This window comes from Aedes albopictus, chromosome 2, assembly GCF_035046485.1.
Source record: "Aedes albopictus strain Foshan chromosome 2, AalbF5, whole genome shotgun sequence".
NCBI classification, from domain to species: Eukaryota; Metazoa; Arthropoda; class Insecta; order Diptera; family Culicidae; genus Aedes; species Aedes albopictus.
This window is the reverse complement of record NC_085137.1, coordinates 361,592,469-361,736,647: the sequence shown is the minus strand read 5'-3', so window position 1 is coordinate 361,736,647 and position 144,179 is coordinate 361,592,469. Positions and strand designations below refer to the sequence as shown.

Genomic DNA, 144,179 nt, shown 5'->3' with positions numbered 1-144,179 from the left:
GGCGTGATTCAGAGGCGTTACGGAAGCGTTACGGAGGAGTTTTCGGGGTGTTCGGAGCCTCTCAGGTGCGTTACATGGGGTCCGAGGGGGTTTAAGGGGGATTTTTGAGGCATTTCAAGACGTTTCAGAGCATTTTCGGGGGCTTCAGAGGCGTTACGGAAGTGTTACGGAGAAGTTCTCAGGGGTTTCGAAGCCTCTCAGGTGCGTTACATGGGGCCTCCGGGGGGTTCAAGGGGGATTTTTGAGGCATTTCAGGAAGTTTCAGAGCAGACTCTGAAATAACTTACATAAATCGCCCCTCAAACCTCATGCAACGCCCTTTAAAGTCTCCTGAGATCCCTTGAATTGCCCCTCAAGCCCCTTGGAACGCCCCTGAAATCCACTTAATACTATTGAAATACCCCAGAATTCTCCGTAATTCCATAAAAACACCAAAAAATCTTGACAGAACACCCTTGTAAGGCTCCTCAAATCCCCCGAAACAACCCCTTAAACGCCCCTGAAGCCCCTTGGAACCCCCTTTTTGGGCTCTCTGGGAGCATTCTGGAAACCCCCTTAGCCCCACCTCAACTGCTCAGGAGCAAGATCTGTTCTCGCAAACTAGATTTTCTAATTAAAGCCCAAACTTAATTTATGCATAAATTTCCCTCTTTTTATGCCTTTTTTAATTTATGCATATTTTTAATTTATGCAGTCCCAGCCATGTGCATAAAAAGAGGTTCCAGTGTATAATAAAACAAAGAAGATATATCTTCTGCAAAAGTAGATCGTCCCGGGTATTTACGGGTTAACCCGCCAAACCCATAGAAACATTGTTGTTTTCCCAATGATAATAGGCAACTTCCGGTTTTTTGTGCTTACAATTAAGGCTTTCTAGCGATTTCTTTACCAGCCATGTGTTTTCAATGAGATAATCACATGGAGGCGCATGGTTGTTGATGTCTACGGTATCCATGTTTGGGGTTATTCAAATATGACGACCATTGTAAAGGGAGGAGAGGGTCTGTTAAAGTGCAACACTCCATTTATTGAGTGTGTGTGTGTGTGTGTGTACAATTCAACTCCCACTGTCCGGCAGTGGTATTATGGAAGAAAGATGTCTGCAGTTGTCTGTATGATTTTTAATGAATTTCACACTTACAACTGAAATCATCTTTAGCCCGGGAGTTGAAAGGTGATAGCTCTGTTGGGATCCAGTGACCCGTTTCAGAATGTCTGGTTACTCACGTCCATTCCGAGGTCACTTTCACTTACAACAAGCCCCGCATGTGTGCATTACCGTTGTCAAATGGATAATGATAATGCAAACACACTTCCTGCTTCAAAGGTAACCTTCGAAACTGGCGCGTATTTAGTTCAATTTGTTGTAGTAATGATAATCAGAACATTCTCACCGGAATCCATCCAAGGTAGCGCTGCCATCACCATGGAAAAGTCGTTACAGCGCAGATAGGCTTGCTCGGCATGCTCCTCGTCTCACCACCATCGCGCACGCGTTCAGTCATCATTAGATCACACGTCACTTGACCTCTCACAGAATTATGAACATGAGGCCACACTCATCGATTCTGGAACCACTCGCGAATTATTGATAGCGTGGTGTACCGACCGATTCCCGAATCTAATGGCCGATCAGCCAAAAACGCGAAAAAATACGATAAAACTACTGCGGCACCGCTTTCGTGTACCCCCTGCTGGTAGCGGCATGCAATCACGCACAAGACACTAAAACACTTCCGGATGGTGTAGGGCAGCCAGCTGCTTCAGTAACATGGATGTTTGAACACAAAATTTGATTTAATCTTCTCAAATTCATATTTCACACTTTCTCACCCGCGGAGGAGCCATCCGGATGGCGTAGCACCGGCCAAACCGGGAGCGGAATCGCGAAGAAAAAAACCTTCAAACACGAACGAAATGCGACGAGCAGAGCAAAACACGGACGTCTGCACGCGGCAACGCCTTTTACAATCGAAAAACTACTGGATGCTAAAACGCGGATTCGACGACAAATTCCGACACTTGATACGAATTTTGGTCCCATTTGCAAGACTGTAACGCGGAACTGAGTTTGGCCACCTCCTGAATTTGAACACACATCTTCTTAAAATCAATTATTCACAATTTTCACCCGCGGAAGTACCATCCGGATGGCGTAGCATCGACTAAACCTCGGCGGAATCGCGTAAAAAAAAATCTTTCGAACGCGAAAGAAACGTGACGAGCAGATCAAAACACGTCTGCACGCGGCAACGCCTACTGCGTTTTTTCTGCAACACTCCATTTATTGAGTATATGAAAAAAGCGTGACAGAGGCGTGCAATTCGTTATAATGCTGGTCTGAGCTACATGCGTCTCGATCTGTAAACATATGCCATGTTATTTGATATTTGAACATGAGCATTCATTTGCGATCACTGGTGTGCTGGTAAATTGCCCAAGCTAAGACCCCATGCCCAAATTGTACCACACCCTATAACCTCAAATGTGCTACCATTCTTCACTGGTCACGTGTGGATTCCAACGCATTCAGCAACACTTGAACATCCAAACAATACCCAGAAAAAAGCCGACAGAAACTACACTTACCGGCGCACGCTCCACTGCCACTAAGCCCCTTCCGCCGAACAACGAGTCGTCCTCTCGAGAGGAATTCCGAAAAGTAAGTATCATCACAAAATCCCTTTTTTCCTTGTTGATCCCTTTTCTATCCGTCGGCTCTCATCTCTTTCAATACCGGTGGCTGCTGCCGAGACGGAGCCGTACCGACCAACCGACCGAGCGGCGGATGGCGGCACCTCTATGGTCCGGCTCTAATCTGCATTAAAATGGATTAAATTCCGGCATTAACATAATAATGAAATCTGGCTCAGTTTTCGAGTGGATTTCATTATTTCAAGACAAGAACTTCAAGAGTAGGCCTGTGTGTTGTCCGAAGATTTGAGAGAGATCGATCATCTTCTCTCGGGGGTCTCGACCGCTGCTGGAAAGAAATGTGGCCATCGAAGATATCGGTTACTGCTTAAACTGGATGACAATTATCTTCCAATTTTAAGACTTATTATTTGAGTGGCTCTTCGGCCGTCTTAGGACCGAACGCCCGAGAGAGACCTGAAAAGGAACTCTTTCCTCCGAGGATATGAACGGTCTTCTCGAGGACATTTCCTTTGTGCGGGGTGGACAAATATTTGCCTGAGCTGCTCGGGCTACCGAATAATTTAATTTCACTGTAGAATGGCTCACAATGAGGGCACCTACTTGAGGAGAACAATCGAAGGATGAACGAGCTCAAGATGGTTAAGCTACGGACAATAGGGCTCTGCGTTGAAAAGATTTTTAGAGTGTGGATCAAGTGAACGATTGTCTGTGGAAACTTTGAATAGATAGCTCTTGAATTCATTGTTTAAAAAACTTTTTTTTGTTAATTACAATGGGTTATATGTTTAGGAAATGGTAACGTGAGGCAAATTCTACTATTCACTAGATTACCTAGCAATATGAATCACTGTATATTTTTCTCAACATTAAATTTCTACGAAAGAGTAATTTATCTGGGCATCCAAAGGAATCCGATTACGTCAAACTAAATTTAAATTTAATCCTGTTCTTTATCATTTATAAAATAAATTGAAGTCAAAATTTTATGTATGCAACATTTGGTATGTAAAAAGTCTATCAAGAAGCGGGAGATCTGATATTGCTAAAGTGGTTTTACGTAGTTTATGAGCAATGCCTTAGTAGGTGTAATTTGCATGGAGAAAATCCAAAAATGATGGTATCCTCCCGAGCAGTAGAGAATAACAACAGCATAATGAGCTGTGTTATTTGGGCAAAATAACTGAATAATAAAATCGATTATTTCTAAGTTATTACCAAAACATATTGTGTTATAAACTTGTCTGTCATAAGCGGCAAAATAACAAATTCCATAACAAAAAAAATGTTCCTGGGAAACCATTTCAATAACTTGTTTTGTTAGTTTCAATAACAACTTAATAACAGTGAATTCGCAAAATATTTCAATAACAAATTTTGATATTAATATGTTATTGATAATAATCGGAGAGCAGAATTTGCTATGATATCAAACTCGTTACTAATTAAGTTATAATATTTATTACATAAAATTATTCGCTTTGTCTCACAAGCCTGCCAATAACATGAGGTTCATCACTCTGACGTAAGAAATATTTTCAAATGATCGAAAAATACTATATTCAACCTTTAATTCATTCTAAGAGGTTTGAAGTCGCAAGATAATCGAAATTTAGTAATTTCTATATTATCAAATACGACGAGCTTCCACCTGTAATTTATAAACTGTTCTACTTTAATTGTTTTTGGAGCACGGTTTTGAAATCAACACGTGTACTTGAAAAAGTTTGATAGTCGATAGCAATTTGTGACTTTTGTTTTGTTTTTTTTTTCAGCATGGAAACTGAAGAATGCTCAACAGTTTTGCAGAAAATGTTTATGATATTGGAAATATTGTACAGATTATTACAATTTTTCTGGAAACTTTGTTTTAATTCCTCCGATTTTCCCTGGATTCAAGAATTATGTCGCCTTATCGTCCTGGATTCTACAAGGATTCCACCAAAAATTTTCTATAATTTCTCCTGAAATTCCTCTGATGATTCCTACAGGACTTTCACCAGAATTTTTTGCAATATTTTTTTTCTAAAATTCTTCTATTTATTTCTCTAAGGATTCCGTCAAAAACTCCTTATATGTTTATCAAGTGACTTTGTCATAAAATTCTTCTAGAAATTCGTCGACAGATTTGGTCATAAACTTTTCCATAAATGACTCCAAAAATCTTGCAGAAATTTTTCCGGGAGTTCTTCTACGGAAACTTTCATGGATTTTCAAAGAATCCGCTATAAATTCCTCCAGAATACTGCATAGAATCCCTTCAAGGATTTCTTCAGAACTTCCTGTGATCATTAGTCCTGAAGTTCATCTTAAGATTTCTCTGAAAATTTCTTTGAGGATTTCATCAGGAGTTTTTCCGAAAGATTCTCCAGGAGTTTTTCAAAAGATTCTGTCAAGAATGCTAATAATTGCTCAGAAGAATTACCTTCAAAATTTCTAAGAAAATTACGCGAGAAGTTCTCTTGAAGACTTCTCCAGGGATTTATCGAAAGTTCATCCAGAACTTCCAAGTGCTTATCCGAAAATTATTTAAGGAATTCTTAAAAGGAGTTGTTCAGAAATTTCCTTGTTAACTGAATACAAAAATTGAACAGCACAAAGGAACAGGTCATAATTGTCGAATTGTTGCTGTGATTTCTAAACTTATTACCACAGACAAACAGACGTATCACTTGGAACAAATTGTGATAAAAGTCATCGTCACGAAAACATAATCGCCCAATGCTGACCAATCTATGTTACGCAAACCACTCAGTAGGTGGCGGTAGTGAGCAAACGTCAAACAGGAGTAAAAACGATACGCCGTGATCGAGTGATTTGCGAACTACAAAACATTTGTGGAGCGGACCTGGTGTGATGGTTAAAGCACGTGACTATCACGCCGAGGACCTGGGATCGAACCCCACTCCCGACAAACTCGCAAAATATGAGTTCTCCCTGCGGAATGGATGTAAAGCGTGGGTCCCGAGATGAACTAGCCTAGGGCTAAAAATCTCGTTAATACAGATATAAAAAAAAAAAACATTTGAACTAACCGTTAAAAATGGTAACGATGAAAAGTGAGTAGAGTGAAACGTCTGTTTGTCTGTGTTATTACTGTTGTGCTATTGCTGATAAGTGGATCAATACTACAACAATAAATAAATTTGTACTTCAACAAAACATGTTATTTAAATGTAATTTAGTTAATGTATATCAATAGCTTGATTATAACAAAATGGGATTGTCCAACAAAATTTGTTATGGAAAAGCTATGCCTTGATAATTTAATAATAACAAAACAAGATATAAAAACAGGTTTTGTGATTTCGTAGTTATTAACTTGCTATTCTCCTCTGCTCGGGCTTTCTCGGTCCAGGCTCGAACTGACTGCATGAGTGACGATCGTTCGGGCTTCATGGTATGGATCCTTCCTTCAGCTGCCGTTTGTTACAATGTATGAAACTGGTATGTAATTCAATACATCAGAACATTGCCATCGCGTATCCGATATAGCGAACTAATCTCAGTACAGAGTAAAAGAGAAACAAATTTTTGATCTCAGGGCTTTGATCTCTCAACCAACTAGCATATTGAATGGGCATTGGCCAATCACTTGATAGTTTCGTGTAAAGTTTTATTCAACACAGTGCAGAAGATTGAAAAGCAAAAGAAAACAAGATCGCTCATATTTCCAATAGTGAGTTGCACAGTAAAAGTATTACAGTATCATCTAATTATCAGGACAAATAATATTTAATTCAAAAAACTCAACTAGCCATAACCTTTTTTAGGTGTACCTATCCCTGCTCCACATTGATTAATGCATAGAAGATGCATATAAAGAGCCAATATAGCCGAGGCGGTAAACGCACGGGTATTCAGCATGACCATGCTGAGGGTGACGGGTTCGATTCCCGGTCGATCCAGGATCTTTTCGTAAAGGAAATTTCCTTGACTTCCTTGGGCATAGAGTATCTTCGTGCCTGCCACACGATATGCACATGCTAAAAGGTCATTGGCAGAGGAAGCTCTCAGTTAATAACTGAGAAGCAGGCTTTGTCCCAGTGAGGATGTTACGCCAAGAAGAGGAGATGAGGATGCATACAAAAAGAAAGACACATAAATGGGTGAGCTCATTTCTTGTTATTGTTTTATTGCTAACATCTTAAGAAAGTTCATTGTGAAATAATACAAAGAAACTATTACAGTGATAAATACACTAGTTATTTTGTTTTTGTACTTTTTGAAACACAGTTAGATTGATCCACCATTTCGAGTATCATCGTTCACTTCATACTCACAGTTTCTATATAGAGTAGATTACGTTTTAAGAGACAGTTTCTTGCTTCCCGCTTCAAAGAAAACGTTTACTGTTTTCACTTACTGTCTCCCTTTATTTTGCTGAGAGTGTCTGGGCTCAATTGCCGGTCAGGTCGATTTTTTTTTCGTAAGAGAGGAACCCTCAATGGTGCCAGTTTATTTGCATTTTCCAGCCCCTTGTGGTGTATCTTAGGGTGAATATATGACGAAGCCACACCTCGAAATTTCAAGAGCACAAATCTAAAGAACCGAATGTCATTTGGTGCTGAAAATTTTGATCGATTGGTTACCAGCTGGTGGTGGCCAATCGATCAACTTTTCATTGCAAACCAAGACTCGGTTCTTCAGATCTGTGCTCTTGAAAATTCGAGGTGTGGCTTCGTCATACCTTCACCTTAGAGTAAGGTGGGGCAAAAAATCAACCCTAGTTGAAAACTCAGTTTTTTTTTTCAAAAAATTGAAGCAGATAAAAATAAATGAATACCGTGTGGTGATTCTTCCATTCATGAGCTAAAATTTTGCTGAACAAAGTTCAGTTTTGAATTCCAACAATTTTGATATGTGTTCGTGTGATTCTTGCCCAAACACTGGGGCAAAAGTTCAAATCTAGTGTTTTTTTTTTGAATTTCGCTAGCTGTAGCACACTATTTTGACACTTTAGTAACAAGAATACCTGATACCAATTAATATTTGATGTTGGAACTGGAATACACGTTAAAGTTCGATCTAGATTTTACCCAAATCAGGGATAAATTTGCTACACTAAAAATTAGTAGTTTTCCGTCAAATTCAGGTAAAACAACATTGTTTTTGTCAACTGTGATCAAATTTTCTCACTAATTCCGTCATTTTTAGAGATAATATGGACATTTTGCTGATTTTTTGTTTTTACATGAGATTGCCACATGATTCGAACTATTGCCCCACAATTCGAACTTTTGTCCCACTATGTGTAAAATATGATTTCCAAATCTTTTTTGCAAAAAGTTCATGCTACCCGAGCAGAAGGGAATAACAAGAGCATAAGAAAATGAGTTATTTTGGCAAAATAACTGAGTAAAGAAATAAGTTATTTTCATGTTATTACCATAACAAATTATGTTATAAACTTAGCTGTCATAAGCGGCAAAATAACAAAAATCATAAAGCCTGTATCCGCAATAATCGGGACACAGAAGTATGGCTGTAGCTCTGTAATAAATCGATAAAATTGGCCAAATAATTGACTGAGAATTATTTGGAGTATGTTTATTATTTGTTCAAAATTTCATAAAAATCGATGCATTACTTTTAACTGTGGATGTGTTACCGTCCTAAACAGTAACATTTGAACTGGATATGGTTTCGGAAAGAAGGATCGCACTTTTAACACGGTAACGTTCATTTTGAACGTTTTGGACGGTAGCACCAATGATGATGCGTGGACCAATAGCACCAAAAGCGATGAGGGGATGAGCGATGAACTAGCCTGAAGTCTGCTGCACTGGAATAGCGGAACTACGGCGGCGAAAAAGGCCGAAGCGAGCACCGATAGGGCACGATCGGAAAAATATTCGGGAATCAGGGCGAATGTGATCGGTCTCTGCAGAAATCGGTGCGACCGAGACGGGCAGTTGGTTCTAGCGCTCGTCACCGCAAGGACGTGCGCGCGCGGCTCAAAGATTAAAAATCCCCGGATCTTCTGTAGTGTGTACCAGTACAATACCCCCCCAGCCCCCCCCCCCCCCCCCACTCTGTACACGTGGGGGAGGGACCTTCGTCAAAAAGTTTTCGTATATGCGAGGAGACACAACAGCGAAGCTCGGAACGAGATACTTGGCGCACGTGGGAGCCTAGACAGGTCGTAGTGTCGTCCGACCAGTAGCTCATCGAGACGAACGTTCGGGATCACCAACTTACCCACGATAGACGCCGATCGTGACCCCCCTCCCCCCCCCCCTCGACAAGCGGGTACGGTGCCCGTTACCCAGAGTCGGTACGGTCTTAATCACAAGTGACACTGCAGTGCTCACCATACGTTTGGACCCCCCCCCCCCCCCCAATCGGTGGGCGGGAGGAGCGATCGCTACCATCAACGTTTGTCCATTCGGAAAAGTGCGTCGGCTGACTCTCGTTCCATCCCCGAAACACCGGAGCACGTGGGTAGCTATCGGGAAACTTCCTGGAGAGAGCCAATTCACCATAAAATTCGCCAAACGAAGAACTAACACCCCCCACCCCCCTTGCATGAGGGACCGGAATACCGTGTGACCGATGCCAAGACACGACCTGGACGGCCGACCAACGATAGTACCTCGTCCGTACCAGCCACGCCCATGCCATGGGCCAATCTGCTTCATTGGGCGTAATACATCGGATAGCTTTAAACGTGAGTAAATGTTCCACTTTCCCACACCATCCGAAAACTCTCCCTTCCTTTCAACGCCCTGGGACTCGGGAGCAAAAGAGGCCTTTCGCGCCCATCCCGGAAGCTGCCGACGGTCAGACCAGCAGCTTGGGGTCTAGGCGGGTCTCCTTCTGGGACCGCACGAGCTCCCGAGGCCAAAGACGTTTCAGATGAAAAACAAACAGAAGTGGTTTTAAGCATTTTGTACAATCATGATTAATTTTCATTCGCATAACAGATGGTTCTTTTACGCTACAGCTTAAAGTTCTGCGATGACAATCATGAAATTTTGTTAGCAGTTATGATACTTATAGAGACACTTTCTTGCAAAATTTCATCAACTTTGATCAATTGGTTTGAAAGCTGCTGGTGTTGATAGGGGTGAGTGTTGGTGAAAATATTTCGTGTTTTTCATGTGCGAGGTTTGCCTATTCATAACTTTTGAATTTGACTGCTAATTTTCATGAAATTTTCACAGAAGGTAGTTGATTATATGTATATTAAGCCTGCAAAATTTGATGATTATTGGTATAGTACTCTCAATAGTACAATCTAAACAATAAAGGGTACTGACTAATTGCTGTCTGAGGGGCTGAAATCACGTTCGGTCCCAATACATGTTTCGACTGTAGAATTGTTGATAGTGCATCGATTTTTTTGAAATTTTGCCTATGCCACAAATGTAGATAGAAGTTTGTGTTCAAAATTTCAGCAATTTTCTTTGCCAAATTCAAAAGTTACAGCAAAACTAGGGGCTGTACAAAATTCAATGGCGCACTTTCTACTCTATCATTGCTACAATAAAAAGTACTGTACCGATTCACATGAAATTTTGTAGGCGAAATGAACCCATCTTGAGATGTTATTAGGCCAAATTTGAGCAATTTTAATGTATCTATTGCAGAGTTGCAGGTGTATTTCTGTGTCCCGATTATTGCGGATACAGGCTTAACAAAAAAAATTTCCTGGAAGACCAATTTAATAACATGCTTTGTTAGTTCGATAACAACATAATAACAATGAATTTGGGAAATATTTCAATAACAAATCAATAACTTGAAAGTTATTGATAACAATCCGAAAGCAAAATTAGTTATGATTAGTTTGATGTCACATAGTAAAAGTTCGGACAGCGGCACGCGTGTAAATCTAAGGGATAACCGCTGTCCAATCACTTTTGCACATTTTTCAACGCCTTGTCACGCCCAAGCCTGTGTACGAAAACATTTTGTACTTTGTACACGTAAAATTATGCATATTAGTAGTTCCGTGTCAAAAATTCAGCTCAATCCATGAAAGCAAACCATAGTTAGGGGCTGTCCATAAACCACGTGGTCATAAGGGGGGGGGGGGATCGGCCATTGACCATTTTGTATGGACAAATAAAAAATTTTGTATGGACTAATGACCACGCGGGGGGGGGGGGGTCTTGAAAAGTCCCAAAAAATGACCACGTGGTTTATGGACAGCCCCTTACAGCATCTCAAACATGGCCATTTTGTATGAAAATCGGCGTTCGTCCGATCAATTATGCACTACAGTGTACGTACAGTGACCCCACACCGATGAATCACCTTAATTTTTGTACACTATTTATGAATCACCATGTTGATCAAATGGAGTGATCCATTAACTGTGGTCATTTTTGCCGATTCATAAATTGTGGGGTCACTGTAACTAAATACTAAAAATAAACATAAAACAGGTCATAATTATCGAAGTGTTTATAAAATAATAAACTGAAATGGTCGTTCAGTCCTAATTAGAGGAACTAATTAGATCATACACATGGTATGCTGTAAACAATGGGTTGTAAACAAAATCTTGAATGATGTAGTTTCAATTTCAAAACTTGTTATTGTTGTGCTATTGTTTATTAAATATTTGTACACTCTCAATAGTATAATAATAAAATTTGTTCCATTACAAAACATATGATTAATAGCTATTTATGTGACGAGTTGCAAAAAGTTGATTTTTTCAGTACGAGTCGTACATTTATCCAACGAGGCTTGCCGAGTTGGATAAATACGAAGAGTGCTGCAACAAGTTCCATACAAAATTTAATGCAATGATTTTTTCATAATGCAACTCATTTCAGTTGCATAATGAGCCAGTTCGGAAAACTTGGCCATTGTGATACCAAAATGAGTTAGATAAAATATAAATTATGATACTGAATTGCATAAAATATTATTTTATGGGTGTATATCAATAGCTTGATCATAACAAAATAAGATTGACAAACAAAACATGTTATGGAAAACTTATGCCTTGATAAGTTAATAATAACAAAACAAGATATAAAAACAGATTATGTGATTTGATAGTTATTAGTTTGATATTCCCCTCTGCTTGGGTAAAGCATCTTCAAAATATACCCAGTTACGCCCCAAAATAAAAGACCGCATTCCTTTTCATTACAATTCCAATCCATACGTTGGAGGTGCCATCACATATTACAATTTTTTGATCAAAAACCAACATTTTGTCATAACTTTTCGAAATATTGAACAATTTTCATAGTTTTTGGAGTGAAAGACTCTTTTTCAAAAAGGCTTCGAACAACCTTGACACCCAAAAAAAATAATTTGAATTGAGCTCAAAAACTTCAAAAGAAACTCTTGCCCCACTCGAACTTTTGCCCCACTAACTCTACATATTGCATGGCTCATTTGAGGTAATCCAAATATGACGTCCATCATTTTATTGGGAATTCCAATTTCCCCCTCACCCACTGTCACGTTTTATCGTATTCATAATGCATGAAATGTCAGGAATCCCAAAGAAAACGCATTTCAATAGCTATCGATGAATCTCTAATATGTAGAATCCAGGAGAAGTCGCAACAGAAATCTCGGAACTTCGGTAGGATTCCTTGAATAAATCTCTGAAAAAATCATGGTGAAATCCTGGGAGTAATCCCGTGAGAAATCTTTGGAGGAAATTCTTGGAGGAATCAGGAAAGAAATCTCTGGATAAATATCGGGAAATTCCCCTGAAAGAATGCCGGAATGAATTTCTGAAAGAATTTCGGAAGTTATCTTTGGAGGAATCGCGAGAGAAATCATTAAAAGATTTCAAGGACAAATCCCAGAAATAACCATTGAAACCCTAGAAAATCCCTCAAGAAATGTTGAAGAAATCCCTGAAGAAATTCCAAGAAAAATTATCGGAAGACTCCCGGATTGAACCAGTGAAGAAATTCCGGGATAAATCCCTGAAATCCCCGATGGAATCCTTTGAAAATTCATGGAAGAATGCCGGAATAAGTCCAGGAAGAATTTTTGGGGGAGTCAATTAACCCATATCCACCCAGAGTCCTTTTTATGGGACAGCACTTAAAGAGTTTTTCAGTTCAGAGTTCTGCATTTGAAGTAATCTATATCGCGGATATCTTGGCGTGACAAGGGAAGGATTATGAGAAAATATTCATCATTTCCCTTTAATCATTCTCCTACCAGGGTTCATCTAGTAATACCTCCAGATAATCCAATATTAAGTATAGAATAAGCATTAGGTTAGAATACACGTTAATATAAACAAAAAAAAGTTAATCCTATAGATATTGGTTCGAGGATTTCTCCTGGAGTTTCCTCTTAGGGCTCTTCATTGGATTGGTTCAATAATGGTCTATGAATTCCTCCAGATTTTTTTTTAGGTATTCCTTTGAGGAATGTTGGGAGCAGGACCTTGTCAAAGATTTCTCCAGGTTTTTTTTTGGTATCCGACATTCTTCCATTGATTCCTTCCGGGATAATTTAAAGGATTTCTCCGCAATTATTCTCTGTTCCAGATTTCCTTTGGGATTTCTTCCTAGGATTCCTTCACTGTTACCTCTCTGGATTTCGTCATTTTTGATTACCTGGTTTCTTTAAGGAATTCCTCTTAAGATTCTTATAGTGATTGCTTCAAGGATTTTTTCGGGGATGCATTTGGATATGTATCTGGGAATTCTTTCCATCATTAGTTTCTCCATGGTTTCATTAAGAGACTTCTCACTGAACAATTTCGGGCATTCTTCCAGGAATTACTCCCGGGAAACGTTTAGGATTTCCACACATGTTGTTATAAATTAGACATATATTTATGGGTAAAAAAATTAGTTGGGTAAATTTTAACTCTTTTTTGGGTATTTTTTATTAGGAGCGTTATTTATTTTTAGCAAAAAGTTTTTTATATAAAAAAACTGGCCCCACGAAGTATATAAAAAACCCTCACACAGACGGGAATCGAACCAAGGATGCCAGTCATGAGGCCATTGCAGCACTTGAAGTGAAGGGCGGTATATGATCAATTGGTTCTTCGTTTTGGCGGCTGCTCTTTAAATAGACTCATTTGTCCAATGTACAAGGGTGAGAAAATATGACGTCACATAATAGTTATTTATGTAACGAGTTGCAAAAAGTTGATTTTTTCAGCACGAGTCGTACATTTATCCAACGAGGCTTGCCGAGTTGAATAAATACGAAGAGTGCTGAAAAAATCGAGTTTTGCAACGAGTTCCATACAAAATTTTATGCAATGATTTTTTCATTATACAACTCATTTGAGTTGCATAATGTTCATAATGCAACACAAATGAGTTGCATTATGAACATTATTTCATTATGCAACTATTTTTCATTATGCAACTCATTTCAGTTGCATAATGAACCAGTTCGGAAAAATTGATCATTATGATACACTCAAACCTCCATTTAGGTAGGATCCATTTAGGTAAAATCTATTTAGGTCCCTCCATTTAGGTAACGTTACCTAAATGGAATTTGATTGTGTTCAGATCAGTTGGAGTACTTAAGATTAGGTATAAGATTGGTTTATGGGAAAGAAGTAGTTAGTGGTGTTAGGAGGTGGGTATGGGGGGAGAGGGATGCAATGTTGCCCCCTGAACAACCTGCCCCCCCCCCCTTCAATGCAGTGTTGAAAAGTGTCAGTATCCAGCGTCATTTCCAGCTGAAAGTGAGATAATCAACCATCAAACCATCATTCAATTGATATCAGCTCCAGCATTGATGACGTCAAACCCGACATCAACCTATCATTCACCTGTTTTTATTTTGGCCACCAAACCCAACATAGACCCAACAATTGTTCGATGTTGGTCCAACAATGGCCCAACATACGATTAAAATTGACCCGACATTCAATATTTTTCAGTCTGGCGGAATTTTGCAGGGTTTTTCGCAAAGTTTGTCGTGTTTCGTGCCCAGCTAGTCATTCGAATGACAATTCTGATCTAAGATCCTCCAAAACCCCCGAAAACGCCCCTGAAGCCCCTCCCCTCCTGAAACCCACCCCCACCTGAAACTCCTTGAAAGCCATCTGAAACTCCGCATGATCTCCTTTAAATCTCCTAGTAACTCTCCCTTGTTGAACTTCTTTGCAACCTTGGTAATAAACTGAATCCATTTAGGTAATGAATCCATTTAGGTAAAAATTCTATTTAGCCAGTCCCAACTCATTACCTAAATGGAGGTTTCAGTGTACCGAAATGAGTCCTATAAAATGGATATTATGATACTGAATTGCATAAAAGTGTTCTTGATACAATTGATTGCAATTGCGTCTTCTTAGGATATAATAACAAAAAGTGGATATAACTAAGTTATAATTGTACACTAAGGTCTTTTTTTACACGGTTTTTTTTTACACGGTTTTTTTTACACGGCTTTTTTTACACGGATTCGCGAATTAACACGGTTTTTTGCCTTTCTCGTACACTAAGTGTACTGGAAAGGCTATATGTTCACTCCAAAAACGACTTTTTGATAGAAAGCTCGGAGGGTCGAATCACATATACCAATCAACTCAGTTCGATGAATTGAACAAATGTCTGTATGTGTGTATGTATGTGTATGTGTGTATGTGTGTGTGTATGTGTGTATGTATGTCTGTGTACAAAAAAGGTCACATCACTTTTTTGAACTAAACCTCAACCGATTTTAACGACCGATAGTTCATTCGACGCGGAATGTGGTGTTATTGTTTCCTATTGAAAATGGTTCGGATCGGTCCAGCCGTTCCGGAGATATGGCCATTTAGGTGTTCCGGACCGGTACCCCAGGAAGGGGCCAGATATGAAAACGCTACAAACCCATCCATGCGACACATCAAACTACGGCATTTTCGATAACTTGATGAACGGTAAGCAGAAAAATGGTCTCAGACCATATCTGAACCGGTAGTGTCCCGGAGCCGGTTACGGGTGTCCCGCCGAAAGTGGCCTAACATAAAAGTGCACTAAACCCATGCATGCGGCATATCAAACCGCAGCTTTTTCGATACCCTGATGAACAGTAAGAAGGAATACATTCTCAGACCATATCGGAACCGGTAGTATTCCGGAACCGATTCCAGATGTCCCGCTGGAGGTGGCCAAGTATAAAAGTTAATGTGGGCTTCATGGCCGTGCGGTTAGCGGCGTCAGTCGTCTAGGCGGTTCGATTCCCGCTCCAGTCGGGGAAAACTTTTCATCAAACGGAAAATTCTCCATTGGGCCACTCGGTGTTATGTGTGTTGTCCGTTGTCTCGTGTATGTAATGTTCAGTCTGTGCAGCCTCTGGCTGAAGACGGTGTAATGTCTTTTTTAACCAAACCCATGCATGCGACATATCAAATAGTGGCTTTTTTGACATCCTGATGAAAGGTAAGCAGGAAAATATTCTCAGACCATATTTGAACCGGTTGTGTTCCGGAACCGGTTCCGGGTGTCCCGCCGGAAGTGGCCAAATATAAAATTGAACTAAAACCATGCATGTGACATATCAAACCGCGGCTTTTTCGATAACCTGATGAACAGTATGCAGGAAAGCATTCTCAGAACATATCGGAACCAGTAGTGTTCTGAAACCGGTTCCAGATGTCCCGCCAGAGGTGGCCAAGTTTCAAAGTTAACCAAACCCATACATGCGACATATCAAATAGTGGCTTTTTTGATATCCTGATGAACAGTCAGCAGGAAAATAATCTCAGACCATATGTATCTGATCCGGTAGTGATCCGGAACCGGTTCCGGGTGTCCGCCGGAAATGGCCAAATAAAAAAGTGAACCAAACCCATGCGACAAATCAAATCGCGGATTTTTAAGTATCTTGATTTGGCCATATTTGGAACAACCGGTAGTATTCCTCACCGATTAAGGGTGCCCCATCGGAAGTGGTCAAATGTAATGAAGAACCAACCCCATGAATAGCTGTTTTGATAACCTGATGAACGGTTAACAAGAGAAACAATCATAGACCACACTTTGGAAAATCAATACTGTGCCGAAACCGGTTCCAGGTGCTCCGCTGGAAGTGGTCAAATGTAGAACGGAACCAAACGCATGCACACCGCGCATTAAATATCGGCTTTTTAGATGACGCGCAGAACGGTCAGCAAGAAAAGTCTCAGACCACTTTAAAACTACCGGTAGTGTACCGGAACCACTTTCGAGTGTCTCGCCGGAACTGGCGAAATGCACAAATAAGTGTTTGACAGTACATCAAATAGCAGCTTCTTTGAATACACGATGATCGATTCGTAAGAACATATCCTCAGACCACATTTTAGACAACCGGTAGTGTCCCGAAACCAGTTCTGGGTGTCCCACTGGAAGTGGTCAAATGTAAAAGTGATCTTTACCCACCCATGCATGAGATAAATCAAATCGTGTTTTTTTGGGTAACCTAATGAACGTTAGCAATGAAATAGTCTCAGACTATATTTGGGAGACCCGGTGTGCTCCGGAACCTGTTCCGGTACCGCATCGAAAGTAACCAAATGTACCATGCAACATATTACATCACGGCTTTTTGAATAACCCGAGGAACGGATAACTAGAAAATAGGCTCACACCACATTACAGACTACCGGTAGGGTTGCACAACCAGCGTTTGGTGCTTCGCCGGAACTACGAAAGTAAATAAAACCAATGCAAGCGATAAATATGTGTAAGAGAACAAAATCTTACAAATTAAACCCACATACAAACAGACGTCGCACTATACTCACTACCTATCGCTCTTGTTTTCAACGGTCAATAAGATACAGCCCAAATGTTCAGAAAAAAAAATTGTGATCTGTGATTGTGTAAAGAATTATAGCTTAGCTTGTTAGTATCGTCTTGATATTGATCAGCCTCCAGTGCTAGTGAAGGTGCTCAAGCAGTCAACTGAGAAGTCTGATATTTTTCAGCCCTGTTTATACGTTGAACATAATGTCGGACTATGTGCAATCAATAAGTTTTAAGGTTGAAGGATTTATCATTGACATTATCGTCATCATTGAAATTTCGAAAGCAGTTTTCTCGTTCAAAACTGAATTTTTCGCAGTAAAAAAGTATTCACTGTTTCGCGGGTGGAGAATGGAGTGCAGTGAATACATTTTCAATGCAAATATTAAAGTTTTGAGCAAGAAAACTGCTTTCGTATTTTCAATGATGACGATTATGTCAATGACGAATCCTTCAACCTTAAGTCAATTCAAAGATGTCTGATAAAATGCTTGCTTTTCTATAAAAATATTCGGATTCAGAAACACTTTGACTTAGAGTAAGGCGGGGCAAAAGTTCGCACGGGGCAAAAGTTCGCAGTGGGTCTTTTTCTGAGCACGAGTTAAGAACCCAAACAAATCTGTATGGGTTCGACACATAATCAGGTCAGCTACTCGTCAATAAAATTTGGAACGATTTCGTTATGGTTTGGAAGAGTTATGCGAAAAAATGTGTTTCTAGGGGTTTTGATAGAATTTTTGGACCTTTTGGAATAAGAATTTGTAGTAACAGGAAGAAGAAGAATCTCATAACCTCTTTATGTCAGAGAATCGTTATTCCATAGTAGTTCGCGAGGTGCACTCGAATAAACAAAAAACTAATAGTGCTTTATGCAGAAAGGGACATTGTTAAAACCTCGACAGTGGGGCAAAAGTTCGCAGTAGCTGTGGGGCAAAAGTTCGCACTAGATTTCTGAGTCTAGTACATCAATTTAATTACAGAATCTTTGAAGCAATGATAATTTCGTATAGAAACGACTATATATGCATAATATGAGTAGTATGCACCCTGAAATCGTTGCGACAGAGGGTCTGAACTTAGTTTTATAAGAAAATTGATTGTAAAGCAAACATTATGTTCACACATTTAAATCAATGAATGAAAAATGGCAAAAATAAAAACATTTTAAAACATTATCTTCGTCATCCTCGGCGTGTCTTTTCGTATTTTTATGAAGGTCTTATGTTCATCTACTTTACCGGGGTCTTTTATAGCTTAATTAGTAAATTTACAGTTATAATCCATCACCATTACTGATGGGGATAAGATTCGATAACAGTCCCGTTCAACAGTTTTGCTGCATATTTGATTTTTTACATGCATTTTGTGCAACACGTATCTCTATGATTACCCCACAATGTATTTTATGATTACCCCACCCCACTTCAGTAACACTGTAAAGGACAGCTCTTAGTTAATAGTTGTGGAAGTCAGAGATAGTTTCGGCTTTGCAGTCTTGTTTTAGTGGAACAAACTATTTAATTTTGTCCGACGTTTCGACACCGGGTTCGGCGTCTTCTTCAGGGAAACTGTAGTATTGATGTTTTATTTAGTGTGATTGTACAATTTTTGATGTTATGTTACTTACAAATTGATGTTGTTCTTTGTCTTAGGGTATGGTTGTTCTGTTACGGTCAGTATAATCGACACTCTCAGAGAAAAAACAGCATTGATAAGTCATTGTATAGACCACAATCATAGGTTCAACTTTGATAACACACAAATATTAGAAGAATGTAGATCATATTCAGGTCTGAGCTTTATAGAGATGTGTCATATTGTAAACACTTCACATGCAGTCAATAAGCGGTCAGACGTAGAAGGTTTGCACAATACATATGCATCAATCCTACACACTATTAAAAACAAAATCCACACCACCCCTTCCCAATAACGATTTTGCCAATTTGAAATATTTCATCTTTATATCAGTAACGCCAATGTCCATGATAAGAGCTTAACAATCACTAGTGCCCGAAAACAGAGTGAGCAAAACTAAAAGTGACTAAACTATAAAATTAAATTTTAATTGACCAGTTGACCAACCATATGTAAGAAGCTTAACTTAACAACTTTACTAGTAATTCAAACACAATATGACATTTTTAGGACATGTACCGACCAAAACCTTATACTGACCGTAACAGAACAACCATACCCTAAGACAAAGAACAACATCAATTTGTAAGTAACATAACATCAAAAATTGTACAATCACACTAAATAAAACATCAATACTACAGTTTCCCTGAAGAAGACGCCGAACCCGGTGTCGAAACGTCGGACAAAATTAAATAGTTTGTTCCACTAAAACAAGACTGCAAAGCCGAAACTATCTCTGATCTCCAATCACAGTCGAACCAACATAACGTTGTGGAAGTCTTCATAAAACATACTCTTTACAAAAGTTGAACACCAGGTCGTATTCCAGTTGGATCGTAATTCTAAGAACAGAAAGAAACAGATTTCATGGCTAGAGTGAAAAGATGAACATGAATTAACATGAAATAAATGAACATCACACCAATAAACTACCCTATACAAGGTGCGAACTTTTGTCCCCACTATGGGGCAAAAGTTCGCATTGGAGTACTTGTTTTAAAAATGGTATTACTAAATCTACAAAAGGAACGCGAAAAAATCTAGTACATACTACGTTTTGAAGGCAACATGATAGGGACCCGTTTAACGAAGAAAAACGATATTATTTTCTTTTCGTTCAATAGTTATTTTGTGAAGTCTGTTAGGTGCGAACTTTTGCCCCGCATTACTCTACGTTGCCGGAAAGATTGTGAGAACATGTTCGACGAGAAAGGCACTATCACCACTAGGTGGATTAATTTGGGTTTTTTTACACGGATTCGCGAATTAACACGGTTTTTTCAACTTTCTCGCGCTAAGTGTCTAGAAGGGAACTTTTACTATAAGGAAGAAATGGGATTTATGGGAAAGGGTTGCAAGGGAGTTGAAAAGTGGTATGAGGTGAAGGCGGATGATGACGTAAGAGGTCTGCAGGAAAGGGATGTGTGGGGGGTTTGTTTCTTGAAGGAGGGGGGGGGGGGTTAATATATGGGGGCTAGGAGGGGTTAAATGGGGGGTTTCCTAAAGGTGATTTTTGGAGTATGGTTCAGCGTCCTACAGGTCCATGGAGCATAGTTCTGAAGAGAAGTAATTTTATTCAAGGATATTGTAGGGCATCCAAGAACTTCCGCGAATAAAGGCCTTAAGATCTATAAGCGTAACGGATGGGTTGTAGTCACATTACTGATACGGTGCAACATCCTACAGGTCCTCAGAGCAAAGTTCTGTAGAGACGTAGTTTTCAAAGATATTCTAGGTCCTCCTAGAACTTCCGAGAGTTCAAGCCTGAAAATCTACGAGCGTAATCAATTAATTGTTTCTATATTATTGATGTGGTGTAACACCCTACAGGTCCATACAGCATAGTTCTGAAGAGATGTTGTTTTCAAGGATATTCTAGGGCATCCAAGAACTTCCGCGAATAAAGACCTTAAGATCTACAAGCGTAATCGATGGATTGTAGTCACATTACTGATACGGTGCAACATCCTACATGTCCATGGAGCATAGTTCCGAAGAGATATTGTTTTCAAGGATATTCTAGGGCATCCAAGAACTTCCGCGAATAAAGGCCTTCAGATCTACAAGCGTAATTAGTTACATTACTGATCCGGTGCAACATCATACAGGTCTTTAGAGTCTAGTTCTGTAGAGACGTAGTTTTTAAAGATATTCTAGGACCTCCAAGAACTTCCGAGAGTTCAGGCCTGAAAATCTACGAGCGTTATCAATTAATTTTTGCTATATTATTGATGGGGTGTAACTTCCTACAGGTCCATGGAGCATAGTTCTGAAGAGAAGGTATTTCCAAGGATATCTTAAGGCATCTAAGAACTTCCGCGAGTAGTGGCCTTAAGATCTACAAGCGTAATCGATGGATTGTAGTTACATTACTGATACGGTGTAACATCCTACATGTCCATGCAGCATAGTTCTGAAGAGATGTTGTTTTCAAGGATATTCTAGGGCATCCAAGAACTTCCGCGAATAAATACCTTAAGATCTACAAGCGTAATCGTTGGACTGTAGTCACATTACTAATACGGTGCAACATCTTATAGGTCTTTAGAGCATAGTTCTGTAGAGACGTAGTTTTCAAAGATATTCTAGGACCTCCAAGAACTTCCGAAAGTTCAGGCCTGAAAATCTACGAGCGTAATCAATTATTTTTGCTATATTATTGATACGGTATAATATCCTACAGATCCATGGAGCATAGTTCTGTGGAAAAGGAACTTCCCAAATATGCTCTAGGTTATCCAAGAATTTCCACGAATAAAGAATTCAAGATCTACAACCGCAAAAAAATGGGTTTTTGTTAAATTACTGATACGGTGTAACATCCTACAGGTCCGTGGAGTATAGTTCTGAAGAGAAGTTATTTTCAAGGATATCTTAGGGCATCCAAGAACTTCCGCGAGTAGTGGCCTTAAGATCTACAGGCGTAATCTATGGATTGCAGTTACATTACTGATACGGTGTAACATCCTACATGTCTATGCAGCACAGTTCTGGAGAGATGTTGTTTTCAAGGATATTCTTGGGCATCCAAGAACTTCCGCGAATAAACACCTTAAGATCTACAAGCGTAATCGTTGGACTGTAGTCACATTACTAATACGGTGCAACATCTTACAGGTCCTTAGAGCATAGTTCTGTAGAGACGTAGTTTTCAAAGATATTCTAGGACCTCCAAGAACTTCCGAAAGTTCAGGCCTGAAAATCTACGAGCGTAATCAATTATTTTTGCTATATTATTGATACGGTATAATATCCTACAGATCCATGGAGCATAGTTCTGTGGAAAAGGAACTTCCCAAATATGCTCTAGGTTATCCAAGAATTTCCACGAATAAAGAATTCAAGATCTACAACCGCAAAAAAATGGGTTTTTGTTAAATTACTGATACGGTGTAACATCCTACAGGTCCGTGGAGTATAGTTCTGAAGAGAAGTAATTTTCAAGGATATCGTAGGGCATCCAAGAACTTCCGCGAGTAGTGGCCTTAAGATCTACAGGCGTAATCTATGGATTGCAGTTACATTACTGATACGGTATAACATCCTACATGTCTATGCAGCACAGTTCTGAAGAGATGTTGTTTTCAAGGATATTCTTGGGCATCCAAGAATTTCCGCGAGTAGTGGCCTTTAAGATCTACAAGCGTAATCGATGGATTGTAGTAATATTACTAATACGGTGCAACATTCTACAGGTCCTTAGAGTATAGTTCTGTAGAGACGTAGTTTTCAAAGATATTCTAGGACCTCCAAGAACTTCCGCGAGTATAGGCCTGAAGATCTACTAGCGTATTCAATCAATTGTTGTTACATTTTCTAGCGTATTCAATCAATTGTTGTTACATAGGTAATTTCTTTGGAAATTTCCTTTACTGTTAAAGTTTTTCTTCAGACAGTCTTTTAGGAATCCCTTTAAAAATATGTTCATGAACTCCTCCTGGAATCCTTTCAGAACATCTTCCATGAATTTTGGTAAGACATTTCTCTTGGAATGTTTCTAAATATTTTTTAATAAATCCTTGTAGGAGTTCAATCATGGGTTTCCGAGGGAGAGTTCAGAAAAATCCCTAAGATAGTTTCACATAATCTTGAAGGGCTTCGTTCATGAATATTTTCTGGGATTTCTTCAAGAATTAGAAAGACAATTTATTCAGAAATTCCTCCAAGGGTTTTTTTCAGAAATTCTTCCATGAACTCCATTTAAATCTTACTAAGGAATTCCTTTTGAAATATTACTTGAGACTCCTTCAGTAGTTTAAGCGTTTCCCATAATTTTCAGTAAAAGATTACCTTTTCCATGGATTTTTTGTTATTTTCATTTTCAGAATTTTCGAAGAATTCTCAGCGGTTTGAGATATTCCTCCTGATAGAATCCTGATAGAACTCCTGATAGAATCCCTGGAGTAATTCCTGAAAAGCACCCTAACAGAACACCTACAAACATTTCGAATTTTACCATGACTATACTGGTCTAAAATGAGTTTTATTAAAGAATATCCTTAGACGCGACGTGCGACGTTGTGAATTTCTATCTAGAGGAATCCTTTATAAATTTCCTGGTAAACGTCCTCAAGGGTGCTCTCTGAAATTTATAGCATAGTTCTTATGAGGATAGTTTTTATTGAAACCTCTGATTGACATACGTTTAAACCGTTTACACAAAATAGATGAAAATTGTAATTTAGATACAAGAAAGAAATTGTTCTGTATTGACGTTTTTTTAATGACTAGAATTTACTCTTCACTAAAAAAAAATAATTTAAAATTTTGGTCACGCCGATTACGCCGCCGCCGCCACCGCCGTATAGCGGCCGACGGCGTGCGCCGCCACTGCCACGAATTACTATACACGCCGCCGCCGGTGAAAATTGCTTCGGCGCACACGTCTACTACAGGTCCTTGGCGCAAGATTCCGTTAACGTGTTCTAGGTCATCCAGAACTTCCGCAAGTAAAGGCCTGAATCTACTAGCGTAATTAATCAATTGCTTTTACATTACTTATATGATGTTATACAGATTTATGGATCACGGTTCTATGGAGAAGTTATTTTCAAAGATTTTCTAGTTAATCCAAGATCTTTCGCGAGTTAAGGCCTTAAGATCAATAAGCATTATCAATGGACTTCTGTTGCATTACTGATGCGGTGCAACATCCTACAGGTCCATGGAAGACAGTTCTGTAGAGTCTTGATTTCCAAGAATGCTTTATGTCTTCCAAGTACTCTTGCGGCTCATGGAAGTTCTTGGAGTACCTAGAAGATGTTTGACAATTATTTCTCAACAGAACTATGCTCCCTGGACCTTTAGGATGCTATACTGTATCAGTAATGTGACAACAAACCATTGATAACGCTTGTAGATCTTCAGGTCTAAACTCGCGGAAGTTCTTGGGAACTTGTATTTATTGCGCTTATAAATCTTAGGTCTTTACTCATAGAAGTTCTTGGAGGACCTAGAACATCTGTGGAAATTATTTCTATACAGAAAAATGGTTCATGGACCTGTAGCATGTTACAACGTATAAGAAATGTAACAACAATCCATTGATTACGCTTGTAGATCTTAAGGCCTTTACTCGCGGAAGTTCTTGGAGCTTCTAGATTATCTTTGGAATTTATTTCTCTACAGAACTATGCTCCCTGGACCTGTAGGACGCTACACTGTAACAGTAATGTGGCAACACACCATTGATAACGTTTGTAGATCTTAAGGCCTTTACTCGCGGAAGTTCTTGGAGGTCCTAGATTATCATTGGAAATTATTTCTCTACAGAACTAGGCTCCCTGGACCTGTAGGACACTACAATGTATTAGTATTGTGACAACAAAAAATTAATAACGCTCGTAGATATTCAGGTCTTTACTCATGGAAGTTCTTGGAGGACCTAGAACATCTGTGGAAAATATTTCTATACAGAAAAATGGTTCATGGACTTGTAGCATGTTACAACGTATTAGAAATTTAACAACAATCCATTGATTACGCTTGTAGATCTTAAGGCCTTCACTCGCGGAAGTTCTTGGAGGTCCTAGATCATCTGTGGAAATTATTTCTCTACAGAACTATGCTCCCTGGACCTGTAGGACGCTACACTATATTAGTAATGTGGCAACACACCATTGATAACGTTTGTAGATCTTAAGGCCTTTACTCGCGGAAGTTCTTGGAGGTCCTAGATTATCATTGGAAATTATTTCTCTACAGAACTAGGCTCCCTGGACCTGTAAGACGCTACAATGTATTAGTATTGTGACAACAAACCATTAATAACGCTTGTAGATATTCAGGTCTTTACTCATGGAAGTTCTTGGAGGACCTTGAAAATCTGTGGAAATTATTTCTATACAGAAAAATGGTTCATGGACTTGTAGCATGTTACAACGTATTAGAAATGTAACAACAATCCATTGATAACGCTTGTAGATCTTAAGGCCTTTACTCGCGGAAGTTCTTGGAGGTCCTAGATCATCTGTGGAAATTATTTCTCTACACAACTATGCTCCCTGGACCTGTAGGACGCTACACTGTATCAGTAATGTGACAACAAACCATTGACAACGCTTGTAGATCTTCAGGACTTTACTCGTGGAAGTTCTTGGAGGACCTAGAACATCTATGACAATTAGTTTCTTACAGAAAAATTGTTCTTGGACTTGTAGCATGTAACAACGTATTAGAAATGTAACAACAATTCATTGAGTACGCTTGTAGATCTTAAGGCCTTAACTCGCGGAAGTTCAAGGAAGACCTAGTATGTCTTTAGAAATGAATACTCTTCAGTACAGCGCTCAATGGACCTTTGGGATGTTACAACGCATGTAGCAAGAAATTATTGGCTATGTGTGTGGATCTTCTGGCCTTTACTCGCGGAAGTTCTTGGAGATCAAAATTGGAGGTCATGTTTGAAAATGATTTATTTACAGAACAATGCTCCGTATAACTGTAGGATGTAGAACAGTATCAGCGATGTAACAACAATCAATCGATTACGTTCGTAGATATCAAAGCCTTTACTCGCGAAAGTTCGTGAGTGTCCTGGAACATCTTTCTCTACACCACCTAGCTCCGTGGACCTGTAGAGTGTTGACAGTCTCCTTGATCCTTCGTTTCGTCCGTCTAGACAGTCCTTATCACCCCAAAATATCCTCTACGATCTTTCTTGGAAACAGTATGCACTCTGCTCCCCATAGCCCATCCCTTGTCCCCTTCCCCACTAACCCCTAGATTCAACCCTTACTATTACCCCCCCCCCCCCCCCCCCCGCTTTTCTTATTACTCTCTAAAACAAACCTCGGATATCTGAAGGTGAGGACATTTCAAATAGATTCCCTCAGTTTTTTTTTACAGGGATTCCCGAATTAGCACGGTATTTTTTTACACGGTTTCGCGAATTAACACGGTTTTTTTTTACACGGATTCGCCAATTAACACGGTTTTTTTTTACACGGATTCGCGAATTAACACGGTTTTTTTTTACACGGTTTTTTTTTACACGGGACGTATCCCCCGTGTAAAAAAAGACCTTAGTGTAACTCAAGAATTTGCTCTACATTTTGGCTTTGTCTCATGATGATTCAGACCAGAAATAAAGCCTGTATCCGCAATAATCGGGACACAGAAACATGGCTGTAACTCTGCAATAGATATATTATAATTGTTCAAATTTTGCCTGATAATATCTTAAGATGGGTTCATTTCACCTGCAAAATTTCATGTGAATCCACCGAGTACTTTTTGTTGTAGCAATGAAACAGTAGAACGCGAGCAATTGAATTTTGTACAGCCCCTGGTTTAGCTTGTCAGCGCTGTAACTTTTGAATTTGATAAAGGAAATGGCTGAAATTTTGAACACAAACCTCTCAATCTACTTAACTTGCATAGGCAAAATTTCAAAAAAATCGATGCACTATCAACAATTTCATAGTCGAAACATATCCCAAGTAACACAACTTGTTGCAATACTGTATATAATACATGATTCATACAAACGTCCATGTTTTGTTCTGAATATGGAAAACTTATTTTCGTACACTTATATCACCGAAAAAGCGCAAAAAATGGCGGCTTATAAAACATCTACGATGTTACCAAAGATGTTTTTCAATACATTCTTATAACATAAAATTAAGTATCGCATATGTTCTCAGCAACATCGTAAGAACTTACTTTTTGCTAGCAGGAAAATTATTCTTTATCAATCGCACACCGTGGAAATAATGTGACATGTGCTATTTGGTAATGGCTCAAAATAATTGTCAAGCCTTACATTTCATTTGTAATTCATCATCACGATGTTTGGTCACTATGACTTAAATACATGTGCCATTCAAAATTTATGGTGAAATAAACACATTCACTCTTCATGAATTAATTCGCCTCCCATCGGATTGAAAACAAGAAGGGAGGTTTTTGTCATCTCTATGGTTTTTGTGAGATTTTCGAGTACATTTTCAGATATGCAACATGGTGGATTCTTGACACAGTACCGTCAGAAAGTTTTGGAATGCTATTTTTAATCATAACGTATTAATTATGAGCTTTTACACTGTAGAATTTGTATTCGTTATCATTAAGGCAACTATATTATTACATTGAATGTTAAAAATTTCCCAGATAAATAATTATTCGGAGAAAAACTTGTAGATAAACAAACTGCTATGCATCTATAAAAGCGTTAGTGTCAAATCTTTTAGCAGGCACTGTAATTTGTCTGGCCTGATAGGAAAGTATTCAAAATAATGGAAAAACATTCATAATACATTTTTTGTACATCTCAATAACATGTTTATCGAGTACTAATTGAATCGATTGAAATACATTGAAAAAAAAAATCTTGGCAACGTACTAGCAACATCCATTTTCACATAGCATACAACGATGTGATTTTTGGTTTTTGATACCTGTTTTGAACATCAGTGCAACAATAACAAAGTTAGAGTGCAGATCGTGGGATCAATCAAAATAAATTCTTTTCTAATTTTGCGGTATTAAAATTTACGTTTCTAAGTGAGTTTTAGTCGTCACGTAAGTACTCAAAGTGTCTGCACAGCATAAACTATCATGGTGCTATCATAGTTAAATTTCGGTGTAGTTTTATGTGCATAAAATCTATATATATAAAAATGAATTTCTGTCTGTCTGTCTGTCTGACCGCTATGGATTCGGAAACTACTGAACCGGTCGGCTTCAAATTTTGTATGCAGGGGGGTTCGGGACCGGGGAAGGTTCTGAGCCTGGTGTGAGACCTCTCCGGTCTCTGGAACGGGGGGCTCCTATATAGATGACTTGCTTGGGACGTCCCTATGGAGCTGCATGTCAAAAAAACACAGTAGGCAGGCAGTACGACGTTTGCCGGGACAGCTAGTGTATCATAAATTTAAGTGAGTGAGGGGAGACAGAGATCTGACAAACTTATACATTAACGTATAGAATACGTAAAAATAACGTATTCGTAACATATTTGAGCCTAAAGGTTATAACTATGTGCTGATGATGTTTTACATATCATCTTGAATTGAAAGAAGACAACGATACACAAATCAAGTTTAATCAACGTGTTATTTACGTTGCTGTAACGTGTGGTGAGGTTGATGAGATTTCTACGTAGCTTGTTAATGACAAACATAGTTTAAACCTGATTTCAACATAAGATGTGTACAGATACAATTAAAATACTGCATTAAAACATCTTTTTCAAATTTCATTTTCAAAGATGTTTTCTGTGTTACTTGGGATATTGGTTCGAACCGTGATTTTAGCCCTTCATACAACAATTAGTGAGCACTCCTTATTGATTCTATTGTATTGTTGAAAATACTACACCAATGATCATCAAATTTTGCAGGATTATTTTACACATAATCAACTACTTTCTGTGAAAATTTCATGAAAATTGGCAGATACATTCAGAAGTTTTGAATAGGCAAACATCGCACATAAAAAACATGAAACATTTTCACTAACATTATCCCCTATCAACACCAGTAACTTTCAATCCAATTGATAAAAGTTGATGAAATTTTGCAAGAAAGTGTCTCTATAAGTATCATAACTGCTCACGAAGTTTCATAATTATCCGCACAGAACTTTGAATTGTAGTGGAAAAGAACCATCTAGTATGCGAATGAAAATTGGTGATAATTGTACAAAATCTTAAAAACCACGTCTGTTTGTTTCTCATCTACAGTTAAAAGTAATGCATCGATTTTTTTGAAATTTTGCCCAAATAATAAACATACATCAAAGAGTTCTCAGTCAACTTTTGGCCAATTTTTAATAATTCAGTACTGAGTTACTGCCGTACTTCTGTGTCCCGATTATTGCGGATACAGGCTTTAAATGTCGTATCTTAATCAAAGTTGTAAAGATAGTTAATGGCTCTTAAACAGGCAAAAAAGTGTTATACAATTTCACCTTCAGTTGATGCTAGCGAGTAATTATATTAGATCATTTTGACATGTGTTATTAAATAATTATCTAGTGTTCCTCGCCATCAAGGAAGTTCCTGTCTATAGCAAAGTTATGTAGTAGTCTTGTGGTTGGAAATTTCACCGCTTCGTGGCATTAGTGGCATTTCTGGAGATTGTCAGATTTAGATGGCTTGTGAAATAAAAAATTAAGTGTTAAAAGCACAATTTTAACATTACATGATACAACAATTAACATATTGAAGCAATTCTGTGACGTTCGCTTTGCCTCGTGATCTCATATAATGTTTTCGTTTTCAGCAAAAATAGTTTAAACAAGAAATTCGCCAGAAGGAATCCTGGAAAAAATCTATAGGAATGCCGGAAGTAATTAATGAAGGAGCCCAGAGAGAAATTCATAAAAGAGACCCTGGAAATATTTCTATAGGGCTGAAAATCTCTATAACTAAGACAAATCAATCAATCAACATTTCTAGAGGATTCTATACTCAGATATTTTCAGATCTGGAGGAGAACTTTTATGTAGATGAAATGTTTTAAAGGGGGCACAGAAGTACTGTCCTAAAAATAGGTCGCTGGGCGGTTATGGGGTAAGATGCTGAAAGTTTTTGTTTAGTTGGTCCCTAACCCGATATATTGTTTTTAGTGAAAACTATTTGAACTATACGCAAAATGATCGAAACAGTAAACCATTCTCCAAAATGGAAGATACATAAATTGAATCAGTAGTTGTGTGTTCCTAAAACTTGTAGAAGTTGATATGTAAAGCCAGTTTCTGATTATCGCTGCTATTTTGAATACATTGAAAAGACACCGTAGAAAAACCTTTGGAGGGGCGAAGACTAGTAGATTAACCCTTTATAATTACTTACCTTTCAACCATTAATTTAAATGATATAGGATATTTCACAATTCAATAACCAAACGAGCACAATTCGTAAAATCGATAATACCATTTATTAAAAGCAATAAGTCCTATTAGCAATCTCAATATATTCACAAACAATGCAAAGGCACTTGATAATGAGGTGATCGAAGAATTATAAATATATACATAGAAGAGTATTACATCGGTTGCACTATTCTAAATCACACATACACTAACTTCTACAGCAGCAAGATCGAAGCGATACTGAAGTTCACTTTCTTACTATCGTCGTTCCCATCCCCTCGTGGTTCAATGGGTGGCGCTTCACCTCCAGCCGAAGGCGAATCCACCGCTCGTACGGGTGACGATCGAACCAGTGGACCGTCCTCCGAGTTCAATGGCTGCGTCACGCTGAATGCCGACGATCGATCCGACTCCGGAATGGACTCCGTGGGTGATATTTGCGGTGCCACCGAGACGGGATTCATCGGATGATTCACCATCGGTAGGAAGGGATGTCCCAGCTGAGTAGGAGGTGCATGTTGAGGTCCCATCGGTTGATGCGGATGATACGGATTCCGGGCAAAGTACGGCATCATCAGATCCATCCAGCTGGGATTAAACATTTGATTGTACTGACGCATCAGCAGTTCGTTGGCGGCGGCAGCTGCCGCACTAGACCCCGGCGGAAACCTTCGATGCATCTGCAGCCGATGCAACGCTTCGGGTCCCATTCCATTCTCCATCATCAGCAGCCGACCGGGATCCATCGGCGACTCCGATTCGGACAGTTCGTTTGATCTGGCCCGCTTTGCCTCGTGGTGGAGCTGTTGCAGATCGTTGCGATCCTCGTCATCTGTCATCTGGCCACATGTTCCCGACGAGGACAACGACGACGACGAGGATGACGTTGATGTATTGCTGCTGCCACTACTGCTGCCCAGTTTCCTCTTGCACCGGGACTGGCCCGTCTCGCGGAATCCTTTGGCAAACGGGTTGTTATCGATCTTCAGCTTGGTTATTCGATCGTTCTGCAAGAGTTGGAGAAAAAAACGGAAAAGGGTGATAAGATCGGTTCTTCGGGTGACAGCATTGGATTAAGATCAGATCAGAAAACTGTAGGGTGGGCAGTTTTTAGTTGATGAATGTTACAAACGTAGAGATTTCGACGATCGTGTTGGCATTTACATGGACTTAATATCATAAATAATAACGTCATAGAAGCAGTTTCTTATATTTTTTTTTTTAAATTCAGTATTTTTTTTATTTTTAATTTTTATTGTTATTTTTTCTCACTCTCCTAAGCAAAGACGAGAAAGAGCGTGTTTCTTTGTGTTTAGATAACAGTTTTCATATTTTTCCAAAAATGAATCTTTTAATTGATTTATTGAAAAGAGCGTGTTTTAGAGATGAGTCGCTGAACGCAATGTACTCACACCATTTTAGAATAAATAATACACAAAACAAACAGTGCATCAATCTTTTGTAAATAATAAATGCTGAATGGATGGAACAGATCATTAAATTTTAACAGAATACACTACAACCCTAATTTACGCGCAGAACGGGGGGAGCGTAAGATGGGGGAGCGTAAATGGAGGCGAGCGCTGTCTGGAAATTAGTGCGTAACCAAACCGACGGCCATGGGCCAAGCGAATTTCCCAAAAACCGAAGGTGTGAAGGTGGTTCTGAAGTTCAGGGAGTACTTATCATAATGTAGTTGCTCATATGGCAAAGATCATTAATTCCCAATTTGAGGTCACGAGCCACACGAATTTTCCAAGATCCGAAAATGCTAGGACCAAATGCAAACGTTTTTTTTTCGGATTGATTATCTCAAGGATTAGTATCTCTAATAAATGTATGTTGAAACAATCAGTGGTTTCAATCTATGGTCACGTGTCACGCGAATATCTCAAGAACTGCAAGAGTGACGACGAAATGAATATGTTTTTCGGATTCTACACGTTAGGATTTACTTACTTGAACATAGCTCAGTGGTTTCCAATATGACACCACCGGCCACGGGAGTTGCTAAAGCATCGGAAGTGCTAGAAAGTAGTGCAGATGTTTAAGTATTGTTCATCTCAATGAGCAATATCTTTAATACAGATGCATTTCAAAGATCAGTGGTTTCCAATTCAGTGGAGTTTCAGGTGTTCTTAAGGAGTTTCGAGCGAAGTTCCAGGGGGTAGATTTCAAAGCGATTATAAAAGGAATCCAGGGGAAGTTCCAAGAGTTCCCAGGGGCATCCCAGGAGGACTCAGGGAAGTTGTAGAGGTTCTCAATAGGTTTCAAGGGAAGTTCCAAGGGGTCCCAGAGTCATTTTAGAAAGTTTCAGGGGATCTCAGGGGCGTTCCAGAGGTTCTCAGGAGGTTTGACGTTGATGTCAAGAATGAGGCCTCTTGAGATCTCCATCAAACCTCCTGAGAACCTCTGAAACGCCCCTGGTTCATTGAATATTTTAATTAATTATTAATTAATTAATTAAATAATTAATTAGGGCCCATGCGCATAGGCGCTTCAGAGTGATGTGGGGCATCTGAGTGCCCAAAATTTGGTATACGTGGTTTATGAACAGACCCACACTAGATTATTGTACGCCGAATGGACCGTTACCTCAGCTTTGGAACCACTAAGCTTTGTAACATCTCCTTATCGTAAGAAGTGATCGTTGAGGACTCCTAGGACTTTCGGCTTTTAGAAAAACTAGCGTGGCCCGTGACCCCAGATTGTAAACCTCTGAGCTTTGCTACAGCACTTAATTTGCAATTAGTGCTCCTTGAGATCCAGAATTCATAAAGCAATCACACCTTTTCTTAGGAGTTTGGGTTCTTGCATAATTAGGATAACCCGTGATCCCACTTTGGGAGCCACCGAATATTGCAACGCAACTATACAGGTAATTTTCGATATAACGTACCATCGATATAGCGAATTGTATATAATGTACAACATTGAACATTTCATTTTTTCCAGTAATAAATCCCAGATAAACTACAAAATAAGTCAAATCAATGGTTTGTAGCAGCATTAGGCTTACTACCCAGAATTAGTACACATTAGGAAAAAAATAAGTGTACGTTATATAGAAGCAAAATGTACTTTTTTTTTTAGGTTATGTTAGGGAAATTAAGCCACTGCGTCCAATAAGCTGAACTTTTGTGGCATGTCCCGTTTTGATATTCGCTTGTAGCCAGCTAATTACCATGTGTCAAGTATTCAGCTTCTGCCACGACGCGTCATCTCCCAGTCAGGTGCAATGGAATTGATAAACCCCAAGGCCTTCCCAAGACCGGATCTCACTGGGTTGCAAGCAACCACTATTTAGAAATCTTTGCCTGCGCGTGTATAAAGCACCACAACTGCAAAGCAGATGTTCCAAGGTTTCACGTTCCGTATTACAGAAACGACATAGGGCCCATATAGCCGAGGCGGTAAACGCACGGGTATTCAGCATGACCATGCTGAGGGTGACGGGTTCGATTCCCGGTCGGTCCAGGATCTTTTCGTAAAGGAAATTTCCTTGACTTCCTTGGGCATAGAGTATCTTCGTGCCTGCCACACGATATACACATGCAAAATGGTCATTGGCAGAGGAAGCTCTCAGTTAATAAGGGGCTGTCCATAAACCACGTGGTCATTTTTTTGGGACTTCTCAACCCCCTCCCCTCCCCATACAAAATTTTTTATTCGTCCATACAAAATGCTCATAGGCCGAAACCCCCCCCCCCCCTCATGACCACGTGGTTTATGGACAGCCCCTAACTGTGGAAGTGCTCATAGAACACTAAGCTGAGAAGCAGGCTTTGTCCCAATGAGGACGTTACGCCAAGAAGAGAGAGAAGAGAGATAGAGATTACAGAAACGACAGATATCACTCTGATCTGGCCAATATTTTTCAAGTGATACCTGCTCCGGCAGTGTCCAGTTTCTAGGCCAGTGCATGTACATAGAGCCTCTAGATTTTTTTTTTCCAGGAGTTCTATCTGGGGATTCGTCCAAGAGTTCTCTCTGGACAATCCTCCAGAGATGTGCTCTTAATTAAATCTATCGTTTGTTCGATGAGTTGCATCGGTGATACCACATCGATGTCACGCTACACGATAAGTTGTTCATCTGCAACAACCAGGCAGCTCATCAACCCATCGTAAGGTGGATCATGCTGTGCTGTTGAGCTACAAAGAAGAGCGAAAGGTAGGATGCACAAATTTGACAGCTGACAGTTGTCAGGGCAGGCCTTAGTAATCTCACCAAAAGTTTGATGGATGAATTTGATGAAGAGCGGTGCCATTTTATTGTTTTGCTCCAGCATGATCGTTCCAAATTTGGTTTGACTCGCTCCCACCCCTTCTGAAATCCAAGAATCAGATCATGGCCATTGCTGGACATGTAACCGGTTCCGAAGGGAATCCACAGAGGACACATACAAATTTTCGTGTAAAGGCTCGATTCGACGGTTCAAATGCGCGTGAGAGCATTGGCCACATGTGAATGTTCTGGAGCTGGTTTTAGTAAGATCCGGATAAAACAGACATGACACAGTTTAATGTTATGGTTTTTCATACCAATTACAATGATGATCAGAAAAATCACTATTCATAAAACAGGATTCCTCCAGGGTTTTTCCAGTGATTCCTCCAGGGGTTTCCTCAAATATTCCTCCAAGGTGTCCTCCCAAGATTCCTCCAAGAACTCCAGTCATTCCCTCAATAATTCCTCCTGCAATTCCTTAAGAAATTCTTCCAGAAATTTCTACGGATATTCCTCCAGGACTTCCTCCGGGGATATCTCCAGGAATTTATTCAGGAATTTCTCCAAGAAATCCTGCAGGGATAACTTCAGAAATTCCAAAAAGGATTTTTTCAGGGATTCCTCGAGTAATTCCTTCAGGTATTTGTCCAAAAAATCATTCAATGGTTCCTCCTAAATCCAGCAAGAATTCCTTCAGCGATTCCTCTAAAAATTCCTTCAGAGATTCTCCCAGGAATTCCTTCAGAGTTTCCTTCAGGAATTCACTCAGGGATTCATCCAGATATTATTTTAGAGATTCTATCATAAATTCCTTCAGGGATTCTTCCAGGAATTTCTTTAAGGATTTTTCCAAAAATTCATTCAATGATTCCTCCGGGATTGCTTCAGAGATTCTTCCAGGAATTTTGTTCAGGGATTCCTCCAAGCATTTCTTCAGAGATTATTCCAGGAATTTATTCAGATCTCTTCAGTAATCCCTTCAGGGGTTCATCCAGGTAATTCTTTAGACATTCCTTCAGGAATTCCTTCAGGGATTCCTCCAGGAATTCCTCCATAATTCCTCCACAAAATCCTCCAGGGATCTCTTCAGGAATCCCTCTTGTCTGATTACATTTGAGTAAGTAGGTTTATCACCATTATTGCAAATGTCTATATTGTTGGAAGACAGATACTCTAATAGTGACTCACCTCGACTGTTAATATCCGTACTACCCCAAACCGTGTGATGCGTATTGGCGTCACAGCCAATGATGAACGATTTGTTGTTTTCTTTGCAGAATTGAACAAATGATGCGATCTCAGGAGGAGGTACCTCAGGAACACCAGGAAAGTAAACTGAAGCCACAGCGATCTCAGTTTTACCTCTTAGCGATTGGTACCTCTAGCATGACCGCAACAACGTCCCTTCTGATAAACTCTGTAATAGGATAGCATTTCAACGTTTTACGTACTAGAACAGCAGTTCTGGGAGAATCTTGTTGCTCATCATAATCTAGTTTATTATTTTGTGTCAGAACCCCAAGAATCTTTCGTTTATTGGACCATGGCTCTTGAATAAGCGCCAGTTCCAGTCCTTCACACCTAATTTTGATTACCGAGTTCGGTAATTTTTTGACGAGATTAAAACTGCTGAGCACCGAACTCGTTCAGCAAAAATGCATTGTTTACCTTTTCCATATGATTTTGACAGTTGTTTTACTGAACCTCAGTAAAATCGATTACCGAAACTACCGAGATCGTACTGCTGTTATAATCTCGTCAAAAAAGTACCGAACAGGCAATTCCGAAATAAGTGTGTTTTTTAAATCTTGACTCAACACAGCAGAAGCACCTTTTGCGTGATGAAGGTTTACCTGTACAAACTTGATTCCTGTCATGAAAATATATATTTACCCACTTTTGTTAAGCCTCGGAATTGAGACGTATGAAAGGTGGCCGATTATCCCGGAGACAAATAAGGACCACTACACCATTGCTCCGTTTAACACAGTAAGGGCAAAATACTGTGGAGGGTGCCCTGCCCAGTTAACCAGTGATCGTATAAGATGTTGCAAAAGATGTTAAAGTGGAGGCGATATGCGCACATATTATATACGCCTAAATGGAGGCATGTACGCATATGGCCTCCACTTTATCATCTTATGCAACATCTTATATGATTACTGGTTGTCTGGGTGGTACTCCACAGGCACCGATAGTGGCTAGGTTTTTATTAGACCCCCCTTACCATTCATTCCTGGGCACGGTACGCATTAAGCCACTTGACACCATGAATTAGGGGTCACCTGTTAGTGAACTCTTACCACCGGAACAGACGGTCCGTAGTGTTATTTTTAGCCAGTTGAAGGAACTGCTACCGATACTACATGACTATCTAGGCTGATCGGGAATAGAAATAGGAATTACTATTGAAGTGTACCTCAGACCTTAAAATTGTTTCCCGAAACCATTATAGTAATGCACACAGTCCATCGATGCTTAGATCAGTCTGGTGATCTTTCCAGGAAAGTCGTGCTCGACGATGAGTGCGGTCGATACTGGCGTATGCTGCCTTGAAGCCGATGAACCGGTAATGCTTTGAAACCTTGCATTCGCGGCATTTCTCGAGCATTCGCCGTACGGTGAAGATCTGACCTGCTATCGACCGACCTTCGATGAAGCCGGCTTGATAACTTCCCACAAACTTTTTCGTCTTAGGTGACAGACGGTGGAAGACAATCTGGGATAGAACTTTGTTGGCGGAATTTTAAATGATGATCACCCTGAAGTTCTCGACTACCCCTTTCATCCACTTCTCCGGTATAGCTGTTTGGTTTCCTAGATCCTGACTAACAACCAGTCAGTGTTTGCAACTGACCAGTTTTTTAGCCCACCTTGATGAGTTTCAAGAAAAGCAGCTTGGCGCGGCTACACTTGAAGATAGCTGGAGTGACATCCGATCCGCCATAGGCAGTACCTCGGCTGCAGCACTAGTCTTCGCGACTCCTAATCACAGAAATGACTGGTACGGCGGCGAACGTGAACAGTTACAAAACGAGAAGAAAGCAGCGTGGGTGAGAATGTTGCAACACCGTACGAGGGCGAATGGTTGGCACTCTAACGTTGATCAGCCGCTCCTAACCCGTAGAAAAGACGCTCTGGCTTGCAGAAGCGCTTTTCTTTCCGGTCAGCCTACGATCAAATCTTCCACGAGGTTTGGTGTTCCTTTAGGCTGCTCGCAACAAGGCTGGTGCGTTGCCACGAGGAGGTCGAGATAGAATTTGATGGGACGAGGTTCATGACCTTAGTGAGATCTATACTATGTATATGCTACAAAGCCTTTACCGTGCCATGTTAAGTTCCTTTTCTGCACTGTAGTCGTCGCCATTGATTCCAGTTAGTATTTATTTGTTGTCTTTTTTGTTTGCTGGTAATTTTGCAATTTTGACAAATTTCAGCTTTTTCAAGCGGCTTTTAATATAATTTCTTCGAATGATGCATACGCGATATATGCTCACATCGTTGTTTTTTTTTTCAGTTGAGAAAGTCTAATTATCTTTTACTGAAAGGCTACATTACATTGAGAAAATTTGGCACTATATCGAACAAAAAAAATCGATCAGTTGCGCAAATAACTCGCATCTTCTGCAACACCATCAGGTAACCCTAACCAGTTGGAAAGCGTCAAAAAGGCGTTCCATCAAAAGCTTACTCTCCATCATAATTAAGAGCCTAAAAGAGTTATTTACCAACAAACGCTACCCAGCCGTCATCATCGGCCATCGGATCTTAAAACTCCGAACAAAAAAACAGCGAGCAAAACCATCCGGCATAGGTAATCAACATTAACAGCAGCTGACCAGTAAAAATTCGGCATGTTTGTGCATACTGGTACCGACTCAACACAGTCGTCTCGACGAGGCGGCATGGCAGTGGCGTGAAAAAGAAACCAGTGCGCCATCAGACCTCCTCCCAGACCTCAGACTCCTCTCCAGCACAACCCATCATCACGCGTGCGACGAAAAAAAGGAGTTTGTCCGACCGAAACATCTTACGGCGTGAGTAGGTACCCGACTGACAAAAAAACGACAATCCATCGCAATCGAACCGATCGGATTGGAGCACGAAGAGTGGGGCCGCAAGGGGTAAAAAATGTCGTCATGTATCATGTTCTTTTATCACCTTTCAGCTTTGATATGATCGTACATCAAAAATGATTTTTCCATTCCCGGGCCGGAATAAATGCGACTGAACAGGGTGAGTGAGCATTACGATCAGAGAGGAACCCCGAAAAAGCCGACTGCCATATTTGGACCCGGGGAGGTTCGATTGGATTGGTTAAGGAGGGAGCGTTGCAGAATGAGACGATGTTGTTTTATTTTTTGCATTTCTAAAGCATGGGCTTTCACTCCAGTTTTCATTAAGATTCCAAGTGTCATTTGACTTGCCTCGAAACCGTTTGTAACGTTTATGAAACATTTTAAAACGCCTCTGAAATATCCCTTAAGCTCACCTTATAGCACTGATCCTAAATGTATAATGAATAACTGAAGCCCCCTCAAAACTCCCTGTAACGCTCCTGAGACTCTTCAAGAAGTCCTCAAAATCACCTCTGAAATCTGCTAAAAATCATTTGAATAATTCTGAAATGCTTCCGCAAACCTTCTCGGACTCCTTGTAACGCCTGAGATTCTTCGAAGTCTCCAAAAACGCCACTGATATCTGCTGAAAATCGTCTAACTCTTTTTGAAATGCTTCCCTATACTCCCTGAAAACCCCTTTGTACCCCCTGTAATGCACCGGAGACCCTGAGATACTCCCAAAACGCCCCTCTAACGCTTCGAGAACTCGCTGAAAAAAGCTCTGAATCTTTCTTAAATGCCTCCGAACCCAGACCTCCCCTCCCTCCCAAACTCCCTCAGATTCCCTATAAGGACCCGAGACCCTCCAAAATTCCAGAAAACAAAACTCCCCGAAACCTCCTGTAACGCCTCTGAAACCCGCTGAAAATTATCTTGAACTCCCTGCAATGCCTTCGACATCTCCCTCAAACACCGTCTAATGTCCCTAAAACTCCTCCGCCAACGTCCCATCATGAAACTCCCTTGAAGTCCTTTGGGACCCCACATAACCTCTCCTTTAAATCTCATAGCCAGACGCCTTTTTAAGCTTGTTTGCAATCTTGAAATACATTAAGAGGTACATTATAAACTAAATCCATTAAGGTTGAAATATTATTCATGCAGTCTCGATTCATTACCTGAATGCAGGTTTCAGTGTCAAAGTCAAACTACCCTGGTGTTCTCAACCTCAGGTCTCTATACGTATGACAGCAGCAACATTACATAATCAAATCAACTACACCCAAACCTCCTGGATACAATTCAGTGGTGTTTCCAGGCGTTTCAGGGCGTTTCAGAAGTATTTTAGGAGAGCTTCAGAGGCTCTCAGGTGCGTTTCACATGGATTTCATTTGTGCTTCAGAGGTGTTTCGAGGCATTTCAGGGGGCTTCTGAGAGGTTGTATGGTGCTTCAGAAACGCTTAGGTGATTGTCACGGAGGTTTCATGGGGTTCAAGAGGCATTACGAGCGTTTCAAGGTTTTTAATGCGTTTGAAGGCGTTCCATGACCTTTCAGGAGGTTTAAGGGTGTCTTCAGAGGGTCGCAGGTGTATTTGACGGAGGTTTCATAGGGGTTTTCGAGGCATTTCAAAGCGTTTCAAGGCGTTTCAGGGCGTTTCAGGAGGTTTGAAGGGGGCCTAACGGGGCTTCAGAGGCTCGCAGGTGAATTTCACGGAGGTATCATGCGGATTTCAGAGGCCTTTCAAAGCGTTTCAGGACGTTTCAGGGCATTTAGAAGGTTTCCGATGATTCTAAGCATGCTAAAAAGCCTCGTAGGTGAATTTCACAGAGGTTTCATTAGGGTTTCAGAGGCGTTTCAAAGCGTTTCACGCCGTTTCAATGCGTTTCAGGAGGTTTTAGAGGGCTTCAGAGAATGTCAGATAAATTTCACTGAGGTTTTATAGGCATTTCAGAGGCGTTTCAATGCGTTTCAGGGCGTTTCAGGAGGTTTCACAGGGATTGTTGGAGGCTTCAAAGGCTTTCAGGTGAATTTCACGAAGGTTTCATGAGGGTTTCAGATGCGTTTAAAAGTATTTCAAGACGTATCAATACGTTTCAGGGCGTATTTTAGGAGGTTTCACAGAGGTTTTAGGGGGCTTCAGAGGCTCTCAGGTGAATTTCACGGAGGTTTTATGGGGGTTTAATATGCGCTTCAAAGCGTTTCAAGGCGTTGCAGGTTACGCTTGCAGATCAAATGGCCTTAATTTCAGGGATCTGTGTGAGTATAAACCTCGTTCATAATGCTATTTGATATAACTAATAGCCCTCATAGATTCGATCACCAATACTCAAGGGAGTTCTTGGAGAACTTCAAAGCATCATCGAACTCAAAACTTGATAGATCATAGTTACATGAGGTTTTGTAAGTATGAACCTTAGTCATGAAGCTCTTAGAGACAATCATCCACGTTGGTGGATCTGATGACCTATACACAAAGAAGTTCTTGGAGATCCTCAAACTGACAACGAGCTCCACCACTTGATAGCACATAGCTGCATGAGGCTATGTAAGTATAAATTTCATTCATAATGCTCCACTAGATCACTGATTACACTTGTAGATCAGATGGCCTTAACTCCAGACTGTGTGAGTATAAACCTCGGTCATAATGCTCTTAGATACAACTGGTAGCCCTCGTAAATTCGATGACCTATACTCAAGAGAGTTCTTGGAGAACCTCAAATTGAACCTGGGTGTTATATGTGTTGTCCGTTGTCGAATGTTAGTAATTTTCAGTCTGTAGATGCCGCTAGGTCAAAGACGGTGTAATTGTCTTTTATAGAACTCATCACTTGATAGAATATAGATGCCTGAGGCTGTGTGAGTATAAACCTCGTTAGTAATGCTCTTAGATACAACTAGTTGCCCGCGTAGATTCGTTGACTTATACTCAAGAGAGTTCTTGGAGATCCTTAAAGATTCTTCGAACTCAAAACTTGATCGATCATAGTTACCTGAGGTTGTGTGAGTATGAACCTTAGCCGTAAATCTTTTAAAGACAACCAAATACAAGACCCAGGGTGGCCACTCAATTTCAGTTTTGGAATTCCCGTCTTTTTCCCGGTTTTCCCGGTACGATTTTTCAACTTTTCCCGGTTTTTCAAAATGGACATTTTTGGAGTATGTAACACCCAACTCTCGTTTAACGTAAAAATTGGAACAATGTAAAAAAAATCCACTCAAAATGTTGCATTTAACTAGTAAATACTAATACTTTTCCTCAATAAACCGTATTTAAGAACGATTTGCAGTTAAAAATAATTAAACTGCCTTAGCACTGTCTTGCAACATCGTTCTAAATGATGATAAGATTAAAGATTTTTCAAGCTATTCTTCTACGTGAACTCTAACTTAAAGCTTGTTTTCACACTGCAATGAAGAAGTACTCTACCCTCTCTGTCTTTTAAGGGTGCTATTACACTCTTTGCCCAGACGCCAAATATTTGACCACTTTTGCCAGATAAATTTTGGTAGGTTGTTTGGCTTTGTTTGTCCCTATTCCTTTTTCGAGAGTGACAAATATTTTTGTTTGCCAGGTACACCTTGGTCAAAATTTAACTGTCAAAAGTGGTCAAATATTTGGCATTGGTCAAAGAGTGTCATACTAGCTTAAGAATGATTACCAACCAATGATTACAAATATTCTCAGTCAATGTTAGGTCACGCCACAAAAGCTCAGATTATTGGACGCAGCTTAATTTCCTCTAATTCCTCCCTAATGCGGGGATAAAGAAAAGAAAGTTCAGTTGAAACCAAGTGTAATTCTGAACAAATATGTTTTATTCTTATAACAAATTTTACACCGGTCACTTTACATCAGATGTGGAGTAATTCGAGTAATATGCAATCAAACGAATAGATTTTAGGATCACAGTGTGTAGCTCCTAATACTTATATTTTTTTTTCTCTGTTGGAAGTATATAAGAAAAGTTTTTGGGAATACGGTCCTTTTGAAGATTAGGTGAATATTTTCGTGGCACCATAAAGTGTACGTTGAACAGAAAAACCTGGCTGGTACTTCCGCTGCTTCTGAATACTTTAATTTTACTTGAACAGCTTTCTGAATATTCAAGTCTTTAACGAGCCGAAATAAATTTGTCCAATTTTAAATATCGCTTCTAACCGCAGAAGTCTGAAAACAATTTTGGACTAAACACGTAGTATTAATTATCTATTTCTTACCACTTTGAGTGTACCTAAAAAATACCTGAACAACATTTTCTGCAAATTGGCTAACTTTGAAATAGTTGTAAATTAATAGTATTTTGGATGTTTTGATAATGGTTCCACTATTTAAACAAGTAGTTAGTAGTTAATCAAAAACTAATGGGGTTACAATAATATTCTGAAAACTATTACATCTATTTCCGTTTTACTCATGTTCGTCAAAAATGTTAAATATGTTTTACACAATATGTTCTGATCGAAAGACACAGTTAGACAATCTAAATCATTTCTGAAATGGTTCTGAGAGAATTTCTGAAACAATCCCTAGAAGAATTCCCGGAGCAATCCCTGGAGGAATTCCTGGACGAATCACTGGAGGAATACCTCCTGGAGAATTCCTGCAGGAGTTTCTGGAGAAAACCCTGGAAAAAATGCCGGAGAAATTTCTGAAAGTAAACCCCTAAATAATTTTCTGAAAAGATCCTGAGAGGAATTTCTGAAGCAACCCCTAGAAGAATTCCCGGAGCAATGCCTGGATGAATTCCTGGATGAACTCCTGGAGCAATCCTAGGAAGAATTTTTGGAGGAGTTCCTAGCGAAATCCCTGGAGGAGTTTCTGGAGGAGACTCTGGAGGAATTCCTGGAGAAATCCTTAGAGATATTATTGGAGGATTCCCTGGAAGAATTCCCGGAGAAATCCCAGATTGAATTCCAGGAGGAATCTGTAGAGGAATTTTGGGAGGATTCCCTGAAAAAAACTAAAGCAATTCTTTGAGAAATTGCCGAAGAAATGCCTAAAGGAATTTCTCTTCAAATGCACTTTCAATATTTAACCCTCTTTCCCATGGTTGCTCTAGAGCATCATCGAGTTTTTACAATACAATTGTAATCTCATTAGGTAAACCCAACTACCAACACACGTTTCAAAAGTAAAACTATTAATAAACAATCAACAGTAAAACTTTTTCGTTGATTTCGAAAATGTTGACCAATTTAGAATAAGTTTCGATCGATCACTGTTTTGGAAACGCTTCTTGACATAGAAATAGTCGTTCAAAATAGTGGGATGGAAAGAGTTGATCCTTTATGAAATTTTTTATGTTTGAAATGATGCTGAAGTTCTAATTTTTTTCACAAATTCGATAATGAATTATTAAAATTTCGAAAAAAACAAGATTGCACAGGATCTTAACCAATAGTTTAAATTCAGCTTGCTTATACAGACTATCGATGAGTTGAATAAAATTCAAATATGTTCACCAAATTTCTCTCAACAATAATTTTCCCGGTAATCATCTCAAATTCCCGGCTTTTTCCCGCTTTTTTCCCGGTCGTTCTGAATTCCCGTCTTTTTCCCGGTTTTCCCGTTTTTCCCGGTTCGGTGGCCACCCTGAAGACCAAATACGTTAGCAGATCAAGTCATCGGATCGTTGGTAGATCCGATGACCTATACTCAAGGAAGTTCTTAAAGATCCTCAAATTGACAACGAACTCACCACTTAACAACGCATAGTTGCTTGAGGCTATGCAAACCAAAATTTTATTCATAATACTCTAATAGATCACTGATCACACTGGTTGATCAGATGGCCTTAACTCAAGGGAATTCTCGGATATGCTATACAATCATAGAACCAATCATTTGATAGAACATAGATGCATGGGGCTGAGTGAATATAAACCCCATTCTCAATTCTCTTAGATACAACTAGTAGCCCTCGTACATTCGGTGACCTATACTCAAGGGAGTTATCTGTAATCTTGAGTACTCCAATTGCTCTGAACATAATCAAATTCCTAAGTGGAGGGATCTAAATAGATTTTAACTAAATTAAACCTACCTAAATGGAGGTTTCAGGTAGCTTCAGAACTGTTTCTGTGGAGTTACAGGACATTTCAGGGTGTTTTCAGGACGTTTCTTGGAATTACAGGAATGTTACTGGAAAATTACAGGGATGTTTTGGAGAGCGTAAATGCTTCAGAGACGTTCAGGAACGAATCAGGTTGTTTCAGGGAATCTGAGGAAGCATTTAAGGGTTTCAAGATGTTTTCTGGAATATTAAATTCTTCTCTGCTTCGATATAACGTACACTTCGATATAACGTACAAAGAGAAAACTTTTTTGTACGATATATCGAAGAGTACCTGTATCAATCTATCTTAAAGAAAAGTATTTCAATCCGTTTTGTAGAGCTTTCCCCTGATCGTACCTAGTCCATACTGGTTGGAGGACTTCTCCCATCCCGCGCGGTAAGATGGATGGGTGGCGGAAATGGCGGCTGCTTTTCATAAATAATGTGACACAGCACAAAGAGTGGAGCAGGAGCCGGCGACGACGACCACGACAACGACGAAAATCAGTCAATCCGAAGCGATCGTCGAAGCGTATTATAGAGGAAAGGAACACTATTCATGCTGCGATCGGTCGGTGGCGGCAGCGGAACAATGATCAAATGATGACCACTTTGGAGATTATGTAACGGAGAACGGAGATTAGACTCCGGCCTGTTCAGGAAGAGACATTGTCAAAGGTAGGCGGTGCGCAGCAGCGGCGTCGTCGGCACTTTTGTCGTTTGAGGCAAGATTATCGCCCCGTTTGATCCTGATCTGGGGTTTCCTCTTTTCGTTTTTGCTGCTTTGAGAGATTGGCGGCGGCTGTTTCGGCATCTGTTATCAATCATTGTGGGTTTATGAAATTGATGGGATGGGCTTGTGGGCTAATGTTTCACTCGTGGCGCCGAAATTTCCAAATTGTTTGAGAATGCAAGCAACAATTACTTAAATTGTTTTATGAATTTCAAATATCTCAACGTAGGGTATCGCGCTACTTGGGCGGTGGCTTCTATATTCGTCTGTTTTTCACTATAACTCAGTCAATTTTGAACCAATTGATTTGAAATGTTGTACACGCGGGTAGATACTATACCTATCTCATCACATTCCAAAAGTTGTGTCAATTGGTTCAAATTTGACTGAGTTATAGTGGAAAACAGACGAATATAGAAGCCACCGCCCAAGTGGCGCGTTTCCCTACATATGTGCAGATGGGTAAATTATTGGTTAAATTGGGAAAATCTCACCTGAGCTGTGGACTTTTTACCAATTTAACCAATAATTTACCCATCTGTGCATATGTACCTTGAGTTATTTGAAACTCATAATTGACCACACGGATTGGTACCGAAAATTTGCACTTTGAGTGAGTTAATTTGTTTTGTTGAAAAAATCCTTGTTCACATTTATAATTTTCACGTATTCTCAGATTTGACCCAATCTGACATTATATCTTTATTTTTGCCTTTCTCGTACACCAAGGTGTACCGAAAGGCTATATGTTCACTCCAAAAACGAAAATTTGATAGAGCCTCCGGAGGGGTCAAGTCTTATATACCAATCGACTCAGCTCGACGAATTGAGGTGATGTCTGTGTGTTTTTTTTTTTTTTTTCCTTCTAAACCATAGGGGGATAATCTGCTCAACAGACACCCTAACAGAAGGTTAGGGTAGTGTAGGTCTGACAGGCTGTCTTCTACAACAAAAGTAAAATCCAGGACTACTCTCTCCTCGTACCCACTAAACCATTCCTATGGTCGCCAAACCCTACGTCTCTCCGGAACCACCAAGAAGGTATTGCTTCAGAGAGGGGCTAGTGCACATCGCACCCACAAGGTTAGCTGCGTAGCCTGCAGCAACGAACATCGATGACTCGCTTTGGAGAGTCCATCACGGTAGCATGCTGGCGCTTAGCCAGTTTCCCGAGTGGTCCTCGCCACTCCCTTTGTCCTCGGAAGGCGGGCAGGGTCAACCCCGCCCGCGCCCTACTGCTGAGCGGACATCAAGAACTGATGCCCACGTGCAACCCGATCTGACCTGCCCGCAAAGGAAGGGTATCACTACCCTTCAGGCCCTATCAGATGCACCCGTAGGTTGCAGACAGCAGGATCTCACCTACCCCGACCCTTGCCGGGGACCCCTTTCCAACCGCGGGCTCGGATCCAACCCAGTAGACCGACGCCACGACAGCACCGCTACCGGGACTTCCTCTCCGCGGCCACTTAATCGTTGTAAGGGTCGATCTCGACCGCAGGGCACCGGTATGACCTACGAAGCCGACTCCGAACCCCTGGACCACCTCTTGTACTGCATCTGGACTAGCCATTCTCCGAGTCCACGCGCCACCTCCTCTGTAGCTCCCAGACGATGTGGGTAATAGCCGTTGAAACGGCGTTCCAGCCAAACTCATCCCTACACATCCTCTGGACCAAGTTGTCCGGAGTTGTGTCTTCCCCGCATGTGGCAAGCATGCGGTCACGCATTGTGCGAAAACGCGGGCACACGAACAAAACGTGTTCCGCCGTTTCCTCTAAACCATTGCACACTGGGCATTCGGGAGAATCCGCATGCCCGAAACGGTGTAGATACTGTCGGAAGCAACCATGACCTGTAAGGACCTGTGTCAGGTGGAATGTGACTTCCCCATGGCGCCTATTAATCCAACTATCTACCCTCGGTATCAACCTATAGGTCCACCTTCCTTTGGTGGAGCTGTCCCACGCGCGCTGCCATTTGACCATAGAGGCCATCCTGACAGTCCTGCGTATGCCTCTTGTGCCGCGCATTTCGAAGCACTCCATGTCCTCACTGATAAGAATGCTGATAGGCACCATACCAGTAATGACGCAGAGAGCGTCGTGTGACACGGTACGGTACGCGCTCGCAACCCTCAGGCACATAAGCCTGTAAGTACTTTCCAGCTTCCGTCGGTAGCATTTAGTACTTAGCGCGGTGCCCCACGCCGGGCCGCCATACCTAAGTATGGATGTAGCAACACTAGCCAGAAGCTTGCGCTTACTGGCGTACACCGCAGAGCTATTGGACATCATCCGGGACAGTGCCGCAATAGCTGTGGAGGCTCTTTTACAGGCATAATCGACGTGGCTACCGAAAGTAAGCTTATCGTCGATTATCACGCCCAAGTGTTTGACGGAGCGCTTTGACAGGATAGTACAGTCTCCTACACTGATCTCCGTCTGCTGCTCCGACTTCAGGTTGTTAACAACCGTCACCTCTGTCTTGTGGTGAGCCAGCTCCAGTTTTCTGGACCGCATCCACGCCTCCACAACCTTTATCGAGTGGTCGGTAGTCAACTTCACCTCCTCGATCGTTTCACCGTAGACTTCGAGCGTAATGTCGTCGGCAAATCCGACAATCACCACTCCCACTGGATACTCTAACCTCAACACCTCGTCGTACATGACATTCCATAACACCGGACCCAGGATGGAACCTTGCGGGACTCCTGAGGTTATGTGAAAGCACTTCCGACCCACCTCCGTGTCGTAGACTAGTACACGATTCTGAAAGTAACTTCCGAGAATCTTGTACAGGTACTCCGGTATCCCCAGACGCAAGAGCGCATCGGCAATAGCAGACCAGCTGGCGCTATTAAACGCATTCCTTACATCCAGAGTCACTACCGCGCAAAAGCGAATTCCCCTCCTCTTAGGCTCGAGTGCTTTCTCGGCGGTTTTTGTAACCGACAAGATAGCGTCTACGGTGGACCTCCCCTTCCGGAAGCCGTACTGGTTACTCGAAAGACCATTTTCGCCCTCGGTGAACCGCAACATTCTATTGAGGATGATCTTTTCGAGCACCTTCCCCGCCGTGTCAATCAAGCATATTGGTCTATATGCCGACGGGTCTCCGGGTGGTTTCCCCGCCTTTGGCAATAGTACCAGGCTCTGCCTCTTCCAAGCTTCTGGGAAAACTCCCTCGTCCAGGCATTTCTGCATAGCAGACCTGAACATCTCGGGAGCCTCTGCAATAGCTACTTTTAAGGCCAGGTTCGGAACTCCGTCCGGACCTGGGGCCTTACCTACGCTAAGGGACTTAGCTATCCCCGCAAGTTCCACATCGGTGACCCTCTCCTCATCGCCAGCCCCAGTCCCCGGCTGTCCTACGAAAGGAGGCCAAGGACTAGGATCATGACGCGGAAAAAGTCCTCCAATGATCCCCTCCAACATCTCTGGAGATTGCTCTGTAGGAGCCATCACACCTCTCGTCTTGGCCATAACGATCCTGTAGGCGTCACCCCACGGGTTCGTATTGGCACTCTGACAGAGACCCTCAAAGCAGGCCTTTTTGCTTGCTCTTATCTCGGTTTTAAGCGCGGCTTTTGCAGCGGCGAACACCACCCGCCGTTCGTTTCGCTCTTCCTCTGATCGTGCTCGCTGCATCCGCCGCCTAGCCCTTAGGCAGGCGCGGCGCAGGTCCGCAATCGCGTCGGTCCACCAGTAAGCCGGTGGCCTCCCATTTCTAGGGTGGACTCGCCTAGGCATGGTCGCATCACACGCACGTGAGAGCACCGCTACCAGCTCGTCGCCGTCAAAACCGATTAAGTTTCGCTCACGGCGGAGCGCCTCCCTAAATACCCCTTCGTCGAAGTATGATGTCTTCCACCTGCGAGGGCTTGGCCTTGACCTAGCCGCCTCTTCTTCTATCCGCTGTCTGCTGTTATTGTAGTCGATACTGTAGCGATGTCTGTGTGTGTGTATGTGTGTGTGTATGTGTGTGTGTGTATGTGTGTGTGTGTGTATGTGTGTGTACAAAAAAACTCACATCACTTTTTGGCAGTAAACCTCAACCGATTTTATTGACCGACGGCTCATTCGACGCGGAATCTGGTCCCATTGTTTCCTATTGAAAATGGTTCAGATCGGTCCAGCCGTTCCGGAGTTATGGCCATTTAGGTGTTCCAGACCGGTACCCCAGGAAGGGGCCAGATATGAAAACGCTACAAACCCATCCATGCGGCACATCAAACTACGGCATTTTCGATAACTTGATGAATGGTAAGCAGAAAAATAGTTTCAGACCATATCTGAACCGGTAGTGTCCCGGAACCGGTTCCAGGTGTCCCGCCGGAAGTGACCAAACATAAAAGTGAACTAAACCTATGCATGCGACATATCGAACCGCGGCTTTTTCGATAACGTGGTGAACAGTAAGCAGGAAAACATTCTCAGACCATATCGGAACCGATAGTGTTCCGAAACCGGTTGCAAATGTCCCGCCGGAAGTGGCTAAGTATTAAAGTTAACCAAACCCATGCATGCGACATATCAAATCGTGGCTTTTTTGATATCCTGATGAACAGTAAGCAGGAAATATGTTCAGAACATATCTGAATCGATTGTGATCCAGAACCGGTTCCGGGTGTCCCGCCGGAAATGACCAAATATAAAAGGGAACCAAACCCATGCAAGCGACACATCAAATCGCGGATTTTAAGGCATCTTGATTTAACAAAAAAAAATTTCCGGCCATATTGGGGACAACCGGTAGTGTTCCGCAACCGATTACGGTTGCCCCATCGGAAGTGGTCAAATGTAAAGGAGAACCGAACCCATAAATTCGACACATTTAATGACTTTTTAGGTAAGCTGATGAACGGTTAACAAAAAAAAAATCATAGATCATACTTTGGAAAACCAATAGTGTGCCGAAACCGGTTCCAGGTGCCCGACGGAAGTGGTCAAATGTAAAAAAAAAAAAACTAAACGCATACACGCAGCACACTAAATAACGGCTTCTTCGATAACGCGAAGAACGGTCAGCAGCAAGAAAATAGTCTCAGGTCAGTAGTGTTCCGGAACCAGATTCGAGTGCCTCGCTGGAACTGGCGAAATGCACGAATGAACCAAACCCATACATGCATTACATCAATTTGCGACTTTTTAGGAGAACTGATTAATAATATGCATGAAACTAGTCTAAGACCACATCAGGGACAATCGGTAAGTGGTAAAATGTGAACCGAAAGTTGTAAATGTGAAATTGATCAAATCCATGCGTGTCGTACCATAAAACCACGCTGATTCGACAATGATTGCTGTCAAATTACCTGTGTAAACTTTCAATTCGATAAACTAACTCTATTTTAGTTTTGTTTAGATTGTATGATTGTATGATTTGTTTTTGAACACAAATCTTACAGATATCGTGGTGGTACGAATTGATAGCTTGTACATTTTACGATTGTTGGTTTCCTAGGTTCACTGCGGTTGATCACCAAACGGATCAGGTGTCGGAATGCACCAAATTAGAACTTTCGGAAGTAGCAGCTGCACGAGGAGCCGCTGCGGGTGTAAGTAACATCACAATATCGTATCATTCGTATTTACAGTGTATTACACTGCGACATTTGATCATTTTTTTAATTCAACAAATTTCGAATGAGCGGGGTACAAGTTAAAAAGTGTCTTATTAAAGAGTGATGAATACGCGGGGTTTGACAGTACATCAAATAGCAGCTTTTTTGATAACTTTTTCTTCTTCTTTATAGCTCGACGTTCGCATTGGAACTTGGCCTGTCTCTCTTCTACTTAGTGTTCTTTAGAGCACTTCCACAGTTAATAATTATTGAAGGGTTTTCTTTGCCCGCCATTGCATGAATTTGTATATTGTGAGGCAAGTTCAATTATACACTATGCTCAGGAAGTCGAGAAAATGTTCCCGACCGGAACGGGAATCAAACCCGCCGTTTCCGGATTGGCGATTCATAGCCTTAACCACTAGGCCAACTGGAGACCCTTTTTTGATAACACGATGATCGATTCGTAAGAACATAGCCGCAGACCATATTTTATACAACCGGTAGTGTCCCGAAACTAGTTCTGGGTGTCCCACTGGAAGTGGTCAAATGTAAAAGTGATTTGTACCCATGCATAAGATAAATCAAATCGTGGTTTATTTAGGTAACCTGATGTACAGGGGATGGCCAAAATGTTTGGGATAGGCAACTTTTTTTTCTCTCACAAAAAAGTTCAACATGCTATAACTTTTCATAGAGCGCATCAAAAAATCTCAAATTTTGACTGTTTGTCAACCTATTATATGTGCATCATTGGTACAAATTTGGGCTCGATTGATAAATATTTCGCAAAGTTAGAACCGTTCGAGTAAAACACCTTTTTTTTAGACAACTCATTTTTGAGCTGTCATATCTCGGAAACCAGTGAACCGAATTGAATAACATTTTGAACGTACACTAACAATATGTAAATGCTTCACAAACTATTAAAACATAGGTACTTTTTAAACGTTGAAAAAAGTTGTCATGGATTGACACTTTTTGGATTTTTCTCGAAAAAATGTATTTTTTACATCAATGTCAATAAATTTTAATGTTGATATCCAAAAATTTTCCACTTCTGTTCTCAAATTATCTCTAATCAGATATATGAGAGCCTATTTAGATTGAAGGAAAAACACATTTAATAATTTTTGTGTGGTATTGTAAATTTGACTTATTTTCCTCTATATGGGTAAAAATTTCAACCCGGTATAACTTAATTCGCCGTGAGAAAATATTACATTTTATAACGTCGTATTAAGTATCAATATATTGTTGATAAACGTTAAAAAATTCATTCAATTCGGTTCACTGGTTTCCGAGATATGACAGTTCAAAAAATAGTTGTCTAAAACATAGTGTTTTACGCGAACGGTTCTAACTTCGCGAAAAATTAATCAATCGAGCCCAAATTTGTACCAATGATGCACATATAATAGGTTGACAAACAGTCAAAATTTGAGATTTTTTTATGCACTCCATGAAAAGTTACAGCATGTTGAATTTTTTTGTGGAAGAAAAAAAGTTGCCTATCCCAAACATTTTGGCCATCCCCTGTACGTTAGCAATGATATTGCCTCAGACTATATTTGGAAGACCCGGTGGTGCTCTGGAACCTGTTCCGGAAAGTAACCAAATGTACCATGCGATACATCACATCACGGCTTTTTTAATAACCTGAGGAACGGTTAACTATAAAATAGGCTCATACCACATTAGAGACTACTGGTAGGGTAGCGTTTGATGCTTCGCCGGAACTACGAAAGTAAATAAAATCAATGCAAGCGATAAATATGTGTAAGAGAACAAAATCTTGACATATTAAACCCACATACAAACAGACGTCTCACTATACTCACTACGTTCTTGTTTTTAACGGTCAATAAAATATAACCTAGAATGTGCAAAAAAACTTTATCGAAGACCGCAAAGTGGTCTGTTAATGTGTAAAAAGTTATATCTTAGCTTGTTAGTATCGTCTTGATATTGATCAGCTCCCAATGTTAGTGAAGGTACTCATGCAGTCAACTGAGAAATCTGATATTATTCAGCTCTGCTTTTACGCTGAACACAACGTCGGAGTGTGTGCCATCAATAAGTTTTAAGTCAATTCAATGATGGCTTTGATAAAATGCTTGCTTTTCTTAAAAGATATCAGGATTCAGGAACACTTTGACTTACGTCGACGGAAAGATCGTGAGAACATATACGACGAGAAAGGCACTATCACCTCTAGGTGGATTAATTTGGGTTTTTTATTATATAACCTTGAATTCACCAAACACTCACAACATACAATGGATAATTGAAGCAAACTCTCTGATAGTTGCCGCATCAAAACAAAGGAGCTACACTGTATGGGCTTTATCATTGTGACAGCAGTCTAGTTATGCGGTGGCGCTATCTGTTCATTTCATAGCGGACGTTTTAGCTATTTCAATGATTCATTATAACTAGGTACTCGAATTCGTATGATGCATAATAAAAATTTAGTTCGAACGTTCTAAAGCTAGAAATTCGGTCACAAACTTCACCTCAAGCTCCAGATATAAATAATAAATCATTCCTGAAAGTGATATCAACGGCGTCATGGTCGCGATTATTTCCGCAGTCAAGTTCGCAGATTGTGAACAACCCTCGGTACCCACTCACGTAATTTACGTTTAGTCCTTTACTGTCAGGGTCAGATCGGTGTAACACGCTAAATATAATTTACACAAAAGCTAATTTACACAGAAAAAAAATAAACGGTTATGAATATTATTGGGTACCGGACTGGATACACCAAATTTGATGGTTTTCTTTGGTACATCAAGGTCTTGAAATTAGTCTATGGTGATATGATCATTATTGTTGTGAACGGTGCCAACACAAATGTTTACATAAGATATTGGCAGTTAAACCCATGGCCCATAGGCCAAGGGAATTCATTAGAAATTATTATACCTAAACAATTACCTTTTCCCTAGCTTGTCCGTTCTTTGTTGCATGCTCGTAAGGTTTTCTGCTGATAGCTGATAACAAAAACCTGTTCCAAAAACAATTGAGATATAAATGGAGCCACATGGTTTTTGATGCCTTAGCTGCAAAATTTCAAGGAATTTCTGCATACATTTTCTGGTAGAGTCCCTGAATGAGTGTGGCCCAACATACCTGAAAGAACTCAAAATGATGTTTAGAACAAGTCGTTAAAGAACTTGTTGTATAATCTTCTTTTTCTGGAGCAAAAAAGTTTTCAGGGCGTTCCGGTAAACTATTTTTTATTTCAAAAATCAATCCAATCCTGACGTCTGGAAACTGAGGGTAATATTCTCGTATGGATTTCTGGTCATTTTAAAATTGGATTTAAACTCATCTAATTTTCTGGAACTTTTGCTAAGTTTGCGGAGAAGCTCATAAAGAAATTCAGGTGATAATCTCTGAAGCTATGATCAATGAAAGCCCTATAGCCATTTTTCGGTACCTAACACTTAACACTTAACTGTTCCCAACCACAAGTTTGCTCAAACTGAACCAACACTAACATTAAGTAATGGACAACGGGTAAAATACACAGTGAACCAGCGGAGAAAGTTGGTGTGTGCGTGGCTGCTATACAGGAAGTGCGGTGGCCCAAAACTGGTGAACGTGAATTCAGGGAGGTGGATCCCGTCGCCAACACATCGTTCAAATATAACATCTACCACAGCGACAGCGATAAAGGCAGAACATGGGGTCGGATTCATAGTGATCGGGAAACAGATGAAGCGAGTTATGAGGTAGCTGATCAACGAGCGGATCTGCGTATTGAGGATCCGGGGCAAATTCTTTAACTACAGCCTGATCAATGTCTATGCGCCGACCAACGAGAAAACCGATGATGTGAAGGATGCGTTTTATGAATGTCTTGACAAAACCTATGGAGAATGCCCAAAACACGACGTTAAGATTGTCATCGCTGACGCCAATGCGCAGGTCGGAAGAGAGGACTTTTTCCGCCCAATCATCGGTACGGAGAGCCTTCACTCCGTCACTAATGACAACGGCCTGAGATTAGTCAACTTTGCTGCCGCCAGGGGGATGGCCATTAGTAGCACCTACTTTGCATGCAAGGATATCCGCAAGCACACCTGGAGACACCCAAACGGCGATACTTGTAACCAAATCGACCATGTGCTGGTAGATGGCCGTCATTTCTCGGACGTAATTGATATTAGAACTTTTCGAGGTCCCAACATCGACTCAGATCACTATCTCGTAGTTAGTAAGATTCGAGCTCGGTTATCAATCGTGTCGGACTCTAGGAACCGGCGATTGATGCGTTTCAACATCCAGCGGTTTTCAGCAGACAGTACGGTAGCTGACTATCACCAGAAGCTGGACGAGCGGATAAGTGAGATCAACGAGAGCGATAATCTCTACACTCTGTGGGAGTCTATCCACGGAGCGATGAGTAAAGCAGCGCGGGAGGTTATAGGTACTGCTCAAAGACGACCTAGAAACGGGTGGTTCGACGAGAAGTGCCAGAGGGTAACGGACGAGAAGAATGTTGCCAGAAGGCGGATGTTGATATCGGGGACCCGGCAGAGCAGGGAGCGATATAGGGAAGCAAGAGTAGCCGAAAAACGAATCCACCGCAAAAAGAAAAAAGAGCACGAGGAAAATGTGATTACTCAGGTGCAAGAGAGTATGGAACAGAATGATATGCGGAGATTTTACGAAACTGTCAATGGCGTGCGGAGAAAAACAGCGCCTTCTTCCGTCATATGCAACGACCGTAATGGAAACTTGCTGACAAACAAGACAATGGTGGCTGCCAGGTGAAGAGAGCACTTCGAGGTACTGATGAACGGTGGGAGTGGAAGAGTAACGAACAGAATTCGAATCGACGATGACGGACAAGCTGTGGAACCTCCAACGCTAGACGAGGTCAAGACAGCCATTAGGGGACTGAAGAACAATAAGGCTGCTAGGAAGGACGAACGCCCGGCCGAGCTTCTCATGCACGGTAGTGAGCAGCTGTATCAACTCTTACGCTGTATTATATTGAAGATATGGGAGGAGGAAGAACTGCCTGTTGGTTGGATGGTCTAATTTGCCCTCTTTTCAATAAAGGGCATCGACTGAAGCGCGAATTACAGAGGAATAACACTCCGCAATTCAGCGTACAAAATTTTGTCCGGAGTTCTGTTCCACAGGCTGAGTCCTTCGTCAGCGAATATCAGGCAGATTCTCGATAAATTTCGGGAGTACAACTTGCAGAGGAGGAAATGGATCCAGTTTCGCCTTAAGATGCTTGACTCGATTTTTATTAGTGCCAAATAGATGTCGGTCCTGCAGTTCAATCCTTGCCAAATATTTGACGCTGTATTATAACATCACTCTGTCAAAGATCCACTACAAAATGAGGCAGCATCACACTGACGTCGACCTTGTTATGTCACTCATGCTTGTTAGAGGAAGGAAGGGGAATGCCACTCAATGGGAATGTCACTAACCCACTACACTTTCAATTGCAATGTGAAGCGCGAGGATTCAACCAAACATACCAAAACTTTGCAGAATTGTTTTGGACGCTAAAAGGGGCCGAAAATGCTGCACACTTTGTTCCGGGTTGATGCCATCAAGAATTAATTTTCCCATACAATACATCGTAGACCCAAGCTCATCCACATATACTTGAATGGTCGATACTAGGGGCTATCTATAGCGTGTCGGTGCTTAAAAAACGACTAATTAATACAAATAATATAAGTACTACGAGCACCAGGGAAGCTAATTCATTTTAAGAAGGCCTAAGGCCTTAAAGGATGCTTGAAACAGGAAAAATGCAGAATATTGGACACCAGCCGTGTGAAAGCGATGTTTTCATTAAAACGGGTTGGTGCAAGGATAGAACAATGTTTCACCAAATTAATTAAAGAAATTGAGGTTTCACCTGTGCCCATCTGCCCGCCCAGCATGGTTTACAGATTCTTACCTGATAAGCAGTAACAGCGACGAACTCCGTCTCCGGAAACACGAACGCTTGCTGGGCCGCCCATGGGATCTGCGATGGATCTGCCGTTCTGATGATGTGTATCCGTGGTTGGTACTTATGCATACTGGTCAGTACCACCTGTAAAAAAAAACAGAATAGACCATTATGATTCCGGTCCCCAATCGCGCTGATGACTATCATCAGCCTTACAATCCTATTCTCATTAGCGCGATTAGCAACTCTATACAATGCAGCTTATCGGAAACGAGAATAAAAACAATCATCTTTCATCATCATCTCAACGCAGCGCAACGACTTACGTGTCCATTGTTGTCCAGTGTGTTGTTGGTGAGCTTCACCTTGTTGAACACAATCGGCTGGGAGGCCCAGTGCGTCCCGAGGGCGGGGCTGTCCGGATGAAGGCAGAACCGTTGCGGGCTCTGGGGTTCGGCGCCACCCGCCGGAACCCACTGGGACCCGCTAAACTTGAACCGACAGTCGCTGATGGGCATCATCTCCAGCAGCACGCAGTAATTGGTGTCCGCGTCCAGTCCGTCCACGGTAAGGCGCATCGAGGGGAACATTCGCCTGTGGTGGGGGAAAGGAGAGAAAGAAAGGAAAGAAAATCAACACATGATGTGCGCGAGCGATGAATGAAATTAAGGCGGAAGTAACGGCGACCAACGACCAAACTGTTTTGCGGGTCCGCCTCTATCAGTCAATAATAATCATCTCGCCCCCCCTTGTTGTGAGTCTCGGACGGTCATCAACAGGCACCCACTCGGTCATTTTCGAAGCTCTCGAGTGGCCGATTTCCTGTCGCCTGCCCGGGCTCTTAAGCATACAAACTTCCTCTGAACTAGGACGTCGTTATCAACCAGCACCTTCATCGCCCGAGAGGTCATAATTATATGTCTGGTTATTGTCAAATTTATGGTCCTCAAATCACCTAGCAGGGTCTTTAACCATCGGTGACCAACAAATCAACAGCACGGTTTTTTCTCTCGGATTTCTTTCTATACACTAAATCTCCAGTATAGTCAATATCTGGTTGGGTATTGGTTCCCTTACTAAGCGTAGTATTGGACAGGTAAAGGTCTCATGTCCACAAGTGCTTGTGTGCGTAAGCTGATAGAATCTTAGCCTTCAGGAGATTAAATCACAGTGCACGTAGTAACAGCTCTTGTTTTTTTTATCATGGGCGTAGCCAGAGGGGGGCATGACCCCCCACCCTCTCTTGGTTACTTGATTTTTTAATTCGAGTCATCTCAAGATTATCAATAATTAAGAGTTACAGAAAGAAATTCTAAAGAAATAAACCATTCGAATAATTTAGGAATTTATCCATATTCAACAAACTTGGTTTCCACCAAAACCACAATTTCGCAAAGTACCTATAGCTAACTCTTCCAGGGATCTGGATCTCCAAGATCTCCTCCAGAGAATTCTCCGGAATTTCGTCCAAACATTTCTCTAGATATTCCTACAGACATTCCTCCAGAATCCCGAAATGAACTAGCCTAGGGTTAAAAATCTCGTTAATACAGATACAGGGTCTCCACTTAGCCTAGTGGTTAAGGCTATGGATCGCCATTCTGGAGACGGCGGGTTCGATTCCCGTTCCAGTCGGGAAAATTTCGGGCATAGCGTATCATTGTACTTGCCTCACAATATACAAATTCGTGCAATGGCAGGCAAAGAAAGCCCTTCAATTAAAAACTGTGGAAGTGCTCAAAGAACACTAAGTTGAAGCGAGGCAGGCCAAGTCCCAGTGGGGACGTAGAGCCATAAAGAAGAAGAAGAAAAACAGATAAGAAATCTTCCAGAAGTTCCTCCAAGAGTTTCTCATGGAGTTCCCCCAGGAGTTTCTCTAAGCATTTCTCCATGATTTTATCCTGGAATTTCTCCAGGGACTGCTCCAGGAGTTATTCCCAGAATTCCTCCAGGAATTTCTTCAGAAATTCCTCCAGGGATATCTTCAGGAATTGGTTAAGTAATTTGAATCCAAAAAATCTCTGACAAATTCGTACAGTTTCTTCATGAGTTTCTTTAGGAAATCCTCCAGGATTTTTTCGGGGACTATTCCAAGAATTTCCTTAGAAATTGCTCCAAGAGTCGATTCAGGAATTCCTTCAAAAATTGCTTCAAGGACTCCTCCTGGAATTTCTCCAGAAATTCCTCTAGGAATTCATCCAGGGATCGCTCCAGGAATTTATGCAAGAATTTCTCCAGAGATTTCTCCACAAAACTCCTCTAAGAATTCCTCTAGGGCAGGGGTTTTCAGACATTTCGGCTCGCGGTGCACTTTTTGGAAATAAATGGCTCCGCGGTGCACATGTTCATTATTGTTAAAAAAAAAACAATTCCAAATTCGTCAAAAAAGCTGTCGAGTTGTTCATAGCAATTCCAAGGTGCATTCACTCGTCATTAGTTTTTCCCCTACCAATTATGACATGATACTGTCTTACGTTTTTTCATCACTTATCGGAGCATAGTGGAGTGACTTAGAATATTTCTTGCTCAGAATGTTTCTGGAAACTTTCAGACAAGATCTTTATAAATACTGAATGAACTTGAGCCGAATCTGTGGTGTTTTGTTTTTAAGAACCTCGGTGAAGTCCTTCCAAGACTACTGAATTATTTCTAGCAGTAGCGTCTCGTAATCTCTCTTTTTCCCTCTTCAACGACTCTAAAACTGGAATTTGCTGAGAATTCAGGATCTATATCAAATTGAAAATGGGCGGAAACGACAGTTCTCGTTATTTTCTACAAACTACGAGCTAATTTGATGACAAAATTCAAGAATTTACGTTCGTTGGACAGGTATGTTTGAGGTTAGGAAATCGCCACCAGAAAATTTTTGATAGACGTTTTTCCAAGACTTTTACTGGATTTCTGAAAAATTTCTAGCAAGACACTTGGCAGCTTTATTTTCAGAACTTAAGCATATACTGACAATATTTTTGATAAAGTCCTTCCAGGCACTCTTGTCAATTCGGAAGGAGTTGTGTGTTAACCTGATTTCGAGATCAGTGATAGATTCCTTCTCTGGTATTAAGAAAAGCCACAGAAATATTAGTAAGATTTCCTCTGAGTTTTTTCAACGCATTTATTGAAGATAAATTGCAGATGCCTTGTAGGGTAAGTACTAGGGGCAAGACAGATCAAACGAGAGCAAATCTGTGTTCGAGGTGTTGTTCAGAACTCCTCACAGTTCCTCAGAATTTCTGCCATTTATGCCAAAGTGTAATCTGGCACCAATGTCAAACTGCAAAGTGTTGCGTGTGCTGAATGAAAATTGCAGTTTTAGGGATGTCTTTCAACGAATTTCGTCGATCATCGGTAAAAAGAGTAACTCAGAATCTCTCAGAGCTGCTCTCGTTTGCACAGTGTCTGTCGTTAGATCTGTCTTGCCCCTAGGTTTTTGCTGAATTCAAGGTTAACTCGCCGGCTGGAATAATGGAAGTATTACTCTCAATCCCTTGGAGCACCTTACAATAGTTCAGTTGTTCTAATTGAGTCGAATTATTTTTCATGATATATGTAATGAATTTAAATTTGAACTTAAACATGCACTTTTCTGAAGTGCTGCGGTGCACTTGTCATGGCTTCGCCACAGACAAACAGACGTAACAGCTTGAACGATTTTCAAGGAAATCCATCGCCCAGGTAACACTACCATCACCTGGAGGAAAAGTTGCACGAATCACTGTGTTGTGTCATATCGTCAACAGAAGGCGCTAGTGTGAAACGTCAAACGCACAGAAAAACGATGCGCGCGCCTCTGGTCGTGAAATCCACAACTATAAAAATTTTAAATGATCGTTAAAAGCGTGGTCGATGGAAGTTTCGCAAGTGTTACGTCTGTTTGTCTGTGGCTTCGCGGTGCACCAAGTGCACCGCGGTGCACGATCTGAAAACCGCTGCTCTAGGGATTTCTCCAGGAATTCCTCCAGGGTCTCCTCTTCAAATTCCTCAATGGACTCCGCCAGGATTTTTGTCCAAAAGTTCCTCCAAGATTTCCTCCAGAGATTTCTCCAGGAATTGTTTCAGGCATTTCTCCAGAGATTAGTCAAAGAGGGATCCCTCCAGAAATTCCGCAAAGGATTCTTCCTGAAATTTATCTAGGAATTCATCAAAATAATTATTCAAAAATTTCTTAAGGACCCCTTCCTGAGTTTTTCTAGAGAATCTTCCAGGAATTCATCCAGGGAATCCTCCCAGAACTCTTCCAGGAATTTCTTTAGGGATTTTCAAGAATTCCTCCTTGCTTCAGAGATTCCTTCAGGGATTTTTCTTAAAGAACTTCTCTAGGGATACCTCAAGAAATTCCTCCAAAAAACCCTCAAAGGATTCTTCAAGAAATTTGTCCAGAAATTCTTTGAAAGACTTATTCAGAAATTTCTCCCGGAATTTCTGTAGGAAATCATCCAGGGATTGCTTCAGGAATTCATCCAGAAATTTCTTTAGGGATTCCAAGAATTCTACCAGATATAATTTCAAAAGAAAAACTCTCAGGGATTCCTCTAAAAATTCCCCCGGAAGTCCTTCTGAGATTCCTTTAAGGATTGTTTCAGAGATTCATGCAGAAATTCCTCCGAGGATTCTTCCTGGATTTTTTATCAAAAATGCCTCCAAGGAATTCTCCAGGAATTCATCCAGAAATTTCCTTAGGAATTCCTTCCAGAACTCCTCTAGAGATTCCTCCAGGAATTCTTCCAGAGATTGCTCCAGGAATTCATTCAGGATTTTCTGCTAAGCTTCCTCCAGGGATATCTCCACGGTCTCCTCCCTCAATTCCTCCAGGCGTTCCTGCAGAAATTCCTCCAGTAATTTCTTCAGAAATTCCTCCAGTGATTCATCCAAGAATTTCTCCTGGGATTCGTACAGGAATTACTCCTGGGATTTCTTCAAGAATTCTCCGAGGGATTACTCCGGGAACTCTTCCGTGTATACAGGAACCAGGATCCAAAAAAATCTTCTAGGGAGTTCATCCACGGGTTTGTTCATGAATTCATTCATGAATTTCTTCAAGAATACCTCCTGAAGCTCCTGAAATTCGTCCTGCGATTCTTTTAGGAATATATCCTGATATTCCTTTATTGTGTTTCTTAAAAAAAAAAACCTTCAAGGAATTCCTCCAGGGATGTTTTGAAGGTGTTTCTTTAGAAAGCCTTTCAGGGATTTGTTATGTATCTAGTCTAGATATATTTTCCTAGTATCTATCATCTAAGAAACTAAGTGGCCCTGTTCGAATCACGCAACCCTATTGAAATAGAATAAAACCAACGACGACATTATAAAGGTTTCTTTCATCTATTGCTCTCCGAGCAATGTATAAGTATAGCGTGTAAAAATAAAATTTCAAAACGAATACCGCGTGTGCCAGTGAAACCTAACCTCCACACACAATAGCATTCTTCCAAAAATTTGTCAAGGGACTCCTTCAAAAATTCCCCCGGGAATGCCTCAAGGGTTTACTCTAACGATTATTTTAGAACTTATCCTAGGTTTTTTTTTCAAGAATTTAATCAGAGATCTCCTTCCTAATTTTGTGTAAAAATTGCTCCGGTAATTTCTCTTGGAATTTCTCCAAGAAGTTGCCTCAAAGTTTTGCAGGGATCCCTTCAGGAATCAATCTAGCATTTTCTTCAGGGATTCCATCAGAAATTCTTACATTAACTCCTACAGGGATTCTTTCACACATTTCAACACACGTTCCAAATAAGAGTCACGGCAGCGTAGGTTTGGGTTGCGCAGAAGTCACTGTGACTCAATTTGTATAAATAAGTTCTAACATGCTTTGGGACATTCTACAGAGAATGCTCAAGGAATTAATCTAGGGAAGCCTCTTTTGGAATTATCCCGGGGATTCCTCTCGGAAATTCAGTAAAAAAAGAAACATAAATTTCTCGTGGAATTCCTTCTTAAACTCCTCCAGATATTTCTTCCTGAATATATTCCAGCGATTTTGTTCAGGAATTCCTTTAGGCAAATTCCAGGATTTTTTCTTGAGGGTTCCCTCCAGTGATAGCTTCTAGGCTTTCATGAGAATACCTTCAAGATTTCTTCCAAGGATCCTTTAGGAAATAGATCAATTAACATTTCTACAGGATTAGGCTCTGAGATGAGTTTATGCAGTGTTTGAGTGAGTATAGAAACTGTCTTTAGGGAAATTCCGCCAAGGACGTACTCGCATCAACGGATGGTTTATTTTTAGAAGCATAGAGATTAGCGCTGGACAATTTTAAATCGATGTTCGCAACATCGATGTTTTTGTTTCGATTAATCGATTTTTTGAATCGATGTTGAAGCCCTACAAAATCGATTGAATCGGATTTTTGCATTCGATTTTTTTTTCGATACAAAAATATTAAATTTTCATTTTTCATCAGAATGCATTGTCTCAACGTTATACAAATGTTCGACACAGAGTCGTAAAATCATTGGCGTAAGGATTTTCTTCTTAAGGGGGCCCAGGAGGGGGCACACTTGAGATGACCTTGAGCACCCGATATGTTAATATGCAAATAGGCATTGTAGTTTTGAGGGATCAAAATGACTGTTTAAGATTTGTTTCCAGTTTCGTAAACGATATGAGTGTGAGCAATTCCCCCAGGAATTTTTCCATAGCTTGCTGCAGTGATTCCATCTTGAATTCCTCCAGAGATTCCTGTAAGAACTCATCTAGGGATTCCACCAGACATTTCTTCGGAATTTTGACCTGGGATATTTTTAAAGGTTCCTTGGTTCCTTGGTTCAAGAGCTGTTTTTGATGTTTGTTTTCCGGAATTTCTCGAGAGATCCTTTAAGGTATTTCTGCAGGTATTTCTTCGGAGGTTTCTTCAAGGATTTCTGCATATATTCTTTCCAGAATTCCGCTGGAGATTGCTCCAATTATTCCATTTGGAATTATTTAAAGTATTTCTGGAGGAATACAGGGGATGGCCAAAATGTTTGGGATAGGCAACTATTTTTTCTCTCACAAAAAAGTTCAACAAGCTATATGTATGCATCATTGGTACAAATTTGGGCTCGATTGATTAATATTTCGCAAAGTTGGAACCGCTCGGGTAAAACACTATTTTTCAGACAACTCATTTTTGAGGTGTCATATCTCGGAAACCAGTGAACCGAATTGAATGAAATTTTGAATAAACACTAACACTATACAAATGCTTCGCAAACTATTAAATCATAGATACTTTTTGAACGTTGAAAAAAGTTATCATGAATAGACACTTTTTGGATTTTTCTCGAAAAAATGTAATTTTTTTACGTTAATGTCAATAAATTTTAGTGTTGATATCCAAAGATTTTCCACTTCTGTTCTCAAGTTAATTTTCCTCTATATGGGTAAAAATTTCAACCCGGTATAACTTAATTCGGCGTGAGAAAATATTATATTTTATAACGTTGTATTAAGTATCAATATATTGTTGATAAACGTTAAAAAATTCATTCAATTCGGTTCACTGGTTTCCGAGATATGACAGCTCAAAAATGAGTTGTCTATAAAATAGTGTTTTACCCGAACGGTTCTAACTTCGTGAAAAACTATTCAATCGAGCCCAAATTTGTACTAATGATGCACATATAATAGGTTGATCAAAAGTCAAAATTTGAGATTTTTTGATGCACTCTATGAAAAGTTACAGCATGTTGAATTTTTTTTGGGAGAAAAAAAGTTGCCTATCCCAAACATTTTGGCCACCCCCTGTATAATGAAAGTTTACATGATATTTCATGAGATTTACATGATATGTTATGTAAACTTCAGTGAAATCCCACGCTCCAATCATGTGCATTATATGTCACAGAAATTTACACTATCTTTTCGATCTGTGTACAGTCATAGCACAATCGTGAGTCACTCACAATTATGGGTCAATTCCATTTGAATTGCATGGTGAACTGACTGACTAATAATTGTGACAGAGTGACCAATAATTGTGCAGTGACTGTACGTTGAAAAAAGCTCGCCTGTTCTACGCAAATCAACGTGGGCTGGTAGCGGGGGCCAATTTCTGAAAGATTTAAGTTTTTTATATATTTCTTCTGGAGCTCAGATTTTTTTTTGTTAAAGTCTACAAAACATTCAAACATTCGTAAGAAATTATAGCTAAACTCTTTTAGAAATTACGAACTCTTTTGAGCACTAACCCTGAATTTTCTTCATGATTTCCTTCAACATTTTTTTCCAGTACATCATAATGGAAAACCGTCCAAATATGTTTTCTAAATGTCTACATAATGTCTTCCATGACTAACTGGAGCTCTTTCAGTAATTAATCATTCAGTTTGTCTATGCTTATTAGTAATCTAAGAATGTCCTGGATCTATATTCCTCTAAGAATAATTGTTCCAAGTACATCCTTATCGGAATCTCCCTAAAGATTGCTGCATAATGCATATACTCATATACTGCATATTCTCACCTCAAAGCATAATCCTATAGAAATGTCAATTGACGTATTCCAGGCAGGGTCGTTGTGAGATTTTTTGAAGCTATTCCCGTTAAAGCCATGAAACTATCACTGGAGGAAACCCTCGAGTTATTCATGTGATAAGTTCTGAAGGGAATGCCTGGAGAAATTCTTGAAGAATTTCCAGCAGGCATTTCCTGAGAACTCTCAAATATTGGAATTTTTGAAATATATCCTAGAATTTATTCAAAAAGAAATGTGTGAAGGAATTATAGCAGAAATTCTTAGAAGAATTTCTGGTGCATTTCACAATGGTCGGAAAAAGATAAAGTTCGGCCAAAACTCTTTTTATGTGTTTAATCGAAGTTATAGTTTGCCTAGATATGTTATATAGTATTTTTAGTGTTTAAAAAGGGGTATTCAAAAATTACGTAATTTCAATAATTTCAAAAACGGTAAAAATCAGTAAACCCCATATTTTTTGCGTTTTTTGTTAGAAAATCAATTCAAATTTAAATAAATGATCATCTTTCGATCAAATCCAATCAAGTTTGTTCAAAACGTGTGAAAAATGTGGAAAGATAAATTTTATATCAGTAAAAAATGGAAAAATAACGTAAAATATATGAAAAAACATGACTTTTTTAAATAGCTCTAATTTGAAAAACTGCAAATTTCTGCATAATATTTAAACGTTTTTAGGCAGCTCTAAACATGATGTTTAAGATGTACTATTCGAAATTGCGGCGACACGTGACGACACGAACCGTTTTTTAACTTAAAAATTACCAAAATTTCTAAGGTACAATATATGAAAATTTGAAAAATTTTATGACATATTAATTTTACACCATACGTGCATTCAAACAGTCTAATAACAAGCTTTCATATGCTGGATAACTTAAAACATATATTCTATTCTCAAAATATTATTATTTTACTTTTTTCGAATAATTCATTTTTCTATTTTATGACTTAGGCCACTTTGGCAGTGAAAATGTCATTGAAATACAAAAGCAGGTATGCTTTTAATTAAGAATCATAAAAGTACAATACATTAACTTTGTTATAAGGTGAAATAAAGTTTAAAAATATCAATTTCGTTTTTTGAGAATTTTGGCCGCCGCTTTGTATGGAGCCCGACCAATGTGCATTTGTTTGAGAAAATCCGGGAGGAATCTCTGGGAAAATTCCGAAAGAGTCTTCCCTGGGTGAATTCTTGAAGGATTTCCTTAAAAAATGTCTGAAAGCACTTTATCATGTAAGTACTTATGTATATGTTTAAAGTAAATCACAGTTACCTCTACGCAACCAAAACCTGCGCTGTCGTAACTCTTTTGTGGCATGTGTGTTACTTGGAAGGACTGGAGGACTTATTGTCTAGCTTATTGTAAGAATTCCTAATGGTATCTCTGAGTAAACTTCTGAAGAAACTACTGCAGGGAGTCCTGACAAAATCCCTAGATAATTATCCTTTTTAACCTTTCTATTGCATCAATTTGGGAACTGCTCGCTGGCCTAGTGTACGTTATGGGTCAAAATGACCCTAATGCCAAAGGAGGATTGAATTATCTTCCAATATTATTCGATTTTTGAAGAAATCTCTCAAGGAATTCTTAGAAGAAATCTTTTAGAAATTTGTGAAAGAATCTTTGAAGAAATTATTGCATAAGTTCCTGGAAAATCTCTAGAAAGAATTCTGGAGAAATGCCTGGAAGAAATTCTGAACAAATTCCTGGATCAATTCTTGAAGCAATCCCTGGAAGCATTCCTGGAGGAATTCCTGGAAAAATTACCAGAGCAGTTCTAGGAAAAGTTCCTGGAAAAATTTCTGAAAAAATACCTTGAGAAGTACCAGGAGGATTTCCTGTAAGAAACTTGGAGGAATTTCTGGAAGATTTCCTGGAGGAATCTCTTGGAAAATCCCAGGAGAAATTCGTAGAGAAATCCCTGGAGGAATCCCTTAAGCAATTCCTAGAGGAATACCTAGAGGAATTCCTGGAGAAATGCCTGGAGGAATCCCTGAAAAATTCTTGACAGAATTACTGAATGAATTTCTGGAGAAATCTCTAGAGGTATTTTGGGAGATATCTATTTATATTTCTATTAATTTTCTACTCCTGAAAACCTCCCTTGAGAAGTTCCTGGAGGAATTTCTAGAGGAATTTCTGAAGAAATTCCTGGAGAATCCCTCGAAGGAATTCTTAAAGGAATCTCTGGGAGAATCCTTGCAGAAATTTATGGAGAAATCTCTGGAGGAATCCCTGAGGTAATTCCTGAAGGAATCTCTGGAGGAGTTCCTGGATAATCCATAAACATAATCTGAAGGTATTCCTGGAGAATTTTCTGAAGAAATAACTAAAGGATTTCCTGGAAGAATCCTTGTAGGAAATACTGGAGGAATCTTCGAAGGATTTCCTGGAGGAATCTCTTGGAAAATCTCTGGAGAAATTAGTGAAGATATCCCTAAAGGAATCCCTGAAGCAATTCCTCAAGGAATCTCTGGAGAGATTCCTGGAGAAATGCTTGAAGGAATCCCTGAAAAAATACTGGAGAATTCCCTAAAAGAGCTTCTTAGAAAATCTCTAGAGGATTTCATGGAGAAATTGCTGACATGATTTCTGAAGGATGTCCAGAAATTCATGAAGAAATTCATGGAGAAACTCATGGAGGAGTTCAAAGTGTAATTCTTGGATAAAATTTTAAGGGAATTCCTGGAGGTATTCCTGTGGAAATGGCTGAAGAAATCCCTGAAGAAATCTCTGGAGAAATTCGTGAAACAGTTATTGGATGAATGAGGGGAACTCTGGGAGAATTTTCTAAAAAAAAACCCCTTGAGAAATTCCTGGAGGAATTTCTAGAGCAATTCCTGGAAGAATTCGTGGAGAAATCCTTGAAGGAATTTCTGAAGGAATGCTTGGGGGAATCTTTGGAGAAATTCGTGGAGAAACCCCTGAGAAAATCCCTGAAAAAGCTCCTGGAGGAATTCTTAGCTGAATTTCTGGAGGAATCCCTACAGCAATTCGTGGAGGAAAATCTGGAAGAATTCGTGGAGAAAACTCTGGAAAAATTCCAGAAGGTATTCCTAGAGAATATCCTAAAAGAATTTCTGAAGAAAACCCAGAAGGATTTACTGGGGAAATTCCTGTATGAAGTATTGACAGAATATATGAGGAAATTCCTAAGTTATTTCAAGGTGTAATTCCTGGGGTGATTTCTGGAGGAATTCTTCAAGGAGACCCTGGAGAAATACTTGGATGAAATCCTGGAGGAATGGCTGCATGAATTCCTGGAAAAATCCCAGGAAGAGTTCCTGAAGCAATCCCAGGAGAAACTCGTGGAAGAACTCCTGAGGAATTCTTGGAAGAGTACCTGAAGTGGAAGAATACCTGAATTTATTCCTTGAAGAATGCCTAGGAGGAATCCCTGAAGTAATTTCTGTTGAATTCTTTGGAAGAATTCTTGTAGAAGTCTCTGGAAAAATCTTTGCCGGGATAAATTCCTAGGAATATTCCTGGTAGAAACCCTGGGGAAATTCTAGGAGGAATCCCTGAAAGAACTCCTAGAGAAGTGCCTGTAGGAATTCCTAAAGGAATCTTTAAAGGAAATCCTGGAGGAATTCCTGAAGAAATTTCTGGAGGAATCTCCAAAGGAATTCGTAGGGGAATACCAGGAATAAATTCTGAAGAAATCGCAGATGTAATTCTTGGAGAAATGCTGTAGGAATCCTTAGCAGAGTTCGTGGAGGAATCCCTGTAGCCGTTTCTGAAGAAATCCCTAGAGGAATTCCTGAAGAAACTCCAGAAGGAATCCTGGAAGCAATTTCAAGAAGAATTCCGAAGGCAATCCCTAACCAGTTCCTCGATGAAGTACCTAATTAATTCCTAGAGGAGCTCCTTAAAGATTACAAGGAGAAATTCCTGAAGGGATCCTTAGATGAGATCCTGGGAAAATCTTGTAAGGATTCCCAGAGGAATCCCTAGAGAAACTCCTGGAAGAATCTCTAGAAGAATTCCTGGAGGAATCTCTAGAAGAATTTCTGGAGGAATTTTAATAAGAATTCCTGGAGGAATTCCAAGAGGAATCTCTATAAGAACTTCTGTAAGAATCCCTGGAGGAATTTTCAGAAGAATCCTTGCAGCAAATTCCAGAGGAATCTCTGGAATAATTCCTGGAGGAATCGCAAGATGAATTCCTGAAGAAATCGCAGATGGAATTCATGGAGAAATCCTGGAGAAATCCCTGGAGGAGTTGCTGAAAGAAAACCTGGATGAATTGTAGAAGAAATCCCATGAGGAATTCCTTAGGAAATCCAAGTTTTCTAAACAAATTCCTGGAAGAATTTCTGTAGAAAAAAAAATGTTAAAGATTTTATCCATGTCTGAAATAAATTCTGGACGAATTATAGTTGTTTCCTTTGGATGGGCTCTTGGATGGACTTAATGTACAATGTTTTGATGAATTCCTGGATTAATTTCCTGGTAAAATTTTCTGAAGAGTTTTCTGGAAGATATTCCTGCTGAAACGCTTCGAATTATTTCAGATTGAATTATTTGAGTAACCTCTAGTGGAATTCTCGAAGCAATATATATGGAGAAATTCCTGAAGAAATCTCTGAAGGAACACTTGCAGAATACCTAAAAGGATCTCTATTGAAATTCCTTTGGGTATTCCCTGGGGAAATTCCAAGAGGAATCCTCAAAAAATCACTGGAACAATCACTGGAGGAACCTCTAAAGATATCCCAGGAGCGATTCCCGGAGGAATGCCTGGTGAAATCCCTGGAGGAATTCTTGAAAAGAAATCTCTGGACAATCCATGATCGAATCACCGAAGAAAGCTATGCAAAAAAACTCCTGCAGGAATTCGTTGATGCGTGCTTGCAGAAATTTATGTAAACATCTCTAAAGAAATAGTGGAATAAGTTCCTGGGCTGGAACATTTTTTGGGACAAATTTTGAAACAATCACTAACGGAACCCTACAAGATGCCGCCCATAGAAGAATTCACGAATGAGAAATTTCTAGAGTTTTTCCTTCCTGGAACCGGTTCCGGCATATCTGGAAAATTTGGCATGTTGTTTTTGTATTTCATGAATAAACATCACACAATTTGGCCATTTTTTCAAGCTTGTTATTTGGTAAAATTCTATTACATATAAGATTGAAGTGGTTATCATTGAGAAATTACTTGTGGTTTTCGATGAAAGAATGTTTGATTATTTTGGATAAACACCTTAATTATTAAAATAGTTTATTTATTGAGATATTTTTTTTAACTCTCAATTCTGGAGCAACATTTGCAAAGGGCATACAAGCATTGGTAAACAATGACTTCACACGTCGCTCCTGGGCCCCCTTCAGCTTATTCACAAAAACTAAGACCGTTATCAAATAGAGCAAACATCGATCTTTCGGATAATGGTGTTCATTAACGTGAGCGGGCTGCTGTTATGCCCTACGGAGCGTTTTAGAAAAAAGACACAAGACCTCTTGGGCCCTTTTCAAATGTTGCTCCAGAATTATTGATAATCTTTGAGTTGGTTCAAATTTGAAAAAAATATCTGGTGACCAGGAGGAGGGGCACGCGACACCTCCTGCCCCCCTCTGGCCATGCGCATGGTAGTAACAGTGCTTGATACTTAATACTTCCATTGCATAGAAACGAAAAACACCTTAAGTTTTTGCTAAAAATACAGATAATTATCAAAGATACAAAAGATGGAAGATGACTATTTTAGAAGTAAAATTTTGCTCCTCTATTTTCAGATGCAGAGCCTACAATATAAAGAAAGGTATGGTACAAAAGTTCGACCCTAGTTGAAAATTATTTTTTTTCCAAAAAATCTAAGCAGATAAAAATAAATGAATACCGTGTAGTGATGCTACTACTGATCCATGAGTTAAACTTTTGCAGAACAAAGTAACGCAAAATGTCTTTTCAATTTTGAGTTACAACACTTTTTGTATGTGTTTGTGGAATTTCACTAACCGTGCACACTATTTTGAAACTTTGGTGTTAGGAATACCTAAAACCAGTTAATATTTTATGTTGAAACTGGAATACACTTTAAAGTTTGATCTGGATTTTACCCAAATCAGGGTTAAATTTACTGCACCAGTAGTTTTCCTCCAAATTCAGATAAAACAACTTTTTTTTTTCCTTCTTATAATGCAGGTTATTTGATTTACCCGGGGAAGGGATCTTTATATTTTCTTCTCGTTTCAGAGAGCGAGCAATGGCGCTTAAGCCTAGGCTTTCGAGCCAGGACATAAGGGGCAAATACCTATGTCCCATCCCAGGAAGAAGAGCTCCAGCGGAGTGACATTAACTTTCTTAGCAACGTCACTCCCAACGTTTTTGCTTCACATTTATAACACATACGATACGAAGCGGCTGACGAGATGTCGCCGTTCCTTGTTCAATTGTGTTTAATGACACTGCACAGTAGGCCTGGCCGCTTCAATACTTGTAATGCATCTCCGATGCCTTGCAAGTATTGATAATGACAAGAAAAATGGTTGAAATAGTCGATTCTATCATTTTCCAGGATGCTTTCAATGAATGGCTGTGTATGTGTAGTCTAGACTAGACTAAATTCAGATAAAACTACTTTTTTTTAACTTTTCTCACTTATTCTATCATTTTTAAAGATGATATGTAGATTTTGAAGAATTTTAGGTTTTTACCTAAAGTTGCCACATGGCTCGAACTCTTGCCCCATCATGTGTTAAATATGATTTGCAAATCTTGTTTGCAGAAAGTTATATATGCTAAAGCATCTTCAAAATATACTTTGTTACGCTCCAAAATAAAATATCGAATTCGATTTCATTACAATTCCATTCCATGCGTTGGAAGGATTATCACATATTACATTTTTTCGATCAAAAACCAACATTTTGTTATAACTTCTCGAAATATTGATCAATTTTCATAATTTTTGGAGTGCGAAAAACTTTGACACTCGAAAGAAATTATTAGAATTGAGTTCAAAAACTTCAAAAGAAACTCTTGCCCCACTCGAACTTTTGACCCACTTTACTCTAGTCAACTTTTTAAAAGACAATACTTTTCCCACTGAGACACCCAAACACAAAAGCAACAACGTATCAAAGAAATTAGCACTGCAAGACAGTTTTAACCAACAAGCTGCCAAGACGTGAGACCAAAATGCCAATAAAATGCAGCATAATTTGTGAAAGCGCCTTCGCAAACAGCACAACACAACGACGGTCCAAATCGTCCAGTCTCCTCCTGGCAGTCCAAGTTCAGAATCAGAAGAAAAACCAACAAAACCACCACTGACAGGCTGCAGTTCGAGACCAACCGACATACCGGAGCAAAAAAGCCCTAACTAAGAGACAAAGGCTGGCATCCCCGAAAGCCACCACAACACAGTGCATCAGTATGTGCGGACTTGCGGACGGCCGGACCTCACCGAGGAGAACCGTGTATAATTTCTGGGGCCTTTCCTAAATTATTATTTCATCGCTACAAATCAATTTTAATGATACGTTTTCACAAATTTTCAGTGATGTAGTACATTGCCGTTTTCTCTCCGTTTTCTCGCCTGGCGTCGTGTCGTCGTGTTTGGTCGTCGTTTACCTATACAAGTCAGTGAGTGTATCAGGTCTTACAGCTCAGTGCCAGTCAGTGCGAGCTTTGGGTTTGCGGGTCAGATGATAGGCAATTTCGCTTGCGAGACCCATACCGAAGGGGAGGCAGGCAGACAATGCAATGGCTCCACATTTGACAACATGTGTGCGCGGTGGTTCATTATGTGGTTGGTCAGCATAAAATTGCATTATTTGGGATCGACTTTGATGGGTGGGGAAGGTGGTGGTGACGATGAAGAGCTTGTAGAAGGACTTTGCCCGGTTATAAGTCCTTATAACAAATCTATCATAATAGTTTTACTGCAAGTGTTTGAATATTCTAATTCAAGTATTGTATTATCTTACCATCTCAAATAGGGTATCGCGCCACTTGGACGGTGGCTTCTATATTCGTCTGTTTTTCACTATAACTCAGTCAATTTTGAACCAATTGACTTGAAATGTTGTACACGGGTAGATACTATACCTATCTCACCACATTTCAAAAGTTGTGTCAATTGGTTCAAATTTGACTGAGTTATAGTGAAAAACAGACGAATATAGAAGCCACCGCCCAAGTGGCGCCATTTCCTACTCCTGCTTTATTATTTTATTTTTGCTAAGCTAATGATGGCACTTCGACCAGTCTCATAACAACATGAGTCAGTTTGTTCCCAAAAAGTTAAATCTTGTAAAAATATTCGATGAAAAATATCAACAATAATGCAGTAACCCTATACATAGAGCAGTGCTTCCCAAACTTCTAGGAGGAATCGTCCCCTTGGAGCTTGAGAAAAATATTTTCGCCCCTAAGTGAAGGTTAATTTTACCATGATAAAATGCTGAATCTTTGCAAAGCGAAAGCTCTTAAAAGTCCATTATTCGACACTACTGTAGCAAAATCGGTATTCAATGTATCTAACTTAGTATCGCTCTCATTTCCATTGAGCTTAAGTGAGTACATTAAAAAAAACGCATTTTTGCATGTAAACACAATACATTTTGAAATTGTGCTAAACATATTCTTGAACAAAGTCGAGCAAAGCAGAACGGACTATGAACATTTACGAACACTCATTATCTTCAACCAGAAGTTTTATCAGTGGCCTAAAATGGGGTTATTCAACTTCCGAGATGCTTGGTCACAAGTTCTCAAATAAGAGTTGTTTAAAATTAAAAAAACAATTACAAAAACATCTTTTATGAAAAAAGGACAACTCAAGAATATATAAGTGTACCGTAAACTGGGGTGTAGTTGATCAGTGGGGTGAACCTGATCACTCAATCATCCTCGAATATCGACTTTCAAAAAAGTTACCATTCCATTTCAATATTACGTCATTGGATTGCGAATGGTTAAAATAGAATTGTTGCTTCCTTTAAAGTCGATATCCGCGGGTAATTGAGTGATGTTCGTTAACTGAGCAAAGCTGACTATATCTGAAAATACCGTAAAATGGGGTGTAGTTGATCAGTGGGGTGAACCTCTGATCAACTACACCCCAGTTTACGGTATTTTCAGATATACAGGGGATAGACAAAATGATCGGGACAGGCAAAATTTTTACTTTTCAAAAAATGCTCAACTAGCTGTAACTTTCGAAAAGTGTATCGAATATTCTCAAATTTTTACTGTGATTTCATCAACTAGTTGTGTATCAGTGGTCCAAATTTGAGAAAGATCGGGCCATTTTCCACGAAGTTATAAATATTCTTGGAAAAGGTGAAATTATCCGATGGCCAACTTTGAGCTGTTATATCTCCGGATTCAATGAACCGAATGCAATGATATTTTGACCATTTATGAGTTATATAATGATCTATAAAAAATCGTTGACTTAACTTAAAATTCTTAACACGGAAGAAAATTATAACGATTAGATTATTTTTCTAAAACACCAAATCATCCAAAACTTCAACATCGTTCCAAAATTCAAGATGCAAATTATAGTTCATTTAATTTTCCTCTAATTGACTTATATATAAATGTGTTTTGAAGGAAAGTAACAACATAGCCGCCAACCAGTTGAAAAAGTAATGGAATGCATATTAAAAATAGACCATATTGCTAAAAATTTTTGCTCTTGTTAAAAGTTTCAAGTAAAGTCAAATGTTTTTCAGAGTTCATTATATAAGTCATGAATGGTCAAAATCTCATTATTTTGTATCGACTTTGGTGAGTGGAAAGTGGTGGTGACGGTGAAGAGGTTGTTGAATAGGTTGTCCCAAAATTGCACATGGTCAAAGAGCTTGGGGGCCCACCCTGCTAATGATAGCTAAGGGTGTTAGAAACAAACTTTTGTACAACGGCAACTTTCAGAAATGACGTTTAGAGGTCGCCCCGGCGAGATTTTTGAAAAATGGCCAGTTTTCGTAATAAATTTCATACAAATATTTTTTTACCATACAAAAATTGGCAATACCCACTATTTTTATATTTTTTACATATGGATCCAAACTACTTGGGGAAAATAATTATTTTTAATTATTAAATAATTTTTAATAATTATAATTAACGACATGTTTGGCAGGTAACTTTTTGATACTGAATTTTTGAATTTACTAAAATTTGTCATTTTTTGATATACTGTGCATTTTACCCATCTTAAAAATATCTGAACCTAATGCTAATTTAAAACAATTTCCATAAAAAGATAGGAAATTTTATAAGGAAAAACTTTGCCGAAGACAGCATAGCGTTTTTTCAATCCGTTCAAGAGTTATTCACGATTTACTATTTGATGAAATTTGAAATTTTAGGTATTTGAAGAAAAAAAATCACAAAAGAACTGCACAAGAACACATACAAACTAAAAAATCGCGTGTGCTCAACAACTTTTTGTCTTGATTGGGTTACGGAATCATGGTGGCATCATTTATTAAATTTTTGTTGCCGTTGATAAATCCATTTTCTTTGATACAGAAAGGTACCTACTAGCGAGAAACTTTATCATTAAGTACCATTTTGAAATGCCTTAGTAGGCCATGGCATTTTTAACGGTTATGTACTGAATGGTTTATACGAGCATAATACACAATCAAACGCATGACACATTTTCTGTATCATTTAGAAGGTGATACATTCCGCAAAGCATGCCGATTTTGTTTTTCAATGATGTTGTTTAAATTGTTCAAAGACATGAAGCGTTCTAGTAGTCCCTATCATTTTCATCAACATATAGGACGATAAAAATGACGTCACTTGTTTACGTTCAAATCTGTTGTTTACCACTAATAGCCTACCTTGTCTTGTTATATGCCGTGTACTAGGCCGTGTATGTGTTATGGTAATCAAATTGTTCTAACCTTGGATAACATTACGTTAACTTACTGGTTCACCTCATCCGACCCGTTTCAATTTGCCTCGGTGTTTCGGTGTTGATAAGATAGTTCAAGTCAGTAAATGTAAAAAAAAGACATGCTCTGCTTCTTAGAATGTCTTGAATTGAAACTAAGTATCTAAAAATTGGTATTCTTACGTAAGATGTTCGTAATCGCAATTTGATTTTGGTATGGATCAACGCATTCGCCTTTATTCACTTTGCCACTGTTTCTTAGACAGTTTCACTGGTCCAGGACTCATACGTCTTCGTGTAGAAAAATAATTAACAATATCGACAGGAAGGTAAGATAAACGCGAAAATATGGCTCAACATTTTGTGGAGAATAACTTTAAAAAATCAATAGGCAGTGCGAAGCTTGTCAAGAGACCTAGCTTTTAAAGAAATCTTTGCTAGTTAATTTCTATATGAAGGGATTGAATAACAAAAAATAAAAATCAATTAATGATGTCACCATAATTCCATAACACAATCAAGAAAAAACTTGTTGAGCATACGTTATTTTTTTTTCTTTGTATGTGTTTTTGGGAAGTTCTTATGTGACATTCTTAGAAAAATACCAAAAAAATCAAACTTCACGAAATAGGAAATTGTGAATAACTCTAAAACGGATTGAAAAAACGCCATGCTGTCTTCGGCAAAGTTTTTCCTCATAAAATGTCCTATCTTTTTATGGAAATTGTTTAAAATTAGCATTAGGTTCAGATACTTTTTATGACGGGTAAAATGCACAGTATATCAAAAAATGACAAATTTTAGTGAATTTACAAATTCAGTATCAAAAAGTTACCTGCAAAACATGTCGTTAATTATTTTTTCCCAAGAAGTTTGAATCCATATCAAGCCGTAAGAAATATAAAAATAGCGGGTATTGCCAATTTTTGTACGGTTAAAAATATTTGTATGAAATTTATTACGAAAAATGGCCATTTTTCAAACGTCTCGCCGGGGCGACCTCTAGACGTCATTTCTGAAAGTTGCCGCCATACAATAGTTTGTGTCTAACACCCTTAGCTATCATTTGCGGGGTGGGCCCCAAGCTTATTGACCATGTGCAATTTTGGGACAACCTATTGTAAAAGGACTGCCCGGCCATAAGTCCATATAACAAAGCTATCATAATAAATTTACTATTTTGCAATAATGCAAGCGTTTAAATATTCTAATTCAAGTATTCTATTATCTTCTCATCCCAAATATTCCTGCTTTATTATTGTATTTTTTGCTAAGCTAATAATGACACTTCAACAAGTCTCAACATGAATCAGTCTGTTCCGCAAAAGCTAAGCCTTGTAAAAATATCCAATGAGGAATACCAAAATTAATGCAGTAACCCTATAGAAACTCACAATGCAAGTGTTTCACTCGTACTCCCCTCCTGCCAATCGCTCAGCCCGAGGCAAATGTGAAGTTTATTTTTAATTTTTCAATTTTCAGAATTACTACCTCGTTCTGCTCGTATAGTTGGTGCTCGCGTACCACCTCCGTACTCGATAATTATCCTGTAAAATAATAGATGATTGTCAAAAAATCACCCGGGCGAAGCAAACACACAGAAAATCGGAGCTTGTTAGCCGAGATAATGCGTACCAGCAAAACAATCCAAACAGCAGAAAAAAAGTGAGAATAAAACAAAATATCCAATAATTTCCACTGATTTCTTCGCCTTCGCTTGTCTCTCGAGCGAGACAAGCCTGGCCCGCCGCGTTCCGTTGAAACGCCAGTCCAACAACGTCTTTCGTCGAGATGTGCGAGAGGCGCGTAATAGACATTCCACAAATCAGTTAAGTTAATACCAGATCTTTGATTGAGTTGATTGTTTTACCAGGTATTAGCTCACATCATTGTTTGGCCTGGTGCTTCGCTGGTGATCAACGCAGGGACCTTCCCACAACACTACCCCCTCATTCGAGTGTCTCCCACATACCCCGCTCGTCCTCCTCCCCATCCTTCCACCCAACACCGAACCCCAGCCATAAGTAGAAAATTATTTACTTCTAATCAAATCATCACCGGTAATTGTAATTCGAATGTGTTGATTGTATGTAATTTTCAACACTTTTTAATGAGCAATTATATCTTCGAAATAATGTGGATAATACGTTGGACTGCTGTTGTTACTGACTGCTGAATGACTGGCTGGTGTTGCCTTGGCAGAGTTGCTCTCTCAATGAATGCCACCATTATTGCCGGGGAAGGCGAATTCTTCGCCTGCATCTGCCTACGCGCTGCTGCTACTACTGTTGCCTGTTTGGAAGCCCCTCTGAATTCAAATTATAGCCTCATGCTGGCACCACCGGCAAGCAGTAGTAACAACAACAGCACCCGAGAGGGGCCAATTTCAATCGCTATCAAGTCCCCAAACATCGTTACAAACTGTAATTCTCCGCTCGGAGATGGTTCGATGCGATGGGCGAATTTCCCCTCCGATTCATTCGAGAGAGGGAAGACGACCTTACGTCGTCAACTCCGCGCGCATTAAGGGTATGCGGTCTGTGAGATAGATTTGTATTGGCGTTTGTCAAAGCAGAGGCTCGCCACAAAAGTCTCCAGGTGAACATATCTTCCGGGGATGAACCAGCCTCGGGCTGAAATTCCCGATAATAAAGAGATAATAATAATAATGCTTCTGAAAAATGCCTAGCAGACAATCTCTCAGAAATTCCTTCTTTTGTTTTTCCATGAGTTAATTCAGGCAGTCTTCCAGGAAATTACTCAAGAGAGTCTTCTAGGAATTAGTCAAGGGTTTTTTCAGGAGTTCCACGAGATGCTTTTCCAGAGATTCTTTCATAAAATCCTCCAGAGATTCCAAATATATTGCATTGCTCCATGAATTCCTTTCTGAATTTTCTGAGAGATTCTTACAAAAAAAAAATCTCAAGGGATTTTGTTTCCTCATATTCAAGCGTCTGTGATGCCGGTGCAGTAAAATGCTCAAGTTCTGGACAAATACTGCAACTAGGATTTCCCTGGAATGCCGACATTCAACACAGATCAGTTTTTCTTGGTCAATTGATTGAATGTACGACATGAAAGATTAAGCATATAATTTTATACTGTTATGTATTCACAACTGCACAGCAAATAATCATGTAATAACCTGTAATAACCAGGCGCGAAATTTCTGTCTCCCCAGGTAACCATTAAGCTGTAAACATGGCATTAAGTCGGCTTCATAGTCGAATATAGAGCCTGGCTAAAAGAGCAAATTGGTTCTATATCATGACATGTACTCTAAGCCCTGTAACAGCACTGACAAACTTATTTACAGCGTAGGCTTTATATAGGCATACAGGGTCTATTTTAGTGCTTACTGTTTACAGTGCCTATAAACATTAGGAATGGTTATATAGAGCTTTTTAGCACCTGGGTCATTTTTCGAACGTAGATTCACTTTCTTACATCGTTTTCCAACAATTACCACACTTGCCTAGTACAGCCTGGTTGGCGCCGGAAAGTATCAATAAATCCGTTCCAGCAGATTTGTAGATGCACTAACAATCGGTGAAATAGCCGAGAGGTAAGGAATATGACAAACAAACGGATCAGTGTACGAATCCATGCTACTGTTTTACTTTTACATGATTGCCAGCAATTGCTAGACCCACTTTCAAGCCGCGGTGGCAAATTTATTGCGTGGAAAGGATGTAATTTGTACATCAGTTTTACGACGCGACTGGTGTACACGACTTTAAGTTGGGTCTAGTAATTGCTAGAGCTAAACCGACAGACAATTTACATAAAAGTTAAATAAAGCCTGTATCCGCAATAATCGGGACACAGAAGTACGGCTGTGGCTCTGTAATGAATCGTTAAAATTGGCCAAATAATTGACTGAGAACTCTTTGGTGTATGTTTATTATTTGTGCCAAATTTCATAAAAATCGGTGCATTACTTTTAACTGTGGATGCAAAACAAACAGACGTGGTTTTAAGCATTTTGTACAGTCGTGACCAATTTTCATTCGCATAATAGAAGGTTCTTTTGCACTACAGTTCAAAGTTCTGTGATGATGATTATGAAATATTGTTAGCAGTTATGATACTTATAGAGATACTTTCTTGCAAAATTTCATCAACTCTGATCAATTGGTTTGAAAGCTACTGGGGTTGAGAGGGGTGAGTGTTTGTGAAAATTTTTCGTATTTTTCATGTGCGATGTTTGCCTACTCATAACTAATTTATTTCTCTGCCAATTTTCATGAAATTTTCACAGAAGGTAGTCTATTATGTGTATATTATGCCTGCGACATTTGATGATTACTGGTATAGTACTTTCAATAGTGCAGTCGAAACAATAAAGAGTGCTGACCAATTGCTGTCTGAGGGGCTAAAATCGCGTTTAGTCCCAATGCATGTTTCGACTATAAAATTGTTGATAGTGCATCGATTTTTTTGAAATTTTGCCTGTGCAACAAATGTAGATTGAGATGTTTGTTTCCAAAATTTCAGCCATTTTCTTTGCCAAATTCAAAAGTCACAGCGCTGACAAGCTAAACTAGGGGCTGTACAAAATTCAATGGCGCACGTTCTACTCTTTCATTGCTACATTAAAAAGTATTGCACCGATTCACATGAAATTTTGTAGGTTTAATCAACACATCTTAAGATGTTATTCGGCCAAATTTGAGTTATTTTAATGTATATATTACAGAGTAACAGCTGTATTTCTGTGTCCCGATTTTTGCGGATACAGGCTTTATTGGCACAAATTTATACATTGATCCGTTGATTCTGAGGCATATCCCGTACCTCTCGAGTTAGAAGCAAGATGATAAATATAATATAGTGCTTCTACGTGAAGTATCCGAGCTTTTCGACTGGTCTGCCATCAGCCGTTTTCTCTCTCTCTCTCTTCTTGGCGTAACGTCCTCATTGGGACAAAGCCTGCTTCTCAGCTTAGTGTTCTATGAGCACTTCCACAGTTATTAACTGAGAGCTTCCTCTGCCAATGACCATTTTGCATGCGTATATCGTGTGGCAGGCACGAAGATACTCTATGCCCAAGGAAGTCAAGGAAATTTCCTTTTACGAAAAGATCCTGGACCGACCGGGAATCGAACCCGTCACCCTCAGCATGGTCATGCTGAATACCCGTGCGTTTACCGCCTCGGCTATATGGGCCCTCCAGCCGTTTTGTTTTCCCCGTTTTCCCGCACTCAACTGACGAACATCCATCTGCCACAAAATAGTTCACTAAACTGAAGTGCATCTAATTTTTCATCTGGCACATGCTTATGCATGATTGACGTTTATGGCACATCTCGCACGCACGGTGTCAAGTTAGCTTTAGCGTTTTGAGAGCACGTTCACAAACCTTCATTTGTGCAGGCTAAAATAAAGATAATCGCGCACGGTATGATAAGACTTTCACATTGTCCAAACTCTCAAAATGTACAACTCATAAACTGACACCTCTGGCTACTACACTACGTATCTGCTGAAACAGGTTTGTTGACATTTTCCGATACCGACCAGGATGTACGTGATGATTGTGATAACTGTTGGAAAACGACGTCATCAAGTAAAATAACGTACAAAAACTGATAGAGTAATGCGGGGCAAAAGTTCGCAGTGGGTCTTTTTCTGAGCACGAGTTAAGAACCCAAACAAATCTGTATGGGATCGACACATAATCAGGTCAGCAATTTGTCAAGAAAAGTTGGAGCGATTTCGTTATGGTTTGATAGAGTAATGCGAAAAAATGTGTTTCTAGGTGTTTTGTTAGAATTTTTGGAGTTCGGAGATGAACCAGCCATCGGCTGAAAGTCTCGATAATAAAGATAATAATAATAAAGAATTTTTGGACCTTTTGGAATAAGAGTTTGAAGTAACAGGAAGAAAAAGAATCTTATAACCTCTTGATGTCGGAGAATCGTTAGTCAATAGTAGTTCGCGAGGTGCCTTCGAATAAACAATAAACTACTAGTGCTTCTTGCAGAAAGGGACATTGTTAAAACCTCGACAGTAGGGCAAAAGTTCGCACTAGATTTCTGAGTCTAGTACATCAATATAATTACAGAATCATTGAAGCAATGACAATTTCGTATAGAAACTACTATATATGCATAATATTTGTAGTATGCACTCTGAAATCGTTGCGGCAAAGGCTTTGAACTTACTTTTGTAAGATGATTGATTGTAAGGCATACACTATGTTCACCCATTTAAATTAATAAAAGAAAAATGGCTAAAAAACATTTTAAAACATTTTCTTCGTTATCCTCGTCGTGTCTTTTCGTATGTTTTTAAAGGTCTTATGTTCATCTACTTTACCGGGGTCTTTCATAGCTTAGTTTGTAAACAGTTATAATTCATCACCATACTGACGGGGATAAGATTCGATTACGGTCCCGTTCAACAGTTCTGCTGCATATTTAATTTGTTTTCATGTATTTTGTGCAACACTTATCTCTATGATTAACCCACAATGTATTTTGACAACTTCAGAAACGCTGTAAAGGACAGCTCTTAGTTAATAGTTGTGGAAATCTTCATAAAACACACATTATACAAAATCTGAACACCAGGTCGTATTCCAGTTGGGCCGTAAAGCTAAGAACAGAAAGTAACAGATTTCATGGCTAGAGTGAAAAGATGAACATGAATTAACATGAAATAAATGAACATCACACCAATAAACTACTCTGTACAAGGTGCGAACTTTTGCCCCGCATAATGCGAACTTTTGCCCCCACTATGGGGCAAAAGTTCGCATTGGAGTACTTGTTTTAAAAATTGTATTACTAAAACTACAAAAGGAACGCGAAAAAATCTAGTACTACGTTTTGATTTCAGAAAATCTCTTTGAAATTGATTTTAGGTAGGGTAATTGATGATGGTTGGACCAATTTGAGTGATTCCTACACTTAGTCAAATTTCACATCGTGTTTGCACTTTGAAAACGATAATTTAATATAATAAATTTATGCTTGGTGGAAAGATCTACTAATATAGTTTTCAAAAAGGACTATCAAATACTATATTAGTTAAAAATTCATTACGTAAAACGTTTTGTTTGAACAGAGAATTTTGATGTTGGTTCGACCAATGCTGATTTTGGTTGGACCAACCAAATGATAATGGTTGGACCAATCTATTGCAGCACAAATTTCAAAAAAATGTGAATCAAATAAATTTTTTTCACATATTTTTGATTGATACGATGCTTGACGTTTGAGATTATTACTATAACTCCAACAATTAAATCACTAGGCTGTGGGTTTATATTTAGTTTTGTATTTATCCACAGAAGCATTTTGAATCAGGTTGAAAATCTATCTATATATATAAAAATGAGTTTGAAGTTCCTTTGAGGCAACAAAACTCAAGAACGGGTGGACCGATCAGCATGAGCCTTGCATGGTTCGATTCGTATTCGTGGTGGCTGTGTTTATATGTAAAAAAAGTTACGAAAATCCACTAGAAAAGTAAAAAAAAAACGATAAAATACTGTTTTTTCATGAGCCGGGAACAAATTCAGCGTGATCAAAATTAAATCAATCCAGAGTGCGTTGCTGCGACCTCAACAGTTGTCAAACAACCACAGCTTGGCAAGACAAAGTTTGCCGGGACAGCTAGTGAGTTAATATTTTTGAAGAAAAAAATAGTTCGATGAATATTGATACGTACGCATCATTTTTTGTGTCCCAAGGAATGTACCCTTGGAAATAATTTCTAGGGATCAGACTACGAATCAGACGCTAACACTATTATTGGAAACATTTCCTCAAAGCAGTAGAGCACAATAAAGACCATGTGAAATAGAAAGGAAAATAGAAAACTCATGTAAAAGTATGAAAAATGCAAGCGTTTATTTTACTTTGAATATTATGGTTACATGATTCAGGTCGTTGGAGAGCTTCACATCGATTCACGTTTTGTCGGGTTTTCTCTCTGATAATACGGTTCAAACCGGATGTTCTTCAGTTGGCAAATCACTGGGTAGATGTTCTTCGATACATGGACTGAATGATAATCGGCCTGTCCATGGGTGATTCTCAGTGACGATTACCAAGCACCCGCGAAGGTTCCGCTTTGTCTAGAGGTTGCTCAACTTCAGAAGATCGCGGGTGTTCACAAAAAGTAACTGAAACGGGTCATTTTGGGTGAATTTTCTGATGAATACTGTGTATATGCTGCGGAGCTTACCACGAGGTACTTGGGTGGGCACTAACGACTACGAAAATGCCACATGAATTGGAAAACCCTTCGGGATGATGACTAATAAACTCGTTAAAACAGATTTATAGAAACCCAATGCACATTTTTCACTGTTATGAGCAGCCTACACTTGTCAACACGCGTAAACAAACTGAACCCAACGTAGCAACTGACATGGTAACGGTTAGGTCCAACCAAAATCATGCGTAGGACCAACCATGATCAGAATCAAATTGTCGAATTTCGCTAATAAATTGGATTTTTAATGGAAAACAATAATCTTTCGGTGCACCAATGTGAAGATTACATATATTCGCAAAAGTATAGCACAAATATTTTATTAATTTAATGAAGAATATGTGTTTTGTGAATGTTTCAAATTGGGGCATTTCAAAGTCACAATTGTGCTAAGAGCGAGTCTTTACAAAATCGTCAATTCTTTAACACATTTGCCAACAAATTAAGGAAAGTCAGTACAATTTCATAGGGAAATGTGTTACTCTTTGATTGCACCATGATACCAGGTCATTTTTCTTTGAAAATGTTAACAAAATCGATTTTTTCTCAAAATGGTCCAACCATGATCAGTTTTTGGACTGGTCCAACCGTCATCATTTACCCTACCAGCGTAAAGTTCTAAAAATTTGAAAATAAAAAAAAACATAGTGGCTCAGAGAAATGTGCTCTTTCGTATAAAATCAAAAAATCAATACAGTTATCAAAATTAAAAACCCAATTTATGATAGTGTTTTGAAACATATACCATTGTACCCTATTAACCCTCAAGCAGTCGTGCCATCGATCACCTTCAGCGACACCACGCTCACACTGTGTACCACAAGCGTACATTTTTCATGGTGCGTGTACTCAGTACACGACGCACAGTGGTCCAGATTTTAAAATACCTGGCAAAAAGGGCCAAACCATAGTAGTCTGCTAGTTTAGCCTAAATGAATGTATTGGAACATGATTTAGCTCTTAATTTCTGTTTAATGACGCGACGTTTTCATTATTTGCCGATTTCTTCGAATAGAATCCGAACAAAATGGATGTTTTCATACAGTTTGGCTTTACACATATCATCATGACGATATTGTTTTGGAAGGTGTATTTTTCCTTAATTAATTTTGCACACATAAACGTGCATTTGAACGGAATATCCCCGTGGGAAGCAGCATTGAGCGGTTTGTAAGACACTGTAAAGTTCAAGTGTGAGAACTTCTCGTACTAATGACATATATTGTCAATCGGAAGCCCAAATGTTTTGATCTCTTGTTCCAGTGCAGATGTCTGATATGCACAAGAACTTACGATAAAACTTTTGAAAGTAATTGAAGTACATATGTTAACAGTCTTTTGTGGTGGTGGAACTCGTTTATGTTTTTTTTTATAAAAAAATCAGTAATTTTTCCATTAGCAGCTATACGGTGCTATAACTGTAGTATAACAAGATAAAAAAAAAACAATATTTCCATTTTTTTTAATGCCAGTCAGTGCTTCTGGTATTGGGGATTAAAGCTCGTTATACTGAATCTCTTTAAATACATGTTCAAAAATTTAGTTTCTGCCAGGTTTTTTCTGTGCGACACGACCGCTCCCGGGTTAATACCACTTAGTTACTGGATATATTTGGATTACCAACCGTATTTCAATCCAAATTGAAGTGTGTATGATACTTCTTCTTCTTCTTTATGGCTCTACGTCCCCCTGGGCCTTGGCCTGCCTCGCTTCAACTCAAGGTCCCATTAGACATGACAAATATTTGGCCAAACAAGCCCAACAAATGACCAACACAACGTAAATCATGGCAACCTCGGATGAATGTCGGACTACAATGGCAAATATTTGTCATTATGACAAACAGTCTAATGGCCATTGCATGAATTTGTATATTGTGAGACAAGTACAATGATACACTATGCCCAGGGAGTCGAGAAAATTTTCCCGATCGGAACGAGCATCGAACTCGCCGTCTCCGGAATGGCGATGCTTAGCCTCAACCACTAGGCTAACTGGAGACCCCAAGTGTGTATGATAGCTTCAATCAAATGATTAGATAAAAAATGCTTCCAGAGCCGATAACACTAGTTTACAGCATTTTTGAACTCGGTAAGCTGATGATCATTTTGGTGTAGAATCATGCCCTGAGTTCGAAAACGCGAAGAAAAAAAAAATACAGTAGAGCGGAAATTTTTTCGACTTTAAGCAAAGATCTCACTTCAGTCGCTCACTTCAGACATCTCATTCTTCGTAATCAATGCTCCGATTGTGCTGTTTTTTTTTTACTGTAACTTGCCTACATATGATATGTCAGATAAACGTTGAAAAAGAATTTTTAAATTGTTTTAATCTAATTGAAAAAATTACATTTCTTCATATATTTTTGGAAATTCTGCTAAAATTTAAGGAGATCGTCCCTAAAACTTGCCAATATCTTGAATTTCATCAATCTGACGCAAAACTTGCATTCAGATGATCGAATGGTATTATATTCAGCTCTTAATTTATGGAAAAAGATTTCAAATTGGTTGAACAAAACCCAAGATATTTGAATTTTAGTAAATTCCATATTTTAAAAAGTTGTAAAACTCGATATTGAGCTAAAACTCAAAAACTGTTCTACTTTAAATTTTTTGAAGCACAGTTTCGAAATCAGCGCTAAATTGTGCTTAAAAAATTTTGGTCGTTGACAGAAGTTCACGACTTTCATTTTATTTTGTAAACTAGTGTAATTTAGTCCATAAAGGAGTGTGCCCGATAAGAAGTTTTATGGGAAAAAAACTAAATATAGACGGTCAAAATTGAATTTGAACAGGGCGAAGCAGGGGCAGTGTCTTAATTTGTCAAATTACAGTCATCCGCAAAGACGCCCAGTGGCTCTTGCGTCGTAGTTTTGGTTTTGTTTTGATTATCGTCTTGACAACTTGTGTGCCACTCTCTGAAGTTCAAGCAATGAAAATTTCATTACCTCGCCGTCCTCTGAATTTCAACCGCCCACTGATATTCGAAGTCACATTCTATTGATATTTTTGGTTTAAGCACGATTTTGAAGCAACCCACAATTGGTAGTAATAGGTTTTGGCGACCCACCAGTATGTTTTTAAGAAAATTTCATAAAGTTTAATAAATTTGCAAATGAAGATATCAGATTACTTTCGTTGTGATAAACATTTATTTGTTTCAAGAATTGCAGATTTATATTAGAGGTTGTGATAAATTCACGTTACAAAACTCATTTTTTTTTTGAAAATATTGTTTTTTTTTATTCACAGTACTTTTTTATGATTAAAAAGAAAATCAAAATAAAGTTATGGTGCCCAAGAATTAAGTTTTAGCTGAAATAAGTTGGCAAGTTTTTTTTGGCTCCATGACATTTTACAGAACTTTACATAGAGTATCGGGATGCTTCGTTGACATAGTCTACTCGTTCGGCCTATCTCAACGTAAACCAAAAACTCAAACAAACACGCATAACTTGATATCGGAAAAGCTTTGCGCCAAACAACTGTAACATTTCGTTTCAATTGTAACACTTCGGAGCATTAAAATTGAATAAAAATATCACTTTGTTTAGCTTTTGTAGACTCCATGATTCTTCGGCTTAGTGGGTAGCCCTATACACATGATCATAAATCGCATGATTCTGGAATATTTCGAATTGGCTTTTCGATAACTGAACATTTTATGCGACGTTCAAAGGAGCTATGTATTTTGAACTTGTATATTTGTTTTCAACGAAACATAACTATTTTACAAATTAAATGTGGGCCGAATATTGAGGACATTTTTTTCACTATGTACCCAAATCTTGGCCCATAAGAAAAGTGACGTCAACAACACCGATTAAGTGACGTCAAGAATATTATTTGCGTAAGAACCAGAAAGAACAAACAGGAAGAAAGATTTTGTGTGCTGTGACTGTAAAAATATAATACAATAATAGGGTTGCGTTGTTTTCATTACCAAATTAAGAAAGAACTTTAGTTTAAGTGATTTATTTATAGTTTTCTAAAAATTTCGTTCCGAAAATGTAATTTAAAAGTAAGATTGGTGAACAAACAGAGATATACTTCAGCAGAAATATTGAAAAAATTAGATAATAGGAGGTTTTAGTGCATGGAAAGCAATAGGCCAACGTTGTATCCACTAATAGGCCAATATTTATACCATGGACCAACGTTGCATACCATCGCATCGAATCTTTTCAACTTGATTAAGTAAAATCTTGAAGACTTACGTTAGTTTACTTCCAGTTGGTGAAACATGCATTACCTAGAGTGTGTAATAGGGTCAACATATTATTTCTAGTGCTATAAATTCATGAGTTATGGTCAAAATTGTTAAGAAGGCTTGCAAATTAGGCCAAGGAATGGTACATATACCCTATCGGGGATAAAAAACATAGAATTTCTGCAAAGTCGGAGATTTGATGACAATTGATTTCAGATGAAGGTGCATTTCGTAATGTGTGCCCCCATGCATTTTACATCATGTTATGCATAAACTTTGAGATTCATCAATCATATCAAATGTTACGCTATAATAACGGCGAATACTCAAAAAACAAGTAGAATTTTAGGAATTATAGTACTGCTTGATTATTATTTTTATTAATATTTATTAAAGACACTTTACCACTTATGTGGCATTCGTGTCTGGAGTACTGCTTGATGGTCCAATAAGTTCTCTTGAACTTTTAAATATAATATTTGGTACCGTGATTTCGGGTGAAATTGATCACTTTTCACAGTTTTTAGCGTTCAATTTTCAAACAGTTGTTGATAATATTAAACTCAATGCTTTAAAACAAGTACTACCATGGAGTTCATCAGCCAACGAGGTTGAAACTTTTACAACGAATCATTTTAGTGTAATAAATAATATTTGAAATAAAAAATCAATAATTTTGCTTTCGGGGTGAAATTGATCAGTCAGTGAAGTGGCTTTGTAAGAGCTCAACTTAATTTTTTTAATTGAATTTGAGGTCCCAGAATGCGAAAAGGATAGCAAAACTCTTACAAGTTCACTAAATGTTCTATTATTCAAGTTTAAAGTTTTGATAATTACACTAGTTTACAGCATTTTTGAACTCGGTAAGCTGATGATCATTTTCAGTGTAGAATCATACCCTGAGTTCGAAAACGCGAAGGAAAAAAATTACAGTAGAGCGGAATTTTTTTCGACTTTCCATACAACGTTGATGATTTGAAATCGATTTTTGTTCTATATTTAAGCAAAGTCGCTCACTTCAAACATCTCATTCTCCGTAATCAATGCTCCGATTGAGCTGAAATTTTTACTGTAACTCGCCTACATATAATATGTCAAATAAACGTTGAGAAAGAATTTTTAAATTATTTTTTTCTTATTGAAAAAAATACATTTCTTCAAAAATTTTTGGGAATTTTGCTAAAATTTAAGGAGATCGTCCCTAAAACACGCCAATTTCTTGAATTTCATCAATCTGACGCAACACCTGTATTCAGATGATCGAAAGGTACTGTATTCAGCTTTTAATTTATGGAAAAAGATTTAGAATTGGTTGAACAAAACGCAATATATTTTAATTTTAGTAAAATACATATTTTGAGAAGTTGCAAAACTCGATATTTTTTTTTTTTTTTATCAATTCTGACTATACATGTCAATGGTTGCTCCTCCGTGATTGATCTGAACTGGTTCCAGTTGCACTGTGATCCAACTGAATAAGGGGCTGGGACATTCCACTTATTCTCAAAGTGCAATTTTAGCAGCTCATGCATATTTGATCAATAACGGCGCCGGCCAAGTCCTTATAGTCAGCTGGGAAGGGAAAGGAATGTTAGAGTGTACTGGTTGTTGCTACTAGAGACCGAGAGCACTCTGCGTCCCACAACCCGCACGGACTGGGGTATTTGTTAGACGGAAAGGATGGGAGATCTGGGAGTCACCGTTGGGTCGGTGATGCGATCCATGGATAGGGTTATTTATAGTGTTCGTGATAGATTGTGTGGTGAATAAGGTGAATAAGGTCAAGCGGCACAGCACGCTTTTGGTTGCATAACTTATAGGCGTTATATATACACTGTGCTGTGAGTGGAAGTTGGAAGGGAGGGAAACGACTTTTTTTCAATTCGTTTCTGGTTCTAGCGATGGCTATGAACATATGAATATACATGAGTTGTATATGTAGAGAAGAGAGAGTGAGAGAAAGTGGATAGAAAGATACAAAGTAGGATGAAAAGGACGGGCCAGGGATTGAACCCATGACCTTCTGCATACGAATCAGAAGCGGTAGCCACTAGGCCACCAAGCCCGTCATTGAGAAGTTGTAAAACTCGATATTGAGCTAAAACTCAAAAACTGTTCTACTTAAAAAAATTTGAAGGTCGGTTTCGAAATCAGCGCTAAATTGTGCTTCAAAAATTTTGGTCGTTGACAGAAGTTCACGACTTTCGTTTTATTTTGTAAACTAGTGTTATTGATTTACTTCGCGAAAACGCCTGAAAGTATGCAATGCTTTTGGTAAATTTGGTTTTAGTTACGAAAAAATCACTTTTCTGCATAATTGTTAATGTTTATGTATATTTTGATCACAAAATCGGGTTTAGCGATGACTTTAGAGCTATAAACAATGATTCGAATGTTTATTGTATGTGCGATACCTTCATGGCAATGGAAGTTTGAAGGTGTCTTACACAATCGCAAAACACATTGTTTGAGAAAATGTTAAATTTTTCATAGAAATATTTAATAAATTTGTTGTAAAATTCGTTAACTTATCATTCATTAACCCTTGGGTCAGATGATGATGTTTTTTCCCATCTAATTTTAAGTTTAAAGCATTATATTTGACAAATAAAAATGGATCTAGCGTCGATCAATTTCACCCCACTGATCAATTTCACCCGAAATCACGGTACATACTTACTGGTATTTTATTGCATTCACTGATTGAGCAGTTTTGATTTCGGAAAAATCATAGATTACCGAAGTATTACTGAAGGTAGTATAAAAGTTGAGTAAAGTAAACCGATGATTTGGTTGAAATTACCTAATGTTTGTGTTTTTTTTCTGATTTCTAGTATTCGGTTCTAAAACTGTAGCTGCTGAACTTAGCACTATTGTTTTGCGTAAATCTATCTGCAAATGCAACTGCAAGCAATAGTTTAAACTCGTCTATTTCAGAAATAATTATAAATCTAAAATTTTACCATAATCTCAAACCTTCTGATTCTCAACTCATGTGCATCGATTCTGGAACTAATCGATTTCAGAACGCAGAGGGTAGCATCAATATTCAATATACATCTGACAACAAACTCATAATTTATAAGTTATAATATAAAAGTTTGAAAATAATAAATGACAAACCACCTCTCTAGAAATCATTCTAACGACAATCCAAGAGTATTTGTAAATTTTGAAAATTGGTGAAAATAAAATGTGTTATAAATTAAGTTAGATATTTATTACGATATTTCGTAAGCTTCGCGACCCACCAGGGATCATCCCGCGACCCACCAGTGGGTCGCGACCTATAGTTTGAGAAACGCTGGTGTGAAGGATTATTTTAACTCTTGCAATAAAAAGTGGATTTACCAAATCAGAAAACCTCTCGTTAATCACTCCTTGTTGACTAAGAAGCCAACAAATTAAGTGGCGACCGTGACAGAACCTGTCAACCAATTAGGGGAACCATACCAAAGGGTTTCGTGGCTACCGCTTCCGCAAGACTGCCAGTCTGTACACAAACTTCTGCTGCAAATCCATCCGTTAGGGTGACACCGGTGCCATTGAGTAAGTTTTCGAATTTTGCCGCTAGGTGCCGCTGTAAGCGTTCAATAATCAAACCCTTTGGTATTATTGTAGGTGACTATATGCCAGAGAACTTTGTCGAAGACCGCGAAGTGATCCGACGGCAGTGAAAAAAGTTATACCCTAGGCAAAGTGAGGCAAAGTATTGAGATTGCATTATTGATATTATTAATAACAATAAAGTTTATCCTCACTTTTCCTAGGGTATAACTTTTTTCACAGACGTTGGATCACTTTGCAGTCTTCGACAAAGTTATTTGGCATATAGTCACCTATAATAATACCAAAGGGTTTGATTATTGAACGCTTATAGCGCCACCTAGTGGCAAAATTCGAAACTTTGAAATTTCTGCATACATTTGGCCAAGTTTTCCCATACAAACTTCAAGCGTTTTGAGCGCCTCCTTATGGGTAGTATGCAGATTGCAAGAAATTTCTTCGCCTATCTCGATGCGTGGAAAATTCAGGCAAGGAATCGCTCAAGAAATGAGAAAGCGTCGCTTTATTCCGGATCCTAATACGGAGCTGAAACGAAACGTCAAATCAAATGGGGCTTGCTGTGTTAAATTTCTTGACCATTCCGGTCACGGAAAAATAATGCACTGAACGAAAATTACTTGAGCAATTCCGTTTAAAGTGCATACCTCGCATTAGGCTCAACCGATTTGGCTCAAATTTTGAACGTAGCTTCTGGGAGTCCAAAACAACTGATTGAGGAAGTAAGACTTGGCATTTTTCGAAATTTTTGTTTTTCATATAAGTGTGGGCCACCTTAGTATACACTGAAATCTAAATCTTGTCGCATCACTTGCTTCAAATGGTTCCTAAATCATCCGTTTCCTTATATCCAACTCCTTGGCACTTATGAGAGCGTCAGTGAGTCACTGGCCTCTTGTTAAGTAGATGTCTTATCATCATATCTTTTCCGTAACGCTGAAGATAGGCGTGGCCGGCAATGCACGTATTTATGAATCTGCTTCTTAGACCTCCGATTGGATGGCTGTTATATCCCAAATAGCTGACCATTAGTAATTCGAATAAGAGTATTGAATCTTTTAACATGACAACTTTCAGTATGCAATCTACGATATACTCCGTTACCATGCAACGCAACGCAACTAACGTTTTGACAAATTAACAAAGTTATAGCTTAAACAACTTAAAAAATCGGTTGCCAAAACCTTTGAAAACCATATTTTATGGCATTGGCAATATCTGTGCCAATACTCAACCGATTTTATTGAAATTTGTATGGTATTAGCTACACATAATATACTGCATGGTTAAAAAATCGACTAAAAAATCTTCAAGAATTTTCGCTTCAGTTTCTCCAGGAATAATAGCTATAGTTTAATGCATTTTCTAGAATTTGGTTTTTAAGTTTCCTCATGTATTTAGTTTTTTACAGATATTTCATCTGATAAAGTTTCTTCACAGGAAAACTACAAATAAAATTAACAAAGGTTATTGCATAGAAACAACGAACATCGTTGGTAGCGCATACCCTTACCCGCACACTCATCCACCAACGATCACCAACTGACAGTCAGTAGTGGGTGCAGAAAATTGAATCAAAACTCCGGCCAATTTGAGCATCAGGCCGGGCTATTATTCGCCAATAATCAATCCAAACAAACAAAACGAAATTAAACAAGAAATGGGCTCTAATATTACTGGCACTGGTATGCGCCAATGGATCGTCTTGGAGGCCGAGAAGCCTGTTGTTGTGGCTCTGCTTAGCGATAACTAGCAGCAGAGCAACACAACGCCGTGCTAGTTGAAGCTAGTCAGGGTTGATTGGTAATTTTTCCTTCAATGACCCAGGAGGAAGGGAAAAACGGAACTCTACCTAACGATATGAATGGAGTCGTTAGAGTTGTGGGTTCCCAGATTAAATTTGTTGTTGCGGGTGGTGGAAATTTGTGTATTTTTTCACATGCAGAGGGAGGTAGCAGATTATTCGATTTAACGTTCATTTATTTCAGTTATTTTCCTATTTGAGCTTCTTATCGGCCAATTAGCAAACAGCAGAACCTCCAAGCACAACGAAAATGGGGGATTGTTCTGTTGATTGTTACTGATTGTTTCTAGTTGGTGTATTTATTGGAGGTTTTTGGCTTTTAGTTCGAGTTTGGCGATTGAGGCCCTTTCTGAGGTAGAGGAACTGGCAAATATTTGCATGCAAAGTAAGGTTCCCACAAGAAACTTCATGATAATTTAATGAGCAAGTTAGAATCAATTACTGCCGGTTGTGGGAGCAGTAAAGTTTTTAAGTCAGAACCTTTCTTGATCAGCCCTCTGAATCTTAAAGTTTGATTGTTTTCTATTGTTTTATTCGTTTTTGGTCAAATCTAGGTATTTAGTGGTTTTTGTGTATACTCTCTCATTCAGATTTTTGTATTTTCTGAAAACATGAAACATGGCAGCGGTCTCCAAAAACAAATTACTAATTATCACTCGAAAAGTCATGAGGTAAGCAAACTTAGTTGTAGAGTCTTTGATGACTTCCACACGATATATACACGCAAGAAGGTCATTGGATGAGGAAGCTTTCAATTAACAGCTATGGAAGTGCACATTGAACACTAACCTGAAAAGCAGACTTTATCCCAGTTGGGACGTAACACCAAAAAGAAAAATAATAAAAAGAAGCTCATCATTTCATAACTGATCGCGTACTAGACGGCTTTCGGGACGAGACGTGCCACCACCGGTAGGCGCCAGATCAGTAATAACATTTTCTATATATTCCTCTTGATCGACCCCCGCCTGATGGACCCATCATCCAGACGACCACACTCCGTCGACCTACAACCTCTGTGATACGAGGCTCCGTGTGCCCTGCCTGGAAGCCCTGGTCCGTGCGTTTTCATTGATAGGGTAAGGGAGGTATTTTGGACCCCTTTAGGAAGTGGATGAACAATTCAGCGAAAAAAGAAAGTTTCCCCTTCAAAATATGGATAATTTCAGTAGGCATTACGTAGAGCACCATGTTTTCTGTCGAAAAAGGCCAAACAGAACTTAAAATTGTTGTATTAAATACAATAAATATCAAAACTCCTGAAGGATCTCGGGCTTGTATTTTGGACCACCTGATTTTATTTTGGACCATCAAGTGCACATATTTTGGCCCACCAAACTAAACTTCAATTGATTGATGAAATGAAAGCCATCTCAGCAAAAATTTAAACATAGTTAAAACTACGTGAAGTTTACATCTTTTCTATTCATTTTTTAGGCAGGGAACGTTTAAAAATTACGTAACGGTAAAAAAAGATGAAATGTTGTTGTTGTTGTTGCAATTGCCAGTTTTTACGCATTGTAGTATGATGTTTCATAAAAAAATGTTACGCAAAACGTGTATTTATTAACTATTGCATGACGTCAGTCACCATGCATAAATTACGTAACGCTTTCTAGAAGTGTGAAAGTTTAGTGATTTTGCTAAATATGAAGGCGTTCCACACATATTGTAATGAGTGGAAAGGCCATCAAAAATAAAGTAATTTGAATGAAACGTAAATTGTCAAACATACATTAGATAACACATTGTCTCAGTCATCAACTGATTGCCGAGAAGGACAACTTTCTAAACTAGGTGACTGAACACCTGAAAACTTCAACTTGTTGAAAAGTTATTAAAACACAAATGAAATCAAAATTTTTAACTTGGCGAAAAGTTGTTAGAATATATCGAACCCACAACAATCTCATTGTAAAATAAACGTATAACAACCCAGATCACGGGAGGTCCCAACTTATTCTATTTATCTGTTTTTAGAGTACATTAAATACATTGGCATGAATATTTTCTCCCTTAAGAAGAAACTGGAGAGATGGATCTGACAGGTGGTCCAAAATATGTTCACATCTGATTATGTTGAACATATTTTGGCCATAGCTCAAACCTCCATTTTAGTAAATATTATCGCTCCACCGAGGATAAGAACAGTTTATTTTTAGTTCTTACAATGCCCTAACTACATTCACATGAAATAAATATTTATTTGTTAAATTTAATACCTCTTCGAAGCCGACTACAAATTTGTCACCTTCTTTCTTTTTGGTGCTTTTCCGTGCGTTTCATTGGAAGTGAAAACATTTTCTCTATTTTTAATACTGAACAGCATATTTAACTGACATCCAAAATAAAGGCCATCACATAGTTGAATACTTTTCGTGTTCCAATTAAAAATTACCAAGATTTAGTAGAGATTATGTGATAAATATCATAAAACTCTCTAGGTGGGCCAAAATACCTGCCCGGTCCAAAATACCTCCACTACCCTATTTATCGTTTCACAGTTTGGTTTCTTTTGTTTTAATGCTTTGGCCCCGCGGGTGCCCACCGGCTTGGAAGCAGCAAACTGAAGTGTACACAGTTGGATGATTATGGTCGACGTGGCAGGGGGAGGTAAATTTTGACGGGTATGGATGAGTATTAAAATAAATCAAACGAATAAAATATTAATTCCGTCTGTGAGTGACCAGACAGGGTAGACACGATTCGGGTTTAAGAAGTGGAGGAAAGTCAAGGATCAAGGATTTTGTATATTTGTATACGCAGGTATTCAGTTGACCTTGAAGAATTTCGCTTTAAAACAAAAATTTATTGGATTTATATGACAGCTTACTCTATTTAGGGTTGTATGATAAATATCTGCCGTTTTGACTAAATTGGACCGTCTAAATAGCAGCTATCACGAAAAATAAAAATAGTAAAATGATAAATGTAACTTTGCAAGTGTACATAATTCCATTACATAATGCCTATTTGCCAAAACATAGAGATTATTAGAAGACTATGTTTTCGTGACAACGATATTTATCTTAAACTCTTCCATGTGTCGATCCCTTGATGTGATGTGATGGTTCATCAGATCAGATCGGCAATGGAATCAGATAGCAGGTGGTGCAATTACTCATTCTGCCACGTTAACGGTTATGGATAACATCAATGTCCATCGATTGGTTTCAATTACGATTCTTGTCACCTGACACAGGCAAACTATAGTAGTGGTTTTTTTTTTCACTCCTTGTAAGTAACTGCACTTACGATACAGACATACATACCTACCTGGTAAGGGCCATGCATTATTTATTGCGTTTCACCTCCTTCTATTGGAAGATTCCCAGATAGTTCAAATCTAAGACAACGTCATGTCTTAACGTTTTTTTTTTCTTCTGTCATTGCCCCGGTGGTGATACCTGTGTTGTTTTTATAAAATGGATCACATACCATAGCATTGATTAACTTTGCGATAGGAGATGGTAGCAATAAATATTTGAGTCAGTTTTAGCATTTGCATTACTATTGAAGGAGCGGCTCACAACAGCAGCTGATCCCCATGTTAGGGACGGCTGATCAATGTCCGAGTACCAGGAAAGGACTCTAAGCTCAACTGTATACTATGGTCCTTCGGAAAGAGGGGGGTTGGTGTCAGGTCCTACGAGCCGGCTGTAAAAAAAACATTGTAACGGACAATCAGCAACAGAATAATTAGAACCGAGACCAACGGCAACGACTCCAGCGTACAAAAAGGACATGCGATTGGAAATTCGGTACGTGGAACTGCCCATCTCTCAACTTTATTGGGAGCACCCGCATACTCGCCGATCTACTGAAGGACCGCAGGTTCGGCATCGTAGAGCTGCAGAAGGTGTGTAGGACAGGATCCATGGTGCGAACGTTAAAAGGTAATACGCGAGCTGGGAACAGTTTTCATCGTGATGGGTGATATGCAGAGGCGCCTGATCGGTTGGTGGCCAACCTACGAAAGAATGGGCAGGTTGAGGATCAAAGGCCGATTCTCCAACTTCAGCATAATTAACGTGCAGAGCCCAAACTCCGGAAGCACTGATGATGACAAGGACGCATTTTACGCGCAGCTCGAACGCGAGTACGACCGCTGCCCAAGCAATGACGATCATCAAAGAAGATTCAAACGCTCAGGTAGGTGAGGAGCAGGAATTCAGACCGACAATTGCGAAGTTCAGCGCCCACCAGCTGATGAACGAAAGCGGACTACGCCACCTCCGAAAACATGATCATACGTAGCACCTTTTCCCAACACAGCCTCCCTTATCGTTACACCTGGAGATCACCACAGCAGACGGAATCTCAAATCGACCACGTTCTGATTGACGGACGGCACTTCTCCGACATTATCGACGTCAGGACCTATCGTTGCGCCAACATCGACCACTATCTGGTGATGGTCAAGCTGCGCCCAAAACATTCCGTCATCAACAATGTACTGTACCGGCGACCGCTACAGTACAACCTAGAGGACTAAACAACCGGATGTCGAGCTCGATGAGGCCCCTCTAGAGGACTGCTGCAAAACAGTAAAAGCAGCCTACAACAACACAGCCGAGAGCACTATCGAGTACGTGGAACGGAGTCGACGAAAAGAATGGTTCGACGAGAAGTGCATAGGGTTTTTGGAGAATAACGCAACACGGGCGGTAATGCTGCTGCAAGGAACCTGGTAGAACGTGAAATGTTACAAACAGCACTTCGATCAACTCCTGAATGGCAAGGGAGATCACGGCAACGGAGGAAACGACGATGTCAGTGCAGCGGAGGACGGAAATGAATCAACTCCCACGCTGAGGGAAGTGAAGGATGCCATCCACCAGCTCAAAAACAACAAAGCGGCTGGTAAGGATGGCATCGCAACTGAACTCATCAAGATGGGCCCAGAAAAGTTGGCCACCTGTCTGCACCAGTTGATAGTCAGGATCTGGGAAACCTAACAGCTACCGGAGGACTGGAAGGAAGGGGTATTCTGCCCCATTCAAAAGAAAGGCGACCATTTGCAATATGAGAAATTCAGAGCGATTACCATTTTTAATGGTGCTATTTCAGACTATCTTCCGTCGCCTGTCGCAGTGCGAATATAGATTCGGATCACTACTTAGGCGCTGTATGCAGACGCTCAAAACTTTCGACAGTTATCACCACGTGTCGAAGTCGAACGTCGTGGCTACTTCGGCTACAGCGCTAGGCTTCGCGACTCCGAATCACAGAAACGACTGGTACGACGGCGAATGTGAACAGTTGAAAAACGAGAAGAATGCAGCATGGGCGAGAATGCTGCAACACCGTACGAGAGGGAATGAGGCACGTTACAAACAGGCGCGGAACAGGTAGAACTCAGTCTTCCGGATGAAGAAGCGCCAGCAGGAAGAACGAGATCGCGAAGCGATGGAAGAGACCGCGCTAAGGACACACGAAAGTTTTACGAGAAGCTGAACCGCTTGCGCAGAGGCTTTGTGCCACAAGCCGACATGTGCCGAGATAATCACGGGAATATTCTCACGAGCGAGCGTGAGGTGGTCGACAGGTGGCGGCAGCATTACGATGAGCACCTCAATGGCGACGTTGCAAGTACCGAAGGTGGCGTGGTAACAGATCTTGGAGTATGAGGACAGGACGAAAGACTTCCGGCCCCTGACCTCCAAGAGATTGAGGAGAAGGTTGGCCGGTTGAAAAACAACAAAGCAGCTGGAGCAGATCAACTACCAAGCGAGCTTCTAAAATACGGTGGAGACGCACTGGTGAGAGCACTACACTGGGTCATTACCAAGATTTGGGAGGAGGAAGTATTACCGGAGGAATGGATGGAAGGTATCGTGTGTCCCATCTACAAAAAGGGCGACAAGTTGGATTGCGGGAACTACCGCGCGATCACATTACTGAGCGCTGCCTACAAGATACTCTCTCAAATTTTATGCCGCCGTCTATCACCGATTTCAAGAGAGTTCGTGGGGCAATATCAGGCTGGATTCATGGGTGAACGCGCTACATCGGACCAAATGTTCGCCATCCGCCAGGTGTTGCAGAAATGCCGCGAATACAACGTGCCCACACATCACTTGTTCATCCATTTCAAATCGGCGTAGGATACAATCGATCGAGAACAGCTATGGCAGATTATTCACGAATACGGATTCCCGGAGAAACTGATGCGATTGATCAAGGCGACGATGGATCGAGTGATGTGCGTAGTTTGAGTATCAGGGACACTCTCGAGTCCTTTCGAATCTCGCAGAGGGTTACGGCAAGGTGCTTGCTGTTTAACATCGTCTTAGAAGGTGAAATAAGGAGAGCGGGGATAAACACGAGTGGAACGATTTCCATGAAGTCCGTTCAGCTACTTGGTTTCGCTGATGATATTGATATTATTGCTCGTAAATTTGAGACGATGGCGGAAACGTACATCCGACTTAAGAGTGAAGCCAGGCGAATCGGATTACGTGCAGAGGACCAACGCGCCCTTGGAGTTTTCGAACGGAAGGTGTTGCGTACCCATATAGCCGAGGCGGTAAACGCACGGGTATTCAGCATGACCATGCTGAGGGTGACGGGTTCGATTCCCGGTCAGTCCAGGATCTTTTCGTAATTGAAATTTCCTTGACTTCCTTGGGCATAGAGTATCTTCGTGCCTGCCACACGATATACGCATGCAAAATGGTCATTGGCAGAGGAAGCTCTCAGTTAATAACTGTGGAAGTGCTCATAGAACACTAAGCTGAGAAGCAGGCTTTGTCCCAATGAGGACGTTACGCTAAAAAGAGAGAGAAGAGAGAGAGTGTTGCGTACCATCTACGGCGGAGTGCAGATGGAAGACAGGACTTGGAGAAGGCGAATGAACCACGAGCTGCATCAGCTGCTGAGAGAACCAACCATCGTCCACACCACGAAAATCGGGAGGCTACGGTGGGCGGGTCACGTCATCAGGATTATACGACAACGCGACTAAAATGATTCTCGAGAGTCATCCGATCGGTACAAGATGACGTGGTGCGCAGCGAGCTAGGTGGGTCGACCAAGTGTAGGTCGATCTGCGGACCCTATGCAGAGAGCGAAACTGGAGACAAACAGTCATGGGCCGAGTGGAATGCAGACGGCTACTATATACAGCAGAGGCCACCACGGCCTTAGCCTGATCGCTGAGGTAAGTAAGTAAGTTTACTGCTTTGCACTTGCAAATTTTCATACAAAGCTATACTAGTGCAGCCCTATATAATATTATCAGCTTGTCTCTTTTACCTATTGATGGCAAAATATTCATAACCTGCTTTGGGCTTCAAAAATTTCATTCAGAGGTACAAAACTTTTCAACGAAATAGTCAAATCCACTCTTCTACTTGACTCGACCGACTACCGGCTAGTCCGATAAGATCAAGTCCAAACCTCGCCTCTCAGTCCACGCCACCGCGCCCCGCATCCATAAACGATTGCAATTCATCCTGGGCTTTTTCGGTAGGAAGACATCGAAACAGCGAAAGGAAACATGATAAAACAACAAAGCGAAACAAACATTCCGAACGATGTTTGCCGGGTCGTATACGGCTTCTCTAACACACCACTCTGACGGCTCTGGACGGGCTGATTGCACTGGCACTGGCTGCAAGGGCCCAACGATGACGCCCGGACGGACGGTAGGAAATGACGCACGGCCCCGACCCAGCATGTGGTCCCACAGCCTGGCGCCTGCGATGATTTCCTACACAGCGCCCACCGCACCGCACCACACATAACGACCATCCAGAGGTGAGTTTTTATCGTCCTTCTTGAGATCGGGCGGCCACCCGTCCTTGTGAATTGCCAAGTGCCGAATAAATGTCCAGCCGGTCACCGTGAGCCCGTTCGGTTTATCAGGCGACAAAGTTATAACGTGACGAACATGAGGTTTCTTCTTCTGGTAATCGGTCCAGTCAAGTACCCGTCACGTCTTTGTCGGCAATACATGAAAAGTATTACATCACAAAAATTATATTAGTAGCATCTTTAAGAAGTAAATACTCAAAATCTTATAAAGGTGTTAAATAATGCAACAAATTAAATTTGATTTCATCAAATTTGCATTTTTAATACTCCAATCTATGTTTCATCTTGCCTCCAAAAAAATTAGCCCATAATTTCCCAGAGAATTCCTTACCGGGAATATCAAGAATAAAATATTATTGCAGGTTCTTCCACAACGTAACAACTAGGAAAAATGTTGCTTCTCATCTGTTTTATAAGAACTTCTACATCGATTGCCTGAGAGCTTACCTTATAGTGACCATTTTGCATGTGACTAAGAATCCATTCCGGAAAGTTCCTGATCGAACCGAGAATCGAAATCGTCACCCTTAAGCATGGTCTTGCGGAATACCCGCTGAATACTGCTTCGGCTATATGAGCCACTTGAACTTGCACCATCTCAATCTCTTGCAAGCACAATCTTTGCGGGTTCTATATCCGTCATTCTTTCAACATGCCCTGTCCATTGTATCCTTTCGGAACTTTTCGATTTCGGCTACTCTCTGCATGTTGAATTCGATGTAGTGAGCGCAGTAAGACCGTCGTTTATCCAATAAGGCCAATATCTCCGCCGTAGACCCCAAGAAGTCCAGTACGAGTACATCGGAGGTTTTTCTATCCCCGGCAATACTCCCCAAGTAACAATCAGCATGCCTTGAAGGTTTATTAATGTTATACCCTGGTTTTATACGAGCATGTGAAAAAGCTTATGGTTCTATATTAGTTTTAAATGTGGTAGTTTTTTACTTTGCACCTTTGGCATGCCATAAAACTATCATAAGGTACCCCGGGGCAAGTGAGAATCCGGGGCAAGTGAGACCTACAGCTATAATTTTTTTCATTTTTCATTTTTAAGGCAAACATTCTTCATGGAAAACATAGGTATCACACCAACGGATACTTAGAATTTAAAAATTGTAATTGTTCTCACCATAAAGGGACCATATATGTTATTGTTGTTCATATGTAATTATCAATTCACTAAGTGAGATTAACGTACTCTACTACATTCGTCGTTTTAAAATTGAATAATAAATAAAGTAAAACTTTTTCGGTTTCAGGATAATATTTGGAGTTCTTGTGAATAATATTAAGCAAAAAAGCTGTAATTTATTTTCATTTTTTACCTTTTGATAACGGCTCACACTTGCCCCAGTGCATTTCAGCATCTGGGGCAAGTGAGATCTATGAGAGTACACAAACACATTTTCACAGTGTGATCTCGTTTTCGTCAGCCTAAGTCGAAATTTACACAGAAGTGAAGTAAAAATCCGATCCTTACATAAAAAATCGTTGAATTTACTTAAATCCTTTTATTCTGATGATTAAACTATTGTTTAAAATGGTTAAGACTTGGGTAGAACATATTTTTTTCGAAACCATCCATTTCTCATATTTTCGTCTAAGTAAATTCTGTTATTTTTTCGTTTTTCGCTGCATAATGAGTTTTTCTGAGTGTTGAGGAACCGACCATAAAGTAAGAAAAAATTGGAAAACGACTTATTCAATGTTCACGATTTGAAAATATTTATTTATTGATCGTAAAATTATGCAAGGGAAACATAACATCTGCAAATCTTGAAAAATCTTTTGGCGAGCTTCATCAACTACGTAATATGAAAAGCAAGTTTAAAAATCTTTCGGAATTTAGCTTTATGGCGCTTTTTAAATAAAAAATCCAATTTGTTTTGCTCGAGCTGCTTAAAGTTAAATCATTTTTTTTCTCAGTGATTCGTGAAAATATGTGTTACGTAGTTTATGCACGATACCACAAAACTCTTCCAACATAAATCGCCTAACATAGTTATTCGTATAAGATATTTACAATTAATGCTCCTGTTAACGCCTAACGTTAACGGAGTTTGCTTCACTTGTTTTGACCGCCGTAAAAAGCATATGAACCGACAGTGCAACTTTGCCCCCTGCGTGCTATAACAACCCATCGATGCTATGGTAATGATAGATATCTATATCAAGTCTCCTATTAATAGTATCATCGAGAGCACGGTTACAATAGTTTACTGTTCCCGCATATTTCCACGCTGTTTCGCAACAACAGCTTCTATGCAGACGTTGATCCACAGCTACCTACCATCGATGATAGAAACACCTAGGCTACAAACCGATCGTATACAGAACAATCAATATACGAGGCAGAGCACCCTGTGTTCATCATCTACACCCCCCCCCCCCTTACTTTCTCTATCCTGCTGACCGTTTATTATCAAGAGAAGTAGTAGGCAACAGCAGTTTGATAGTCAGTACTTCTGTTGACCGCCGACCGAGACAGTACGGTCCTAGCACAGTCAACTGTGCTCCGCGCGCGCATCGTTGCCCGTTGCACCCTTCGCCCACAGGTCGGGATAGGGTGTAGAAGATAATTAATGTAAATATGTGTATAGTTTTCGTTAAGACCAAATAAATTGTTCGTGTGAATTATTGTTTTATTGTGAACCTTAAGTGTTGCTAATTATAAAGCAAGGAAGAATTTCTTTCTGCATGTGATACACTATGCACTAACCGTGAAGCTTCTGCACCTCGGCCATGAGTACGATCAACGATATCCGGCGGCAACATTGTGGTCCTTCGAACCGGATATCGTTGATCGTACTCATGGCCGAGGTGCAGAAGCTTCACGGTTAGTGCATAGTGTATCACATGCAGAAAGAAATTCTTCCTTGCTTTATAATTAGCAACACTTAAGGTTCACAATAAAACAATAATTCACACGAACAATTTATTTGGTCTTAACGAAAACTATACACATATTTACATTAATTATCTTCTACACCCTATCCCGACCTGTGGGCGAAGGGTGCAACGGGCAACGATGCGCGCGCGGAGCACAGTTGACTGTGCTAGGACCGTACTGTCTCGGTCGGCGGTCAACAGAAGTACTGACTATCAAACTGCTGTTGCCTACTACTTCTCTTGATAATAAACGGTCAGCAGGATAGAGAAAGTAAGGGGGGGGGGGGTGTAGATGATGAACACAGGGTGCTCTGCCTCGTATATTGATTGTTCTGTATACGATCGGTTTGTAGCCTAGGTGTTTCTATCATCGATGGTAGGTAGCTGTGGATCAACGTCTGCATAGAAGCTGTTGTTGCGAAACAGCGTGGAAATATGCGGGAACAGTAAACTATTGTAACCGTGCTCTCGATGATACTATTAATAGGAGACTTGATATAGATATCTATCATTACCATAGCATCGATGGGTTGCTATAGCACGCAGGGGGCAAAGTTGCACTGTCGGTTCATATGCTTTTTACGGTGGTCAAAACAAGTGAAGCAAACTCCGTTAACGTTAGGCGTTAACATACTCCCCGCCTTGAATTCGTTGAGGATTCAATCACATTGAGTTTGAACGTTGTTAACGGAGCGTGTTCGGAAGCTGATGACGATCGCTGAAGCCAGATTGATGCTAGTCGACAGTGATGACGAATATCTACACAGAGATAATGCGGTCCGGCTAAACGCCAGAGTAGGTGATGTAATCTCCATCGGTTTTGGTACACAGTGGTCTGAAATCTAGTGGTTATCCAATGGCATGGTGAGTGAGGTTCCTCGCGCATGGGTGGAACGGTCCGATATCGCTAAATGACCTGGCGTTATGTAGTCTGGAAAGTTGCAAGCTGTTCCGGTGATCTTTCGATTGACATGATGATGATGACGGTGATTCAACGTTCTATGGTGGTAGGGTGACACGCATGTTCGACACGGTCCAGATTACGTTCCGGAATGGTGGCACCCGATGATGAAAGGCTCGGCTGGACCTGTTACATGAGCGCACGGGGACACGATATGCTTAGATAAACATGATCACGGAGATCTGATTCGGTCCGGAGAGCACTCCGGAGTGGTGATCATGTGGACGTAGGTTGATGAGCAGGAAGCCGGGGATCACGTCTGATTCGGTCCGGGCTCGTCACTGGATTGGCGGTCCATATGCATGTCATCGTCCTTCAGTCGTGATGAATGAAGCTTGACGGCGGTTCAGGAACTGTACCTTGTTGGAAAGGATGAACGACTGACTAACTGCATACGAAAAGAACAAAAGGGTACTTGCATGTGGCAAAGTCCCGTCCGTTGGGTCCAAGGACCCGAACGGAGAACTTTGTTGCTCTTTATAGTTGCTCCTGGAACATGCTCGATTCCCCCGAGCTTGGGCCAGGAGTCCACTCGACTGGCGAATATTGATTGTCGACGGTTCTACGATGCAATTCATGCTAGCAAGATACGGCGTTTAGTGACGAACGTTGATATGCTAGCCCGATGTGGTTCGGATTACGTTCCGGCGTGATTTGACCAGATGATGAATGCTTGGTTGGACCCACAGAGGCGATCGTGGATGCGATACGTTCCATTGAGTGTGATCACGCAGATACGATTCGGTCCGGAAAGCATTCCGAAGTGGTGATCATCTGAGTATAGGTTGGTGAGTGGGAAGATGGAAATCACGCTAGGTCTGGTTCGGTCCGGATTCTCACCGGATTGGTGTTCCATCTACTTGGTGTCGTTCTCCAGTGACGATGAAGAGGTTGTCGACTAGTCGGGAAGCTGTACCTTGTAGAAAAGGATGAACGGCTGACTTACTGTTTATAAAGGGAACGAAAAAGGTACTTGCCTGAGGCAAAGTCCCGTCCGTTGGGTCCAAGGACCCAAACGGAGAGCTTTGTTCCTCTTTATAGCTGCTCCAGGAACATGCTCGATTCCCCCGAGCTTGGGCCAGGAGTCCTCTCGACTGGCGGATGGCAATTCGTGCAACTTCTCGGCTTACGGTCGAAATCATTGTTTGCTTGATGCTTGTAGTAATGCGGGTTGTCCTGGCAGGCTATGTTGGAACCTGACTGATTCTTTGTCGTAGGTGATTACTGATTGCTGGTCGAATTTCCAGTTGTTCTTGATGATGGTGCTACGATGACCTTGAAAGGGCTGTGATCCTGATCTTGATGCTACAGCGGTTGTTCTTAGCCTTCGGTCTTCTTTTGTCAACCTTGTGGTACAATCCGTACGCAAGTGAGGGTTCCTCCGGTCCGACCACGCTCGAGGTGTCGAGGAACAGAACCCAAAACGGAAGGTTGACGTGTTGTGTGTGGTGATGGTGTGACTAATCCTGTGGTGCAACCTAATGTAGACTACACGCAAATGAAACTCCCAGCCCAACCACAAGGAGTGCGTTGCGGGAAGAATCGTACGATCGGAGGATAGTCACCGTTTTGAGGTGCATCGTCAATCCTTTGGCGCAACTGAAGTAGTTGCACGCGAGATAAAGTACCTCCATTCGACTTAGTTCAAATGAGGCCAACTTGACGGAGGATTAACGCTTCGGTGTCGAGTGTGGTGAGTGTGGTTGTGCTGATCAGGATCTGCTTGAAAGAATCTCAGAGATGACTGCGACGTTTTGTCCCCAGTAGAGATGCAGCGATGACAGAGTGCACATACTGCACACTTGAGATGATGTAGGCGGTTTCATGCTGATCGTGGCAAATGGGATTGAATGGGTTGGTCATCGTAGGCAACAGGCAGAGGCTCAAACCTCACGTATCTTCTTGACCTTCGTCGGACTGAGTGGCGTAGTCGTAGTGGCGATCAATGTTGACTTCGGTTCACCCCTTTTATTGTACGGAGAGTGAATTTGAGAACGTTGTAGTGATCGATGACGTCGTGGATGATGCACGATTGATTCATCGTCGTCGTGGAATGATAAACGGACATGTTTCCGACTGCCAATAGTGGCGCAGTGTGCCGAGGCCGTGTGAAGTTTCACCATTTGGCGTGGTGGAAGCAATTGTAGGCTGACGACGATTGCATGCGCTACGGAATCGTGCATCCGATTCCAATGAAGAGTGGAAAACGCCAACAAGTGATAATCCATTCGAAGAAGTCCTCAGCAGATGATTATCCAATCAAATGGCAGTGGTTGGGTGATTTGGCGTTTCCATCGTGGATGGGGAGACAGTCTCCATTGCAGGTGAGCCCACAGACCGGCTGACAATGGCATCCGCAGAGGTACTCGCGATGGCGATTGCGCACAATACCGGTACGGGCTTCTATTGTCCTCTAGAAGCGATGGGACGCCAGGCCCGAGCGTCTATCCGGCTCGAAGGACCAATGTTGCCGCCGGATATCGTTGATCGTACTCATGGCCGAGGTGCAGAAGCTTCACGGTTAGTGCATAGTGTATCACATGCAGAAAGAAATTCTTCCTTGCTTTATAATTAGCAACACTTAAGGTTCACAATAAAACAATAATTCACACGAACAATTTATTTGGTCTTAACGAAAACTATACACATATTTACATTAATTATCTTCTACACCCTATCCCGACCTGTGGGCGAAGGGTGCAACGGGCAACGATGCGCGCGCGGAGCACAGTTGACTGTGCTAGGACCGTACTGTCTCGGTCGGCGGTCAACAGAAGTACTGACTATCAAACTGCTGTTGCCTACTACTTCTCTTGATAATAAACGGTCAGCAGGATAGAGAAAGTAAGGGGGGGGGGGTGTAGATGATGAACACAGGGTGCTCTGCCTCGTATATTGATTGTTCTGTATACGATCGGTTTGTAGCCTAGGTGTTTCTATCATCGATGGTAGGTAGCTGTGGATCAACGTCTGCATAGAAGCTGTTGTTGCGAAACAGCGTGGAAATATGCGGGAACAGTAAACTATTGTAACCGTGCTCTCGATGATACTATTAATAGGAGACTTGATATAGATATCTATCATTACCATAGCATCGATGGGTTGTTATAGCACGCAGGGGGCAAAGTTGCACTGTCGGTTCATATGCTTTTTACGGTGGTCAAAACAAGTGAAGCAAACTCCGTTAACGTTAGGCGTTAACAGCTCCTTTACATATAAGCAGCAACTATATTAAGCCATTTGTATAAACATTCCGAATAGGTCCCACTTGCCCCGTAATTCGGAGTAAATGGAGATCTGCTCCACTTTTCATTATATGCATAATATACAGAATGTAAAATTTTTGAAACAGTTTTAATGCCCGTTAATAAGACGAAATATACCAACAATGTCTTTTAGAACCATTGGAATTATAAAATTATTTATGTTTGAATTTTTTTGGCTTGACAAAACTAAACTAGCATTTTTTTAGGTCCCACTTGCCCCGGGGTACCTTATAACTTTTGCTATAAACATCTTCAGTAAAAGACTTGCAAGTTGTCATGAATTGGTTTTATCGCTTATTATATACCATTTCAATAAAACTTGCATTTGCGATTGTTGTCGGAGAGATTTTTTTTTGTAAACAAATATACAAAACTGTGAGGCAATGCTTAAAACCAACAAAAGATTTCGTGGCCGTAACATAGACCAAGAAATGCTGTGATAAAATCGTCAGTTCTATCATGAGCTCAGTTATGATCATCTCAAGAGGGTTAACCCTATTGGAGAGATCATCAGGAACACAGAGTTTTATTAGAAAAATATGTCGCCTAGCCGGGATAATATATGTAAAATACAGAAAAAATCATTACTCGCAAAAAAAACTTCGAAAAAATCAAAATTGTTACTTGGGTCCGGCTCTGACCAGTTTTCTGGACAACCACCGGTATAAGTAGTGGCAACAAAACGGCGTGAACACGGGGACAATCCACCGCATCGGCCAACCACTTTCCCGTGGAATCATGTGGGCTACCACGTCTTCCCTATCCCGGGACTCCCATCCTGGAAAAACTCCAGGCAGAAGTAAGAACCCAGGTCGGCCACGCTTCCCCGCTACCAATGCTCGTCGACTATTGTAAGCCCGGCGGGTGAGTTGTAATAGAAAAATCTCATTCAAATAAAAAAAGAGTCAAAATGGCAAGTTTTTTAGGGTTTTGAGCTAGAAAAGCTCTATTGTATCAAAATTTATTAATTTTTTTTTAATTTAGCGTTTACGATATATAGACAAAACATATACCTCTGACCAACTCAATCGACAAAGCCTGACTATTTCCCGTCTAGCGCCATATGGCGCCATCTGTATTTACTCGGCAGTGTTTTTTTTTTTCAAAATGTCAAACAGACGCATGGATTGGCAAACCGTCCATCCAGCGAACAGTGACGTGGTCCTTTCCGAGTGTCGAACACCGGGGCTTGTTTTTGTTTATCCAGAAGTGCTCCGTTTTCTTTTGTTTTCCATGCACCCTTGAGCGATTGTCAACAACTTCATTCGTCTTCATTTTCCCATGCAGACCGAGTAGGTATGCTGATTCCTTGGCGTGTCTTTGTTTAGTATTCCTTCTTGGTTCCGGCGTGCCCGAAGGGATGTGTTTATTTGCAAACTAGAATCATGGTTTAACTATTTTCGACTGGCTTTCGACCGCAGTGCTTGACGCGTTGCTGTTCTTGTTATCCTTGTTGTTATTTCATTCTAAATAAGACTGATACTAAAATAATAAATAATATATTTTATATGTCTCCTGAAAGTGCTTGCCACATTTCGTACATCTCTGATTGAAAACAAAATTATGATTACTCCGACAATCATTTGTGCGTCTACACCAAATAAAGACTGGACTCGAAAAAAAATGAGACACTCAAAATAATGTATAACTTTTGATTGCGTTCACAAAAAATAGTTTATTTTTTAACCAGGAATAGCATGTTATGTGTAGTTAATGCCTTAAAAATTTGATTACAATCGGTTCAGTATTGGCGCAAATATTGTCGATACAATAAAATGTGATTTTGGAAATTTTGGGCTTCCATTTTAAAAATTGTTTAGGCTATAACTTGGTTGTTAGCTCATCAAAACGTCTGAAAAATTTACTGTAAGTTCTTCAAGTAAGTCATAATAAGTGGTGAAAATTTCATTATAATCGGATCAGTACTTTTTTTTAGCAATTCAAACAAAAAAACGGGGTTTTCAAATTTTGGGCACTTTTTAACATTTTAAAATCAGGGAGCATTATTTTGACTGTAGTATTGGCAACACTGTCTCGATTTCTTTTGAAACTTTGACAGTGTAAAATCGTTGTGTTAATCTGTTCTCAGTGAAAATTTCAGCCATTTTGATTGAACATTTTAAAAATTAGAGCAGTTTGAATGTCATTTTGTCAGGGGTATGTACGTTAGCGTGGTTGAAAAAATCGTTTTTGCTCCACACCGCTTGTTCGATTCAAAACCAGATTATATGCCTTCTTCCGAAATTTGAGCTGATTTTATTGAAAATTGAGACTGCACAAGCCCTTCAAAGTTTGTATGGGAATTACTATGGAAAAACGATGTTTTACATTCATTCGGACGTAGCATTTCCCCAAGTGTCCTAGAGGGTTAGTTGACCCTTGGTACTCCTAGGCTACTCTATCAGCTAGAACTTTGCCGAAGACCGCATTCAAATCGGACGCCTCATTAATTAGTTACCGATTTTTGTACAGAATTGCAATCTTTACTTATGATGATTAAACTATTCGGTGGGCATAACTGCATATTGCAGTGAAACATAGTATCCATGATTTCAGTGTGCCTTCTTTGGCGCCATGTGAAGCAATATTGCCTGCTGTGAAGTTGGAGGATCACTGTTAAAGATCACTGTTAATGAGGCGTCCGATTTGAAAGCGTCTTCGGCGAAGTTGTAGCTAATAGAGTAGCCTAGAAGTACCTAGGGCACTTGGGAAAATGCTACCGTCGATTGAATGAAAAACATCGTTTTCCCATAGGAATTCCCGTACAAACTTGTGCAGTCTCAATTTTCAACCAAATAAGCATAAATTGTGGGAGAAGGCATATAATCTGGTTATGAATCGAATAAGCGGTGTGGAGCAAACACGATTTTCTGAACCACGCTAACGCCTCGCTTATATTAAAAAAAAACATATTTATTAGCGATCATTGCCTATAAAGAAAAACGATGCATTTCAGCCGATACCATTTTTATAGAAAATTCATCTTTCTCTTGTTCATATAGGCCGTTATTTAGAGTTCTGTTGCCGTGCAATTAAATGACATAATAGTTTAATTTTCTTCAGGATTTTTTTTCCTACTTTTCTGTTTGGTGAGATTATTCATTCTTCGTTTCTGCATTGAAATGGTGAATAAAGAGTTGTTTATGATTGCTTGCCTAACTTGATGTTGTTTGAGCAAAACTTTGAGTAACAATGTTGTTGAAGAGACAAGAAATTAAGATTACAATAAGCAATGACACGAATGCCACAATAATGGTAAAGTTTCGTTAATAAATAGTAATAATAATAATAATACAACATCCAAAACAACAACAAAGTTACCCAAAGCTTTGCTCAACTGTTCTTTTTTTTTTTTAATTAGGCAAGGAATCATAGAACCCACGCTTTTTGCACCATTTCATTGCAGTAAAACCTTCGCACCACACAAAAATTCAGCTCATTACTACAATTCTAGTACTACACCGAACTTGTCCTATTAGCCCTCGAATTTTGTTTGCGTCTAGTCCATGTCTATTTCAGGCACAACCTGAAATAAATTCCTGGCACACCTTCTACGTGACACTATCTTAGATAGGCTGATCAAACGTTATTGTTTGACCGTAGGAATTTATTTGAAAAGCCGGCCAAATTCTTCGCAATCCAAATTAAATAATGTGTTCAAATACGATTGAGTATAAAGCTAAATTTAGATTCTTTCCTAGGCAAAGTTGTGGTCCCTGTTCCACTCTACAATTCGTTCTTTGACTCCAAACTTCTAGCTCTTATCGTGTTATGCAATTTCTTAAATGTGCGGCACAGTGCGCACAAAAAGAGCTTACCTTGACAGTTGCAAATTTATGATTTGAAATGCGATGTTTAAATCGAAATTGCAAGAAAACGATAAGAGATAGAAGTATGATGTCAAAGAACGAATTGTAGAGTAAAAGAGGGGCCACAACTTTGCCTAAGAAATAATTTAAAATTATTACGCATTTTTCACAGACAATTGACACAAACAAATTAAAACACACTACTTTTGTGCTAATGGATCTAGAAAACTTTAACTGAACCAATCGAATCAAAGACGACGTTAGATAGAAAGTTGAATAATCTTTCGAAAAGGGTCAACAACTGCGATAAGTTTGACCATTTTCAAGTTATAGCCAGTTAAGGCAATGATAATCAAAAACATGGATAGTTCAATAACTACGCAACGGTTGAGATTTGACAATATGCGTAGAACTTTTTTTTTACCATTTATGGTCCTCTATCACCCTTTAAAAAGCTTGCACTCAGGAACCTAACACACTGTATACGGTGCCTGTATCCTGTATTATTGTATCGTATACATAGCACTGCAGAGTTACAGCCGTATTTCTGTGTCCCGATTATTGCGGATACAGGCTTTAAAACGCATAAATAATACCTTTAAAACGAGTCATCGTGGTTGTAGTAATCTATTAAAGTTCATTATCAGTGTATTAATTGAATATTAGGTTTAACACACGCGATCCCGATAATATAAAAAATGCTTGCTTACGAAGCTTACGAAGCCTATGAGCTCAATTTTAATGTTTATTAACAGGCTTTGAAACGAAAAGTCATTACAATTTGTTTGACAAATAGATTTTAAGCTAAGCACTCTTAAGAATTTTTGAAAATCAATGGGTTTAAGCTAATCATGACCGAAGTAACATTTGGAATTGAAATGTCTGCAGGAAATATTAGTACATAGCTAGACGGCCGACAATATTTTAACAACATATTTTGAAAGAACAGTATCACATATGTTTCGACAAAAATTTCTGCAAAACTTTGCTCAGCATTCCCTTTTACAGTCATAAAAAATTGAAATTAAAAAAAAAAAATCTCACACTTTCGATGAATCTGCAAATTCCAAATGTCACAAATCTATTTTTTTTTTGGCATTCGGCGGCCTAGGTCAGTGATGTTCGCCTCTCTTCATTGCGTTTTGCAAATTCCCAAATGCTAAGGTCGTTTTAAAGTCTCAAAACGGTTGGACCTAGACCCAAAAACGAGAACCAAGCTTTCGCCTCCGGTTCGAATTTGTTTTTCGGCTTTTCGGCAGCGCATCCAATAGGGTATGTAAGACCGCTCGACGTACATACGCGTACATCACACAGCACAGTCAGTGCAGTGTGGAACCCATGGAAGAAGGCCTTGAGGGGCGGTCGGTCGGTCGAGACGGATCGGAGTTACGCCAGTCATTGAACGCCGGCCGCGCACTTAGAGACCCACGAGACTGCGTTGCGCTCGCGATGGCTGTGGGTAAGTAGATGGGTATTAATTTGTAATAGATCAATTATGAGAGAACACTTCGATCCGTGGGGGAAAAAAGCAGCTGTTTCATCGCAATTTGTACACCACTGACTGACTGACTGCGAGCGTGCGAGTGCGCGGTTCAATTGAAATTGGATTAATTGAGGGCTGTTGGAAGCCCTGAAGCCCCAAAGTGGTAGGGATTTGCGCTGGCTCGTGAGAAAGAGAGTAGCCGTTAAACTCTGCTGAAAGCTACATAATGAGCGCCGATCGGGTGTGCATTTCCAAAAGGTTTCTGATCTATCGAAATTGGCTTACACGGGTTTCTGTACCAGTCGGAGAGGAGTCAAGGCCCTGAACTTTACGAACACGGGTCGAGGGTACTGACTGGCTGGCTGACTGACGTTCGCTGGCTGCATTCGTAGGTATCGAACTGAACAGTGAAGAAAACAAAAACGAATCCAACCTGGCATTAGAGGGTTTCTGTTCCGAACAAAACAAGAGCAGGAGGGCTAGATGATGTGTGATGAGATTATTTATAACTTGAAAACCCCTAATTATCAGGAGAAATATTTCCATTTATAATGTGCTACATTGAATATTTTGATAGCCCTGGTGAGATATAAATGGACTCTTGTTAGTTGTTTAATGGGTGTGCTGGTTGAGAGGTGAACTGATTGTTGGAACTGACGGCAATCAGGTGATGATGCACATAAGTTCCGGATTGTTATTCCTGCTGCTTGTTTGAAAAGATATCTTCAGTGATGTGATGGTAAAATCCGAGCTGGTTACTTAAGGATTCCACTTCCTATTTCGCATTGATCTCATGACCTTCTGTGAAATATTCTTGAAAAAATCTTTAAATAGGAATCATCCAGAAAGATTACTTGGAGAAAATACTGAAGAAAAAACGCAACCACTAGGAAAATTCTCGAAAAATACAATGTTGAAAATTTTCAATATTGCCCTTTAAGGGTTGCGTCAGCAAGTTAGTTTGAAGTTCCTATACAATATTAGGGGTTTCTCCAAGAATTTTTATTTTTTTTTTTTCATTTTGAAAACTATTCATTAACAGATTTTTCCATTGATTTTCTGGAAATAATTTGGTAATATCTCTAGAAATGCATCTTCAAAAATATGGCAGATCACTCTGAAAACTCCACCGGAAATTCGGGCATATACTAATCAGAACTCGTCTAATAGATGGATTGAATTCCTGGAAATGAATTTTTTGTAATAGCTACTTGTATTCTTCTAAAATTGAATAAATCCTAATAAAAAAAACTTTAAAGAAATTTCTAAAAATAAAATTCTGGATAACTGGACTACCAGGAAAAAAACAGAAGATACCTTAAACCTTCCTCTAACGGTGTATGGGAGACAAATCTAAAAATATTGCTCCGTTTTTTTTTTTAAACAAAAATTCAAAACTTGAATAAGAGGAATTGAATTTACTTTTGCCTAGAGTACAAAAATAAAAAAAAACATCCGGTGAAACTTGTATTTACCATAAGGGATTAAAATGAATTATAACCTTGAAGCATTTCTGAACCGATTTCAGATCTTCTACCCTTAAAAAATATATAATTTGAATTGTAGAATTGGCCAAGAATTTCTGTCTTTTCCGAATATTCTGGAACTGTTCCTGGTAGAGCGTGTGAACTAGAAAGCCTAAAGTTTTTTTTTAAAGAATTCTGTGCTCAGTATTATTGCGGTAAATGAATGGATATTTGACGATTTTTTTCTGGAGAAGAAACACTCTTGCAAGATTTCTTTTTGAAACGTAGCAAAAAGTCCTCCAAAAATGTTTCCAGAAACTCCTATCGCTTCCCATGTTATTATTTTGAATTTTCTCTAAGATTTCTACCAGAGAGACTACTAAAAATTTTTGCAAGGTTTTTTTCAGGAATTATCTGTATTTTTTTCCTGTAATTTTAGCAGAAAGAAGACCTAAGCAGGAATTTCTTTAATTATTTTAGCATGAATTTCTCCCAATATTCCTTCAAGTATCTCTCTAGGATGTATGTTGAATTACTTATCCAACGTGACTTCGGAAAGTATTTGGATCGCGTACTGGAAACACGGAAAATCTACTGTTACCGTTCATTCCTTTTATTACTGCTGCGGACGCGCACAAAACGACTGCTGCTTTGCCTTCTCCAAACAAAGACTGCCTTCCTTCGCGTTTCGAGTCCGCGTTTATATTCCCGGGTTTCTCCAGGAATTCATGTTTGCAGAAATTTCAGAAGTCCTCATGGGATTCCTTCAGAAATACCTTACATGATTACTTCAAAAATTCGAACATGTATTCCTACACGTATTCTTTCAGAAATTTCTGAAGAAATTCGTCAAAGAATAGTATCAGAAATTTGTTCAATTTTTTTTTTTTTTGGATTTCTGCGGGAATTTGTTTAGGAATTGTTTAGAATTAATTTAAAAATTCAATTACAGTAGAATTTTCTTCACAGAATCTTGTCAGAATTCCTCTAGAGGTTTCTGAAAAAAAATATGATTTCTTGAGAAGTTTCCCAAGAATTCTTTCAAAAATTCTGGTTGTAATTCTTCTACAGGTTCCTACAAGTATTACCCCATAGAGATGCTTTCAAGAATACATGCAGGGATTTTCTCATATTTTTAATCAACAATTCCTCCAGGAATTATTCTTTGGTCTTTCTCCAGGAATTCCTCTATGGAAATTCTCAAGAGATTCTTCCAAACGTTTCACCAGGGGTTCCTCCAAAAGTCCCTCCATATTTCTCGAGGAATGGCTTCATAAACTGCTTTTCGTATTTATTTGGACCTTTTTTCATTGATTATTTTAGATTTTGTTTTTTTAGCGATCCTTCAACTTCAGGAATTTCTCCAGATTCTTTCAGGCATTTCTTTAACAATTGCTCCAGGATTTATTCCTTGAAATTCGATCAGGAATTTTTCGAAAAATTCTTAGAGGAGTACATGCTTCTACAGTTTCTTTCAGAGATTCCTTTAAACAATAAAGTTCGATCAAAAATTTCTACGAAGTTTTCTTCAGAAAGTCCTCTAGGCATTACTTCAAAAATTGCTTCACGCGTTGTTGTCCATCAATTCCGAAATGGTTCAGGAATTCTTTCAGCAATATAACATGAGTGTCCTTTAGACATTCCTTCTAGGATTGCTCTAAACTTTTTAAGAAATTTATATGGAAATTTCTACAGGGATTTTTTCAGGACTTTTTCTTGCAGAGTTTCTCCAGGAGTTTCTTTCGTTCAGAAATCCATTTAGGAATTTTCTTAAAATTCTTCTAGTAATCTTCGGCTGTTCTTTAAGGGATCCCGCCTAGAAACATATATCAAGTTTATAGCACATTGTGTTATGATGTTATTTTTTTTTTCTATAACAAATGTTATAAACTAGATGTAGGAAGATGTTGAAATAGCTAAAATTGTAATGAAAAATACACCGGCCTTATCAAAACGATAGCATATTCTGTTATATTAAGAACAATATTACATCAAAATATGGTATAAATTTCCACTTCAAAAACTATAAACTATGATATTCTGATACAATTGTAGAATCAAAACCTATTTCATAATTTGTTTTTTAACAACTATATGATACAATTAAGTTATAATATTTTATGAATGCCAAATATGTTAAACATGATTATAGCACAATGAGTTATAAATATCATGGTTTGTTAAAATTATGTTATATTTTTGTTAGAATCTTCACTTATATTGTTACATAGGTTTTTGGTGGCCATGTGGTTTATAAGGACTTGCACATTTCTGTATAGGGGTAATTCTCGCTGAGACCGGCGCACTATTTACACCATGTCTTCAAAAATGTTTAAGGTGCCGATTTTTTGAAAGCCCTCGCCTAAAAAGTAAGAAAAATGCATTTGGTTACTCAAATTGATGGACCCCCTGTTAGTTAGAGCCACAACAATTTTTGCAGACCCCTCGATTTTGGTCAAATGGTGGCTCACTTAAACCGTTATAACTCGAAAGTTTCTCCAACAACCACCTCAAAACGAATTGTTGTTGAAAAGAGGAAAGATAGAGCTACTATTTACAATAATAAAAAGTTGGGTCGGCCATATTGATTTTGGCCGCCATCTTGGATTTTTATACCAAAACATTTTTTTCACCATGAGGGCAACCACCGATTTTCAAAATTTTTGCATCAATTGAAAGCTGGGACATTTATACATAACATATCAAAAAATTAGAGATGTCTTTTTCTTCTTTCAAAAGTTATCTGTCGTTTTGTAAATCATGCCACTTTTGCGCATTGGGCCCGGTGCCAGCCGTTTACATAAATGCAGCGTTATTTCGCAGTGTTTACGAACACGAATTTAAATTCTGAACCCACTAATGGAAAGCTGAAGGTTTAAGCTTTTCAAAACACTAAATAAGTTATAAAAACAATGGCCGCATCATTGAGAAACAGTCAACAACGGAAACGAACCTCCGATTTAGCCAAATTTTGCGACACGCGCCTTTGTGTATAAATGCAGGCGTAAACTCGGATGCTGTTGCATGTCGTTGCCGGTGCGCATGGAAATGTATGGAGAAACTTTTGAAAGAAGAAAAAGGCATCTCTAATTTTTTGATATGTTATGCATAAATGTCCCAGCTTTCAATTGATGCAAAAATTTTGAAAATCGGTGGTTGCCCTCATGGTAAAAAAAATGTTTTGGTATAAAAATCCAAGATGGCGGCCAAAATCAATATGGCAGACCCAACTTTTTATTATTGTAAATAGTAGCTCTATCTTTCCTCTTTTCAACAACAATTCGTTTTGAGGTGGTTGTTGGAGAAACTTTCGAGTTATAACGGTTTAAGTGAGCCACCATTTGACCAAAATCGAGGGGTCTGCAAAAATTGTTGTGGCTCTAACTAACAGGGGGTCCATCAATTTGAGTAACCAAATGCATTTTTCTTACTTTTTAGGCGAGGGCTTTAAGAAAATCGGCACCTTAAACATTTTTGAACTCAAGGTGTAAATAGTGGGCCGGTCTCAGCGAGAATTACCCATAGGTATCAGTAGGTCAGCTCCAGAGGCACGTTCTCCTCCATTTGAGAAATTTGAGCCTTTCCTTCCGAAAAATATCCGGAAGACAGAATTCGTACATGAATTTCTGCATGAATGGAAGGAATTTCTTAAACAATTTGTTGCAAAACGAAGGAATTCAAAAAAAAAAAATGCTAAGAGATTTCTTAAAAAATCTACGAGATTTCCAAAAAAACCAGTGTTAGAATATTTGAAATTCCTGAAAAAAAATTATAAGGAGTCTTGTGAATAAATCTCCTAAAAAATTCTAAATGGAATCTATGGATTTCCTAAATGCATCCCTGGAAGAATTCGTGGAGGAGTTCAATGAGGAATCTCAGAGGAAATACCTGGTAGAATTTATTGACGATTTCCTGGAAGATTTTCTCAATGAATCATTTGAGGATTTTCTGAAAAACTCCAGAGATGGTTTTGAAATGTTTCGAGGAATCTCGAATCTCTCTAATCATAATGGGTTTTTGAAGAAATTTATGGAAGAATTTGTGCAGCAATCTATGGCAGGTTTTCTAAAATAATCCTTTGTTTCGGTGAAACAACTAGTGCAATTTCCGATGGAATATCTGGAAGATTTACCAACGTAATCTCTACAGAATTTACGATTGTATGCTTGAATAGTTAATTTTTCAAGTTAATTCTTTAAAGAATGCCTGAGGGAATTTTCAGAGGAATGCTTTAAGAAATCCTTGGACAGATTATAGAATCCAGAGAAATTACAGAAGAAGTCTCAGGACGAATCTTTGATCAGATGAGAAAAAAATATTACGTGTTGTATTATGTTCTTACAAAGATTTTGTAACAACGATTGTTTTAAAAACATTCTAACAAAACATCCTCCAAATAAGCAACTACATTACAAATTGCGATACTATTATGTCTCACGTCGCCTTAGTGGGACCAAGATGAATGCTTCGATGCCCGTGAAAGACACATCTGGACAGTGACTGACCAACCCGACTGACCAGTTGAAACGCTGGTTTGAGCACTTTGGAAACCTTTTTCAAGTGTCAGCCACGCTATCAACACCTCAGCATGATCCGCCAAGGGTTCGACGCGTTACCCGTGTCAACACCGAAGCTGCATCAGTGCAGGAGATAGAAACAGCCATCCGTAGCATTAAATCGAACAGGGCCCCAGGGGTCGATCGCATATCAGCTGAGATGCTCAAAGCTGACCCCGTATTATCCGCACAACTACTGAATCAATTATTTTCGGCCGACTGGATGCAAGCCGTCTTACTTAAGGTACCCAAAAAGGGTGACCTGACTGTACGCGATAATTGGCGGGGCATCATGTATCGTTCTCAAAGTCCTCTTCAAAGTGACCTTTAACCGGATACAGGAGAAGATTGACGCAACTCTTCGAAGGCAGCAAGCAGGATTCCGTGCCGGACGATCCTGTGTGGACCATCACGCTCCGTATCGTTCTGGAGCAAATCAATGAATTCCAAGAGGCTCTCTACCTGGTATTCATTGATTACGAAAAAGCTTTCGAACGTCTCATTCACGAAAACAAGTGGGAAGCCCTCCGGCGGCGCAAGGGTGTCCCTGAGAAAATCATCGGCCTCATTGAAGCACAGTACAGGGCATTTTCGTGCAGCGTACTGCGCAACGGTGTTTGTCCGATCCCATCCGGGTAGTTCCTGGTAGGTGCGATTGACCGTGAACCAAATCGTGGATTGCTGTGGCAGCCCATTACCATGGAGCACCTAAATGACATCGAACTGGCTGATGACGTTGCTCTCCTAGCTCAACGGCGCTCTGATGTGCAGAGCATGCTCGATGATCTTGCCAATCGCTCCTCAGCGGCAGGTCTTATCATCAACGTCAACAAGACCAAATCGTTGGATGTAAACACGGTCAACCCTTCCAGCTTTACGGTAGCTGGGCAATCAGTGGATAATGTTGAAAGCTTCCAATATCTTGGTAACCAAATGGCGGTCGATGGCGGCACCAAGATCGACATAGATGCACGGATCAAGAAAGCGAGGGCTGCTTTTGCGTGTTTAAGAAACGTATGGAAAAACAACCAGATTAGTCGACCCATCAAAATCCGAATTTTCAACTCGAACATGAAATCTGTGCTACTATTCGCCAGTGAAACCTGGTGTGTATCAATGGAGAACACTCGACGGCTGCAGGTCTTTATCAATAGATGCCTGCGGTATATAATTCGTGCATGGTGGTCTCACAATTGGATCTCCAACGTGGAGCTCCATCGTCGTTATCATCAAAAGTCGATAGCGACAGAAATTCGGGAACGAAAGTGGAGGTGGGTCGGCCACACTCTACGCAGGGGTGGACACGAAATCTGCAAGCAAGCGTTAGACTGAAACCCAACAGGCCATCGCAGCAGAGGCAGACCCAGTGGCTCATGGCGACGCAGTCACAACTACGAAATCAAGCAAGTCGACTGAAATTTGACCTGGCCACGGGTCAAGGCGATGGCGGGCAATCGCGTAGTATGGAAATCTTTCAATTAGGCCCTCTGCAGTCTGCACCACCGTGGGTGCCCAGGACTGAAAGTAAGTAAGTAGATACTATTATAACAAGTTTATATCAAAAATGGTTAGATTTCACTTGTTAAATTATAACTAAATTAAACCAAGTTCTGTTATCTATCTCTGGAAAAGTTGTTATAATGTTATAAGCACTGTTGTAAACATCCAATCAAGAGACCAAAATAACAAAATATGTCAAAACTATTCACGGCAATTAAAAAAACCTAACAAATTGTTAAATAATTTTGTAACAAACAATATAATAATAATTACAGTAAATATGTTATGATATTATGTTATTAGTGAACATTTGAATATACATGATGTAACACATGTCCTCGTACATCTGATTGAATAAATTAAACAAGTTATGATATAATTTTGTTATGGATATGGATATTCATTGAAAAAACCTTACAACAAAATTACATCAACTTTTATTTCTGGAAACAGTTGTCATAAATTTATTATAATCTTATTATGTGCTTCTGGTTGGGCCAGGTCACTGGAATATACTGTCTACTATGCATGTAGGCAGGCTTCTGACATTCGTGTTCCTTCAAAGTTCTCATTATTTTAGTCGTCACTGTATATCTAAAATATAGAGCACCTCAGAAATTCCATTCCTCTGGGGGAATTCATCCAACAGTGTCGCATTACCAGTCACTTGTCACGTTACTACATTTTCACTCAACCAGAAATGTCGTTACATGACCAACCCATCCATCTTCCCGAGCTCGATCACCCATGTCACACGTCTGTCGAATCCCTTCACATTGAATTAGTCTACTCAAAACGGCCCAGCAGCAGCAGTAGTCAGCTTTCCCCCGACCTAAAAGTTTTAGTGCATTCAAATCCATGCATCCCGTCCGAGGTAAGACGAAACATGAAAAACACATGTCCAGTGGCGCCAGTTGTCAATTTACTCCCGTTGTTGCTGAGAAAAATGTATGAAAACACTCGCGCGGCCACTCGACTCGAGCCGTTCTTGCGGAGGAAGCATTCTTTGTCGAGACTCGAGAAGTAGCCATCTGATTACCAGATTTTTTTTTTCTTTCTCAATCATCATCATTGGGAGCAATCAAGACGACAGCACAGCCAGCGCGCGGTGTGATTCGAAACTGATACCACCAATTTGGTGCTGGAATTTTGTTCCATTTCGGCTCAGGGTGCAGACGTTGTGGGGATGAAGGCCGACCGTGATTGATAGATTGGTCGTGTGTGCAACGGTAGCGACTGAATCGCTGCTGCTGGCCAGCTGATTGTTTTCAAGTTCTAGTGTAAATGTGGAACTACATTTTTTAACCCTCGAGTGATCGCGCTGTTGTATTTGTACAACACCTTTAAAAATTCTCGCTTTTTGTATTCAGCAATTCTGGACGAACATTTGAAAAGGGCCTATCTGCTTTGCGTAAACAAACATGTTTTTGTTTCTGTAGGGCCCATCTGCATCCACCCACGCACATCAACGCCCTTATCAGAAAGAGTGTTCTTCAAGCTATCTGTTAAAGGTGTTGATGTGCGTGGGTGGATGCAGATGGGCCCTACAGAGACAAAAACATGTTTGTTTACAAAAAGCAGATAGGCCCTTTTCAAATGTTCGTCCAGAATTCAGCATTAGCGTGGTGCTGGCGGAGGTGGAAGGATAAGTATTGGGTTCGAACAAGATAAATATAAAACAACTGTAAATTTGAATCAGTTCTAACCCACTTTGTGATTGGTTTGAATTGATTCCCAAGGTACATAACAAGCTCGTTGCATCGCCACTTTACTCAAGCGAGCAAATGACACCTCCGCCCGAAAAAGGCGACGACGTCCAATTCCCGACCCGGTTGTGGCGTCAATAACTCATTCTCTAATTAGCACTCTCGGAGCCCCCACAATGGTCCGTCGCAGAACAAAAGCCAATCTGTGGTGATGGTCCCTGTCAGCAAGGGTCATATTAATAAATTTCATCGAATTGCAGCCATCCGAAAATCCTAAATCACCATTCTCGTGTTCATGTCGTTCCGCCCGGCTGCGCCTCATTTGCCAAAGAACAACGGGCCACTCAACACTTCCATAAAAAGTGGCGAGCCTTCATATATCAAAAAATTTAATTACCCACGAGGTGTTAAAATCACATTTTCTCGCTCGCTCACGCCTTTTGTTTGGTCGGGTTGACGGGGTGTCCGTCCGTTCGCGAGGTCTCTCTGAATGCCCCAAACCCCGAGAATGATGATTATGATGATTTGGCTTTTTGTTGGAGCGGCTCCACCACCGAACCTACCCCCATGCACCACAGTGTTTCAATTCCGTCCTCGGGCTACAGAATTTTTGATTCCTCCTGCCGCCAGGTCTCGTCAAATTGATCATGATTGTTGGCTTTGCGAATTGGGCTCTTTTTGTGCGAATTAATGATAAAAATTCTCACCTCTTGTTTGGCCAAATCCGTCAGTGGCGAATGAGTCATTAGCACCTAAGCAGATTAGCGGGCACAATGTGGATGAAACGAGAACGTGGTGATTCAGGTACAGCCGAGTAGGTGGAAAAATATAATGAATTGCATATTCAGTTATTATTCATTAAATTACTGAAGAACAAAAACTGATTGCGATAAGAGGTAAATGATCTGAAATAATATCAAAATCTAGTATGGTGAATTACTCAATAATAGCTCGTTGAGATATTATAAGAACAAAACAATATCAGACAGGATTAGATTAGAAGATGACGGCCAGACGGCGATCGACGACGATCGACAGAGAGCAACAGAACCGAACCACGCGAACGGAAACGACCACAGCTCATCTTCTTGCTCAATTGAAACCACCAACAAGCCGCGCCTGCTATCAACTGCGGCAAAGGATAGGAAGAAAATGTGTTCTAGCAAGCCTAACTTCTCTGAACGATTGTCAGCCCAGTGATGATAACCGTTCTCAGGGTGATGCATTTATTTTTCGGACTTTAAAAGTCCAAATATATTAACAACCTTGATTTATCGACTGTCAAGTTTTCTATCAAATATGGTTTGGCTTGCAGTCCCTCAAATCAAAAGGAAACAGAGGTTATCTATTTTCCGACGTTTCGGCGCAATGTATTTTGCCTTCTTCTTGGGATCATAGAGTTCTGTTTTTTGTCATTGTCTGTTTAATTTCTACATAAAATTGTCCTATTTTTGTTCGTCGCATCACGTTGAAGTTCAAGTTCACCCACTGCTTCGGTAGACTGTTTGGTAACCAAACCGATCGACGAAGGAATGTGCAGGTTGAGGATCAAGGGCCGATTCTTCAACATCAGCATAAGAGACGTGCACAGCCCTCACTCCGGAAGCACTGAAAAGGACGCATTTTATGCGCAGTTTGAATACGAGAACGATCGCTGCCCAAGCCACGACGTCAAGATCATCATAGGAGACCTAAACGCTCAGGTAGACCAGAAGGAGGAATTCAGACCGACAATTGGAAAGTTCAGCGCCCACCAACTGACGAACGAAAAAAGCCTACGCCTCATCAATTTTGCCTCCAAGGACATAGCCATTCGTAGTACCTTCTTCCACCACAGCAAACGATATCGCAAATCGACCACGTTCTGATTGATGGATGGCACTTCTCCGACATTGTCGACGTCAGGACCTATCGTGGCGCTAATATCGACTCTGATCACTACTTAATGATGGTTGAACTGCGCCTAAAACTCTCCGTTTTGAACAATGAACAGTACCGGCGGCCGCCCCGGTACGATCTAGAGCGACTGAAGCAATCGAGCGTCGCCACAGCATACGCGCAGAATCTCGAGGCCGCGTTGCCCCTCTGGAGGACTGCTGGGCTGGGGTACAGTCAAAGCAGCCATCAACAACGCAGCCGATAGCACTATCGGGTACGTAGAACTGAGTCGACGAAACGTTTGGTTCGACGAGGAGTGCAGAGCGGTTTTGGAAGAGAAGGATGCAGCGCGGGCGGCAATGCTGCAGCATGGAACCCGATGGAATGTGGAGCGATTCAGACATAAGCGGAAGCAGTGACCCACCGCTTCGAGGAAAAAAAAAGCGCTGTCTGGAAGAAGCAGAGTACGAAGAAATGGAACTGCTGTGCCGTTCCCAAGAAACACGGAAGTTCTATCAGAAGCTCAACGCATCCCGCAACGGCTTCGTGCCGCAAGCCGAAATCTGCAAGGGCTAGAACGGGAGCCTCCTGACGGACAAACGTGAAGTGACCAAAAGACGGAAGCAGCACTTCGACGAGCACACGAATGACGAAGAGAATGTAGGCACGGGGGATCAAGGCAGCAGAAGAAATGACTATGTTGGTGCAGCAGAGGACGGCAACCAAACAACTTCCACGCTGAGGGAAGTTAAGAAGCCATCCACAAGCTCAAAAACAACAAAGCGGTTGGTAAGGACGGTATCGCAGCAGAACTCACAGAGATGGGCCCGGAAAAGTTGGCCACCTATCGGCACCGGTTAGTAGTCAAGATCTGGGAAACCGAACAGCCAGCTACCCGAGGAATGGAAGGAAAGGATAATCTGTCCCATCCACAAGAAAGGCGATAAGTTAATGTGTGAGAACTTTCGAGCGGTCACCATTTTGAATGCCGCCTACAAAGTGCTATCCCAGATCATCTTCCGTCGTCTTTCATTCAAAATATTTATATGAGTACGTGGGAAGTTACGAGGCCGTTTTCATCAAGGGCCGCTCGACAACGGACCAGGTCTTCACCGTACGAAAAATCCTCCAGAAATGCTGTGAATACCAGGTCCCAACGCACCACCTGTTCATCGACTTCAAGGTGGCATACGACAGTATCGACCGCACAGAGCTGTGGAAAATCATGGACGAGAACAGCTTTCCCGGGAAGCTAACAACGATGGACGGTGTGCAAAACAGCGTAAGGGTTCCGGGTGAACTATCCAGTTCATTCGAATCTCGACGGGGACTGCGACAAGGTGATGGACTCTCCTGCCCCCGAGCGGAGGAGAATAGCAAGTTAATAACTACGAAATCACATAACCTGTTTTTATATCTTATTTTGTTATTATTACCCAGGTAACCAATAAGCAGTTAAAATGGCATTAATTCAGCACTATATACGCCTTTACAGCAGGTCATTAAATACTAATTTGCCGTATATGTGCCATAAGTGCTACTTAAATGCAGGTTTTGGTCCAATATACGGCTGATTAAATGCTTAATTTTCCTATCCCCCAGATTGTCAAAAATAAAAACAAAATATTTCCCCTGCCCATTTTACGGCTTCCCTTTCTCTTCTATTTTTATCCTCACTCTCCTGTGCAACTGTTGAGGTTTGGGGGCACGTTTTGAAATGTTGTTGTTGTTGTTTTTTTTTTTGCTGATTGCGGTGAAATTGGGATTTGATCCCTCGATCATCGGGTTGACGACAGTGCTGAATCGCGCTACGATGTAAGCTATAGATGATTAAATAATGTGCGTTGGGTTTTTGATCAATTTATAGCTTGAACATTACACCGGCCAGTTGCTTCGTCAGATATGAGATGTTTCCGGCATGTGCTGATAATTGCACAATAGCCAAAACCATGGAATATATTTCCCAAAGCATGTTTTTTCAGTTGCTACTCTATAAATGACAGGACAAGCGAATGATAATGGCATCTACAGCCGGGGCACGTAAATTAAAAAGTGAAAATGTGGTGTGAGTTTAGCAGTTTTATGGCAATAATGTAGAAATTATGCTGCTAGTTGATCAAAACATACCGTGCATCTGAAATGCTACATAACTGCTGTCAGATTTTAAGTAGCATTTCAATTGCTAATAGAGGGCAGTTTAGCAGTCGAACTACTCTCATACGGCAGTAAGCAGGTCAACTGCAGATATAAAACAGAAATACGGCTTATTCAAATGCTTATTGGTTACCTGGGTAAATTATCAAGGCATAGCTTTTCCATAACAAATTTTGTTGGACAATCTCATTCTGTTATAATCAAGCTATTGATACACATTAACTAAATTATATTTAAATAACATGTTTTGTTAAAGTACAAGTTTAATTATTGTTGTAGTATTGATCTACTCATCAGCAATAGCACAACAGTAACAAGTTTTGAAATCACAGCAACAATTCGACAATTATGACCTGTCCCTTTGTGTTGTTCAATTTTTGTATTCAGTAAAGAAGGAAATTTCTGAACGACTCCTTTTAAGAATTCCTTAAATAATTTTCGGATATGCACTTGGAAGTTCTGGAGGAACTTTCGATAAATCCCTGGAGAAGTCTTCAAGAAAACTCCTCGCGTAATTTTCTTAGAAATTTCGAAAGTAATTCTTCTGAGCAATTATTAGAATTCTTAGCAAAATCTTTTGAAAAACTCCAGGAGAATCTTTCGGAAAAACTCCTGGTGAAATCCTCAAAGAAATTTTCAGAGAAATCTAAAGATGAACTTATTGAACTATGCAGTATTTTAAAGGAATTTCTAAAGGATTCTTTGAAAATCCATGAAACATTCCGTAGAAGAACTCCCGGAGAAATTTCTGGAAGATTTTTGGAGTCATTTATGGAAAAGTTTATGACCAAATCTATCGACGAATTTCTAGAAGAGTTTTTTTTTTTTTTTTTTATCTGTATTAACGAGATTTTTAGCCCTAGGCTAGTTCATCTCGGGACCCACGTTTTACTTCCCTTCCGAAGGAAGAACTCACATTTTGCGAGTTTGTCGGGAGTGGGATTCGATCCCAGGTCCTCGGCGTGATAGTCAAGTGTTCTAACCATCACACCAGGTCCGCTCCACAGAAGAGTTTTATGACGAAGTCACTTGATAAACATATAAGGAGTTTTTGACGGAATCCTTAGAGAAATATATAGAGGAATTTTAGAAATAAATATTGCAAAAAATTCTGGTGAAAGTTCTGTAGGATTCATCAGAGGAAGTTCAGGAGAAATTATTGAAATTTTTTTCTGTGGAATCCTTTTAGAATCCAGGAGGAATATGCGACATAATTCTTGAATCCAGGGAAAAATCGAAGGAATTAAGGTGAAGATATGACGAAACCACACCTCGAATTTTCGAAAGCACAAATCTGAAGAGCTGAATGTCGGTTTCCGCTGAAAAGTTGATCGTTTGGTCACCACCAGCGGGTAACCAATCCATCAACTTTTCAGCGCAAACTGACATTCGGTTCATCAGATTTATGCTCTTGAAAATTCGAGGCGTGACTTCGATTTATATTCACCTTAAAACAAAGTTTCCAGAAAAATTGTAATAATCTATACAATATATCCACTAGTATGGGACACACTTGTATGGAAAAAATAAATCCTCGCTCCAGTCGACTTTTTAGATGCTATTTAGGTCCCATATGAACTGTACAAAATTTCAGTGCAATCGGTGAAACTATAATTTAGCGCAAGCGGTTCAAAGTTTTCATAGGATTTACTATGGGAAAAGTTACACTTTCAGATAAAAAATCCCAAAGGTCGCCCCTTATCTCCTTAATTCAAATCGATCAACGTTTCTTGTAGAAAAATGATTTATGAAACTTTCCTTCGAAGACCGCAAAACGATTAGATGCTTGCGGAAAAAGTTATTGATTTATTACCGATTAGTAATCCAATGAACGGCTTTTTGTTTTGTTTTATCAGCAGCACTGCTGCTGCCGTTGTTGCATGGGGTGGCGGGAGACATCACCACCCCCAGAAACAGCAGCAGCCAAGGCAGCAGCTACAGTGCTGCTAATAAAACAAAACAAAAAGCCGTTCGTTCGATCACTAATCGGTAATAAATCAATAACTTTTCCCACAAGTTTCCAATCGATTTGCGGTCTTCGAAGGAAAGTTTCATAAATGATTTTTCTACAAGAAGCGTTGATCGATTTGAATTAAGGAGATAAGGGGCGACCTCTGGGATTTTTTACCTGAAAGTGTAACTTTTCCCATAGTAAATCCTATGAAAACTTTGAACCGCTTGCGCTAAATTATAGTTTCACCGATTGCGCTGAAATTTTGCACAGCTCATATGAGACCTAAATGGAATCAAAAAAGTCAACTGGAGCGAGGATTTGATGTTTGTCCCATACTAATATCCACCCAAAAATTTTCTGCAAAACTGTTGAGCATTCTAAAAGTTCTGCAGTTTCTATGCTGACAAAAAACAAAATAAAAGTCACACATTGTTATCGACGATCAAACTTTTTCAAGTACACGTGTTGATTTCAAAACCGTGCTCCAAAAACAATCAAAGTAGAACAGTTTATAAATTACAGGTGGAAATCGAAGCTCGTCGTATTTGATAATATAGAAATTACTAAAGTTCGATTATCTTGCGACTTCAAATCTCTTAGAATGAATTAAAAGCTGAATAAAGGTACTCTTCGATATAACGTACAAAAAAATTTTCTCTTTGTACGTTATATCGAAGTGTACGTTATATCGAAGCAGAGAAAATTTTAATATTTTTATGCTAGTTTTGATGTATTCGACGTGAAATTAATCCCAAATAATGATTTCGGTGAAATTTACAAAACCAATAATGAAAAACTTTAGTTTTGACGAAAAAGTCATTTCGTTTTTTGTGCATCGAAATAACGTACATTTTGCTTCGATATAACGTACACTAAATTTTTCCCCAAATTGCGTTGATTCTGGGTAACAAGGCTAATGCTGCAACAAAACATTGATTTGAGTGATTTCGTAGTTTATCTAAGGGTTATTCATGGGAAAAAAAGAAATTTTCAATGTTGTACGTTATATCGAAGCAAAATGTACGTTATATCGAATTCGCTATATCGAGGGTACGCTATATCGAGGGTACGTTATATCGAAGAATACCTGTATAGTATTTTTCGATCATTTGAAAATATTGTTTACGTCAGAGTGATGAACCTCATGTTATTGGCGGGCTTGTGAGACAAGCGAATAATTTAATATAATTAGTATTATAACTTATTTAATAACGAGTTTGATATCATAGCAAATTCTGCTCTCCGATTATTATCAATAACACATCAATATCAAAATTTGTTATTGAAATATTCTCCGAATTTACTTTTAATAAATTGTTATTGAAACTAACAAAACAAGTTATTGAAATGGTTTCCCAGGAACATTGTTTTGTTATGGAATTTGTTATTTTGCCGCTTATGACAGACAAGTTTATAACACAATATGTTATGGTAATAACTTAGAAATAATCCATCTTATTATGCAGTTATTTTGCCCAAATAACATAGCTTCTTATGCTGTTGTTATTCCCTTCTGCTCGGGCCTACTATTCAACATCGCCCTGGAAGGTGTTATGCGATGAGTCAGGCTCAACAGCCGAGGTACGATCTTCACAAAATCCGGCCAATTTGTCTGTTTTGCGGATGACATGGATATTATTGCTTGAATATTTGGAACGGTGGCAGAACTGTACACCCGCCTGAAACTTGAAGCAGCAAAGGTCGGACTGGTGGTGGAGGCGGCTGAAACAAAGTACATGCTGAAACCTCCCTCCGACTGAGCGAGACAGGACAAGCCTTGGTAGCAATGTTACGATAGACGGGGATACTTTCGAGGTGGCACAAGACTTCGTCTACCCCGGTTCCTTGTCAACGGCTGACAATAACGTAAGCCGTGAAATACGAAGGCGTATTATCAGTGGAAGTTGTGCCTACTACAGGCTCCAGTAGAAACTGCGGTCAAAAAAGATTCACCGCACCAAATGTACCATGTACAAAACGCTAAGAAAACCGGTGATCCGCTTTGTACACGAGACATGGATGATACTCGAGAAGGACCTGCAAGCAATCGGAGTTTTCGAGTGACGCATGCTAAGGACGATCTTCGGCGGCGTGCAGGAGAACGGTGTGTGGTGGTGAAGGATGAACCACGAGCTCGTTGCACTCTTCCAACATCCTGGAAGTGGCTAAAGCTGGGCGGATACGGTGGGCAGGACATCCCAGCCAGCAATTTGGTTGCTATATCGAAATTGCAACTGAAATAGTCACACATATATAGCACCAAAGAAATCGTATTCAATGCACGAAACAGGCATATACATACTAAAGTGGAGGCCATATCGAAACATATATACGATTACTGCAATTCCATCCAATATAATTTACGATTTCTCGAAAAAATTCTACGATTTCGCCGATTTTATCCGTCTAAATCAGTAAAGAGAATTGTCAGACAAAAGAGGCACAAAACAAGCAACAAAGAAGGTGCGACGATTACTCTTTATCCCTACTGGTGACAGATAATGACATGATCTCGATTTTTTTTTGTTGCAGACAAAACGGAAGCTGAATTTGTTGCTTATTTTTCAACTCGTGAATAATCAATTATTACTAACCCAAAGTCGAAACTGTTTGATGATAGAGCTTCACCAGAGTTGCAGTGTTTACCGACTCGAAGTTACCGTTCGAAAATCGCAATGCAAGGCTCAAAAATCTCTAAACTCGTGGTGTGCGATGTTAATCCCATTATTTTCCAGTTGGGACAAACTTATGTCGCATGGGTTGTTTTGTCGCAACAAATACAGGTTGCGACATTGTCATTATTGTTGCGCGATGGTTGAATTTCGATTCACTGGTCTAAATATACGATTATGCATGATCTTATTACGATTGAGAATACTAATATACGACTCAAGATTTTCAAATAAAAAAAACAATCGGTGTTCAGTGGGAATCGAACTTAGGTCCTTTGATTGAGAACTGCGCGTTATCTCTATTGGCTATATTGCCAAGTTGAAAATAGAGAGTTCAAAGTGAACGGCATGAAACGAATAAAAATTAGCATGATACGGTGCGAGACTTGTGGTGGGAGCGTTGTTGTTGTGCATTGAGTGGCATCAAAAGTGGTATCATGCAAGAGGCCCGGAATTCACATTGTTGTTGGAATCTATACTTCACTTATTGTATTTTTTTTCCTGTTGGGTACATTTTCCACTGCGACCAGTGCGACCACCACTTATTATAAATCATCTGCTAGTATGAAAACCTATATATTTGGTTGAAATTATTGCTACCATGGTTGGAATGTGTCAGCAACAACAAAAATACAAATTTGTGATGAATACCATTTTTTTTTCTCCATCATACAATTATGTAAACAAAACCATTTACGATTTCCGAGATTAAGATTCGACTATTAAAAGTGCAGTAACAATCATATGCGACTGTAAAAATGAATATACGATTTCTACGATTTCATTCACTTCGTATACGACGCAAGTGTGACGCAAACGATCAATATACAACACTGTTTTAGTTGTATACGATTTCACCGATTTTCATCATACCTTTAGATAGCAAGCTCGATTTAGCAGATGCATATACGATGTGAAGCGACGATCCCCACGATTCAAAGAAATCATATATACGGTGCTAGCGAACTTGCAGCTTGACACTAAGAATGTATGTTTTTTTTCACGATTCTATCCGATTCTTTGCGATCCTACCGATAGTATCTCGCACCTTTTATGATCGGAGACGACTATATGAAACACAATCGCAATTGAAATTTAATTTGGCATGAAATGCGATTCTACGCAATCATTGTCAACAAATATACATATTATTATACAATTTTGATTCAATATATGAAAATATACGATTTTTTCCACACAATGATTAACGATATGTGGTTGGCTGGGATGCTGCAAGAATGCCGGACAGCAACCTTCTAAAGTTGGTAACCATCCGGTTGGTACAAGAAGGCGTGGATCACAGAGAGCACGATGGGCGGACCAGGTGGAGCGTGACCTGGCGAGCGTTGGGCGTGACCGACATTGGAAAGCTACAGCTGCAAATCGAGTATTATGTAGGCAAATTGTTGATACAGTGTTATCATGAAACTGATGTTGAACAAAATAAATGAATGAGGCTGAATCCCACTAAATGTGTCAATTATTTATATATAGCAAAAAACCAGCCAATAGGTTCAAATATTATGATTTATTTTCAAAATAAAAGTTTAGAAATGCCTGTGGTTTTTAGACCGGTGTATTTTTTTAACTGTCCACTCAATGTACCCCCTAATAACAAAATAAAAAATGCGGGTTCAAATCCTCCGTTACAAAGTTTTAGCAACGGCAACTATGAATGAGTTGTTCACATAAAATCCTTACCTTCCTAACGGAAATCGCGCTCAAGGGTTTAAATTTCGCCGGAGCAAAAAGGTAGGTAGCGTGTGATAATTTGATAGGACCTCGGTTCGCGCACGCGTGAATTGGGTATACCGCTCGATTACAAATCCGACCGCTCGTTTGGTTAAATCCAAGCGCCGCGGGGGAATCGAGACTAGAGAATCAACTACCTACCTAATGTACTACGCGCCGTTGAAATTCTTCAACTGGAAAATGATCAATTTCATGGTTGTCGCGCTTAAAAACGCTTGTTTTTTTGTGGGTCCACCTCGCTCTGACGATAAAAAAAAAGGCGTCGGAGAAGCGTGTTAAGTTAGATTCACGCTTCGCTTAGATTCCGATATCATGCGGTTGCTTCAGTTCGCTCCCGAGGCCTAGAGTAGCCGTCTCGAATTATTAAATATGATCCGCATATCATGATGCGCTTGTTAAGGTTGTGGAGAGACTTGATGCGTATTAATTTCTAGCCGTTGATTTATATTCTCAAAAACTAAGGCGCCAGACTACTGATCAACGTTTGTGCTTTTGTGATTTTTTGTCCAATCATTTTATGTTTCACTGTTGCTGTGCAATTCAACTGCATTGATTGATTGCTCTTCATTAAATTTTTCCTACGTAAATAACTTGGCAAATTACTTCCCTTTGCATCTCTTATTCTAGATGCTACTTCCAGTGATCGGACTACACCGACAGAATATCCGATAACCGATGCTATTTTCCAGAATAATCTGAAATCTGAAAATCTATAAAGAGAAATTGATCATTGCAGTTCCCCCCGCGCGATAACACGAGAGTTCTATCTTCGAATCGCGATCCTGATCCCAACCATTTTCTTATGTTATACCTATTCTAGCACTCACCTTCCGCACTTGGTGATGATCATCTCGGTGCCGATCTTGTGAAACTCCCGCCACAGGTCCTTGTTTTGCAGTTTCATCTCCACACCGGGCAGCGAGTAGCGCGGCGGCAAAGCCATCGCATGCATCGGCGGCACCGGAACCGGCAACATCGATGGAAAAGGATCTGCTCGATCACGGTTGCAACGATTGATTTTCGGTGAGCGGCGCAATCATCATCCAGCGCGGTGCGGTGCAATCAATCAGATGGGTGCGCATCGATGGTAATCATGGAAAATAGTCGAGATGATAGATGAAAAATCGTTTCGTTAGTGAGAAAGCCGCAATGGGAATGGGAATGATTAGAAACTTAAACAAACATAATTAGCTAAATTTGATTAACTATCCGCCGACTGTTTTCGCTTTTGGAGGAAATTCATTCACAATCAATGATCTCGGGGTTTTTTTTTCATGTCAGAGGATGGGAATGGATCGATGTCGTCGTCGCCGTCGCGTCAGGTTTCTTCGGGGCATCGTTCGTTCGTTATCGGTTTCTAAGACCCGGAGGGCAGCAACCGCACGGTTATGAACCGTGAAAATAAAAATTTCATAGTCATTTATCGTGTCGGGTCTTCACTTCAGCAGCGCGCCGGCTCTAAGCCTCCGCTTATGTGTGCCCACCAGTGCCCACCTTGCATGGGAATATATGCTGGCTGGGAGAGAATGAAGAATGAAACGTTCCATAAAACAAAGTACGAATGATCATGCGATAGAAAAATGGAAGGATTATGGAAGTGGTGCCAAACCTATCACGTTTTTCCTTGAATGAAGTGATTTAAAAAGATATTGCGAATTATCCAGAAATGTATAGAGTGTCAGATTCCAAGCAAAGGCTCTGGAACTATTTGGGCAGGGTGACCTATTTTGCGCATTAGCTACAGTAACTTTCAAAACAAGGAATATTATTAATATTTTTTGCTAGAAAATATCTTATGGCCTAAGATTCGTTTATTAATTACGTAATTTTGCTTGTTTATGGTCCTATGTTAGTTGGAAAAATCGTTAAGTGCTCTGGGGATGCTTCGTAGAGGCATTTCGTGTCTGGGAAGTTAGATTATTTTATTAGAGTTATCTGTTAAATCTAGCCACACTGGCACAATCTAGATGTACTGAAATCGATCTTGTTCAATTATAAGGGTCTGTTCACCAAGAAGGTGCGGCTCAAACAGCGTCTGTTCTGGCATCCAGCGGCTGAGTAAGAAACGCTGCACCACGCCCAGCTAGATCCAAGGTGGTAGCCCCATCAGTGTGGTCGTCCTAGTGTTGGTTGGGACGTTTAACAGAACTGGCACGATAGCCCTCCGGCGAGACAGGAGTGTTGGCGTAGGCCCAATAAGCCACCCGTAAAAATCCCCATTGCAAATAACATAGGAGAAAATACGACTCGATACAATCGGCAAAGACCACGCGACGAAATAAAGACTACGATTGGAAACTTGGAACAAGGAATTGCAAGTCACTAGGTTTCGCAGGATGTGACAGGATAATCTACGACGAACTACATCCCCGCAACTTCGACATCGTGGCGTTGCAGGAACTTTGTTGGACTGGACAGAAAGTGTGGAAAAGCGGGCATCGAGCGACTACCTTCTACCAAAGCTGTGGCACCACCAATGAACTGGGAACAGGATTTATAGTGTTGGGCAAGATGCGATCGGGTGGCAGCCGATCAACGCAAGGATGTGCATGTTGAGAGTTAACCCATATCCGCCCAGCGTTCTTATTATAGGACAGATGCCCCGAACGCCCAGCGTCCTATAAACAGGACAGTCCTTTTGATGTAAATATCTCCAGAATTATGCAAAATTTTAGAATACTTTCTTCAGAGAAGATGTTCTTCACACCCATACCTTGCTCATAGTGGGCAATATAGTTTGTGACTGGTTCACTAGGTGGCCTAAACGATGCTGCAAACAATGCATATTGTCACGATCAGCTTCATTACCAATGCGAAAAAAATCAATGGTTAATAATTTACTGTTAATTTCTTCGGTAGAATTGTTAATCAATACATACAAAAGTCGATGTTTGTCTATTTGTATGTTTATATGTATCATGTATGTACGTTTGTATATATGTATGCCGGAACATAGGCATAACTCTGAAATGCGTCAAGAAATTTCAATCAAATTTGGTATACACATTCCTTAGAATGTGGAGGTGGTAGCAGGGGTATTGAAATTCAAGATGGCGGCACATTTAGGTTCCAATATGGCGGTCAAAACTCCAGAATATATGCTTTTTAACGGCAATGCTGCTTCGGATACTACGCAATATGGGTATCTATCTATCGGGCTTCACAAGTAGAACTCAAAAATGAATATCCGACGCCATTTTGAAATCTAAGATTGCGAACCATTTCCAAGATGGCGGCCACAGAATGGTAGTTTGAGCTATAATACCATACAATATGGGTATCTACCGATCGGGCTTTATGAGAAAAAGGGTAGAGGGTCATGGTAGGTGGTAGTAGCAGGTAGGATAAACGATGGAGCAGAAGGTCGGGTAGAGGGTTTGGGTGAATGATAGAATAGAGGGAGTGGAAGGGAAGGTTAGGGTAGAGGATAGGGTAGACGGCAGAGAAGAAGGTAGGATAGAGAGTAGGGTTGAGGGTACGATAAAGGATAGGGCAGCACTGCCCTAACCACTTGGTTATGGTAAAGGATAGTTTAGAGGGTAGGACAGATGGTAGGGTTGAAGGTTATGATAGAGCGTAGGATAGAGGGTTGGAATAGAGCGCAAAAATGACAGTAAGGTAGAGGCTGGAGAGTAGGATGAAGAATTGAGATGAGATTAGATGATCTGAGGTTCTTTTTTGAGATACCTTTAGGAATTCTTTCCAGGATTTCTTCAGGCATTCCTGTCAAGAATCTTCTCAGGTTTATTCCCGGGATTCCTCCAGATATTGCTTCCGAGATTGCTGTACAGATTGCTCCAGAGTTCTCTTCATTGATTTTTTGTATGAGTTGCTTTGGAAAATCCTGAAAGGATTCTTTTGCTGAAATTCCTTCAAAGATTCCTTACAGGATTCCTGATGTTATTCTTTAAGAAGGGATTCCTCCCGAAAAAAATATGAAAAAATATATGTTTCTTTCGAGATTTTTTTTTCAGGCAATGCTAGATTCTATGGTTCTTGCAGGAATGTCTGCTCAGCTTCTGGCCGGCATTCCTGTCATGATCTCTCTAAGGATTCCATCAGGTATTCTTTACGGGGTTCCTTCAGGAATAACTTCAGGGATTTCTGCCAGAATTGCTTCAGAACATCCTGAAAGGATTCTTTCAGAAATTTTATCCAGCATTCTTTCACGGATTTCTTCACAGATTAATTTTACTTTCAAAGTGTTTTGTCGAAACATATTCAAAGAATTCTAATGGAATTCTTTCTACGAATCGGGATCCTCGCTCAAGATGTATACAGCAATTCCTCCCGGGATTTCTTCATTTAATAATTTCAGGGATTCCTACCAAGCTTTCAGCTGAGATTCCCTCACAGGCCTACCAGATATGCCTCTCAGAATTCCTTCAGTAAATCCTCCCAGGATTCCTTCGGGGATTTCTACCGGAAATGTTCTTCCCCCCAGTATTATGTTTTCCATGCTTTTGTACGTAATTCTAAATTTTGTACGTAAAATCTAAATAAGACACATTATCTTTCCGATGTAACTTTGCTAGTGCCCAGAATAAAACCATGAAACCCACATATTGTTCACGAATAAAAAAAACATGGATAGTACAAACATAAATGGAAAAGCCGTGTAGAGTGTATCTGGTTGAAATTTTAAATCAAAACATGAAATGATGATGCACCTGGACGTGTTAGTGGAATACCTGTAACCGAGACACCGAAGACGACCTTATAGTTGAGGTCGAAATACGTATTTGTCAAAGGATACAAATTAAAAGGAACAGTACTTAACACGATTTTCTTTTTAAAACAAGCAACATTTCTGAAAAGTTTACGTATGGTGAGTACGTAATGAGAGTTTGTGGGGTACTGAAGGAAAAACTCAATCACTTTATTAGAAATCATTATCTGTGTAAAATCTAACTTCTACTGTATTTTAACGTTTGGTTATGCTACACATAGTAAGCTTTCTTTATTTGATTTGTAAAAAAATGGGAAATGTTGAACACTGCAGTCGAAATTGCAAGAACCATGCATTGCATACTTTTAGGCGTTTATCGGGTTATATTTCTGCCCTGATTTATAACTCATTTTTCTATTCTTTTTGAGTGGTTATAATTATCATCTCTATCACTTATTTAGAGCTGTATTGAATCTATACGGATCAAAATATAACGATAGCGTAGAAGTTTTGCTTAAATAGAACTCGAGACAATCAGATCAGATATTGAGGACCTACAATGAAGATTTTTTTTTTTTGAACTACACCATAGACTTCCATTTTTTTCATCAAATCATGCTTATTTTATTAGAACTTGACCTATGATAACAAATTTATTTGGAGATTTGAATTGTGAGACACCTTGGGCGTTAACGGGTTAAGGGCCGTTTCTTCAACTACAGCATCATCAACGTCCACTGCCCACACGAAGGGAGACCCGATGACGAGAAAGAAGCGTTCTACGCGCAGTTAGAGCAAACATACGATGATTGCTCGCCGCGTGACGTGAAAATCGTTGTCGGAGACATGAACGCGCAGGTAGGAAGGAAGAAAATGTACAGACCGGTAATCGGGCGAAACAGCCTGCACGCCGTATCGAATGATAACGGCCAGCGATGCGTAAACTTTGCAGCCTCCCGCGGTATGGTAGTCCGAAGCACTTTCTTCCCCCGCAAAGATATCACCAAAGCCACCTGGAGATCACCTGACCATCAAACAGAAAACCAAATCGACCACGTCCTAATCGACGGTAAATTCTTCTCGGATATAACCAATGTTCGCACATACCGCAGTGCGAATATAGATTCGGATCACTACTTAGTAGCTGTATGCATGCGCTCAAAACTTTCGACAGTTGTCACCACGCGTCGAAGTCGAACGCCGCGGCTCAACATCGAGCAACTTCATAACGTAAAAGTGGCTCAAGGCTACGCGCAGCAGTTAGCAGTGGCCCTACCAACGGAAGAGCAGCTTGGCGCAGCTACACTTGATGATGGCTGGAGGGACATCCGATCCGCCATAGTTAGTACCTCGGCTACAGCACTAGGTTTCGCGACTCCGAATCACAGAATCGACTGGTACGACGGCGAATGTGAACAGTTGAAAAACGAGAAGAATGCAGCATGGGCGAGAATGCTGCAACACCGTACGAGAGCGAATGAGGCACGTTACAAACAGGCGCGGAACAGGCAGAACTCAGTCTTCCGGATGAAGAAGCGCCAGCAGGAAGAACGAGATCGCGAAGCGATGGAAGAGCTGTACCGCGCTAAGGACACACGAAAGTTCTACGAGAAGCTGAACCGCTCGCGCAGAGGCTTCGTGCCACAAGCCGACATGTGCCATAATTACGGGAATATTCTCACGAGCGAGCGTGAGGTGCTCGACAGGTGGTGGCAGCATTACGATGAGCACCTCAATGGCGACGTTGCTTGCAAGTACCGAAGGTGGCGTGGTAACAGATTTAGGAGTATGTGCACAGGACGAAAGACTTCCGGCCCCTGACCTCCAAGAGATTGAGGAGGAGGTTGGCCGGTTGAAAAACAACAAAGCCGTTGGGGCAGATCAACTACAAAGCGAGCTTCTAAAATACGGTGGAGAAGCACTGGCGAGAGCACTACACTGGGTCATTACCAAGATTTGGGAGGAGGAAGTATTACCGGAGGAATGGATGGAAGGTATCGTGTGTCCCATCAACAAAAAGGGCGACAAGTTGGATTGCGGGAACTATCGCGCGATCACACTACTGAGCGCTGCCTACAAGGTACTCTCCCAAATTTTATGCCGCCGTCTATAACCGATTGCAAGAGAGTTCGTGAGACAATATCAGGCTGGATTCATGGGTGAACGCGCTACAACAACGGATCGGACGTTCACCATCCGCCAGGTGTTGCAGAAATGCCGCGAATACAACGTGCTCAGCCCACACATCACTTGTTCATCGATTTCAAATCGGCGTATGATACAATCGATCGAGACCAGCTATGGCAGATTATGCACGAATACGGATTCCAGGATAAACTGATACGTTTGATCAAGGCGACCGACGATGGATCGAGTGATGTGCGTAGTTCGAGTATCAGGGACGCTCTCGAGTCCCTTCGAATCTCGCAGAGGGTTACGGCAAGGTGACGGTCTTTCGTGCTTACTGTTTAACATTGCTTTAAAGGGTGTAATAAGGAGAGCGGGGATAAACACGAGTGGAACGGTTTTCACGAAGTCCGTTCAGGTGCTTGGTTTCGCTGATGATATTGATATTATTGCTCGTAAATTTGAGATGATGGCGCAAACGTAAACCGAATAAAGAGCGAAGCCAGGCGAATTGGATTAGTCATTAATGTTTTGAAGATAAAGTAAATGATGGCAAAGGGCTCTAGGAGGGAATCACCGCGCCTGCAACCCCGAATTTCTATCGACGGTAATGAAATCAAGGCAGTTTAAGAATTCGTGTACTTGCGGATAGCAACCCGACTAAAATCGTTCTCGAGAGTCATCCGACCGATACAAGAAGACGTGGTGCGCAGCAACAGACTAGAAGGGTGGACGACGATCTGTGGACCCTTCGCCGAGTGTGAGCCATGGACCGAGTAGAATGGAGGCGGCTACTATGTACAGCAGAGGCCACTCAGGCCTTAGTCTGACCGGTAAGGTTAGGTAAGTAAGACCTTCGACCTAGTCTCCTTTGCAGAGTTGCACTCTGTCACTGTCAATGGTAAGCAAATCGCTGATTTTGATAGGCCGACTGCGATCCAAGTTAGCGTGCGTTCTATTGAGTCACCGTCGTTTTCCTTGTTCCATCAGCAATGGACTGACTGTGATGGTGTGTAGATATCACTGACAGGCCATCTTTAAAATTCGTTTAAAAATCCGAATGAAGATTTACCAAGATGATATTTTAATATGTGGTACAAAATAATAAGCTTTGCATGTTGATCACAAAAAAGTATAAGTTTTAGCGAAAACCACTAAAATATCACATCAGTTGCAATGATAGTGATCTAGAGTGCGGGTCAATATCAGGTCGTTGCCTGTCATTGTCGCTTTGATATTGAACGGCCTGGAGTGATAGTGACTATGGTGCAATATCAGTAGTCACCTGACAAGACTGATATTGCGCAACTCTGCTCCTTTGACATAAGGATCTTTTAATCAGACACCAGCTATGGACACCATCATGGGAACAGATTCCTGGGCGGCTATGCCCAAAGAAATCAAGGAATTTCCTTTTTACAAAAGTTTCTGAACCAACCGGAAATCGAACCTGTCATCCTCAGAATACTGTATACCCACGTATTTACTGCTGTGGCTTTATTTGAATGCCATCTCTAAATAGCCATCAAAATTTATCTGGCAACACCAGCAACAGCAAGCCCTCCCGGAACGACGGAGAAACAAAACGAAAATTATATCATTAATTCGCTCTCGTTATAGGGTCGCGCGAGGCACTACCGACTGGCGCCACTGTCCACCGAGAGACATTCTCATATTCATATGGGTTTCCTGCAGCCAGACCCCGAATGCGAGCCTCCAGTTCTGGAAATGAGCAGCTTCTTTTTAATTCGTTCCCTCGAGGGGGGAACACCAACAATCCCGCCTGGAGTCGAGACGACGTCGACGTCGACGACGACCCGGCAAGCGCGTTAGGTCGTAGTCAAATTCGAAAGCATGTCGAGTCGAGGAAAAAAATGCTCTTTGGGACCGAGGATATAACGTGCTCTCATCATTGGCACGCCCCAATCTCATTAATCATGCCTCCTCTTTACTGCACTGACTGTGGTGATGTGGTGATGGGACTGATAGACACCTCGCGCGAAATCGCGAGGTGACCGAAAACCCCGAGCTCTAGCGCCACTTTGCCGGCGACGGAGGTCGTTACTGAGTCTAGCCGTAGCTGGCAGGCATAGATTGCGAATACCTAGTAGGTAAGTTGAATTAATTTGGGACGGAGATTTGGATAAGGGTTTGTGGTAGGTAGCATGATTTGATTGCCTTAGATAACCGCTACAGTTCAGTGGGCTATTATTTTCGTCAATTTTCGAGTGTGTTTCGTAAATCACAAATGATTGCCTCAGTTTTCAGCTTGTATCGCTGCAGCATTAGGTTTTACAAAGTCATCAAGTGTCATTTCTCCACAGAAGCACATGGGGGTAAGGTAGCCTATTGAATGGTCAGAATTTTAAGGCACCGGATGTTGCCGAACTACGTATGGATTTTAGGGGCCATGCACAAATTACGTCACGCTTTTAGGGGGGAGGGGGGGTTTTGCAAAACGTGACGATCCATACAAAAAATATTGAGGTCCCATACAAAAAGTGTGACATAGGGTGGAGGGGGGGTTGAAAATGGTGGCAGCCAATTAATCGTCCCATAATAAATTAAATATTTTCCATAAATAATTCGAAAATTGCCAATAAATAAATAGGGGTGGAAGCAATAATAAACTATAAAAGTTCCATAAACAATTCAAAAAGCGCATAAATAAATCGAAACTTACCATAAATAATTGATTTTCGAGCAATAAAAAATGTCAGAATTTCCACAAATAAATCAACAATTGCAATAAAAAACTATATTTTTTCCAACAAAAAATATCGAACATACTACATCTTAGAACTATGATAGAAAAACTGAAACTATTGTGCAAATTAACAGACAATCGCTTGCTGTCCGAACTCGCTAACGCTCGTCGGACTTTAAAAAAGGATAACATCTCTGTTCGCATTATACCGGGCAAATTCTTGGATCTGTGGATTGCCTAGAACCGAATCGACGCAATTACGGCGCATCGGCTTTCGGAAACTTCGGCGGCCTTCTGCCGCCTCAGTTCCTCAATCCTCTATGCGGCTTCGCCGCATGGCTCAACCGGTACTTTTACTTTGCTCATTATTTCGTATTTATTGCTTAATTTTCAATTGCTTTTTTGATTGTTTCAATTGGGAATTTTTAAATTATTTATGGAAAATTTAAACTTTTTTGTTGAAAAAAATATAGTTTTTTATTGCAATTGTTGATTTATTTGTGGAAATTCTGACATTTTTTATTGCTCGAAAATCAATTATTTATGGGAAGTTTTGAATTGTTTATGCACTTTTTGATTTGTTTATGGAAATTTTATAGTTTATTATTGCTCCCACCCCTACTATTTTATTTGCAATTTCTGATTTTATTATGGAAAGTGATCACTTTTTTATGAGTCGTTTATATTTTAGCCGAAAATGGTCGATTTTTGCGTGACATAATTTATGTATCACCCCTTATGGTACAATTTAAAAAGAATAAATAACAATAAAATTAGATAAAAAGTCAAATGTATT

The 144,179-nt window shown here is 40.0% G+C and overlaps 1 protein-coding gene across 1 annotated transcript; it reads right to left on the bottom strand.

Moving 5' to 3' along the window:
- Positions 1 to 30,331: 30,331 nt before the first annotated feature.
- Positions 30,332 to 135,090, bottom strand: LOC109430232 (T-box transcription factor TBX6). Its single transcript, XM_062852881.1, has 4 exons — positions 134,708 to 135,090; positions 57,211 to 57,478; positions 56,891 to 57,028; positions 30,332 to 31,306 (listed from the first exon to the last, which is right to left on the bottom strand). The coding sequence occupies exons 1-4, from the start codon at positions 134,854 to 134,856 to the stop codon at positions 30,515 to 30,517; spliced, it is 1,347 nt and encodes a 448-aa protein (XP_062708865.1). The 5' UTR covers positions 134,857 to 135,090; the 3' UTR covers positions 30,332 to 30,514.
- Positions 135,091 to 144,179: the final 9,089 nt, after the last annotated feature.

Bases quoted from the DNA above. Each gene is read 5' to 3' on its own strand.
- LOC109430232 (XM_062852881.1), bottom strand. From the start codon at position 134,856: ATGTTGCCGGTTCCGGTGCCGCCGATGCATGCGATGGCTTTGCCGCCG. The intron at 57,479-134,707 runs GTGAGTGCTAGA...CCCCCACCACAG, and splicing joins ATCATCACCAAGTGCGGAAG to GCGAATGTTCCCCTCGATGC. The intron at 31,307-56,890 runs GTAAGAATCTGT...CAACTCTTGCAG, and splicing joins TCGCTGTTACTGCTTATCAG to AACGATCGAATAACCAAGCT.